The sequence below is a fragment of the Carex rostrata genome, chromosome 1 (assembly GCF_964058835.1).
Source record: "Carex rostrata chromosome 1, lpCarRost1.2, whole genome shotgun sequence".
NCBI lineage: Eukaryota > Viridiplantae > Streptophyta > Magnoliopsida > Poales > Cyperaceae > Carex > Carex rostrata.
The window spans coordinates 3543027-3656812 of NC_135918.1; the positions used below are offsets into that span (position 1 = coordinate 3543027).

A 113786-nucleotide genomic window follows, 5' to 3' on the forward strand; every position below is an offset into this window, starting at 1 on the left:
GGAAGTGTTTTTGCAGGAAACATGTTACGGCTCTACTAATTAAACAATTCGTGCAGATTAATTGGTATAATAGTAATTTTCGCTTTTATGTTTGTTTTTGTTTCCTTTTCAGAAGGCAATTAGAAGTCCATTATTCCGTCTGAGATGTTATACTTTCCTTGGTTGTGCATGGTGTGCTCCTGTTATATTGCAGTCTTTTTAGGCCACGCATCAAATGTTTCCTTTGAAATTGTCACCAGGAAGAAAGAATATTTTATCTGGTTGAGTGTCACTTTCAAATTGGTTCTCAAGTTAACGCCCCGTAACTACATGATTAAAAAAGAAGAACGAGAGGCAGTTTTGCTCCTCCATTCTGTATTGAAAATGGAGATGTCCTTTGTTGATAAACCTTGGGTAGTTATCAAAACTTCCATCTGATAATGGATGATGCAAGTGCAGGGATATGTCTTGTCACGTGTCAACTTTTAACTGATTTCACATCATCTGGTAGAACACAATCTTGACTTAGCACCTCATTTAAAAAAAGAAGAAAGGAAACTCTTGAATTACAAGCTCTCCCTTAGCTCCTAGAAATTACTGCAACAGCGATGAAATGTCAGAATCAATGAAACCAAGTTGAAATTTCACTTTGTCATTTGGTGTTAGGATAAGATTCCAAAGCCTAATATGAGACTTCCCTTAGAAGATGCAGTCTATTCAACTTTTTTCTACTCAATTTTGTTGCATACAATATAACATTATAGATTATGGCTAATATAACATAAATGTCATTTTAGTCTATATAACATCAACTTTAAAACCTATCAAATCGAGTTCAAATGGTGAATTCAAACCGTTCAAATTAATTTATTTTATGAGTGATGCATTTACATGCAAACTTTTTATATTTTCGAGTTATTTTAGTATCAAATCAAGTGGCAAAAAAAATGAAAAATGAATGTATTAAAATTAACTTAAAAACTCAAACATTTGACCGCTTGATTTGGTACCAAATAAACTCAAAAACTTGTAAATTTTATATGTAAACGCACAACTAATGAAGTAGATCAGTTTGAATAGTTTGAATTCATCATTTGAACTCGATTTGATAGGTTTTGGAGTTGGTGTTATATAGACTGAAATGACACTGATGTTATATTAGCCATACTCAACATTATATGGTTTCTGTTTGTCGTGTACTTGATTAAAGATCTATTACAAACTGTTTATCATTATATGGGCCATTGGTCGTCATTAATTGTAGGAAAGAAAAAAAAATTAAAGCATAATGTTACCATTATGTTTGTAGGTATAATGCACGCTTGGTTGAGTATTAAATTACACTATTAACCAACTTAGGTGGCTGGTAGCTATGACTCTTGTCGCCAAACTTGGGAGATGTATGCAATAAATTAAAAATAATCCAATGCAAGTAGGTGAGAGGATTTTAGTCTCTTGAATCTCACCAATAAAACAAGGACGTACGCATGAAACACTCTAGTTTATAAGCGATTTTGCAAACGCACCTAATCATTTCATTTTTCATTCAATATATATATAAAATGTTATCTTTCTAGAAGAGCCTGATCCTTGCAAATAAAATTAAGTATACACATTGTCAATATATATACATTTTCCATTTTTAACTTTTCAAGTTGAATTGCGACCAATCTTAAAATGTTTACGGTTTGTGTGGGTTACCAGTCTGGCCTAACTAGTCAGTAGTCAAGCATTATTTTCGACTGATTCCAGCAAATAGTAATTTATTGCGTTAGCTGCAAATTGAAAAAAAAAAGTTATTTAGCTACAACATTGAATTATATATATGATATTGTTCTGAGTTGGAATGCTATTGAATGATATTGAAATTGAGATATTAAAAGAAAAGCCGGCCACCTCTTGCTTGTGTATTTGTTAGCAAACATTGACCTGCTCAAGCCTCGATCGAGCTTTGACCGCAGTAAAAGCTTGTTAGATCTTTAGAATTGTTATACTAGTGGTTAAGGAAACAATTAGATTTGTTGCATATACTTTCTACAATAATTGTATAGACTAGCTATATATAGTCGATCTATAAATAGTTATTGTTCAAATAAAGAGAAAACAATTGATCTTTTCTCGTTTCTCTCCTTTCTAAAATTCCGAATACACAACAAGAATGAGATACTTTTCGCGAGGATAAAAAAATGACTTTTTGTGACAGACTACTCTCATTGTTCAGCTTTTTCATTTTGGAACGGACGACTGCCATAAATGCGCTTTTTCCCTCGCAAAAAGTGTCTACTTTGTTGTAGTGATAAACCATAAACATGGTATCAAAGCATGATCCTCCTCCTTTTTCCCCACTGGAAAAATCATAGGCAAAAATTAGAAACTTTAGATTATGGAAGTGAAATGTAAAATGCATAATGTGCGGCAGTTGGGATTATATTGAACCCAAATCGATCTCTACAATAAAATTTTAGCCACTAAAATACAATTACAAATTTAGCATTTTATGAGGGAATGCTAAACTATATATAAAAAAATCAAATAAATTTCAATATGCATGATTAATTTTTTTATTACATGTGGCTCCTGAGAAAATCAGTTGAAGATAATTAATGGCTGCAAAAATATCCTTCAGCATTTTATTACATTTGACCTATTGTATAGCAGTACTCTATTGGAAGATTTTCCTAAAATAAGAGAACAAAAAGATCACACATTTCAGAACTCAATTTTTATATGCACCCTTGTTTGATGTCATTATAAAACTCCAGAACTCAATCTTCATGACATTAAACTCCAGTATATACACCCTTGTTTGATGTCCTGATGTCCATTTGGTCCTTTTATATATATTTCTTTTCTAAAAAAGAAAAGAAAAGAAAAACACTGTACTTCAAATGATGGAAAAATATCCTGTACTTGATTCAATTATTCAATGAATTAATCTCACAGAAATGCTCCAATCCTGACTGAAGTAAGCCAATCTCAAGACATTTGTTTTTGAAGTTACGGTTGTTAAGTATTTAACTATCTAGCTATCGATACTTGTTGGTTATTTTGTAATAGAAAATTGATGTTGTTGGGCATTTATTTATTACTATATACCTTAGGTTGTTACCTGTGATTAAGATAGCTTGTGTAATATGTGGGGCTTAATTGTTTCTTTTCTAAATAATTTCTTGATGGCTCAAAACGGTTTTCTTGTCATTCCTTCCTCTTTCATGCATTGGCCATTGGTCTCTTTCACCATTTGCACAATTTTGGATAACTTCTCCATTATTTTGGACCCTTCCTACAATTCTACGACACATGCGTTGTACAATTCTCTCCATTATCTACGAAGGAAACTTCCTATTAAAATTAAATAAGGCTTCTTTTTGCTTAAGAAGAAAACCATTTATTTTCCTTTATTTATTTATTGGGGGGGGGGGGGGGGGGGGGGGGGGGGGGTTAAAGTCAAATTAATTCAGATCAATAACACGCTAACAAAAAGTTATCTAAATGTTATGTTATTAGCATTGCAATATTTATCCCATGTTTTTTTTGACAACTGTCTCATGTTTCTAAAAGTGAAAAAAAAGAAAATTCGGTATCTCGCGGATACTTCTGTCGGCAATAGTGATATTCTTGGGAATAACAAATTTTGTTAGTTTATCTTTGCCAATAGTAATTTTTACTCTTGCAGATACCTTCACATTATTGTAGTAAATTGTGGTGGGATGTCTCTGAATAGCATCTTTATGTTACGTTAATCACTGATTTGACAAACATCAACGTATTAGAGAACCAGTCTTAATTTAATCTAGTGACTAAAACAATATTTATTGTGTAGAAGGTTGCTGGTCAAAATTCAGATCAGAACTCCTTTATAAATATTAATTTACAATTGAGAGGCTTTACTCCCATTATATCTCAAAAATAAAAGAAAACAAATTAATATGATTTAATTAATATCAATACTAGACCTGGGCGCTCTCTATTTTTCTTATCCTAATTGTTTGGATAAGGTTTAGGCAAAGTAAACCTTGTAAAACACTTCATTGGTTTGAACGATTTTTTAGGCGGCTTGCATTTGAAAAACATGGTGTTTTATTGTTTTCATCTTTCTAGTATTAATTGTTGTTCTAAAGGAATAAAAGAAAAACTTTTACTTGTGTTTGAAACATGTACATATATAATTTTGGTCAGTTTATTTATCATTTTATTTTTGCTCAGTTGGTTTCAAATTTATGCTAGCTGAAAATCAGTGTTTCATTTAGTGATGAAGGTTATCTCCTCCATGTGGAAGGGTGCATGTTCAAAATTCAGTTGAGAAACTTTTTTTCGTAAATATATATAGAAATTGAGAATTTTGATCTCTATCTTTTACCTAAAAAAAACGTTTTCATAAGTTGTATTTATTAATTTAAAATTATATACTGCACGTGAAATAATTCAAGAAGCTCGGCAGATGTATCAATGTTCATCTACTGTGACATGAATAACAGATGAAATTTTGCTTGTTTTCGTTATCACTTTTAATGTATATAATATATTATATTATTTTGTTATAGCGTTTGGTACATCACCCAGAGGACAAGCGCGCGGGAGACCTAACTATAATTTTCAGAGCAAATAATAGGCCTAAAACGATTTCGTAAAAATAAAAAAAAGACTAAAAGGAAGCTAGCGCATCAGCAAGTATTAGATGAAGGTAATCAACTAAGAGATTAGGTATCCAGAAGTATTTAAATAATGACGGCCGTTGCGACTGCTATTTCATCTTACTACACACTTTGGAAGACCGTTCACCTCCTCTCCAGTTCATGATTCAGACAAGTAAAAGTACTTCTTTTTTTAAAAATAAAGATGTGTGTGTGTGGGGGGTCTAACTTTTTAACTTTAATATTCACAATTAATTCACAATAGATTCTCTCATCCGAATTTTAAACGTAAAAAATATTATTTTAATTGATCAAAGATTAAATCTCGACATGTAAAAAACTTTTGTTTTTTTTTTTGGAATGTGCTTTTTCAATTTTTTTATTTAGCATATGTAGGCAATGCTGTTAATTTTGTGTAAAGCTGCGTAAACGTCATACAGATTTGCATATAGAGAGATTACAGATGAAATATTTTAATTATTAGATTATTGACATTTAACTACGTATAAATTTTCAAAAGATTTTTTGGATTAATTCAATTGATGGTTTTAAGATGAATCATATACTAACATTAATTTGCTGCCTCTTAATTTCCTTTTTTATTTGCATATTTGGCTGTATAATTTTGTGCAAATTTTGTTTTATGAAAGGTGCTAATTTTCTGATATCAACTTCACAATTTTGTTCGCTTATTTAATTTGTAGCATGTGAAGACTTATTCCATTTTTAAGCTAATTTTTGTATTAAAAATTATAATGTTGACAAAATGAGAATTGATTTTATTGTATATCCCATGAGGTATATAATACGTTGAGAATATATAGATAATTTTTAGGTAAAATATATGGTGCCCTCCATATGGCCTTTGCTCTCACTGATAAAAAGGTATAGCTCCTACAAAGTTTGATTGTGTGGGTCCCAGGCACAACGACAATGGTGAAATGAGGGAGCAATGTCGAGGGCACTGGTCACTGGAACAAAGACCTTCTAGGTATGATAAGACTAGACGGAGAGGATGTAATAATAAAATGTATATTACACTGTACTAATTCATGAGGATAACACACATATACATATATGTAAGGTTAGTATCTACAATAAAGTGAAATTAACTATATATATATATATCTCAATAATTTATTAGCCTCTTTATTTTAATTGGAATCCATAAAATCAACCAAAAAAAAAAGAAACCAACAATGTGTTGGTGTAAGTGTTCTTGACAATTCAGCTTTATGGTTATATTAAAAGAGTAGCAACACTTAACCTGCATGTATAGGCATATACTAACTACATTTTTTTTTGTGAGTAAACTTCTCTTTATAGATATCTATGGAATGGACAGTTTCCTGTCTTGAGAAATGGAGAGAAGGTTAGATCATAAGTGAAAAAGATATATAAAAGCGTTAGACAATTTCGGTTTCTAGCAAAGAACAAGCTTCAGCTGGTGAAGCTACTTTGACTAATAAACTCTGGTTTTTGTTAGTTGGTGCTGTAAGTTGCTGCCACGAAACCATCCCTTGTTCTTAAATATTATATCTTTTGATATTTTAATTGTTTGTTAAATTGGGTTCCGTTCTCTGCGAAGCTTGCTAGCTAGCTTATATGTTGAAACCCTATCCAATTTTCATATCTAGCTAGAAATTAAGTTCAGATGGCAATACGAAAAAGGAAGTTTAACTGATGTGGGAACCTCCTCGCCATAGTGTGTGACGTACTTGTGCATTTGTGTGTCTGTGTGTGTGTGTGTGTGAGAGAGAGAGAGAGAGAGAGAGAGAGAATAAAATTAATTAACACTACAACAAATTCTTGCATTTGTTGAACTGTTCAACTTATTGAGCAGCTGGACTTCATTGCACGCTACAAGAATAGTAATTTCATGCAATTCAGGGCTATTCTGAGGGTAGCTATTCCATGTGGCATCCTTTAAAGCTTTTAAATCTCGTACATATCTCATGTTCTTATATGGTAAGGAACTCCCTAGTTGGTTAGACTTTGACATGCATATGTTCACCTAACTTTCCTTGAGAGAGCTAGCTCCAAATTTAATTAATGCTTGCATAGTGCCTTCCAACTATCATATAAAACGGTCTAACCATTTTGGAAGTGCCTTTAAATATTTTCAAAATTTCATTGGAAGGGTGTATATATATGTCAGAAAATTGTCTTTCATATAGTAATACAGTTTGGCATAGTGTGCTTAATTATGTACTTTGAATATATGTCTCTAATTAGTTAGCTTGACGTTGAATACATATATACACAGTGCATAAAGGTTTTAAAATACACATCTGTGTACAAGTATATATAGACACACATAATTAATAATGATAACTAGGTGCTTGTTTTTCTAACGTAAATTACCTCGGGATGATATAATAATATATACAAGCCAAATGTTCGATATTAAAGTATGGCTCAATCATTTTAGCTAATTAAAGTCAAGTAAATCTAACCCAACCATGTGTAATTAGAAGGAAATTAATGTAGAGCTAAGCTTTATAAGAACCATACTAGGATCATAATTAATGTAACCTTACTGATTACCATGTTAAATATTTGTATGTTAGTTCAGTTTTGCAAGCGTCCTATGCTGATAATTGATGTAATCACTTCCATTCATTAATTGAGGCCCAACAGTACATATATATAATAATTGCACAATTTGCATGGTTATGTAACAATGAAGCCGTTGCCAACTTGTTTTAATTATTGATCGTTGTCCTCGTTGCAGATATATATAAATAGCATGAAGATTTTATATAATAATTATAAAGACATAGTAAGCGGTTTAATTTAAGCAAAAGAAGTAGTACTGGTGAAGTTTGATATGAAGAATATTACCATAGGATCAGCCATATATCTGTTGGCAGGAAATATATGTCCCCATTTAAACTGTAATTAATGCAGTCATCCTTGACCTAATGTCACAACTCACAACATCAGTGGTATTAATCAGTATGTTTTGATATAGCCTCAGAGCCGTTGATTTAGTCTTAAACAACCAATAAATTTATTTCTGTTTGGTGCAATGTAGAGAAAGTACTGAACCTGAAGTGGGTTCCATTATTCATATGTGGAATGTTTCTACTTGCTACTATTAAAGCCCCTCTCTCTTTTTTTCGTGTAAAACTGAGAAAAAGGACTTGCCATCCAAGCCCTAAAAATCAAAACCCAACTCTCCTTTCTTGAGTTGTATATACTTATAATCCCATCTCCCCCCTCCTCTTCTCAAGTACTCATCTTCCTCTCTCAACCTAGTTACTTTTAATTCCTGGTATCTTGACTTACGGGTAGAAGCAATTGCACACAGATCAGAAAGCATGGGTTCTTCATCTACAAGCAATGCATCTGAAAGCACAAAGGTGTGTCCCAGAGGCCATTGGAGGCCTGGTGAAGATGAGAAGCTGCGACAACTAGTGGAGCAATATGGCCCACAGAACTGGAATTCGATTGCTGAAAAGTTACAAGGGAGATCAGGTTGGTTAATTCATTTATTTACATAAATATAAGTAAGCTCTTGATTTTGTGTAGTTTAACTTTAAGTAAAATTATGTTATGTATATGAGTTTCCTTTGTTTTGATATTATATTGAGTAATTTCCCAAAATTTATGTGTATACAATAAGATTTCATCCCTTGTGAGCTCAGATATGAGCTTTTAATACAAGTCATATGCTAATTTTTTTTATACAAATTATCAATAATAATTTCAAAAAGTAAAGTTCAGATTAATCTTTCTATAGCTACATGTTTATTGATGTTAAGGAAATTGTAATTCCAAAATTTCAATGGGCAAAGAGAAACAAATATTGTTTTGATTTCAAAAGAAGTGGACTTATTTCATAATTATAATTACGTACGTTGAATAAATCTTTTTTCTTACTTCTATTTTTTTTGTTTTGTTGTATAATAGGAATCACGAGTCTGTTTTCCTTTAAATCTGTTTCGTTATTTGGGTGTTTTTTCCTGTAATATTTTATAAAAAAAAATTACACGCTAAAACATACATACAAACATGTAATAAATTACTTAGAAGTTGATCACTTTGTCCAAGCTTTCTACTAAATACATATAAGAACTTTAAGCATGTTGTTTTCGCGTCCTCTGTAAATTTTGATATAATCTTTGCTCTGAGGAAGTGTACACTTATGTAAATTAACATGGCATAATCGTTACTTTTGCTTATATATGTTATATAGAGCAAAACTAGGGTGTGATGTGCTCACCAAGAGGGGTCGGTGAGCACACCTCCGAAATACTATCGGATTGACTTCGAACTACTAATTAATTCAAACCGTTGAAATCCAAGTACTTCGTAAGTGATGCATGCAAAATTTTTAAAATTTCGAATTTATTTAGTACAAGGTTAAGCGGGCACAACAATGAACATTTTATAAGTTATTTTTTTAATTGTTTTATGTATTATTTTTTCATTTTTTTTGACCGCTTGACCATGTACTAAATTAATTCGAAACTTTAAATTTTTTGCATGTATATGCATCATTCACGAAATACTTGAATTTCAACGGTTTGTGACCATGTACTAAATGAATTCGAAATTTTAAATTTTTTGCATGTATATGCATCATTCACGAAATACTTGAATTTCAACGGTTTGAATTCGTAGTTCGAAATCAATACGATAGTCTTTTGAAGGTGTGCTCATTAATATATCTTGATGAGGACATTACACCCTAGTTCTACTCATGTTATATATATGGAGAAAATTTTCTCTTGTACTTCTGTTTTCTTATTGCTAGTTCACTTCCTTTATTTAAACATATATGCATTCAGTGAACATATATACATAACTTTCCTATATATTCATGCATACACACAACGAGGGAACCTATCCACATAATTAATCTTTCTTCTTTATTATCACAAACAAAAATAATTCATTTGCTTAATTTCTTCAATCTTTGATGAAAATTAAACATTTTAGCATTCAATCAACTGGATATTCTAATTCCCAATTTCAAAGTGCATTATGGTCCTTTAACTTCTGGAATATTAATAATATTATTTTCTATATATATGACAGGAAAGAGCTGTAGGTTAAGGTGGTTTAACCAACTTGACCCAAGGATCAACAAAAGACCCTTCACTGAAGAAGAAGAGGAGCGCCTCTTAACTGCACACAGGGTTCACGGAAACAAGTGGGCCCTTATTGCCAGACTCTTTCCGGGCCGCACAGATAATGCAGTTAAAAACCATTGGCACGTCATAATGGCGCGGCGCCAACGTGAAAGATCGCGTCTTTATACTAAAAGATCCTCTTCAGATCACATTTTACAAAGCACGTCAGATAACAACATAAGCAGATTATTTGGCACAGATTCTAGCAGTACTTCTCACCGTTTTCATTTCGACTTTGGGAACTCTGGCTCAAAGGAGAACAATAATAGTAGGGGATCATTTTGGGCCTTCTCTAGGTCAAATTTTAGCTCACCAGCTCTAGGGTTTGGTGCAAGTGGTGATGTGTACTCCCAAAGATATAATTTTGGGCATAGTACTAACAAGCAAGTGGTAATGCCTATTCCTAATATGAGATTAAAAGGGAATTTTGAACACGAAAATGATCATATAATCAATGAGAGTGCAAGTAATGAGCCATTGAAGAGAAATGATGTTCCATTTATAGATTTTTTAGGGGTTGGAGTTGAAAATTAATTAGTCGATCATTCAAGAAAGATTTTGGGTTGATCGATGTATTCTGATGATCTAATATCACCAAGGTTGTGATAATTTTGTTAGGCAGGCTTAGAGCTATTATGTGTCATTGAATAAAGCTTTAGTGTATGCATTGTAGATATCAATTAATTTGTTAATTTTAAAGTGGGTCACATTTTCAGTTATATTTTCTGATTGCTCCAATAAAAGCCATCTCAATATTAGAAAGTCGTAAATCCATCTATAAATCATAAATAAAAAACTGAGACCATTACGTATTGTCAATGTAGGCTGGCAGTACAAATATCATGCAAAACAGAAGATATATGAGAATGCTGGCTAAATATATTACATCCATGTTATTTATATTTTATATTAAATTATATTTTTAACTCACAAAACATTAACTAACATTTTTTCCATTTCGGTACATGTTAATTTGCTATGTCTTGGAGTACCTTAGCTCACAGATTACACGAAAATGTAAAATAATCTCCATGTTAACTAATTAATTATATATGTATACATCTAGAGGAGGGTTCAAATGCCTCCATTTTTTGTGCCTCCATGATGCCTCCATTTTTAAAAACTTTAATAACTCAAAATTTAAATCTTAAAATTCAAAATAAAACCGTTGGATATGAACTATATCATTTTATCTATGCACATGTAAAAAATTATGGCATTCCAACTTTGTTTTGATTGTCATCTTGAACTTGTAAAAATGTATACAAATTTGGATAATTTCTAGACGTTGATTTTTCAACTTATTGATTCATATAAAAGCAAAATCAAAATGTGATAATTTTTTATGGGCACATAGAGAAAATAACATAGATTACATCTAACGGTTTTATTTTGACGTTTAAGTTTTAAACTTTGAGTTATTTAAGCTTTTAAAAATGGAGGCATGATGAAGGCACAAAAAATGGAGGCATTTGAACCCTCCTCATACATCTATATCTTTCTTACTCATTTGGTCAAATTACTTTACAGGGAGGCAAGGTATAGCGTCTGCGCTGAGTGTTTGGTTCAATGTGCTTAATGTAGCAAGGGGCATATATATATATATATATATATATATATATATATATATATAGAGGTTGGCTAAGATCAAAGTGGTAGTTCCTGAGCTTTGGTGCTACCAATTCGTTTTTTAATTTTCAAAGTTCAAAATGTCGATCTGAACCATTCAAGTTGTTCTCCATATTAAATTGTGCTTGAAGACCAAATTTTACATTTTTATGAATTTTTTTACTATTTATTAAGCCACTTTGAAAATCGTTGATCCAACGGTGGCTTAACAAAACAGTAAAATCAGAAGCCACCGTTGGATCAGCTTGAACGGTTCGGATCAACGTTTTGAAATTTAAAAATTGAAAAACGAATTGGTAGCACCAAAGCTCAGAAACTACCACTTTGATCTTAGCCAACCTCTATATATATATATATATATGAAACTAAATTCTAAAACTTTCAACTAATTTTTAGCTAAATTAATTTCTCTTTACTAGCATCGGACAAATTTGAATAATATATATATCGCATAGATGTCTTCTTTGACCTCATTTTTAACAAATCTTGAATGGGCGGCGCCTTTTGCTTTACGTACGTTACCGTTGCCTAGTTGGTCTTGGAAATTTAATACCAATTAAGGTAGAATAATGCAACAAGAAACGACTCCCAACCTGAAGAGAGTTCTTAAATCACTTTCCTATAATTTATAAGTTATCTCAATATTCCTTATACTTTTGCAACAAGATTACTGACGTTGACATCTCATTCGGGGATGCAATAAGTTTGACAGGAAGTTCACTTCACTTCTTTGTTCAAGAAAAAGAAGCATTAACAAAATTGTGAAAGTGATATTATATATAACAGTGGTTTTGTTTCTACAAATTATGCAACGGGAAATTTCATTGCAGATCTAGTAATCAAAAGAAAATATGAGGTTATAATCAGTGGGTCCATTTGTATAGTTTGTATTTTGTTTTATTTAAGTTGTTTGTGATGGTATACCAGAAATTCCTGTCATAACTTGATTAGAGAACAGTAATAAATTCTTGATTTTTTTAACGCCAAATACTTCAAAAAGGTTAATTACTAACACGCTATTAGTCATGGTTCCAATTTTTTTTTAATGAACTGTGGGTAAACAAGGAAGTGAGATGGTCGGAGAACATATATATATACACGGTTGGACCATGGTTGCTGTGGTTCAAAAAACTTTACCGTGAGTAAAGAATGAGGGTTCTATATATTTACCCACGACTTGATTGGATGATCACCGTGGGTAATGAGGTGTGGGTAGAAAAAAGTTAAGCATTCAACCATGACAATCAGGGGCGGATCTACTGTAGCGGCAACTGTTCCACCATGAAAATCGAAAACTAATTTACAAAGACTAGATTTTGAACCTTATCCTATCTTGGAAATTGATATTGCTCTACCCTGTAGCCCAAATTAAAATAACTGTCCCATTGTATACTAAACTTTGTAAATAATTGCCCAATTAACTTTGTAAATAACTGGTCCGCATTGTAACACTATGCAAAATACATATATGAGATTAATTACTGAAAATAATATATGAAACGTCTAGATGAAGTTTTCAGTGAAATATGTATTATTTCAAGAGATTATTTTTCTTAAAAACAAGTTAACAACACATGGTATTAAGAAGTTAATAAATGATAACGTATAAGAATCAATATATTTGAGAAAGTGTATAAATATATATATATATATGCAACAATTAAAATAAGAAATAATTAACATATGTGAGACTAATCTACAAATTCTGAAAACTTGGAGGTTGAAACTGAAAATTTTACATGGGGACCCACGTGTTAGTACCTATTTTCATTTAGATTTCTCTCTCTCTCTCTACGTGGCAATGCTTCTTTGTTCCAGCGTGCCACATACAGCTCACTTAAGAGTTGCTTGCTCTATTACCCATCTAAACTCTCTCACACAAAATCTTTGTTTTATCTTCACAAGATAACCTGCGGGGGGGTTCCCTCTCCCTTTTGAGTATATTTTGATTTGGAGCCTTGCTTGCTCTATGTGCTAAATTTGCCTCTCTTGTCACGTGTGGCACAGGAATTGGTATACTTCTTCTATATTATTTATTTACTTTTTTTTTCGAGCACAATTTAGAGTTCTTGATTAAAACTGAAATTAAGAAAGTTAAAGCTTGCTTTGGCTGTGAAATAAACAAAAAGGTTTATTGGATTATTTAGAACCGAAAAACTATATTTGTAGAAGATATAGAAAATCCATATGTAATCTTATTCTTATATACTTGTACCTATACCAATTATGACGTGGATGTGAGTTTAAACCCAAACCCGGTACCAACCTCCAACTAGCCCTATATTAGTGTTTTATTGTTATGGTGATATTAAGGATGTTGTTCTGACCATGGTACCGATCAGTACCAGCAGGTCTTATCCATTATTCCGGTTCCAGGGATCGAATTGTTAAAATAGAAGAATTGGAGGAATTGACCTATTAAATTACCATAAGCTTACTAATACAAAACTTGTCAGAAGTACTAAGTATATAATATTGAAGATTGAGAATGAAATCTTTGTTATTTCTTGATCGAGTTCAATTACACTGTACATGGGTCTTATATAGATCACATCTCTAATGTAACTAGCAATGACAAAGAGTCTATTACAAGCAATCCATTTAAGTTGTACAAGGTTAGATATCTAAACTATCCTCTATTTAAAAGAACAAAGTTATGAAATTGAACCTGAGTTACGGTAAAAAGTTAATTGATGTAAATGAATTAAGGAAATGATTAGTTGTACATGATGCTTTTAATTAATGACGATTAACAAAAACATGAATCAATTACTAAGTATATGTAAATGATTTTGTTAACAATTATTTTATAATTTGTAATTGAGGAAATATTATTATGTCATAGGTATTGATTATTGTGAAGCGATACTTGACGGGACCGTTCAGAACAATTAATATGCAATGACTGATCGTTCAATTTGCCCTACGATATCAGGTGCGAGGTTATTAGATTAGTCTGAGATTCATAATTAGGAATTAAATCGTAACTCGCTGTGCATTTTGAATATTTGATTGACTGCATTGATTGAACTGTTGCATCATATGCATAGACCAATACAACTGAAACTGAATTACAGGTAAGTCTGTTGACTGTCATGTTGATATTGTTTATCGATTGGTTTATTCTTATTGCAAATGATTGATTGAGACCACAGTGATTGAATTGAATGAATATTGAATACTGAAATCCTTGAACCTCCATATAGTGGAGAAAAAAGATTATTATACGTAAAGTCTAGCTAGCTACTAGACTTTACTCTAGGACCCTTATGCGCATATGGTGAATGGCCCCAACTGAATCCAGTACCGGTTGGATAGGGGATATTGAATAAATGTGAAATGTGACTGTAAGACTAATGAACTGTGGTAACTGTCTTATCATTGATTTTCTTTCTGATAATGACAGTATTGTGATATTGATTTCGTATTGTTTCTATTAATCATGTGTTGGGATAGATAGAACGGTATAAGCCCTGACACGACAGATACATGTTATAGTATCTATCAGTGTTACCAGACTAGAAATTGTAAAGTTAAGAAACCAAACATTACCAGACTTAGTGGTTATAAAGATTAGGTCCCAAACGTTACCATACTTAAAGTATTAAAAGATTTTGACCCAAACCATTTATTCTGATAAGATTCTTAGAGTTCTGATTTATTTATATAATTTTTGTTGTTCAATTGGATACTATTATTGAGCATTTGCATTCGTCATTATAGAACTGAACTGATAATTTCTCGTGTGGTGATTTCATTCTGAATATGGATTTCCTTCGAATCCAATAATCTGAGTGGCAATCAGTACTGAGAAATAATTTATTATTTCTCACTCGTTTCCCCTTGTGGGTTACAGGTTTATTATATGAAGATAAAGAGCGATTCCAGGTTATAATTGACAGCAGGGCCACCTAAAGGTATGAGATTTGGGGTTATTTTATCTAACATGGTGCAGAGAGTATTAATCTAGCATCATCCACCGTAAAATGTCAGATAATTATTGTAAATAAATTGGTATGTGACAAAAATAATGGATGCTATTGGCAATGCATAAAAGATCCATACCTAGTGTTACGTATATTGTATGAAAAATAGACACGGTAGAATCGTCTCACCTCCGGATCGGGGGTGTGACAACATTCTCTGAGATATCTCACATTTGTCGTGACTTTTTGGAAAAAATTAAGAAAGGTGCGGCCCATTAATTGATTAGAATACATCGAATAGAAAAATGAAGAAAGCTGCGCTGCCCTATCTCTTTCTGTCTCTCTCTGTTTGTCAAACGAAAAAAAAAATACATGCTCGTGGCTCGCCCCTCTATCTCTGTTTGCCGGACTGGCGACAAAAAGAAAAAAAAAAACACGCAGATCAAAGAAAAGAAAAAAAAAACGCAGAAACACTCCTCTCGCTCTACTAAGTGTATGGTGGTTGTTTTAATTCAATAATGTGCTTAAGGTGAGCGTCCGCGCTGAGTGTTTAGGTAGGTTTGATTTTGAGAATTGTCGGATTGGGTCATGTTCGGTTGAGTCATTCAATTTTGGATCATTTTTGAATTTCGGGCAGGTCCGATTGGACCAGATCGAACTCGGATTCAGGTCAGTTTAACTTTCTCTAAGTTTGGATAGGATCAGAACAAACAGATTTTTTGAGTTGAGTGAGATTTGTCAAGTCAGGTGATGTTTAGGTCGGATCAAGTTCATTTGACTTAGGAGAATATAAAGATCACGTGTCAGATTAGGTTGGGTTTTATTGGGTTTCGTGTCATCTAACTCCGCGTCATGTTCGGATCTCGGATTTTCTCGAATCTGAATTGGTCGAGATAAGATTTTTCCAAACAAATGAAGACAGTCGGATTTGAATTGAATCAGGTTGGACGTCGGATGGGATCAGATTTTGTCACTTTTAGAGATGAAAGAGATTATGAGTCTGGAGAGTAGAAAAGAAGGGCCAAGTGTATGGTCTGGACTAAACTTGTTATCTCCTTTTATATTCATGGGCCGGGTCTAGTAAAGTATTGAACCCAATGTCACGTTCTTTTTATTGTAGGCTTTACAACGGGCCTTTCACTTTGTTCTATACCACTAAATGCACCTAGGTTTTGAGATTATTTAAAAAAAAATAATAGATTGATAATATACTGGGTGATTGAGTGAGTCTATGGTACTATCCATATTATGATTTGGGACTGTGTTACGGCTCTATATTCGAGTTTTCAAATCCTAACGGTCAATCCGAACCATTCATCTTGTTCTCCATATTAATATGTGTTTGGAGATCAAATTTTACATTTTTTGAAATTTTTTTACTATTTTTTTAGATTTATTGAAAATCACTGTTTTTGGATGGTCCAGAATTTTCAGATCAAGTGATTTTCTAAATATCTAAAAAAATAGTAAAAAAATTTCAAAAAATGTAAAATTTGGTCTCCAAACACATATTAATATGGAGAACAAGGTGAATGGTTCGGATCGACCGTTAGGATTTGAAAAATCGAATATAGAGCTGTAGCACGGTAACAACCCATGATATGCATAGTACCATAGACTCACTCCTGGGTGATTTATATTTGAAGTAGTTCATTATTTAATCCTCCAAGTACCATAATCTTTATACCAACTGATGTTTTTTAATGTTATGGGCTAACAAAAAATTAAGTACTTATAACATTAATATATGTCAGAATATATTGTAGTTTTTCTCTTTCAAAATTCAAACTCTCTAGATCTTCATTTAAAAGGCCGATCATTGAGGTTTTTTTAACATTAATTTTTTATCATTGTCTTCCAAAAACAATAGTCAAACTCCGCCTTTGGTTTCAGTAGGGATTTTAATGTTTTTTTTTTTTTTTGACACAAATTGTTGCATGAAGGTGGAGGTTATCAAATATATATTCTAGGAATTTCAGCTTCAATAAACATGTGGTTTCCTACTTATATCTTTTTATTTAGTGTGGTTTCTGAAATGAGTAGAGTTCAAATACTTCGTGTCTTTCATGCTTTAATTGTACCTCACATCCTTACCTTCATTTTTAAAGCTCAAAAAGTCGATATAAAACGCTCAACAAGATTCCATAATAAATTGTAACTTGGAGACCAAATTTTATTTTATTTTGGATTTTTTTTACTATTTTTTAAGATAAATATAAAATTACTATCGTTAGATGATTATCTTCTTCTGAAAAAATAATTTTGTACATATTTAAATATATAGTAAACAATTTTGAAAAGAAAATATAAAATTGGTCTCCAAGCATATTTTAATATATATATATTATATTGAACGATTCAGATCAACTATTTGAATTTTAAAAACAAAGATAAAAATATGAGACAAGAAAATATGATGCATTTGATCATTGCTCAAATATAAATTAATATGATTCAAGTTTCATAAAATTCACAAGTAAAAAATAGAAATGGCATTTGGGTCCTTTTAATAATTCTCAATTATAAAATTACAATTTATCATTCTACTATTATAACTTATATTTAGTCAAATAATATTTTAACTATTCAGAATAGTACAAAAAAATGTTTGTATAACCTTATTTATTATTGTATTTTTATTATTAAAAAAATATTTTTAGTTAAATTTAGACTTCTACATATTATTCAGATGCATTTAATCAAAAGAAGAAAAATGAAGTAATTGGAGGGGTGAGATTAAATCTGAAATTTCAACTTTCAATCGTAGCCGTTGGCGGATCGGACACCCAACGTGCTTAATAATAGAATGGATTATATGCATATAACGAATCAACTCATACCATGTTGTTCTGTCTACATATCTTAATCTTGATTAAAACCTATCGTGAAACTATGGTAATATGCATGTAACGAATCAATTCATACCCTAAATTTTTATTTTTATTTTTAGAATTCAAACAGTCAATATAAATCTATTAAGCATGATATTTATATGAAAATTTACTTGGACCAATTTTATATTTTTTAGAATTATTTTACTATTTATTTTTAAATAAGTAGAAAATCATTTGATCTAAAAATTCTGAGCCATTTGAAAGCTGGAGTTTTCTACCTATTTAAACAAATTTCAAAAAAAAAATATAAATTGTGGTCTTTAAGTATATTTTCATAGTAAAATTCTATTTAATAATTTGAATTGACTATTTAAACTTTGAAAATAAAAAAATTCATGCATATCACATGCTAATATGTAATATGCATATTATCATAGCCTCACTTTTAAAACCAACTTCTTTATTTTCCGACCCACACAAGACAGTCGTATGATAGTAGCATATCAAGAGACGACACTCGTCATTTTAATTTTAATGATGGTTGTAGATGTGAAACAGTCAATGTAATTATACTTGACAACTACGGTTAAGATTTAAAATTTAAAAGAAAATCCACGCTCTATCGATCTGTTTAGATCAAGCTTCGACCCCATTATAATCACTAATAGCTAGTATAGCTGATAAATTTTACCTTTTTTTTTTTCCGAATTATATGATAAAATTCATTATTCCTTTTCCTCACAGCTTAACGAAAGTTAAGTTCATTACTCAGCTTTTACATGTATTTAAGTGGAATTGAACTTGATCAAGTACTCCTTGATTCATGCATAGAGAACGTTAAATTCAGATGACGAACATTTTTTTAATTAATAACATCCATCAATAATTTTGGTGCAATTTGAAAATTAATTAGTTATCCGTTCAAACGATCTGTAAATTAATTTTATAGCTGAATTTGTTTTCATTTAATTTTGAGTTGGGATCCATTACAATGAATATTTAACAATCTTGATAATATATTTTAATTGAGAATTAGTGACTAAAAAATGAATTAATTTAAAAAGTGTTCAAAAAATAAAAACAATTATAAACATATTTTTTTTTAATGTATCAAAATACAGTTAAATATAGACGTTGGAAGTTTTTAAACTTGCATCAAATTTCATTTTTTTATGTGCATCATATAAATATTGTATATATTGTTATACTAAATGCACCACTAATCGCTTAAAATTGAAAAGTAATTGCGATTAAAAGTAAATAGATGAATTTAGAGAAATTTCACACGCAGGGTGATAATGGAGTTCGGCAAAACAAAGGCCTACGTCTGCGGGGCGTCGCAACCTCTTCTAGGTGCGTCTTTCTATACCCAACGAGAAAGGTTTATAACTTGTGAACCGATGAGCCCTTACAACCAAGGGAAGTCATACGGCCAACTAGAGATGAGAGCCGGCGAGCCCTTACAACCAAGGAAAGTCACACGAACAACTCAAAAAGATAACGAAGTCTCTAAATCAATGTTCGCAAGAGAAACACTCAAAAGTTTACTCTAACCTAATCTAACTCAAGATTAGTGAAGTAGATTTGAGGTTGTTTGAGGGATATTGAAGTTCTAAGTTCTCACAACAATGGAGGAACTCAAGCCCACAGAAAATAGGTTGTTGCAATGTTAGGGGCGGTTGGGTTAAGTGGGGAAGAGACCACACAGCTCTATTTATAGAGACATCTCAAGAAAAAATAATTTGACTTAAAATGTTACAACGTTTTAGTTCAAAATATGATTTAGGGCTTTCAATTGTCTGTGAGCTCATTTCAAACGTTACCAACAATTTCACTTTGTGGAAACTTGATCAAAAACATGAATTTCTGAAGTTTGGAAATTTAATTAAAACGTTACCAACTTTTTAAAACATTACACAATTTTTTAAAACGTTACGAAAACTTGCATTGCTTTCGCCTTTTTACTCCCTTTGTACCCATCATACTTTTGTCCTGGCATTTGGTCTTGTTTTTCTTCACCATCCATGTTCTTCATGTGTAGAAGTAGTTCTAAGCATGTTTGGATGGTGTGCCCCTTTCTATGGCATGCAAAGCATATTACTTGTTTGTTTTTCTCTTCACGTTCCTTGTTGTATTTTCTTTCGAAATCAAGCATGCCTTGAAATATTTTGGATAAGAGAATGACATCTTTGGATGATTCATGGTCATTCTTGTTGAGAAATTTGTTATTTGATAGATGGGTCCTTGTAGAGCTAGAAAGGTTACAGTTTTGTACCGGAAAGGCTACGGATTTTGATTTTGAATTTTGCTTTAGCTTTCCGGATTGTCAAAGTTTCTCTTCAAAACTCCGAAAGTGTGCATAGAGATCATCCGGTGTGAATGATTCGTGTGTTCCTTGGATTGCTTCTAGGACACTCACCAAACCTTCCCACCTATGCCTCCCAAGCATGACTCTTAGTAGGTTTCCTACAATTTTATCATTAGAAAGCGGTTCTCCCAATTCGGTAAATTCATTTTGAATATGCATAAGTCTATTATACATATCCTTGATGCTTTCACCATCTTCTACCTTAAAGATTTCCAATTTGGTTTCTAAACCGGTTATCTTGGTTCTTTTAATTTGAATATTTTCCTCATATCGATTTACAAAGCCATTCCACATTTCTTTTGCACTTAAGGTGCTACCAAAGATTAAGACAACCGATTCATTAACCAAATTATATATGACATTAATTGCGAGATTATTTTTTTTCTTTGCTTGTTTGGATTCGGGAGTCTCGACTTTATTGTCATTGGTACTATCGGTAACAGGGGTATTGAATTTTGGTGTATACCCCTTGTCAACCACATCCCATATCTCAAGAATGTTTAAATAATTAATCATGATTTTTTTCCAATGACTAAAGTTTTTGGTTGTATTACCGAAAATTACGGGTTCTCTCACACATCTATAGGGTGCCATTTGTCAAGTTGATCTAACTCGAATTAAGTGAGTCTTAATTTGAGTAACTTGCTCTGATACCACTTTGTTATACTAAATGCACCGCTAATCGCTTAAAATTGAAAAATAATTGCGATTAAAAGTAAATAGATGAGTTTAGAGAAATTTAACATGCAGGGTGATAACGGAGTTCGGCAAAACAAAGGCCTATGTCTCCGGAGCGTCGCAACCTCTTCTAGGTGCGCCTTTCTATACCCAATGAGAAAGGTTTATAACTTGTGAACCGATGAGCCCTTACAAACAAGGGAAGTCACAAGGACAACTCAAGAAGAGAACGAAGTCTCTAAATCAATGTTCGCAAGAGAAACACTAAAAAACTCACTCTAACCTAATCTAACTCAAGATTAGTGAAGTGGATTTGAGGTTGTTTGAAGGATATTGAAGTTCTAAGCTCTCACAACAATAGAGGAACTCAAGCTCACAGAAAATAGGTTTTTGCAATGTTAGGGGTGGCTGGGTTAAGTGGAGAAGAGACCCCACAACTCTATTTATAGAGACAACTCTAGAAAGAGCAATTTGACTTAAAACGTTACAGACGTTTGTTAAAATGTTACAACGTTTTAGTTCAAAATACGATTTAGGATTTTTAATTTTCTGTCAGCTCAGTTCAAACGTTACCAACGATTTCACTCTGTGGAAACTTGATCAAAAACATGAATTTTTGAAGTTTGGAAATTTAATTAAAACGTTATGGCAACGTTTTTGATTATTTTAACTTTGATCAAGTTGTTTCACAGCGTTTTTTTAAGGTATAATCGTTATAACATTTTACAAACGTTACTAACGTTTGTATCATGTTGAAACAACATCAAACACACTTTATCAAGTTTAAAATATTACAAATTAAATTCTTGATAAATGTCTTCATGATTTCTTCAGTTCAAGCAATCTACATTGCAATTCCAATTGGTTTGAACCTGTATAATTCTAAAATAGAAGAAATTGTAAAATTCAATAATTGTATATTTTGCAAATTAGTCAAATAAATGAAAAAAATTATTGCAAAATACAACATATATCACATTTTAAAAGTTGGATACCAAAATTTCAAATTAGCTTTTACCATTATTAAGATCGCCGAGTAATTAATTTGATCCTGACCCTTAAATTAATGTCTGAATAATTCTAAAATTGTATAAAATTGATATACAAGATAATTTATAAAACGTTTGGTGTAGTATATATTTGTTTTAATTTCATAAAGTTTTAAGTTGATTTTTTTAAAAAAAAAACCTTCGCAGAGGCTGTGAAGTTATGAGAGGTAATCAAATTATCGATCTTTGAGTAACCAACAATTCTAAGACTTTTTTCTAACCAATTATAATACCTCCCCTTTCTCTAAGTTGATTGTCAGTAGCCGCATAATTTTAGTAGTAACATTTGATTATAAAAAAAAAAAATGTATAAATTGGGAAAAATAAATGCATAATGTGAACGGGTTAATTGGGTAGCACTTATTCCACACTCCCACACTAGAAAAGTTCAGAAGTAACTTCCGACAGTTACTTGAAAGAAAAAAAAAAAAACTTCCGACAGTTACCATTGTTTACATATTTTATTGCTGTTATTCGCCGGCCAACTGGCCAAGGCTTCTTAATCTTGGTAATTCTACAACGAGGAATTTACTGAATGGTACGTTGACTTTTGAGGGTTAACGTAGATAGAGTTCAAAATATAATTTTTTTTTTATATTATGAATGGAGATTAAATTTGTTCTGTTCATTACATTTTATTCTTGAATATAATGTAAAATAAGACATAAATACAAAACTTTTAAAAATAAATGGTGGTCAATTGACTTCATTACTTATGATGGGTGGCTCTGTTTCTGGAAATAGATGTCAAGTTCTAGGCTGGTTGGAACTTCTTGCTTACCGATGAGCAGACGATTGAAGTGCTAAAAAAAAATGCTGTTGAAATTGTTTGTCAGTATCTTATATCTTAGTAGCTACAGTGGTTAACTTTATTCACACATTAATAAATAATGAGAATGGAGTAGGTTGAATGGACCCAGGACCATCTAATCCGCTTTATAATCCGTGTACATAAAAATTGATGTGTGTACAAATATTAAAATAGAGCGTACAAATATTAAAGCGGATCAGACATTCAGACGAGTCTTGAAGCTCATCAAACTTAAAATAAATCTGATGAACATCGGACCTACAATGCAATTATGAATAATAGAGAAGTTATCTAGTTTTTCGTTTCATTTTTTTAGATTGTTAGTAGAAGATAGTTCCTTCGTTTTCAATCCTCAAAAATTTTCTAACCTTACTTGTTTTTTTTGGACTTACGTAACATTTTTTTACAAAATTCAATTTTTATTTTTTATTTTTTCTACACATGCTTGGTATGTTAAGTATATATACTTGATAGAGTAGAACTAGGGTGTTCTTAAACTCACCAAAGTGTTTGGTGAGCTTAACTCCAAAATTCATCAAATCAATTTTAAATGACAAATCCGAACCGTTGGAACCCGCCTATCTTACGTGTGATGCGTCTACATGTGAAATTTTTAAACATTCAAATTAGTTTAGTATAAAGTCAATCGGTCAAAATTAAAAGGTTAATAAATTAATTAGTGCATTCATTTTTTGAACGTTTTTTGACCGCTTGACTTTATACTAAATTAATTCGAATGTTTAAAATTTTCACATGTAGACTCATCATTTGTAAGGTAGATGGGTTTCAATGGTTCGGATTCGTCATTTGAAACAAATTTGTTGGATTTTGGAGTTAAGCTCACCAAACACTTTGGTGAGCTTAAGAACACCCTAGTTCCACTCATTAATACTTAATATGTTATATACCAAAACTTGCACACACATGTTTCAACACTTGCACGCACTACCTCTAAATTCATGACCTTCTAGAAAGTGATCTCAGTCAAAGATTTTTTGAAATTTTTTGTGGAAAACTATTATCGGGTTCCTAAATAATAACCCCAGAGTACTTGACAGTTATTGTCAAAAAATTTTAAATTTTTTTATAGAGAATTTATTTATTTACAATGACACTCTATGAACTAATGTTATTATTTAATTAAATAACGAGTAGAATAATTAATCTAAAGGCTGCTACAACTAAAAAAAAATTAATATTGAATTTACTATAATCAAAATTTAAATAATTAAGTGAAGTTCATTAAAAAAAACTATATGTATTACTGCTTATTAAATCAAAATTAAGTTCTGAAAAATTATTTAACTGTCAAAACGGTAAAGCTTACGAATGTGAAACATATATCAATCTCTATTTCAACTATAAAGTATTGTGTTTAATGTTTATTTTCTTATGTATATTATTTAGTCATGTCATTAGAGTACTTTTATATTGTTTCAGATAAACTATATCCTTAAATTTTCTTTGATCTATTTACTTGATGACATTTTGTGAAAGAAACAAATGGAGTCGAGTCATGCAAACTTTTTTGGGGTCCAACTAATTAGTTATTTGTTTCTCAATCTTATTACATATAATTGAGTTTCTTATGAAAAAATAATTTCAATATATGAATGGAAAATATTGATGTCCGAACACAATTTGAAAAAAAATTGTCTAACAAATTATATACTCCACAAATTTTTTTTGTTGTTGTTAGAATTGATTATATTTTTCGAGAGTTGCTAATAGTTATCTAGAGTAAAAATCACTTTGTATTCGTTCATCAATTAAAAATCACTTTAATTTATATCTAGTTGAATATGCTCAAAAGATAAAAAAAAAATCAGTAAAGCACAACAACTCACCAATTTTTTTATTTTTATTTTTAGAAAGAAGGGCTAATACAAGTAGCTAGATTAATTACAATTGGTGAATCCGGACCTTTCATTTACTTTGCACGAATCTAATAGCACAAATAATACCATCCTAGATAGGTAATGTTCCTGAGAGAATTTGAAGCTGTAAAGTAATGGGCCCACTATCCACTATCTGAGAGCATAACGGAGTAACGGACTCACCGATTAAAAAATGAGATTAGATCATCTGCTTCGGGGTACAGGAAAATCCTGCCCTCTCTATCCCTGTAATTGGGACCGGTCACTCTTAAAGGGGGCCAGTCACTGTTCATTTTTGAATTTGGGGTCCACTAACAGTAACTCTGGGAGCAGATGATTCGATTTCTTAAAAAATATCTATTGCATCAGTTTCAAGTCGAAATCAAGCCATTATAAAGTTGAATATCGAGTAAGCTCGAGTTTTAACGAGTCAAGTTTAAGCTATAAGTTTTTTAGTTCAGAATTACACTTTGTTTCGAGGTAACTCGACATCGAATTAGTACGAGTCGATTTCGAATATGAGTAGCATGTTCGACCTTGTTTTGCATGTCTGCAGCAAGTGCTAAAAATAGGCTAGATATACATAGTGTCAAAGCTATGTTGCATGGATACAGGTACGGGTATCGTGTCGGATACAACACAAACACGGTGACACGATAATTTTTAAAAACCTCCGACACAATACGCTTATTATATATATAATTTTAATTATAATATTAATTCAATTATATAAATATAAAAATACTTGGTACAATAACGCAAGCATAAAATATATATAAAAAACTACTCTAATTTGACAACAAAGAGAAGGTGGTCGATCGAGTGGTAAACTATTATGTCGTTGAATCACATGTCCGGGGTTCGATTCCTGCATGCTCTAAAAGAAAGGTTTTTGATTGCGGTTCATGCGCGGTGCACGGCTTTAGCGCGGTTCTTGCACGGTCCACGGAGAAGCGCTGGTGCATGGGCGCGTGTCGGATGCGTGTTCAGATAGACAAAGGCGTATCGGCAGGTTTCAACAAGGTATCAGAGACCGTATCAAGAGGGTAGGGACACGCTTGCTCACTTGACACGCTAGCTGGCGTGTCTGACACGTATCGTGGCCGTATCAGAGACGTGTCGGTGTCGAATACGTATCGGACACAGATACGATGGCTTCCTAGGATCGAGTGTCAGGGTAACATAGTGTCAAAGGTAATTTTCTTTTAAAATAACACCAATATATACAATTAACTTGCATAATAGTACAATACAACATTTTTCAAACAATAAAAATATTATGTATTATACAAATACATGCATATATGAGCGTCACTCATCTGTTATTTATTGGATAAATATAACGTATCTTCTTTGAGTTCTTTAATTTCTTATTTATCACTCAACACTTAAATATATCTAATTTATTTTTTAACTCTTAAATTCTTTCTTTTTTATCTATAGAGTTAATTATCCATTGTTTTTTTTTTGAAGAGTAGTGGTATATATCACCGATTTCATTTGAAATCAAAGCATATCTGATTTTAGTACCAAATTGGTACCAGAATCAAATATAACAAGTCCATACATCTATTCAAAATAAAGCAAAAACAAAAGCAAAAGAAGACTAAGTTCACAGAACAAGTACACAACTAAGAAAAACAAAACATAAGAAACTACTGAAAACATATGAGTGTGTATAAAGCTAAAGACTATATATCTAATAAATCTTCATCACTCTCCTCTTCTTCAGACATTGGAGATGGAGAGTTGCCAGCTCCAAAACCCTTGTGTAGTCCTCTAATTAAGCAATTTGATTACCTTTGTGCGGACCCTATGATCAAAGCACATTTGTGCCATAGTGGGCGTAGTTCATAATTTCTCAAGTCATGAGAGATACTTTGGCACTCTGGGTCAAAGTCTAATTTATGGCGTAGTTCAAAATTTCCAAATATAAACAAGGATAAAGGAACCTTGGGTCTAAGAGTATGGGCATCTCCTTGCACGTCTAGCTTTCATTAGCTGTCATGAAATTTCCCAAATCAAGCTCAATTTTTTTTTTTTTTTTAGTGATAGCTCCTATTCTCCAAGTTTGCTTCTAGGATGAATTTAAGTAATTGGTGAAGGTCAAGTTTCAGATTATTTAAGGTATTTTTTAGAAAAAAATAAAATTTAATTTCAGAATTTTGATTAATTGCTATCTCGTTTTGTGAAGGGAACATACAGGGGCGGACTCAGGATTTTCGTCAGGGGGGGCAAAAAAATATCGAATCAAATTTAAACCTATTAATTAATTGGGTACTCGATAAAAAAAAAAAACAATGTTTTGACTTATAATTTCTGATCTTATAACTTATAATTAATATTATCAATTATAATTCAAGAAATTTATTTTGATTTTAACACTAAATTTAACCCGAATTACAAATCAAACATTCAGAAGGGGGGGGGGGGGGCAAAATTTTTTTTAAGGAGAGGCAAAGTCAACCGGTACCAATAGATCACTACTAAAACTTGAAATCCAGAGAGATCCGTCCCTAGGAACACAACAAAAAGAAGGAATAAGTGAAGGTATATTTGTCAATTGCATTTTTACAATAATCAAATACAAATTTAATTAAATAAAGAGGAATAGAAGAACGAATGTTAAATTTTAATGGGATATTAGATATTATGATGTTTTTTATAGACAAATTGACTATTTTGAAAATTTGTATGAGTATAACTGAAAATTTTCTCTTTATTATTTTAGCTATGGATTTAATTATGATTAACTTCATAGTTACTATGTAATGGATTAAAGAAGAAAGAGTTTGTGGAGTTAAGGGATAAATTAAATAAATTAAAATATTTAGAGGTAAATAAAAAATTAGAAGAGTCTGTGACATCATACAAAAAATTATATATAAAATTTATAATTATTTGTCACTTCAAAACCTTCAAATTATAAAAATGCCATTCCGAAATTTGAAATTGTAAAAATACCACTCCAAACTTCATTAATTTGTAATTTCGCCACTCCAAATAATTAATGGATAGATTTTCAGGATCCAATGGATAGATTCTCATGATCCAATGGATAGATTTTCAGGATGCGCACGCAGATTGCAGAACCATTAATGCAGATTTCAAACTGGGTTAATGGATAATAAATGTATTGAGAACCTAAAGTACAAGTAATGGACACATCCTGTTTCCGGATCCTTTGCATTACCTCATTGTTTGAGTTTAATATGGACCGTTCGATCAAAATCCGTGTTAATCTAGCAAATCATGTAATGTAATGGAATCCTTTAAGATCGTACCATTATATAATGAACGGACCAGATTCGAACTCATCTTTTGAGGTACATTAGTTGATATGAATACGTTTAATAACGTTATATAACGGGATGTGTCCAGGATCACTACTGGAGGTTAGGGAAACGCTAAATCAAACCCGTTAAACCCCTACTTCGTTCTCTCCGCCTCGTCGGGCTTAACCCCACTCTCCTCTCTTCTCCTCCTCGTCCTCCTCATTTCAAAATGTGTTCAATCTCTCTGAAATCCTGGCCAGTCTCGCACTCTCCGATTAGAGGCTCTCCGGTGCGGCGTCGCTCCTCGGTGGCGGTAGCAGCATCCGCCGGGGGGAGCACGAGGATACACAAGCTGATAGAGAAAGAAGGCGTGGTGCTGATGCCAGGCTGCTACGACGCTCTCTCAGCTGCGATCGTAGAAAAGACTGGGTTTACCGCTGGGTTTATCTCTGGTTACGCGCTTTCAGCTTCTCTCCTTGCCAAGCCTGACTTTGGCCTTCTCACGTCTCTCTCATCCCCTTTTCTCTCTCTAGTTCGTTCTTTTTCGGTGTTTATATTTTGCGTCATTGCAATGGATTGGCAATGCAGCACAGTTTTTAAAACTCATAAAGTTATTGGTATTTCCAAACTATTCAATTAGCCATCTAAATGTTGGAAACAATGGATTGATGATCAGTAGAGAAAAAAAAAGTACTTAATAATTTATCTTGCACGACGTGTGTTGAAGCATATAAAAATGTTTAATTTGGATAGGCTCGAGCCTTATCAGTCTCCTTCCCTTTCCTCTGTCTCTGTTTTGGTTTCTCATTCTGTGTTCTATTGGGAAACTACAATAGAGCAGTATAAAGCTTCATGCTTTGCATCTGGTCATCCAAAATTCTATTCTTTCTATAGCCACTTCAATGTTCAGATTTTTTCAATGGATTACCTGATCTTTTTGATTCACTGTCAGAATATAATATATGATCAATTTCCTAAAAAAGAAAAGAAAAAAAAAGAAGGAAAAGATGATCCAGCTTGTGTGAATGGTTCGGCTTTAAAAAAAAATGTTATTTTGTTTACTAAATAAATGTATTGGCGATTTATTGTGAAGGATTAAAACGTTAGATCATTAAGTGCCTGAATTCAGCATATACACCTTAATTATAGATGCCTAACTGTTTGTTGCATCGACTTAATGTACTATTCTATATATTACACCTTGGTTCATTTGAGAAAACACTTGCATGCGTATTCTCCTACATTTTATATTATGGTATTTCAGAAGGTCTTATCTAAATTTTTTTATATTTTTTTTCAGGCCACCAGAGATGGCAGAGACAGCTAGGTTTGTTTGTGCAGCTGCACCTCATATCCCAATAATTGCTGATGCTGGTTTGTTCTTTTTCCTGCACTCTATTCTACTATACTACCATGTGCTGGTACACAATACTTGTACAGTTAATGGCAGTATGGTACCAGTCCAAGTTGATAGCTTCTGTGCCTGGGCTCAATGCTTTACACTTACCTCAAAGAATACTTGTTTGATTTAATGGAAGATAATGTGTAGATACGGGAGGTGGAAATGCTTTAAATGTGCAAAGAACAGTTCAAGATCTTATTGCGGCCGGTGCTGCTGGTTGCTTTCTTGAGGTATAATTTTTTTGTACTTATTTGTCAGTCAACCCCCTGATAATTCCTATATTCTGTTGGTTATTGTTTTTTGTAATAATAGTTGTTTTTTGTGATATATAGGATCAAGCGTGGCCAAAGAAATGTGGTAAGAATAAAAGTTCCTGTCATGGAGGCATAATTCTATTTCCTATTGATTTTTTTTTTTGGTTTTCAAACTTCTAGGCACATCATTGAAGTATCTAATCTAAAATTCTGACCTGCTTTTTTTTTTTTCCTTCTGGAAATGCAAGGACATATGCGTGGTAAACAGGTAACCAAAGTCCTCCGGAGGTTTTATTATATATTTTGTCTTTTAAAATTTCTTTGTGAATTGGATATCCGCCAACAAACCTTAAAAAAGAAAGAAAGATGAGAACGAAATTTCTTTCTAAATGTCATTATCTATATATGTATCTAGCTCTGGCTGATAAGCTCCATTCTAATAACTCAATTTGTTAAGCATCATCAAGCATCAATGAGTAAAATAAAATTAATGGCACCAGTGGTGCACTCAATTACTGTATTGATAATCTGTGTACAAGTACTGTTCGAGCATATCCCAATTTCAATGCTTCTTTCAAATTTTAAATTATATGGTAAAATCTTTATACCGGAATCAAGATTGTATTTGTGCAATCCCTTACCTGCTATTCTTTTGTTAGGTGATACCAGCTGAAGAGCATGCTGCTAAAATAGCTTCAGCAAGAGATGCAATAGGAAATCATGACTTTTTCCTGGTTGCACGCACTGATGCACGTGCCACCTCAGCTAGAGTCGGCTTGTCAGATGCAATTGCACGTGCCAATCTCTACATGGAGGTACCAAGTTTTTGAAGAAGTTGAATCAGAACCCGTTCTTATTAGAAAATTGCTGAGTGCTCTCTCTCATATTTACAAAAGTAAACCTATTTTATTGGAAAAATGAAAGTTGTACCACCATGAGTTGATCCATAACTCCTGATTTTGTTATAGTGGATCTCCAAAGATCTAGTTATGAAACCATTGATTGCCGTAATTGACAAAATGTTACAGTCATAAAGTAAAATTGGTAAAGGCCTAGAGTTAAATAACAGGGGCCTTCCTTCATTTGGCTTATGGGAAAATTATTGAAAATTTAGGGGCATCATCTCAAATATGCAAAACCTACATTTCACTGAACTCCCTTTCACCATTCCGGTGCCAACTCCATTTCGGTCTAATGCCCATTCATCAGACTCTGGTTCGTCTTTGTTGAAATTTCTTTGTATAAAAATGACTTGTTCATAGTATTATTATTATTATTTTTTTTTTGTGTGTGTCTCAAGCATTCTTCTTATCATGCTTTCTTTCTTTTGACAGGCAGGTGCAGATGCGTGCTTCGTGGAGGCACCGAGAGATGATTATGAGCTCTGTGAAATCGGTCGACGCACGAAGGGTTACCGCATTTGCAACATGCTTGAAGGTGGAGTTACACCTCTCCACACCCCACAAGAGCTCGAGGAAATGGGATTTCACATAGTGTTGTACCCCCTCACAACTCTTTATGCCTCTACACGTGCAATGGTTGATGTTTTGAATGTGTTGAAGGAGAAAGGCACAACAAGGGACTTGTTGGGTTCTCTTGCAACCTTTGAGGAGTTCAATAACTTGATCGGGATGGAGTCTTGGTTTAAGCTTGAAAAGAGGTTTTCAAGTTGGAGGTGAAATGTGAGGTGTCTTTGGTTCTACTAGATTTTAATTTTTTTGAGCTTTTTTGGGTGTTGATGATCTTTAATAAGCTCACTAATATGTGTGGGGGTTCTTTCTGTTGTGGCTTTCATTTTCAGTCTACTCTGTTTGAGCGAACTATAGAGTGTTCTTTGCTTGTGTTGGTAACTTGTCTTGCCATCTCTAAGCCATAGCATGTTGGGCAAATCTATCTTGAACAATTAAAGCTGGAAAAGAATTAACAGAGTAATTTTATAGATACTTTTACTATAATGACAAATCATGTTTTAATATTATAATATGTAGTCACTAAGATGTCATATTTAATAAATTTACAATGTTGATGGCACTAATTGTGTCCTGGAATTATTGGATGATTAATTTCCAAACCGAGAAGTACAAAAATATATTGTGAATAGTATTTCCCATGGTCCCACACCCCTTATAAAACCAACCACTATTTTGGATAGTGGGACCTACAGAAACATAGAACATCCAATCAGCCATAAGGCAATCTCACCTTATCCACACTGAGCACACTCCCACCACAATCCCCCCTCTTGCTCATCGTTTCTCTTACCTCATCACACCGCTAATTGTTCTTCCTCTAAAAACCACCAAAAATAACCATCAAGCTCCCAGTTGACCACATTACCTCCCAAGAAGATGGCATCTGCTAACTCGAGTGTGTTGAGTGCGATTTCAAGCGCAACTGCTGCTACTGCAAATGCCAAGTTGCCGGTAGTCAAGGTGCAACAAGTACGGGTTCCAGAGACAAAGCAAGCTGCTGTTGAGGGCAGGAGAGCAGCACTTTTTGGTCTTGCTGCAGTTGCACTTACAGCAACAACTGCAATAACACCATCGGCCAAAGCCGGCGTTATTGAGGAGTATCTCGAGAAGAGCAAGGCTAACAAGGTTTAATTATTTCATTCATCATTAAGTCCCTGCTTTATTTTGTTCCTCATCAAATCTCTATTCTTTGGATGCACTTGAATTTTGATGTAAATAGGAAAAATTGTCTCATGCAGGAATTGAATGACAAGAAAAGGTTGGCAACAAGTGGTGCGAACTTTGCACGTGCATACACCGTTGAATTCGGTACATGCAAGTTCCCCTACAACTTCACTGGTTGCCAAGATCTGGCTAAACAAAAGGTTCAATTCTATAATCTTACTATTATATGTCCAAAAATTGCAGTATTACATTATTTTCGCATGATCAGAAATCATATTATATAACATAAACTCTAGGATATTATTTATATGTCCTTTTCAATATATGTTTTCATTTACAGAAAGTGCCGTTCATCTCTGACGACTTGGAGATTGAGTGTGAAGGGAAAGAGAAATACAAATGTGGATCCAATGTTTTCTGGAAATGGTGAAATTTGTAAAATTTAAACGCCTCGAATTGTGTACTAGTTGAATGAATCCATGTTTGTTCAAGAATAACTGTTGAGCTCAATTGTATATCCCTGTTTTTTTTTTCCCTATATTATTTTGTTTTCCTGGATGCATGTCAATTATATTGTGTTGTGTTATTTTTTACACATCTTTCCTGCACAAGTTGCGTCGTTTGCTTCGTAATTGAGTAATTATTATACCATGCGCGCCACTACTGCTAAAGACTAGCCAGCACCTGCCTGTTGGATCTATCCTAAATTAAATACAAGAAAGGGATGCTTCAACATAATTCCCTTGAGTAAATATCGTGGCTGACAATTTTGGTTGGTAATTTCATGGATCAATTCATATTAATTACTTTATGTAAAATCATGTTTGATTGGAGCCCTCAGTTTTTTACCTTGAGAATTTGCATCCATAGCTGACTTTTGTTTGAATGGCGATTCTAGTCCTTTCTGGACTCTGAATTAGGAACGAAGAAAAGGGAAATAGTGGGTTTTGATCTGTAGGATTTAGTAAAAAAATTTAAATAAAATTGTTTTTATTTTTATTTTTGAGCATATATATATGGTACAAATCATAAAAAGGATTTAGTACAAAGACAGTGTGGGGAAATTAACTAAATTTAAAGCATTGAAATTTCAAATCTCACGCATCTTTTTTTTTTTTTTTAGTAAAAGTTGTATGAAACGTGGAAAATATCATATTTCGAGATATATTTTTTTAGGTATTAATTGCCAATATATATAGGGAAATTTCATGTATCCCAAAAAAAAAAAAAAATTCATAATTACGTATTCCCCCCTCAAAATTTATAATATCATATTTGTCCTTCAAAATTGCAAAAATTCACATATTTATCCATTTCATTAATTTTAAAATTATCAACCTTCTACATTCATAATTTATATTTTATCCTTATAAGAACTAACAGAAATTAAAACAAGCTTTATAGTTACTTCTTTTTTCCCGCGTGAATAGGCATACAAAACTCTCTAGATTGTACATGAAACTCCCTGGAGCGACACTCAAATTCATCATCTTTTCTTGCCATATGGAGACATTACTACAGTGCTGCAAAGTTTATCAATTGTGGTGTTGTATTGGGGTTGTAACCACCCTCTTCTTTTGTTATCTGGAGACACTACTAGTGTGCTACAAAGACCTTCAATTGAAGTGTTATAATATTAGGATTGCGATCATCTTCTTTTGTTGTCATTTGGAGACACTACAAGAGTGCTCCAAAGACTTTCAATTAGAGTGTTGTATAGGATTGAAACTACTCTCTTCACTTGTCATATGGAGACACTATTAGAGTGCTATAAATACCTTCAATTGGAGTGTTGTATTAGAGTTTCAACTACCATTTTTTCTTGCCATCAGGGGACATTACTAGAGTGCGGCAAACACCTTCCATTGAAGTGTTGTACTAGCATTACAACTACCATCATCTCTTTCCATATGGAGATACTACTAAAGTGCGGCAAAACCCATCATATATAGTGGATATCTCCCATTTTCTCCCTACCATGCACTCTCCCTAATCATATATCAGTTTGCTCTTATTAAAAGATTTTGAAGAATATTTAGATTGAAGCAAAGCATATATAATGTAAGTTACAGTTAAAATTTGTTCTTATTTGGGGCGGATGCCTCCTAAAGAGTAAATAATTGCTAAATTCTAAGGTGCGGCATAATAGATCATTACGTTGCGCGCAGCATAAAATAGTTGGTAGATAGGGTTGCAAAAAAAAAAAGGCTCAAGTGTTCAAATTTGAGTTGCTTCAAAAAATAGATCAAGTTCCAAAATGTTAGTTAGCTAAGGTTGCAAAAGATCTTGGGATATCACAGGTATCAATTGCAAGGAAGAGCTGACTGCTGCATTCTCTATCCATTATGAATTTATGATATTATAGTTTAAGTGAATATATTTCATGTGGAAAAAGTACCAACAAATTTAATTACTCTTCAGGTCTATCAGTTACGAGGAATTTGTGGTTTCAGATGTAAAACATATATGCTGAAATACACATGGTTCAAATTTGAAATTTCAAAATTCAAAAAGTCGATTTGAACCGTTCATCTTGTTCTCCATATTAATATGTGCTTGGAGACCAAATTTTACATTTTTTGGAATTTTTTTGCTATTTATTAAGCCACTTTGAAAATCGCTGATCCAACGGTGAACCCCTGATTTTACTGTTTGGCAAGCCACCGTTGGATCAGCGATTTTCAAAGTGGCTTAATAAATAGAAAAAAATTCCAAAAAATGTAAAATTTGGTCTCCAAGCAGATATTAATATGGAGAACAAGATGAACGGTTCGGATCGACTGTTTGGATTTTGAAAAATCAAAAATGGAGTGGCAGCACTTCGGGCCAAGTGCTTATGGAAGCACATTAGCCTATCTCTATATATATATGTATATATATATATATATATATAGAGAGAGAGAGAGAGTGACTAATGTGCATTCGAATGTATATGGGCCGAAATACATATGGTCCAAATTTGACTTTTCAAAATCCAAACGGTCGATTCGAATCGTTCATATTGTTGTCCATATTAATATGTGCTTGGAGATCAAATTTTACATTTTTCTGAATTTATTTACAATTTATTAAGTATTTTACAAAATTGTTGATCCAACGGTGGCTTAACAAAACAGTAAAATCAGCAGCCATCGTTGGATCAACAATTTTGTAAAATACATAATAAATAGTAAAAAAGTTCAGAAAAATGTAAAATTTGGTCTCCAAGCACATATTAATATGGAGAACAAGATGAACGATTCGTAGCGACCGTTTAGATTTTGAAAAGTCGAATTTGAACATTACGGCCCATATACATTCGAATGCACATTAATCACTCACTCTCTCTCTCTCTCTCTATATATATATGCACATTAATCACTCTCTCTCTCTCTATACATTCGAATGCACATTATTTTGTGATGTCCAAACAACAAATCTAAACCGTTAGATATTTAATCTATACTATAATCTACTTGGAGACCAAATTTTACATTTTTTGGAATTTTTTTACTATTTATTAAGCTGGTTTGAAAACCGCTGATTTCAGTAAATTTCTGCACCATTGAAATCAGCGGTTTTCAAACCAGCTTAATAAATAGTAAAAAAATTTCAAAAAATGTAAAATTTGGTCTCCAAGTAGATTATAGTATAGATTAAACATCTAACGGTTTACATTTATTGTTTGGACATCTAAAAATAAAAAAAGGTCGGCAGGAAATTAGCCACTGCCTATATATATATATATATATATATATAGAGGAGGGATCAGATGACACCCTTTTTTGGTGACATTAGATTACACCATGCATTTTCGAAGTCCAAATAGTCGATCCAAACCGTTCAACTTGATGGATATGTTAAAATGTGCTTGCAAAATAAATTTTGTATTTTTCTGAATTTTTTTACTATTTATTAAGATAGGTACAAAAATTTAACGGACTTAATATAGCGATTTTGTTAAATACTTAATAAATAGTAAAAAAAAAAAATCCAAAAAATGTAAAATTTGATTTGCAAGCACATGTTAACATATCCATTATGTTGAACGGTTTGGATCGACTGTTTGGACTTTAAAAACTTTGAGAATGCACGATGTTATTCGATGTCACCAAAAAAGGGTGTCATCCGATCCCTCCTCATATATATATATATATATATATATATATATATATATATATAGTATGGCTAAATTGCTACCGGTAGCACTTCGACCGAGGTGCTTACGGGGTCATATTTTAGTATTTGATGTTCAAACAATAAATCCAAACTGTTAGATGTTCAATCTATATTAAAATATGCTTGGAGACCAAATTTTACATTTTTTGGAATTTTTTTACTATTTATTAAGCTGGTTTGAAAACCGCTGTTTTCAATGCTTCAGAAATTTAATAAAAACAGCGGTTTTCAAACCAGCTTAATAAATAGTAAAAAAAATTCAAGAAATATAAAATTTGGTCTCCAAGCACATTGTAATATATATTGAACATCTAATGTTTTGGATTTGTTGTTTGAACATCAAATACGCTAATATGATCTCGTAAGCACTTTGCCGAAGTGCTACCAGCAACAAATTAGTCAGTCCATATATATATATATATATATATATAATCAAGTGAAGCATAAACTGAGGAAATATATGTGAAATCTGACATAAGGATAGAGAAGAACTAATGAAGCAACTAATATATATCTATTTAGTCTTTTTTAAATGCGAGCACGTCACACATGCGCTCTTACGTTGTACAAAAAGAAGCAGTTTGATTCGTTGATTGGTTGCTTGGATTTCACCACTCTATATTCTTCATAGTGTCAGTAACAACATCAATAACCACACATCTACAGGTACTGGTGTAGAGAAAATGAGATAGAAATAGTCATCATCTGGCTTCACGATCTGGTATTCCATATGTCAGCATTTCTAATATCAAAATTAGTATACATGGATCGTACTTAGAGATGCTCTACTAATATATATAAATATATATATATATATACACCTAATTCCTCTGCTAATGTATATCTAATAGAGACGAGGGGAAAGAGTTGATTATTCAGGGAGTGCGCGCTATAAACTGAAAGAGTAGGTTGGACACCTTCCTTTTATCACTCAATTCTTCCTCCAGATCAAAATCTCTCCTCAACTCCATCTTTTACGGCTGCATACCTTCCTAGGCAGGCTCGCTGGCCAAAGAAGAAATAGGTGCCCCCACCCAGAGTTGAAAGACACGGGACAGAAATAGAGAAAGCTTTTACATCACTTTAGATGTTTGAACAAGTTAGACCTTGTACAGCAAGGATTAGAAGATGTAACTGAATAGAGATAAAAGTTAGTTACAGTCAATTAGTTACAAGGTCTAACTTGATCAATCATCTAGAGTGACCTCTCATGGCCTTGTATGATACTAAAAATTGGTAAGTCATCTCTCAGATCAAAGAGGGAAAAATAAGAACAGAATTAAATCATCCTGCTATTTTTTTTATATTCTCAATCCTGCTATTGTTGGCAAGCATTGTAAATTTTGCATATTCTATCATATTGGCTCATGTCCAGAGTTATTTTTTTTTTCAACATGGGATATTAAAACTCCAAATTAAACTAAAGGGATAATTTATTCTAACTGAACTATGGAACACAATAGGTTGTACTATTATGACATACGTACTATTATGACATTATCTGAATAGCATTGTTGCTGCTTCAACAACTAAACCAATCTCTCCTTTCTTCCATTCTCTTGACTTACAGTAAGTGGAATGAATACTTTAATCCAGAGAAAGCTTTCCAAACTAGGGTATTTCAAGCTGGCACGTTCACCTCCCATATCTCTTCAGCTGCCACATACCACCGATGGAAATAAATCTGCTGCGATTCTCAAAAGAATCACAGGACCCTGCTTTTCCAATTCTCAAAATCTATTTTTTTAAATGCACAAATCTCAAAATCTGTTGTTTAATATGTACAAATCTCAAAACAAATGAATGGGTAAATTTGGAAAAGCAGGGCCCTGTGATTCTCAAGAATCACAGCAGATTTGTTTCCTACCACCGATACCCTCAATTAATATTATTTATTTCTCCTGTCACTGTGTTAAATGCTATAATTTAACATGCTTTCTCAAAATTTTACTTAGAAACATTCAAATTTCACAACATATTTCATGATCAAATTCCATGCAACTTTAATCTATAATATAATAGTTCAAGACATACTTTCTGAAGGACGGAGAACATATTACTTTGATATATATATAATAGCAATCACATATTTAACCTGACAGCAACATAGATAATGGAAGTTCAATTGTCATTAGAAAACCAAAATAAGCTTCAAAAACAAGATTATTGTACTGACGAGTCAGCGACACTAGCACAAATACCACTTTTGATACAGACAACATCAAATAAGTAATTATTTGTATGCCTTCTTAATATCATCCGCGATACTGATGGCATCCATGGAGATACCAGCCAAACCTCTCCTAGCAAATCCAGAACAGTACAGTCCGTTACTTCCTTTCCATTGGTTAGGGAAGCCTTTCTTAGGAAAACCGTCTTCGTCCAGTGTTTCATTACCATCCTGTAATACATTCATTAACAAACTATCATTTTGTTTACTTAAGAGATTATACAGTAAATGTAGGACCGAAGAAAAATATATATGGAATACACCAGAGTTAGAAGAGAATATGTATTGAAAATATTCTTGTACCTCGAGCCATTTGTTTGCGGTACTCTTGTAGCCAGTAGCAAAAATAATCGCATCGAAGGCCTCAGACTTGCCATCCATAAATAGAACATTATTTTCTTCCACAGAAGATACTGGTCCGTACACCTATAGTTGGTTAACAACAAAATTTAAGACGGTTCAAATTGTCAAAAGTTTCGTGACATGTTGGTAGCAGGTAAGTAAGAACATTGAACCGTTGTATTTTCTCTGTATTACAAAATCTTAAGCTCCATGATCTTTCATGACAGATGAAATGTCAGAAAACTTCCTATTTTAGGGGAATCAGTTCATAGGAAATTATTGTCTTAGCTGATTTCATATTGTACTCAAATTCAATATTATTTTAGGATAAAATTTGATTTAAGGGTAAAACAGAACTTTAAATGACTTTGTATGGTAGCTGTTAAATGCAAGCATGCATATGTGCACGATTCAACGCAAACAAACCCATATACAAGTGCATGCATGCACGCACATTGCGCACGAGCACGCATACGATTGGGGGCAAACAAACTCGTGCGCTTGTGCATGCACACCGACGCATCGACACCGTTATAATTGGAACCAAACATATTTTGTATAGATGAATGCATGCATGCACAAATACATGAACATGACGTACGTTACATGCACGTAAATGTAGTTGCGGACTAATTCAGTTACATATGAAAGAACAATTTCATTTGTTTACCTTAATTTCTCCATTCTTTATTTTTTGCACTGTGCCAACATCAAGTACAGCAGATCTACCACTGCGGGCCTTCAGCACCAAGGGGCCGTCTTTTGGTCTCACGATCCCATAGTTTGAGAGATCACCAAATGTGAATCTTGCCATTGTCACAATAATTGTGTCAACAAGTTCAAAAGGTAGATACTGCACTAACTTCATCCCCAGAAAAATCTGTTCTTTGGTCATAATATGAAACTGCATGTCACATATTAAAACCTATTAGCCATATATGTACTCCAAAAAAAAAAAAAATCTTTTCATATGAAAAGCGATGATCTTAGAACACTGTGACGTAAAAAAATTCCAAATTATATAATTTTTTTAGTCAAATAAAATAAATTAAATAGAAAAATACTTCATACCATTATTTTCTAATGAAAGTGAATAATTATAAATTAATACGCTCTATAATCTCACCGGATTTCGAACCACTATGGAGGTCTTGGCACCATGCGTTGCTAGATTATGGGCAATCTCCATCCCAGAATTGCCGCAACCCACAACTAAAACCCTCTTATTGTTGTACTTTTCACCCGACTTATAGAAATAGGAGTGGATAACTTCTCCTTGAAATGTATGCAGTCCGGGGACTTCGGGTATGACACCTTCAGCGTTCTCTCCAGTCGCCACCACCAAAAACCTCGGTGAATATTCTTCAGTTTCACCAGTAGCACCGTTGCATGCAACAACATGCCAGGTCATGCTTTCCTTGTCAAAGAAAGCTGACTTAACACATGTTTGATATTTTGGGGTAACACGGAAATTTTCTGCGTATTCATCTAAATATTTGATAAAATCAGCCTTTGAGATGAAATTTGGAGCATGTTGGGGAAGTGCCAAGTACGGTAATTGGCAAAATCTTTTTCCTAAATGAAGATTTAGGCAGTCGTAAGAATTTTTTTTCCATAATGACCCCAAGCAATCCTCTTTTTCTAGTACAATGTTGGGGATAGAGTGAAGGTTTAGGCAAGCAGCCGTGGCAATGCCAGCCGGTCCAGCTCCGACAATCACCACTTCTCTGTCCATCTTTTTCTCTTTGTTTAAGGCTCTTTCTGTGGAATTTTTTTTGATGGAAGATGTCCCGGTTTATAGGCACGTATTGCGGAATAATTAATGTTACAATGGATGTATGTGCTGAATACATTGTAACGGACTTAGGGTAAAATGATATGCTCTAAATACTTGCCACAACAGCAAAAAAAAAAAAAAAAAAAGGAAAAACAGAAAGAAGGGATGTAAAAGATATACAATTTATGGTGGAAGGATGTACTAAATACATTGTTACTTTGTTAGGGCAAAAAGATACGGTTTGAATTAATTCTTACCCTAAAAAGAAGGCAAAAAAGGAAGAAGAAATAAATGGTTTGAATTCTGCAGTACCCGTTAAGTGCACCAATTTTTTTTACCTTTAAAGAGCATCCCATGCAGCAAATCTTTATCATAAGAACAAGCAATATGTGTTTTATTCTTTGCATTAGCATAAACAATATATAATACAGCACTTTCGGGTCAAATAAGAAATTTAAAAAGGTAACGATTCCTACAATATTTATAATTAAATCATTTTGAAAATAGAATAGCCAACATTTGGGATACTTATTTAATTAGTGGCACAACACTAGTCGTCATTTTTCACAGGTTAGTGCTAGACGACAGTTAATGCCTGCAGGCTACGTGTCTGCGAAAAAAATATATATATATATATATTGTTATTTCAAAAAAGTGTGAACTCCATAGTTGGCATGAATCTATGAAAAATAACATATATCCGATATACACTAGATATATTTTTCAATGAGGAGATGCACGATACAACTAGATGGCCAACTGTGCACCTCGAGGATCACATAACAAAGTATCACATTATGTGGATTTGTGATTACGCAACAATGTATGTTCTGGAGGAGGATTATGGCACATTTCAACTTAATTTGTCCAAAAAGGGACCCGTAACATCTCCAACATTGGGACAAGAGGCCAACAGTCCCTGACAGGCAGGGCAAAATTGCTCTGGAATGCAACCTGGGTAGCAGGTGCGTTGGCACTATGACGAGAAAGGAATAGGTTTCTTTTCTAATAAGAGATGTCCCATGTACCAGTTAATTCATGATATGTCTTGGGTGTTCTTTCGTAGACGCATGAGGAATATATTGCCCTTGTGCGGGGATACAATTCATGGGTGCGTACTGCATCCTCCTAGAGCAAAATCGGAAACTTTTTTCGAGTGAGATCGATTAGTGGATGTGAAGATTTCTTGTAGAGGCAGAGCTAATTAAACATCAAGAAAATGATTTTGTAAATATTTTTGATCCCAAAATAGGATGTCATATTTACCGCAACTGGAAATAATTTTATTTTATATTTAATTTCACTTATATTGTTAATTTTTTTGTGCAAAATATTTTTTAATTAATATATTATTGGTTGGTATTCTCCAATTAATTAATTAACTTTTAAAAAATTACTGGGAAAATGATCGATATATAATAGATATACGTTCCTTGTTCAACACCAACTTACTAGTTACACAAAAGGGAATTGTAGCTAGTAACTCCGGGAACCGTTACTACATATTCGATTCATGGACAGTGCATATTCACACCTACATGCTCCTGCCTAGGATACGAGTCTTCATTTGGAAATTGCTGCACGGAGAATTACCACTTGCAAAAAATTTAGCGTCAAGAACTTCGAGGGGTGATCCTACGTGTGCTGTGTGTCAACATGGCGATGAAGATGTGCTGCACATGCTGTTCATGTGTCCATTCACAAGAGTTTGCTAGCTTCGTGGTCCTTTATCTCTTCGCACAGACAGGTTGCCGCGTGACCTTCCCTCTATCTTTACATGGATCTTCGATCACTCGTCAGAGGAGACATGGACTGACATGGCGAACACGGCATGGGCTGTTTGGAGATGCCGTAATGAGAAGGTATATGGGGGCAAAGTTCTGACGTTTGAAAGATTTCAACAAATTTGAAGAAGGGGGCTCGGGTGGAAGAGGAAGGTGCACAAGAGAGCAGCTCACTAAAGGTGTATAGGTGTATGGTCGATGGCTCATGGAAACCGCCATGGAGGGGAGGAATTGGCTTCGTGGTGGAGGAGGATGGTGTGCTCAAAGGCTATGGGGCTGCACCGCGTACAGTTTGCTGTCCATTGCAAGCCAAGGCTGTAGCATTAAAGGAAGCTATACTGTTTGTAAAAGGGTTGGGTCTTCAATCATGTACCTTTTTCACAGACAATCAAATTTTAGCTATACTGCCGCCCTTTGCTAAATAGTCAGCCAATCCATTGTGGCGCAACAACCTCCTTTAGATGCAGATTGGAGAGCTTATAAAGAGATTCATGAAATATGGAGTTTATTAAAGGAGAACAATTTCGAGTGTTTGCATATTGGTCGAAGCCACAATGGATTGGCTGACTATTTAGCAAAGGGCGGCAGTACACTTGATGAAGGCTATACTGGTTAATTAATAAATTTAAAAGGCTACACTTAATTACATGCATATGGTTAATTAATAAATTTAATAGAAGTATATATAACTTAATGTACGTATTGATTATGAAGAATATCACTATATATATTGAGGGAATTAGTGAAATCGTGCTTGGTTATTCATAAATTAATTTCATATTTCATGTAAAACAATAAAGAATAATATATATATATACTAGTATCGTGCCCGTGCATTGCAACGGAAATATATTATAAGATTGAATAGAATATAAAGAGACCTTTTTATTTGACATTCACACAAAATTAAGAAAACATATATTTAAATGAAAATAAAAGATACAAATGAGAAAAAAAATAGATATCCAAATAATAAATAACAATAATAGAAATAACAAAAACAAATGAAAAAAAAGGATCAAATATAATATAAAAAAAAATCTTGAAGTATAATTGTGATTTAATATCTAATTTTCTCCACAAGCAAAACATGTTATTAAACGATTTAGATAAGAAATAATATGCAAATAAACAAAATTGGGAAAGATATGACTAAATGATTCAAATAAGGATTTTCTCTACATATATATTCAAATCGGAAATATATAATTGTTTCCATCAGTACAAGATCTGCTATTCATCTATTCATAAAGATACAGTAGTCCTAAATAAAATCCAAAAAGATATGATAGTTTTCATTTTTATTGTCAAAACTATGGAGGAAAATGAGAAATGAAATGGAGAAAACAGAAAAATAAGGAAATAATTTAATTATAGGAATTGGAGATAGTTGTAAAGAGAAATAAGGAAAAGGATCGCTAGGAATTTTAATTGTGACAAACCATGTAGCAGTTCTTGTGGTGAGCTTGTTTTTAACTAAATTTAGACTTCTACACATAAAATAAATGTATTTAATCAAAAGAAGATAGATTATGTGATTGAAGGGCTGATATTCAATTTGAAAGTTCATCTTTTAATCTCAGCCGTTGGCGGATCAGGACAACTATGTGCATTAATGGTCGATCCAAACCGTTCATCTTGTTCTACATATTAATAAGTGTTTGGAGACCAAATTTTACATTTTTTGGAAATTTTTTACTATTTTTTAAGATTTATTGAAAATCGTTGTTTTTCAGACAAATCTGGACCATAAAAAATAGCGATATTCAATAAATCTAAAAAAATAGTAAATTTTTTCCAAAAAATGTAAAATTTGGTCTCCAAACATATATTAATATGGAGAACAAAATGAACGGTTTGGATCGACTGTTAGGATTTTGAAAACTCGAATATTGAGCCGTAGCACGGGAGGCCTCTGTGCAACCCATAACATATTAGCCAAATCATATATATATATGAGTGAGTCTATGGTAATACGCATATTACGGTCTTAGGTGTAATACGAAATCTGAGCTGTTGAATTTTCATCAAAATTCGTGCTGTGAACTTACGCTGGATCAACACTAACGGAGCGACTCCGTTGAAGTTTGAAATGGTCCGTCTTCTCATTTTCTCTCCAGCGCGAAACTCTCCTCTTGCTCGCACCATCTAGGTTTTCTCTCTTCTCCTACACTCCATTGCTTTCGTCTCTCTCTCAACCCCCCTCCGCCTCTCTCAGAATGGAATCAAACTCCATTGCTTTTGCCTCTCTCAGAATTGCTTCCCAAATTTGGTCCGTTCAATTTGCCTTTGCATTTCTCCCTCAGAATGGAATCGTGTCGTCACGCTCTCTGGCGCGCGTTCAACTGGAATCTCGCCGACACTCCCTCACTGAATCTGTTCCGACAGCTGAGGTCCCGAGATCCGCAACGGCTCCCTTTCTGTCCCACTCCCTATGTCAAAAGGCTGCTCGACGCGCTACAGCCTCCTCATCTTGTAATTTCTGATTTGGTAATTGCCATCGATCCCTCTTCACCTTTCTCTCTCTCACTCTATTGCTGGAAACTATTAATTTTGGGGCAAACAAGCAAATTTTGGTTTAACACCAAGCTACTGTGTAATACGAACTTTTAGGTGAGCTTTCATCAAAGAAGACATTTACCAGAGCAACTTGAAAAACTAGTCTGTGTTCATTTTTCTTTTCCCAAATTTGGTTCCTTCTACTGTGTTTATTTGGAATTTTGAACAAATTAAGTTCTGTCAAGGTACAAAAATGGATTGTACCAATACAATAGCAGTTCTAAAGTTCAACTATTTTGGATAGGCACAAGATAGTGGAAGGTGAAGACCCTTTATGGGATGGTGTGTGACGGCCTTATAGAGAGACTATTCGTGCATTTCTTGTGTATTTTCAAAACTATTTTTTCTTATTTGTTGATTGTTTATTCAAATCCTTGTCTCTAATTGAGTTTTCTAGCTTTCCTAAATTTTATTGGTTGCCTAGGTCATCTAAATCTCTTGCGACAAGGGAGTTCTCGGCCAATGCAAGCTCATCACAAGTAGGTGATTGTGATTCCAGGTTTGATGATGATCGAGTGGATGAGGTCGAATCAGCTCTCAAAGATACCGTATCACTCAATTATGAGGTACCTAATCATGCTTGTGCACCTTTTACATTAATCTCTTGCAACAAGGGACTTCTCTCAGCTGTTCCTGCATAATCGGTACTTGCATGGTGCGGATACCAGGTGATATATTTATTTGTTTATTGTTGTTAAATTTTGACCTGATGGTATATATTTGTTTGTTGTTGTTAAATTTATTTGTTTGTTGTTAATTTTTTTTTCTTTCTTTCTTTCTTTCTTTCTTTCTTTCTTTCTTTCTGTTTTTTTACAGCAAGGCAGCAGACAACGATTAGAGCCATAGTAGGAATTATCGGTATCGGAATCCGGGTATTGGATCGGTATCAGCTTAGGATCGGGGTTTTTTTTCGTTTTCTTTATGATTTGCTACATGAGAATTGGCTCAGGATTGGATCGGGTAGGCCGATACCGATACGTATCGGTATTGGCCGATATTTCCTACTATGATTAGAGCTATTCCAATAAAAAAAAACTTATAATAATAAAAAAACAAACAAATTATTATTATTTAAATATTGATAACAAGCCAACTATTTTGTTATAAGTAAAAAAGAATTAAACACCATCTCAGATTTTTATATGCAGTTCTATGGCGATACCACAGGAAGGGCGATATCAAGACTAGCAGCTCAAGTTTCAACACGGAGGATACCAGCCACCGAGAGAAGCATCTATTTTGATTCTTTCTATTTTGGTATTTAACAATTCAGGTGAGCGACTTAGCCCCTGGGTTGCATTTGGATGCTTTGCAATGGGTTGTATTAATTCTTATTTTCTGAGAGAAAAGAGAGCATGCAAAGACATTTTGTTAATCGATAGATGATTTGTACAAGGGCCTATGAGCCATATAAGAACCAAAAAACAATTGTAGAGTTATAAAGTTTGATATGTAGGTGTGTGTGTTTTTGTAAAAATATATATGAGAAGGTATGTATCACTTTTTGGAAAACTAAGACATATGGAGCAAAATTTATGAACTGTGTGAATGTTTTGAACTCTTATGAGCTATATATACAAGTAAAAGAAGTTTCAAAATTACACACTGGAAACAAACAAATATACACATTGGAAACAAATATGAGTAAACATCCCAACAAATGAATATTTCCAAGTTAGAGAAAATCTCCATTTGTACTTCACAACTAAAATAGCTTGTAATATATATCCATCAAATCTCCAAAATTAAAGAGACAACAAGCAATTTAAATTACAACAAAATATATTGTAAACAGAACGTTCTTTGTAGTTAACCACATTCTATTTTGAGACAACACATACATTCATTTAGCAAATTAGGCTTAATTGACCATGCTATCTTTCTCATTGATACCTCTCTGTTCCTCTCGCATTATCTTTCCATTAGCAAGATCTTCTTTGCGCTACAATTAAAATCAAGTGATTACAATAATGACATTAATGTTCAATTTTCTATTTAAAAAACTTTACAATACAACATTAAATAACTTCAAACATGTTCAACAATACAACAGCACATACCTTGGGACATGTTCTAATATTATGAGACTTCGCGTGGCAATAACCACAATTTATTCCTTGTTTAGCAATGGTCTCAACAATAGATTTAAAACGTACTGGTCTTTTCTTTCTCCCCTTGCATTGTGACATGGGAGGATCAAGATACCTCACACCCCCCTCATCCCTGTCTTCTTTATCGACATCCTCCATTTCTACTTCCGCTTTTTCTACTATTTCGTTCGGTGCTAGCAGCTCTATAATCTCGGCTACCATAGGTCTTACCTCATTCTTTATCTCACTAATCCTAGACCTTGCAACCCTGAAGGCAGCACCTGATTGTGAAGCTAAGTCTTCAAGTTCCTTGAGCTCTTGATGTAGAGTGGCTTTCCTAAATGCCCGTAGAGCCTCAGATTCTCCTATATCCATGCTTCTCTCAACAACAAATCTCTTCGCATTAGCTTCCTTGCACCACCTTTTTATAATGTAATGTGAGGGAAGGTGCTCTATACCCACATGATGCATGACCTTTATTGCATGTTGACACAAGAACCCTTCAAATTCAAATCCTTTGCAATTGCATGAGAACCTTTCATTGTCTTTGTCAACCTCGACCATGTAATTTTCTGGAACCCAATTGCAAATGGAAGGATTTGTCCTTATAATAACCTCATATAGAATGTCTCTTTCACGTTCGACAACAATGCCCATTATAGTCTCTTTTATTATCTCCTTAAACATAGAAAAGTTACTTCTTGTATAAACTTGATGTGCCTCTTGCTCTATTTGGTACTTAGACCATAGGCGTGGCACCTCATTCATGGTTTTGATATCCTCATCGCTCTCTTTATGCCAAATACCCTCAACCATATTTTCGATATGAATTACAAATTGATAAATAGATGTATGGCTATTCACCCACAATTTCAATATGGCATTCATGCTCTCTCTCTATATATATATATAGAGAGAGAGAGAGAGAGAGAGTAGAACTAGGGTGCTCTTAAGCATACCAAAGTTTTGGTGAGCTTAACTCTAAAACTCATCAAATCGATTTTAAATGACGAATCTGAACCGTTGAAACCCGTTTACCTTATGTGTGATGCATCTACATGTGAAATTTTTAAACATTCGAATTAATTTAGTATAAAGTCAAGCGGTCAAAAACGTTCAAAAAATGAATGCACTAAAATTAATTTATTAACCTTCTAATTTTGACCGCTTGACTTTATACTAAATTAATTTGAATGTTTAAAAATTTCACATGTAGATGCATCACACGTAAGGTAGGCGGGTTTCAACGGTTCGGATTAATCATTTGAAATCGATTTGATGAGTTTTAGAGTTAAGCTCACCAAAACTTTGGTGAGCTTAAGAGCACCCTAGTTCTACTCATATATATATATATATATATATATATATATATATATATATATATATATATATATATAGTTAGGCTGGGGTGCTATGGATAGCATAGTGGCCTCCCGTGCTACGGCTCAATATTCGAGTTTTCAAAATCCAAACGGTCGATCCGAACCGTTCATCTTATTCTCCATATTAATATCTGCTTGGAGACCAAATTTTACATTTTTATGAATTTTTTTACTATTTATTAAGTATTTTACAAAATTGTTGATCCAACGGTGGCTGCACAAAACAGTAAAACCGTTGGATTAGCGATTTTCAAAGTGGCTTAATAAATAGTAAAAAAATTCAGAAAATTATAAAATTTGGTCTCCAAGCAGATATTAATATGGAGAATAAGATGAACGGTTCGGATCGACCGTTTGGATTTTGAAAACTTGAATATTGAGCCGTAGCACGGGAGGCCACTATGCTATCCATAGCACCCCAGCCTAACTCTATATATATATATATATATAGAGAGAGAGAGAGAGAGAGAGAGAGAGAGAGTAAGGCTACGCTACTTTGCGAATTAAACGGGTTGTTTTAATTTGCGCTCATATATCTAGTTTGGAAGTCCAAATAGCCGATCCAAACCGTTAGATGTTTAATTTATATTAAAATGTGCTTGGAGACCAAATTTTATATTTTTTGGAATTTTTTATGATTTGAAAGTCACTGTTTTATATATATATATGAAGGAGATAACTATATATAGGGTATTCACTTTTATACTACAAGAATATGTTTTATATACGAGAATAAAATTGCTTAATAATATCGATATCGGTATTATTGCACGCGGATACTTGATCTGTTGGTAATAACCATATATATCCTCAGAAATAATGATTCCCATAATCTTATCCTCGATCGGCAATAATTATTATTTATTCTTGTTGATAAAACAAATTCTTATTTATAGATCTAAATAGTTCTATGTGTCTTTACTTTTTAGTTTGTTATCTTTTAACCCCACATACGTACTTCACAGATCTATAAATTCTTTTTATTGATTATATATACAAAACTAGTATTGTGCCCATGTATTACAATAGAGATATATTATAAGAGAATAAAGAAAAATTCTCATACAAAATAACATATTTTCATATAAAAAATAGATCAATAAAAAAACAATTAATAACTAATATTCATGGATGATAGTAAAATATATATTGGTTATAAATTTAAATTATTAATACAAAAATTCAATTAGTATAATAGTACAGTAAAAAATAATGTCGATTTAGTGCAAATTGAAGATATCAATATCATAGTAATAACTATATTATACACTTTGTAGAGACTTGACCATGATCTGACCATGGCCATCATATCTACAGAGAAATAATAACATCATTGCAACAAAAACATATACTAAATTGTAAACTACGAAAATATATTAGGAATAATGAAAAGAAACCCATGAACCTACCAATTAGAAGACGTTTATTGCCTTCAATAGTATGAAGTTTGTCAAACGTTGTCAGTTTAATTAAATGAAAACAATGAGAATAAAATTGTTATCGTCTTGCTCCTCTATCTCAGTTTCTTTGATCAACAAGCATTCATTATTGGAATCTACTAATTTGTATTGCATCAGAACATTCTTTTGTACTAATAGTTGTGAAGGAATAGATCTTTTATTCCTCAACTATATCTTGAAGTCGGTCCACTTCACCATTCATATATGGAAGCCTCCAATTTTGCTAGCTCCTTATAGAAACATTTAGATGTATCTTCTTCTGCCAAAAAAAATATAAGAATGAAGAAAAGGAATTTAAATAAAAAAATATGTTATTACCTCAGCATCAACAATCATTATAGCTTCATTCTTTTTCTTAACGGATAGTGCTGAATATTAAACTTTTGCTCAATTTATGCATACAAATTCCATTTGTAGCATCCATAGGGATGAAGAAGAGAAAATGGAAGAAAGGGTTTCTTCCTCTCAATTTATAAAAATAGCAAGAGAGAGACCATGAACAATAAGTAAAGATATATGACAAAATCTTCCTAAGTTAAACTTTTCCAAAGCAAAAGTAACGTTAAGATGTATCATTTGATTTCTTCTCCAGCTTAATTTATGTGGTAAATTTATTTTCTTCACTCACTTCATCTTCTCTTATAGTAACTGTGGCATATGACTCAATAGGCTTGTAGTTTATTATATCAGTGATATATTCATTCACATAGATTCAAAATCAACAATCAAGACACCTTCTATTATTATATTATGGCTCTTATTATTGTAATAAGGACTATACTCCTCTCCCTATATATGATTGAATATCAGCCATCTAATCAAATATTATGATTCTATGCATATTTTTTATGCTTTTTTTTACGTATAAAAATCTAAATTTATTTCGATACATACTTGCCACATGCAAATTGTATCATCTTTCTAATTGATCCTAATTTCTTTCTATTTTTTTAGATATTATTTAAGGAATTTTTTAGTTGAGGAATGTTATTTGTTATTGAATATATCATTTTGTATGAGATATTTTTTATGAAAATATGTCAAAAAGATTTAAAAAATGGCATTCAAATAATGTTATTTATGTGTAGATGTCATTTAATATGTCATTTAACAAATATTATTTGTCATATAGCATTTTTTTTATAAAAATATGTTATTTTGTATGAAATTTTTTGTTGTTCCCTTATAATATGTCTCTGTTACAATGCACATGCACGATACTAATTATAAATTAAGCATGCCAGTGAGGATATTAGATTAATTGCCAAGTTTGTAATGGAAAAAAAATGATAATTAGATTAATTGCTCCAGTGAGAATATATGATTTAACTAATATTCTTTAAATGATATAAAAATGAAAAGAAATAAAGACATGCATGATCAATAATTTTTAATGAATTCAAAAGTTTCTTAAATAATATTTAAAAAATAGAAAGAAATCAAGACCAATCGGAAAATTGAGTATCTGACAATTAAATACTATGTGTGGCAAGTACGTGTCTAAATAAATTTAGAACTCTACAAGTTAAAAACATAAAAAAGATGTATATAATTTAACAGAGATAGATTATTTAATTGGATGACTGATATACAATCTGAAATTTCATTTTTTTTTTTTAATTACAACTGTTGGAGGATCGATCAAAACATCTGCAGGATCTAGAATCTATTTTTCGTTCTGAACTAGGTTAGATTTTTCATTAATATGGATGATTCAAACTAGGAGGTCAAGACGAAGCATGGAAGACTAAAAAACGAAGGATTTCCTCCTTCGTTTTGAGTCTTTCTTTGTTTGGTCTTCATCATTGCTGTGAAAGCGAGGTAGGAGGATTCAAAGGCCGGCTGGGATGTGCGGTAGCTAGGAAGCCAAAATGAAGTGAAGAAATACTCAAAACAACGGAGAGAGAATTGGAGTTTAGGGCTTGGAAGAATAAACTAGATTTTGTAAAATAAAATAAAAAATTAAAAACTTCTATTTCTCAAATAAAAAAATTAAAATTTCTATTGAACTGAGACCTGGATAACCCTTGAGAGAAATAGAGACATTTTCCATCTCAGCAATAGCCTCATCTCGATCTCCTATCTCATACAATAGGAATTAGCTTGGGTCTGATGGCCATCGGACTCAAAGTGGTTCCAACGGGTTCTCTCACAGTCGGATTTGCTTCAGGATTCGTATGTACGGATTTTAAAGCAGATACAAAATTGCGGGCGCTAATCCTTAAGCAGATCCGACGGTGAGAGAACCCATTGAACTACTTTGAGTCCTATAGCCATCAAACCCAAAATGTTTCCCATACAATACAAGTGCTCTACCAAATTTCTGGCAACGCAAAATCCTTGTAATCCCTAATCAGCTTAGGGGCTAAAAAAATACAACTATGTCTCCTACATGAGAACATATATAGTAGGTTTTATGGATATCAGACCTACTTTTGAGTTCAATGAGTTTCAGAACCATCCGATCAACATCAAGATCTATACGCACAAAAATTAAAGCAGATATGCACGGATTTTAAAGCGAAGTGCACGCATTTTAATACAAATCGAACGGTGATTGAACCCATCGAATCAAAGTAGGTTCAACGAGCATCGAACCTACTCTGAACTCATCATACATAGCCAATATATTTAATTAAATATGATTATATTCCTTGAGATCCTTCAATTTTAATATATCCTATACTTCTATTAAATTCGTCTAGTCCATGATAAAGATTAAAGGTTGATTCAATCATTAATCCCAATTCGTCTAGTTTTTGTTAACTTGGACTAAAAAAAAATCAAATCGCACCTTACACCTTGTTTGGATGGAGAGTAGAGGAAGGGAGGGAATGGAAAGAAAAAAAAAATTCGTGGAATTGTGTTTGGTTGATAAAATTATATTGGAGGTGAAAGATACAAGAGGTAAAATGTTTAACCATATATCATTGTAATTGACAGAATATCTTATCTATATAATTTTCTTATAAATTTTTTGTCACAATCTTATAAAAATTATTGAATTTCTCATTAACATTTTAAATTTTAATCAATTAGACAAAAAAATCAGATGGAAAGAAAAATTAATTTTTTTTTTCATTAATCATTCAAACATGAAGAGATTATATATGTTAAGCTTCTTTTCTATTCCATTACATTCACTTCTATTAGTATGTGCTTTTCCCCTTTGGCCAATATTAAATTTTTTTTCATTACATTCAAACATGAAGAGATTAACAATATAAACCACGGCCATGTCCAACGAGTATGTGCTTTTCCCCTTTGGTGGAAATTAGTAATAGAATATTTGTTTTCGTCAACAAAATATTAGTGAAATAATTGATTACAATATGCGTCGTAAATATTCAAATTAAAGAGAATTATACTTCCGTTATTTCTCTCAGTGAAAATGAACAAAACTACACAAGCGGTGTTTATGACGTGGCCTTATCTTGGCGACTTTGCTTGATCCAAAGGCTCAGTTTATCTCCTTAAATTGCCGAGTAAGCGGGATGGGGTGATATTTGGTTCCTTCTCTCGGAGTTTTCAGTTCGTCTGGATCAAGTGTCTGACATCTATGCCCCACAGTCCTGTGGTGTATAGAACAAGCTTTTCTGACTGTGCTCTAACACCGCGCACCCACTTTCTTTTCTTGGCTACGTTTAGTCTTCGCTGTGCTGGCATCTGGCATCCACTTGGTCTCCATGTAAATTAATATCTATGCCAAGTGGCCTATATATGGTCTCTGTGTTTGGTTGTGCTAGCGTTACAACGGACTCTTTGAATGTGCAATCTCCTTCGCTTGCATCATGTCGTCGTGCTTGATGGAAAATCTGAGCCTTCTACTTTTGCCACGGATTAATCGGCAGGATTGAATCTGACCGTCCATTCAAGTTGCCTCCACTCCCCCACCCACTTCTACTCCTTGCCAGTTGGCAATACTGATATATATATACGTGTTGCTACCAAACAATTTTGCTTCCGACATGAGTTGAATTTGTCTAATATATCTTTTAGTTCAAGTTAAATCGATTTTATGGTGTCATCAGAATTTCAATGAGAAAAAACAAATTTGATTTAAGTTGTAACTGTATTCCACTCAGAATCTGATGCAAGTTCTCGTTTTTTCTGATGGTTCTAATAAAGGGACCAGGCTTCTAGATTCATTTTCTTTTAGTATTTTTGTTCTACAAAAAGAAAAAGAAAAACAGATAGTTGAAATCTAAAGTAATCCTAAAGTAAATAAGGTACAAACCCTCGGATAATTTTAAATTTAACGGCACATTTTCCTAGTTTTTATGCCTAATTTTTGGGGAATAAAAGATAAAGATGGTGAGTACAAAGGTATATTATGGGGTGCTGATATTCACACTACAAAAATTATTATTAAAACTATAATAAATAGACAATTTTACCTATCAGTTTGTTTCTCAATCAAGCAGTTATTTATTTATTTTTTTAATTAATAAGTTTTTTTGAATATCAAATTCTAAATTTGTTATCATTCATTCATGTTATCTTTTAATTGTATACTATACAATGAACAGAAGAAAAAAAATATATATTTAGCATATTACCGAAGCAAATTTTGAAATAATGTGCTCCAATTGCCACTTGGACTTTTTTTCTTTTTCTATAGATGTAATTGCTTCCTACTTTTAATTATTTTACTCAATTGATTGAAAATTATGTTCACAGTATTTTTTTTAATTGTAAATTAATTATATAAGTTAATTAAATCTTAGATAATTTTATCTTTAAATCTGATCATTTCAATTAATAAAATCTACAGTTTATGATTTGTTAATTTAAGTATAAGTTTTCTTTTTGTTGATTGGTAAATTGATTTTTCAGTTCGTTAATTTTGAGCTTTAAATTTTAATTATTGTCTTTCATTTTTTAGGAAAGAAATGCATCTAGAGAGAAATATTTTGATTTTGAAAATAAAATGAATCAGAGTCATTAAAATAAAGAAAGTGTTGATCGCATAATCAAATAGATAAATATTTTCTATAGATGTAATAGCAACAATGAAAGAGCGACAGTTGTCTATACATATAAAAAAAAAATTGAAATTGCTGTGTAATAAAAAAAAATAGCTGTGTTAAAATTAGCAACCGTATATTATGTAACGGCATATTTTTCCTAGTTTTTAACGGAATATTTCCATAAAATCATATTTCTTTTATGGGCAACAAAGATAAGGATGGTAAGTACAAGTGTTCAACGGTCATTATTATTATTATTATTATTATTATTATTATTATTATTTTTAAGACACAACTGTCACTTTATATTATGTAACAACGCATTTGCACAAATATTCAAATGTAGAGACATAACAAAGTACAATGCACTTAATAAATGTTATTTTTATAACGCCAATCACCGAAAGTGCAACAACTTCAAAGGAATTTGACTAGGGCCGTAAAAACTGCTAATATCAAATTTGTATTCATCTTTTAATAACTCTGATATATCAAATGTGTATTCATTTTTTACTATACAAATATGAATACGATAGCAAATGTATGTCAAAATTTAAAACTAAATCCGCTTTGAACGAATACGAAGTGGATAATTCACGAAATGATACAAAACAAATAATTATCGGATAATTGAGTCATATAAATTTTAAGATAAAAATACTAATTAAGAAAAAAAATTTAAAAAAAAGAAAAGAAAAAAGGAAAAAAAAAACTCAGATTGGGGAAAAAAAGATCCCCTCTTCAGTTTGATAAAAGTCTCATCAAGTAGTTTATTGTTATTTAGTATATATCATACAAATACTAGTTCATTTTTTTTTTCCAAATTCTGATGGAATGGATTCAAAAAAAATTACTCGAACTCCAAAGGTCAACTTAGTCTAAATGAATAAGAATTATTTCGTACTCGTTACCTAATTAATAAATATTAAATTATATATATATATTTTATTTATATATAACTAAATAACATTTTGTTATTATGATTAGATTGGTTTATATAACATTTTATATGTTTTTATTAAAATTAATTTATTAAGCATTTTATATTATTTTTAGTTAGTAATTTATGACAAAATTAAATTATACAACATTTTTAAATCGTTACATTTGATTAATCATATATAATTTTTTAAGTTAATGGTATAATAATTATAATTTTGTGTTTTATGATATTACATACATTATGTATTTAATGCATTTATTTATTTGTTATATTTGAAATCAAATTATATATATTGTTAACGTATTCAATAATTATTCTTCATTCGTTTAGTTATTAGTTATCTTAACGGATAAAAGTGGAATATGAATAAAACTAATTCTATACGAAAATGCCTTCATTTGATCGGTACTATATCTATTGACACTCTTAACTACCTACAATTTCATAAGACATGCCTTATTTCGACACTAAGAAGAAACAACTTTGCTTAAGAAGAAGAATACATTGGCGAAGAGACCAAACATGATATTGATACCTATCTGGGCTTCTAAATCCCCGCTCAATGAAATTGTTCATTTATTTGTATTTGTCAATAGCCCAGGCCCCAGGAGTCCTCATCCAGAAGAAGAACGTGAATTACTTTGCTCAAGTTGTTACGCGCGTATTATTTTGAGGAATTGGGGTCGGTTCAATGGAACTCACATTAAATTAGTCTGATATTCGATCAAAGCCGTTCAATCAACATCAAGAGCTGTGTGAAAGTTTGTGTTATGATTCATGTAGATTAAGTCCTCACACATTTTGACGGAGATCAAATATGGCTTGACCGATATTCAAGCTCAATTTGATCTGATGTCTATCCAACCTCCTCGAGTCTGTAATTTCAACCGTTAGAAATTGTTGATTATTGCATATGCTGGTTATATGCATCTAGAAATGTTACATTTAAGATGCAAGTCGAGGGACCAAAAGTTTAGCCTGAGATGAAAATTATGACGTAAATTTACTCGAGTTGTATTTCCTAACTTGATTCATTATTGGTGGGGATTTTATTTTCTTTTAAAGAATAATAGTTTGCAAATCACAAAATAGCTTAAATCCTTTCAAATATTGTGTTTTGCGAGTGGAAATTCTATCTATTAAACATATGTTTAGATATTGCGTTGATTAAAACAGGATACTTTAAATATTGGTCTCAAATTAATTAGTAGCGATGACAAGAACATTTTGAACTTAAATTTACTTCAATCGATTTTGAAGCTTTAAATATATTTGTCTGGTTCTGTGAATCATTTTCACAAATAAGGTTTGTTATAAATAAAATAAAACTGTTCAAGGGGTTAACTTGAAAGCTTTTGCATAATTCTGCACCAGTGCCCCTTTTTCGTCTTCTACTTTCTAATCATCTGCATTTCAAGTTCCTTGGCTATCATACATGGAACGTAACTAACAATAGAGAGGAAATCAGTTAGTTTTGGTACCAGATGTATCAGTAAGATGGTACCAGATGGTATTGAGTATTGACTGGCATCTCCAGTTCCTTATTCATCTTTTACTTTGTATCAGTAAGATGGTACCAGATGCTTGGTACCAAGCCTACAAAAATACTTTTATTTCATAATGAAATCAGTTAGTTTTCCCCACTCCTATAAAAAAATAGATATATGTATTATAAGTTAACCTCAATAATTGGAAGAAAAGAAATTTCTTTAAGGTCTGGTATTGACTGGCACGACACTAACAACAACTTAACCACGTAGTTCAGACGACTCATTGAACAGTTTAGGGATGGAGACTCGGCCCAATAATAATAATTTAAACCCAATATGAGAAACATCTTGTAAACATGTCCAACACAGTGGACCTATCTCATATACACCTGCTTTGAAAAGTACCGTCCCAAATTTCACACAGTTTGTCAGAGTTTAAAAACTACCTCTCTTTGTCAAAGCTCCCATGTAGGTGGTTTACAGGGGCAATTGGATGGAAAAGAAACAAACATTTCTCTTTGTCAAGGGTTTCTTTGACCTCTTAACAGATTGCCTTATACTAAAAATGGGACCCGTAAATGACCATGAACACAAAACATCTACTATATATTATTCAGAGAACAAGTCGGACAAACAGGTACAGCAGTACAACAGAATTGAAGCTATTGTAAAAGATAGAAATTTCCATAAATAGAAGAAAAATACCAAGTACAACCTCAAAAAGAAAAATCCTAGTAGTTTTGGAATAAATAATTATAGTGTTTAATTTTTTTTTATTGTTTGTTTTAATTAAATATGTGGTCATGAACTACATCTGAAAGTTTTGTTTGAAATCTCCACTTATTTGAAGAATGTAGCGGAGATGAGCTAACAAAAATATACAGTACATCGTAATTTATGTTGAGATTTATTGTATGTTTTCGGTATTTTGGATTTTATAGGGTCCTTTTGGTAAAAAGAATTATAGAAAAGTTTAGGGACTTGAATGAAAGATGTAATGCCTATATAGGCTTGTATGAGAACAAAGAAAAATACAATTCATTTTTCTCTAGAAATCTACTTGGTATCAGAGCCGACCTAACCCTAACCCTAGCCGCTACAGTAACCGCGCCACCACAGTACCGGATCGCTACAGTACCCGCGCCGCTTGGTGCTCTCTTTTTCTAAAGTCGGCCGGCCACCAAAGGTAGCTTCTTTGTGTTGTTTTGGCCGGCGTGGGGGGCCTCTACCCCACGATACCCGAGAAGCGGGTTTGGATTGAGATTTGATCGGGTTTTGAACTCGAATCTTGATGAGATAGATCAAGATCGGGTCAAGGAGGAGAAGAAGAAGAGAGGGGGAGATAATGTGGATCTCGTCTTGAGGGATCAAGATCGGGTCAAGAAAAAGAAGAAGAAAGGGGGAGATAATGTGGATCTCGTCTTGAGGGATTAAGATCGGGTCAAGAAAAAGAAGAAGAAAGGAGGAGATAATATGGATCTCGATCTTAACAGTGTAAGATCGGGTCTAAGAGAGTAATAGGAGGGATTCGGACTCGGATCAATGTCAGAGGAGGAGACTGGTAATGCGTTTGCGAAGGCTTGCGCGAAGCTGACCTCTGATGAGATGGCTGTCATGGTGCGACGAGCGTTGGCTGTGTACCAAGCTTCTGTTGAGAGCAAGCTGAAGGAGAAAAAAGTTGAGCTGCCACCTATCGACATGAGACTCGAAGGGCCAGCTACGTACTTGACTGAGGAGGAGAGCCGGATTAGGCTACAGGCTGGGGCAGCAGGACTTCCAGGGGTGAAGTCAGCACTAGCGGTCTCCAACTCAAGTCACATAGGTAACACAGGGTTCAGAGGCGAGCCTCGACGATGTTACAGATGCGGTGAGGTAGATCACCTGAAGCAGGCTTGCCCTAAGCCGCCAAAGGAGAGAGATACAGGTAGGAGGGGGCAGTCTGAGAACTGTGAACGCGGCCGTGAGGGCCGAAGAGGTGAAAGAGGAGGCAACTGGGCAAATCTGATGGTTGCAAAGGAAGCGAAAGAAGCTATTGTGGGGTTATCCGAGGAGGATCTGATTTTGGAGATAGTCAGGAGGAGGCAGAAAGGAGCAAGTGAGGGGAAGAGTGTGGTCGCTGACACACTTGCTCTTGCCTCTAAACCCACTACTAGATCACCAGATTGGATAGTAGACTCTGGTGCATCTTGCCATGTGACTGGTGCTGTTAAGGAGTTTTCTTCCTATACTCACCTAGCAGTCCCAGATAGCATTCAGATAGCCGATGGTACTGTCCGGCCCGTGGTTGGTAAGGGTACTGTGAGATGTACCGATTCAGTGACTCTGACAAATGTGTTGCATGCTCCTTCCTTTCCCGTAAACCTGGTGTCCATTAGTGCTATTATTCGTGAGCAGAAATGCATTGTGACCTTTGATATTCCAAAGATGGTCTTTCAGGAGAAGGGGACAGGTCGAATACTTGGAACTGGCACATGGCGTGATGGGTTGTGGTACATGGATAGAAAAGGTATGGACACAGCGCTGGCATCTGTGGTCGATAGAGTGGAGGCAGGAGGATCTGGGGTGAGTGTGGAGGATGAGTTGCTTCTGATTCATCGACGGATGTGGCACTCTTCCTTCAGCCTACTGGAACATTTGTATCCATCAAAGTATGAGAAAGCTGACAAACAGAAACTTGTGTGTGATGGATGTGAGTTTGGGAAGCACACAAGGAGTTCGTATGCAAGCTCAGGAAGTAGAAGTTCTCATGCCTTTGATCTGGTACACTCGGATGTGTGGGGGCCTTGCTCAACAACTTCGATAAATGGGTATAGATTTTTTGTGACTTTCATCGATTGTTATTCTCGTGTCACATGGTTGTACTTGATGAAAAACAAGAATGATGTACTTGCTTGCTTCAAGGATTTCCATAAGGCGGCTCAGACTCAGTTCGGTGCTGTGGTGAAGGCACTGAGATCCGATAATGGGACCGAATATATAAACAAGGCATTCGAGGAGTATTTGTCAGTTCATGGGATACATCATCAGACCACGTGCCCTTACACACCAGCACAAAATGGAGTGGCAGAGAGGAAGAATAGACACTTGTTGGAGGTAGCCCGGTGCATGATGATCTCCATGAATGTTCCGAAACATTTGTGGGGACAAGCAGTCATGACAGCCGCACAATTGATCAACAGAATGCCATCTAGAGTGTTGGACTGGCAGACTCCGTGTGTGATGTTGAAAGGAGATAATGGGGGTATTATTTCTCCAAAGGTATTTGGCTGTGTGTGCTTTGTGAAAGACAACAGACCAACAGTGGGAAAGTTGGATCCCAGAGCGGTGAAATGCATCTTTGTGGGTTACTCCGGTACTCAAAAGGGTTATGTGTGCTGGAGTCCAGTAAAGAGGAGATTGTTTGTGAGTATGGATGTTACATTTCGTGAGCTCGAACCTTACTACTCCTCAGAGACTACATCACCCTTTGGAGACTCGCTCGATACAAGAGGTATGAGGCGAGAGGGGGAGAGTAGTAGTGATGGTGAGAGGAGGATGGTGAGTGTGAGTGGTATTCCTTGCCCACTGATGGATTCGACTAGGATTGAGCCGGAAAAGCAGGATTCGGCTAGGGTTGAGCCGGAAAATGAGGATTCGGCCAGGGTTGAGCCGCAAAGGGAGGATTCGGCTGTGGGTGAGCCGGAAGTTGAGAGAAATGAGCCCGAAGGTGGTAGCACTCAGGCTCAGGGGGAGTCGAGATACCGTGAGGTGTATGTGAGGAGAAATAAGCAGAGTGAGGGAGTCGTGCCTACAGTGCCACCTGTGCCAAGTCCCTTGTCCATGCCTACTTCGACTCCTGCGGCACTTACACCATCCACCTCAGATTCAGAGTACTCAGGTGATATAATTCCTCTTGATTCTCCTCCCACTCCCATGTCATTGAGACGGACCTCTCGGTCCAATGCGGGACATCCTCCTGATCGCTATGGTTTTCCACATGACATTGCGCAGTTTGTCTCTTACTCTAGCATATCACCAGCACATGGAGCATTTATTGCATCGTTGGACTCTGTTATTTTACCGAAGTGTTGGCAGGTTGCTAAGGAGGATCCAAAGTGGAAAGCAGCCATGCTAGAAGAGCTCGAGGCTCTCGCTAAGAACAAAACCTGGAAGCTTGTGTCACTACCACCAGACAAGAAGGCAGTTGGATGCAAGTGGGTATTTACTGTGAAGCAAAGCCCAGAGGGTCGGGTTGAGCGTTACAAGGCCCGATTGGTGGCGAAGGGGTACAGTCAGACTTATGGTATCGACTATGATGAGACCTTTGCACCCGTGGCGAAGATGAGCACAGTACGGACACTTGTTTCCTTAGCAGCGAATGGGGGGTGGAAGTTGCACCAGCTCAATGTGAAGAATGCCTTCCTTCACGGTGATTTGCTGGAGGAGGTATACATGGAGGTCCCACCGGGTTTTGGCACAAAACAAACGGAGGGTAAGGTGTGCAGGCTCAAGAAATCTCTTTATGGACTGAAGCAGTCCCCTCGGGCCTGGTTTGATAGATTCAGGATGGCTATGGTAGGTATGGGCTATCAGCAGATCAATGCCGACCACACGGTGTTCTTTCGACAACATGGTGGTCACATTACTATGCTGGCTGTGTATGTCGACGATATGACCATTACCGGGGATGATGAGGGGGAGATTGCACAGTTGAAGGCAAAATTGGGGAAAGAATTCGAGGTAAAAGATCTGGGACAACTTAGGTACTTCCTTGGGATTGAGGTGGCTCGCGGAGCAGAGGGGATTGTTCTATCTCAGAGGAAGTATGTCCTGGACTTACTCAGTGAGACAGGCATGTTGGGGTGCAGGCCTGCAGTTTCTCCAATTGATGTGAAGGCCAAGATGAGTGCAGAGGCAGGAGAACAGGTTGATCGTGAAAGGTACCAGAGACTGGTAGGCAGATTGATCTATTTGGGTCACACTCGTCCTGATATCTCATTTGCAGTAAGCGTGGTGAGCCGCTACATGCATGACCCTAGGAAGGGCCATATGGACGCAGTGTATCATATCCTAAGGTACCTGAAGAGTGCACCGGAGAAGGGCTTGATCTTCAGGCAGAATGGGCACATGAACATTGAGGGCTATTGTGACTCTGACTGGGCTAGTTGCCAAGATGACAGGAGGTCCACATCTGGCTACTGCATGTTTGTAGGGGGCAACCTGGTCTCCTGGAGAAGCAAGAAGCAGCCGGTTGTTGCGAGATCGACGGAAAAAGCTGAGTACAGGGCTATGGCATTGGGAGTTGCCGAGATGCTGTGGCTGAAGAGGTTACTGGAAGATCTCAAGGTGAATCACGGAGCCAAAATGAAGTTGTGGTGTGATAGCAAATCAGCGATCAGCATTGCCAACAATCCTGTGCAGCATGACAGAACCAATCATGTGGAGATCGATAGGTTCTTCATAAAGGAAAAGTTGGAAAGTGGACTATTGGAGCTGAGCCATGTAGCTACGGGAGATCAAGTAGCTGACTGCCTCACCAAAGGACTTAACTCGATAGATCTAGCTAGGTTATGTGACAAGATGGGCTTGATGGATATCTTTTGCCCATCTTGAGGAGGAGTGTTGAGATTTATTGTATGTTTTCGGTATTTTGGGTTTTATAGGGTCCTTTTGGTAAAAAGGATTATAGAAAAGTTTAGGGACTTGAATGAAAGATATAATGCCTATATAGGCTTGTATGAGAACAAAGAAAAATACAATTCATTTTTCCCTAGAAATCTACTATTTACTATGATTTTGGCAACTCTATGTTATTTATGTAGCATTTGTTTTTAGTAAGGTAGACCATCCACATATGGTAGCAAGTCCTTTTCCTACAAATTGAACGTACAACCAATGATATCATCTAGGTTGTGGCTTCAATGCCAAATTCAGATGCCCCATACATTACAGAGGTGAGGTTACTTTTACAATTTACAAATGAACCCCGTCCTCTTTTTCTTTTCTCATTCCCTCTTTTCTCATTCCCTTGTGATTATACAAATAGATCTATTGTTTTGCATAAGTTTCTCCAAAGATGGCAAAATAAACAGGCTGCATTTGATTTAATCCAAATCACTTTCAAGTGGATTATAAACTCACAACTTGCTGCAGAATTTTGAGATGATTTAAGCCCAGGAGGTTGGTATCTCAAAAAGGAGCTTACAAAAAAATTGAAACAATCCAAGTCCAACTGTGTTACAAAATCTCATGATAAGGGAAACACTTGTGTATATTAGATAATCAAAGTTAGTTAGCCTTGGTTTATTGATCATACTATGCTTTTAGGATAGAAGACCTGATTATCAATTTCATTATCACTCTCATGAAAATAAACTGCATGAGCATCAGTCAATTTGGATATCTTACTTCAGCTGAGCTATACTTGCAATGTATTATTAAGCTCACTTGTATAATAATTTTATCAAAAGACATGTTTACATAGTTTCATATGATGCAACATATCCTGGCTTTGAATGCCAACACAGACCAGATGGTAAATTATTTCTTGAATAAAAAACAAAATTCTGAGAATATTTCAGAATGCTTACATATACTAAAGGAGCAATTTTTTCTTGCATGTAATTTAATAAATAATGGTCTTCTTATCATATAAGGTTAACAAATGTTCCTTACAGAATGGTTGTGGTAAACCCTTTTTTTATCCGAACTCACTAGAATTTAAACTCAACACAGAGGTTGAGATTTCAGACTGATATTACCACCAAGTTCCCTCATATAAGATGTAAATATATACAGGTATACAAATAAGCACAGTGTGCCTCGTAGGTAGCTTAAATAGTATATTTAACCTTCCAAAGAGAAACAATGGATATGTCTTAAAGATGCTACTTCAATCTTTGTGTTTTCCATTTCTCTTCAGGAAGCAAGGGTTTTTTGGTCATCGATGGGCATTTTTAATATAACCCAATTAACAGAGTAAATAGCTATAATCTTTTCTATTATATGGAGGCAAAATCAAAGTTTCAGGTATTGAAGGTGGTTCAGTAGAAGCTTTGACAAGATGACAGAACTGGAAACTGAACTTTTGATTCAATTAGGACAGCGTGATGAAATGTTGCAAGGAACTAACCAAGCTAGGTGGCCAATGCTTGGTCTCTCTCACATAGGAGATATCAGTGTAGTGAGGATCTAAAAGCGTGGCAATTGCAAACTGGTTCTCTGCAAGGAGAGGTGCGCGTTTGTCTGCATACAATGCTGCGGCAAGGGCTGCATGGATCTCTGCATACAAAATCCGAAAAAGATTCATATGTAACTTAAACATCGGAGAATAAGGTAGAAATTTTAAGTGTGCCTTCTTAGTTAAGTTTTCAAAACCATGAATAGCTTTAAAAGCTCTAATGACTTCAGTTACCAAAATGCCCTTGCATATGTCTGGATTTGAAGGACAGAACTATCTAATGTCTTTAGTTTTTACCTTGAGGTCAAATTTGGTTTGTATTACTATTGGAAGAATAAAGTAGATTTTGTCAAATAAAAAAAATTAAAAAATTTTCTTTGTCAAATAAAAAAATTAAAATTTCTATTGAACTAAGACCTGGATAACCCTTGAGAGAAATAGAGACATCTTCCATCTCAGCAATAGCCTCATCTCGATCTCCTATCTCATACAATACAAGTGCTCTACCAACTCTGCCATATTCTGACAACGCAAAATCCTTGTAATCCTTAATCAGCTTAGGGGCCAAGCACATCAAAAACAAAACAAAAAAAAAAGGATTCACAAGTGATTTATCAAATTCCATCTATTACAGGATATCATAAAGGACAGCAAGTTACTACAGAATTTCAAGTAGGTAGGAACTGGAAGGCACAATATTTTTGCAAGAGAGCACAAGCTTCTCTCATGTAAGAGATGTGCTCGAGATAATGCCTCACTAAAAAAATGATAATTAAATGATAATTTTCTTATTCCTAAAACATAATAAGGAAACTTGTGTACTTGAGTGAAGAAGACGAGAGCCTGAGGAAAGTCGCCCTTGGCTTGGAGGTCTTTTGCCATGTCAAGTAATTCTACTGCCTTGTCAACCCGTGTTGACACGTCAACACTCGCCTGCCTCTCCAAGTCCGTGACCGGGTCGAACGGGTCTCCACCAGTCGATTCAGCCGCGGCAGGAAGCGGCGTGAAAGGCAGAGAAAGGAGAAAAAAGATGTAACTCCTTTTGGTTACCTTTAGAGGGAAAGGTAGAGAAGAGGAAGGCAATTTGGGATGGGAAAGATGAGGGGAAGGTGGAGGTGTGACATTGAAATTGAACTTGAAATGGGGAGGAGAAGAAGAAGAGGGAAGGCTACAGCACTGGAAAGAGATCATCGTCGTGTGGTGTGGTTGGTCTCTGCTCGTTAATTTCCTCCCGAGCGAGTAACTATTGACGAGTAATCTAATTATTCAGCCCAACACCGTACAGTACAGCGTTAGATCCGAATTATGCGTTCCAGATCTGGCCACCGTCTCTCCTTGTGAGACACAAGAGTACCAACGGCTGTTAGCCGTGTTGTCGCCAGATGACTCAGATTACAACCCAAGCGCTAAATCGAGTCAATTCCTCTGAGATAATGCACCGTTTGACTTTTCAATCTGAAACCGTCCGATAAGAATCTGCTATAAGAATCCTGCTAATATTCTGTAATGAACGGACCAGATTCAACTCAAAAGTTGAGGTACCATAGGTATATGAATTCGAGCCAACGTCCGTGCTGTGCTGCACCCCAGAAGGCCACGTAAGTGAATACACGGTAGGCTAAACGGTGCGAAGCCGTAGAAAGCCAACATCCATAATAGATCCTCCACCTCTTCTAAATAAACGGGCCAAACCAAACAAAACAAATGCCACACTAAAGATGGCAGCTCGACTGGGCCTATCTACTGTCTTCTCTTTAGGCCCAAGGAAAGCTCTGCCACTGCCAGGGCGACTGCCTTGTCTCCCTGCACCTGGTTATCCGATTCATCGCCATTTCTTCACTTCTCTTTACTCTCCGATCTCACCCCTGCAATTAGCAAGGAACCTCTCTCAGGTCACCATGTCAGCTTCAATCTATGGTACATCGCAGATTTCCTCTTACGAGGAGGAGCTCGCCGCCGCTAAGAAGGCCGCCTCTCTCGCCGCTCGCCTTTGTCAGGTTTTGTCAAATACAAGTTTAATAGCTTTTAATTGAAAAGGTTTCTCAGAAATTTTGACGTATCAGTTGTCAGTGACTAAGCAATGCACTTGTGTTTACTTTTTCCTTCCTCCGACTAAGCAGTTGGTGCAAGCTGAAATCTTGCAATCGGATGTACAGTCCAAAGCAGATAAAAGCCCCGTCACTGTGGCTGATTATGGTATTTTTATCATTCAACACATATAATATAGTAAAGTTTGTTATTTTGTTCAGAACTATCCGCAATGTCATTATTCATTCAGGTTCACAAGCTATAGTAAGCCTTGTATTGGACATGGAGCTCTCTTCTGCCCCTTTTTCTTTGGTTGCTGAGGAGGTATAGTACATCTATAGCATTTGTTAACTGTAAACATGGGTATTGTACTGGTACAGTACATATGTGGTTTACTCATTTCATTTTGGTCACTAATGCTGTAAATTTTACCCTGGCACATGTATGTGTAACCCTTAATTGAGTTATTTGATGTAGCACAACAAATCTATGGTTGCCATGATCAAAATGGTTTCCTCCATTTTTATCGACAATTGTGTTCCTATCTGTTGTTGCTTCATCCTTCTTTCCTTAGAGGAACTATTAGATTCATGTGATCAAGCTCCCAGATTACTGTGAGGAACTCATGAATACTAGTGATTGTTAGGTTACTATGAGGAACTCGTAATAATGTATGTTTAGTTGAATATGAGATGTTTTTATTGTATTTATATATTGAAAAATGGCTTTATTGCTAAGGGTGTAAATTGCAAGGATATTCATTTTCTTTTTCTTTTTGTAATGCAGGACTCAGAGGACCTAAGAAAAGACAGCTCAAAAGAGATATTAACACGGATTACTGACCTTGTTAATTCTACACTCTCATCTGATCCTTTATTTTGTAATATAACCATGTCCGAGGAAGGGGTACTCTCAGCAATTGATAAGGGTAAATCTGAAGGGGGCTCATCGGGCAGACATTGGGTACTCGATCCAATTGATGGCACCAAAGGGTATGTTATTTTGTATATACTCATAACAGGTTTCGGCTGAAAGATTTTGCTTTTGGCATCTTTTCAAAAAATATATCTGATATATTTTCTTTTATTCTACCTTTTGTACATTTTATGGGGGTTCCAAGAGTTAAAATAACCCATACCACTACTGAATAGACATAGATTTATGCACCAGTTTAGCTCTATTTTTTGCAGTCTTTTTTTTTTTTTTTGTATTATTGTCTTTTCCTCTTTCTCCTTTTGACTTAAGTTGCATAAATGACCTCTATTCGGGCTTGATTGAGCTTCAGAAGAACTTATACGCCTTTGTTTTAGAAATTGGTTATGAGTATTTAAAAAGGAAAAATACATGAATGTTTCTGTTACTTGCTTTTAGTTGAATTACTTCTTCTTGATTAAATTACCTCAGGTTCGTGAGAGGAGATCAATATGCAATTGCACTTGCATTGCTTGATCAAGGAAAAGTTGTATTAGGTGTCTTAGGATGTCCAAATCTCCCTCTGGCATCAATACAGAATACAAATCAAAATGTAGAACAAATCGGTTGCCTCTTTTCTGCAATAGTTGGAAAAGGTGCATTGGTGCAATCTCTTGATGAGGGCTCTTCACCTACAAAGGTTTATCACTTATTTTAGTATCCTTTTCTCTTTGTTTCACTGTTTATTTTTTCATCCTTGGAAAACCTATATTACTAAACAATTATTGAGTCTCCCACTAATGTTCTCAGTATTAAGATCATCTTTATTGCACTTACATATGTTCTATGTTGAACCTGACAAAGAAAAGGGCTAAATTACCATTGACCATTGATTTTTAAACCCAACTTAATAGCATTGTGCTTTTTCTGTTGAGTTAAAGTTTAAGATTTTTTATAGTCGAATTAAAATTCAAGTTTTGCTAGGATGAGGGCAATTACTCACAGAATCCAAATTGACTTCCTTTTCGTTTGTGCAGATTCAAGTAACCACCATTGATAACCCAGTTGATGCCTCATTTTTTGAGTCTTATGAGGCAGCGCACTCCATGCATGATCTGACAAGCAATATAGCTAAGGTAATTGACAGTATTGTTCATCAAACTTTGTTTAATGGTATTCTTTTACTCGTCTATCATCTTCATTTTTTTGTTTGTTTGAAACAGAAACTCGGTGTAAAGGCCCCACCAGTAAGGATTGACAGCCAAGCGAAATACGGTGCCTTAGCCAGAGGAGATGGCGCAATTTATTTACGCTTCCCTCATAAGGGTTATAGAGAGAAAATTTGGGATCATGCCGCTGGTTATATTGTGGTAACAGGTACATAAATTATTTACTAATAAAAGCACTGAGGCCCCCCCCCCCTGTAAACCCTAACACCCTGAAAACCCCAAACAATTTAAATGAAAAAAGAGGAAAAAAAATAGTAGAGTAAAATCAAGGGGGTTCAGAATTCTTTATGGAATTTTTGTGAGAGATTATTCTCACGAGGTGATAATTTTTGTGGGCTTCATTTTTCCACAGAAGCTGGTGGTGTGGTCACTGATGCGGCAGGAAATGATTTGGATTTTTCAAAGGGAAGGTACCTTGACCTTGATACGGGAATAATTGCAACTAACACAAATTTGATGCCTTCACTTCTTGTTGCGGTACAAGAATCTATCAAGGAACAGCAGTCGGCCTCTCTCCTGTGATACTTGTTTGTACTATAGGGACAAATTGCATTGTTTATTCTATAGGGACAAATTGCATTGTTTATTGCATTCTTCTCCAATGAATGTTTGATATTTTAAGCTGCTCATTTCTTTTTAATTTTACATTAAAATATATCCAAATATTTGGCAGGCCTTTTGATTTTATTACATGTGATTTAAAAAAAAAATAAACTGTTTTTGTTCCTCCTTATCTACAGGTCCGGACTCTTTATCTGCACTTCAAACGCATATTTACTTTCTTTTTATAAGTGTTTTTATCTGATGAGGAAAACATTTATATCTTTTGTATGGTAGGTATATAGAGAAGAACTATGGTGTTCTTAAGTTTATTTAAGTTCCTATGTGAATTCAACTCTAAACCTATCAGATTGGCTTCAAATGACGAATTCAAACTATTGAAACTCATTTACCTTACGAGTGATGCATTTACATGCAAAAAATTTTAACTTTCAAATTAATTTAGTATAAAGTTAAAATTAATTTAGTATAAAGTTAAGTGGTCAAAATTAGAGATTTATAAATAATTTTAATGTATTCATTTTTTGAAAAAATTTTACCACTTGATTTGATACAAAATTAATTTGAAATTTTAAAATTTTCAAATGTAGACGCATCACTCATAAGGTTGATGGACTTTAACGGTTTGAATTTGTCATTTGAAGTCAATATGATAGATTTTAGGAGTAGAACTAGGGTGTTCTTAAGTTTCAAGTTTAAAACTTGTCAATTCGGCTTCAAATGACGAATCCAAACTGTTGAAATCCACCTACTTTACAAGTGAAATGATTTGTCTACATGTGAAAATTTTAAATATTTGAATTAATTTAGTACAAAACCAAGTGGTTAAAAAACATTCAAAAAATGAATGCATCAAAATTAATTTATTAAGCTTCTAATTTTGACCGCTTGACTTTATACTAAATTAATTTAAATGTTTAAAATTTTCATATGTAGACGCATCACTCGTAAAGTAGGCGGGTCTTAACGGTTGAAATTCACAAAGCCAATTTGATAAGTTTTAGACTTGAGTTCACCAAAAGGTTTGATGAACTTAAGAACACCTTAGTTCTACTCTAGATTTTAGAGTTGAGTTCACAAAAGAACTTGGTGAATATAAGAACACCCTAGTTCTACTCTAGGTATACGCTTTTGTAACATAATATTCACCCTAGTTCTACTCAAGGTATACACTTTTGTGAGTCCTGAAATTTCAATATCAACTGTTAATTTTTTCCATACACAGATCTCGAAAATATTATAAAAAAATATAAGTTTTCATGCACACATTTTGAGAAAGACCAATAGATGGAATCGGAATTACAGGGTCCTGAAATTCCCTGAGAATTACAGCAGATTTATTTTTCCACTTTTGTAACATAACAAAAGTCCAGATTGCATAGATCAAATTGTATTACATAGAATATGTCACAAAATGTCTCTACCTACTATTTAAAAGATATAAACATTATTGTCATCAGGTATAAACATTTAACAAAAATATTGTTATGGTGCTAATAAATAATTCAACGTTGCAGTTATCACTTCTCTTTAAATTTTGTTTGAAACCAATGCTGGTGTCTACCAAGTCACAACATTTAAAGAAGCATTGAGAGAATTGAGTTCTCTTTGTTAAGGATGTTCTGTGCTCATGAACAAAATAATACAAGATTAGTGTTATTTGAATTAGTGTATAATAATAGTGTGAGATTAGTGTTGATAAGAGTACTGTTGGAATTGTGTTAATTTTTTGCTATTTGCAATAGGGTAGCGGAAATAACCTTTTTATAATCCTTATTTTTTTATACTAACGTCGCCAGTACGATCAGCATCAATTAATCGCAATGCATATACATGGCTTCCATGACACCTTATATTTTGTCTAAAGGCAAGCCTCTCCTATACAAATAACCAGAATTGAACTATAGAGGTATGTCAGAAGGATAGTCTGCAGGATGCTTCTTTATTGTTTGACGGAGCATGTTCTCTTGATCGCGTAGATTATTAGGAACTTGATCATATACATCGGTGAATAGATCCCTAAGAGCTGGTTTGTGCATTCTCTCAGCAACCTGAATTGCTTGCAATAGCTACACAAAGGGAGGCAAAAAAAGAATTAAAAAATGTAACTTTTGTTTACTTGTTGAACCAGGGGGGGAAGTAAATTGAGGAAAAATGGTGCTAAGCACCACCTATATATAAATTGAAATTTTTTGTCTTTTAAAAATTAAATTTTACAAAAAATTATATACTATTAGTCCCCCTTTATATAATAAAATTATGGAACACATTATCCAGGCCCCTGTCTCAATTTTTTGGTTCCACCCCCCTGCATTGAACATACATTACAGATGCTGGATTGTAAAAATAATCCCCCAAAATTTCTAGTGCAGCCATAGATGCGGAATATCCTATCAACTTGGGGTAAAAGTAGAAACACACCTTTATAGTTTTTAATATTAGCAAACTTAACCTAGGTAAGAGAAAAAAATTTCAAGGCCTTGTGAAAGGAAAAGGAAAGAGGACTACCAATTTCAGAAAAGGTTTGAAATTTTATTTTGTAATATTTGGTCTAACATTACCTCCTTTCTAACGTTGCTCCTGAGCTCAGATTCCTCTGCATCAGACCACCAGCCATTGCCCTCAACCCATTGCCTGTATCTTGAGATCGGGCCCCGAGCTATTCGCCAGTGCTCAATTTCATCTATCGGCCTGTACTTGGTTGAGTCATCTGAAGTGGAGTGGTGACCAACTCTATATGTTAGGGCCTGCATATTCCAAATCCTCGTTAACCGCTCAAAACTTTGTAAGATTGAATCCAGTCATACATTAATTTTAATTGCTATACCTCAACTAAAATAGGTCGGCCTTCAGATATTGCCATTTCTCGTGCAGCATGCACTGCACTGTAAACAGCTAGAGCATCGTTACCGTCTACACGAATACTTCTGATCCCATAAGCTTGGCCACGAATAACAGCACCATCACCTAAAATTTTGTTTTGTTAGAAACAAACTTTGATTAGTTAATTATGCTAAAGTGATAATACCCATTTTAATAAGTAATGAAGTGAAATTTGTACATCTAAATTGATCTTTTATAGGAGTACTGATAGCCCACCCATTGTTGCGACAGAAAAAAATTACTGGAACCTCCAACACAGCAGCAAAATTCAGTGCTGCATGAAAGTCTCCCTACAAGTTTTGAGCATAGAGAAATTGTGTTTACTGATATGAACCACATAAATAACTGCAGAGTTGTGCATTTTAATAGCAAGAAGTTTTCTTAATGTACCCAAAATTCGCTTAAAACATATACCTCGCTGGTACCACCGTCACCAAAGTAAGTGATGGAACATGCATTTTTCTTGTCCATCTTAAGGGAGTATGCTGCTCCTACTGCATGAGGCAGCTGAGTACTGATATTGCCAAACTTGAAGTCAAATTTTTGTCAATAATCATTTCAAAATATGCTACTTTAAAAAGATTGGGGGCTTTATTTCTGTGTCCTTGGAAGGCCTCAAATCATCCAATATACTGCTAGCAAATATTATAAACCTCACCGTATCTCACCCGCATTAAAAAATGGGGAGCTTTTAAAATTCACGAGCCAAAAGATGACATTGTCTGATATTTATGAGAGAGAAACCAGGTGGTCTACTGTTAAAAAGGTATGCAAAATATCAGTAGAATATGCAAAGAAAAAGAAGAAGTGGCAATACGCGATAGGAGAAGACACAGTGAAATAGTTGAGGCGGTTACTTCCATAGTGGATCGGCATCTGGCGGCCTTTCCCATAGTCTAACGTGTTGCCAAAGCATTGATTTGCAAACTCTTGCAAAGTAAAACCTCGCCACAGTAACACCCCTGGCTCCCTATACTACAGTCAGAACAATGCATCGAATTTACCAACAAAATTCATTCAGTAATTATACTCGTGAAATTTTCATTACAGAAACCTCCTTTTAAAGGGAAATGTCTATACCAAAATCTTCATTAAAAATCCAAAATGCAAAAACAATCTTTCTCATGTTGACTTAGTTTCATTTTTTCATGAATTAAGCATTTATAGTCGAGAATCCTCTTTTTTCAATTCTATAATTAGTAGCAGGGGCAGAGGTAAGTGCAAAGAATGGGGTTAATTGACCCCCGTTTATTTTCAAAATTTATGTACTTGTACATCATAAAATTAACCTCCATTCTCAGCATGAAAATTTTATATGATTGAACCCCAGTCACATGTGACCCCCATTGTATAAAAGTCTGGCTCTGCCGCCCCTGATTATTAGTTATATTTTTATGGAAGAATGAACCCTTTTGTTTTGATTTCACCTACTTGGGGAAGGACAACATCATCTAGGCTTAGTGCAGCAGCCGAGGCAATATTGATGGCTTCTTCACCAAAAGAGGTGAGATAGAAGGAAATTCTTCCTTGCCTTTGTGCTTCATAAAAAATAGTGTCCATTATTTGTAGCGTTACCATGTCACTGTACATTTTCCTGGCAAGATCCTTCCCAACCTAAAATTAATGTTTAAATGATTGATTAAAAGAATTTTTAAAAGGAATGATAGTAACCTATATTGTCTCTGTAAGAGGCTAAAATTGCAAACTAATTAAACAAGATTCTAATGGCACAATGATGGATGTGGAGTTGTGGTTTTCATCATTTAATGGAAATAAAAATATGATTAATATCATTTAATTAAATTAAGAAAAAGATGAATTCATAATATTCTCGTTAAATTATACAAAAAAAAAATGAGTAATTTAGTCTTTGAATTCAATAAGTTTCTTTTTCCTCGCTTATGCTGGTTTTCCTCATTCTGTTTTTGTGCAATCATTGAGGTTGAGGCACAGATTAGTCTTCCAATTTGGGATTAAATTTACAAATTTCAGAAAAAGAAAGTGAAATAATGCTTCTAGATGTTAGGCAGTGTTTGGGTAAGGAAAAGAATAGGCAGTGTTTGGGTAAGGAAAAGAAAAGAATAAAAGTACGTCTTTGAACCTAGAGCCAGACATAGTTTGGCCACTGTCATCTAGAACACGATAACAACTAATTCGTTCCTTTGGTGATTCAGCCAGGAACCTCATTTCTGCAACAAATGCAACCTTGCCCCCAGGAAAATCCAATACCTGAATTTGTTTAGAACAATCTAATCGAGTTCATAAATAAAATCCATAATAGAAATACTATTTATGGCAACCATGCATATAATGATTAAAACTAAGCAAGAATAAAAAAAATAATAATAAGTTAATAACACGGTTACCATGTGTCAGTTAGAATCCAATTCGGATACCGAAACCAATGACATAAGCACTGAAAACATCTTGATATAAATTCATACAAGTTACCAATCAGGTCTTGTATTGACATCCCACCCAATAATGGCAGAAGATATTTTATTGTAAAAGCACTAAACAGAGAACAATCCGAAAGGAACAAATTGACAGCATCAAGCTACAGTTTATCTTTGCAAGGAGCCAAGGATTAAGACTAGCTTTAAAATATTACTGTCCCACTCAGCAATATTTTAAGCATGGAAAGTTCACTGACATCATGCATATTAGTCTAATTAATTAGTATCTGGGTCAGACATCATGCTCTTACAAAAATATATTAGGATATATATATATATAGAGATGAGCTACGGTGAGTTGCGAAGTAATGTATATATAAGGATATATATATATATATATATACTATACACACACATATATATAATATACACCAATTCCCAAGAAATGTATAAAACTAGAGCTTGCACTGCATACACGAGACTGAATCGTCTGCCCCCAGAGTCACTGAAGAGTGGACCCCTAGTAAACAGTAACCAGTTAACTTTAACCCTTTAACAGTAATCGGGACCACCCTGCAGTGACTCTGGGGGCAGGAGATCTGATCTCTGCATACACGGAATCTCCACTTAAAAAAATAACAAACACCCTTTCTAAAAATAGATGTAGATACGATTTACCAATTAAAATATAGACAATACATGCTACAATACTTTCACCGAAAATTATAGACACAGTGTTGTATGGACCTTATTGTGTCTTTCTCACGTAACAAACATGGCCAACTTAACATTGAAATCGATTAAAGGAAAACAAATTAGAACAGAATCAATAATTTAATCTGAACCTGAGAAATCGACCCCTTATCATCGTGTGTTAAAATTTCATTGGCTTCCACAGACCCGGCATGCGGGAGTGAGCAGAAATTCCTTGTATTGCTTAAAGAGCCACCTCTGCATGTGTCATTACCATCAGCAGGAGAAGAATTAACCCAAATTGGGATCAAATTAGACAATGAGACCCCATCAACAGTTGTCAGAGCTTCAATTTTTCCTCTGAGAAAATGAGTAAGCAATCGTGATCTTGCTAGTCTCAGCGCCATGGAGGAGGAGAAAGAGAGAGGAAAGGACGGAGAGAGCAGGGTAGGGTTGAGAGATTATTGAGGAACCCGATTATTTATGGTGTCGATAAATTAAAATACTAAATTGAGAAATTATATTAGAATTAGGAGAAGAAGAGATAGAGATGGGAAAAAAGAGAAGAATTACTCATTGTCCTGTCAGCTTCTCTGATAGAGCTCGCAAGTTACTGGACCATAATTGTCAATTCTCTCCAGTTGTACCATCCAGTACTGCTCCGTTACCTTCCTATTTGCTGTAATTATTTATGAAATGATTTGTCTAAAATACTCTAATAGTCGCAATAATATTTTTTCTGGTCCTTCAGAATATCTCTGTGATCAGCATTTACAAGAGGACAAAAACCAAATATGTAAAAAGAGTGTGAGAGCTGCGTATAGTAATTTATTTCATCGATATTTAAAGACTGCTACATCTTAAGTTACAGATAACTGTACAGAGAGTTCTGGCCTCGCAAGGTACGTCAATATCTTCTTAATTTATTAAAGTGCGTAAAACTGAGAAGTTCCCATGGAGTCGGACTCTTGTCAGATTACGACTGGACACTTGATCGAATCTCCAGTAGCAAATTCGGACACATCGCATCGCAATATGTTGCAATTCACTGACAGTACCAAAAAAGTCTAAAGAAAAAAATATCATGCATTCATACTTCCCTAAAAAAAGGAATTCATATCACATGAGGTAACTCAAATTTTGAGGTTGAGTCCAATCCGTACGATCTCAAACTGAATGGGCCTTTGTTCTGATCGGACGGTCTGGATCTAAACTCAAAATTTGAGTAACCTCAGAGGATCTGACCCAAAAAATGGGGTATCGTCTGTCAGTGAAATTCCACATGTAATAACAGTATATATGTTCACAAAAAAAAATCCGGCAAGAGAGTATGGGACTATGGGTGGGTGTTAAATGCATTATGCATTGCTTCAGTTGAGCAGTGCCTGGGACGTTCAACGTGGATAGCGTGATGAGCTGTCAGCAAATCCACTTAGATAAACCAAATCATTAATTCAAAATATTTGGATTTTGATGACTGTGAAGTATGAACAGAAATAAACTATTCGAGTATTCGTCATCCGTACGACGAAGACAAAGCAAACACGTCTCGGTAAATCGCGATAAAGGAAAGAGATACGCCCTTTATTAATTTATTTTTCACTCTTTTGTCTAAGAAATGAATAATTGCTTTATAGTCAACTAGGAGTAGGGCTGGTAAAAAAATTCGAGGTTCGTGATTCGATTCGGGTTTGATTCGAGTTTAATTCGATTCGAAATGAGTTCGAATTGAAACGAATCAAACCAGGTTCGGTTCGGAATTAATTCAAACCAAACTCAAACCTAGCCTGGTTCGATCGAAATAGGTTCGTGATTTTTTTGTGGTTCGAATCTCATAAAATCACCGGCCATCCATTTACCTGATGAAATTAAAATTCAAGATAGAGAGTCATAATTTAACTTAGCCAACACTCCCTCGCTCTCAAATCTCAATAACCTAGTTCTCTCTCCACCTCTCCCTAACTCACTCTCCCTCTAGCTCTAAAATCTAACCGACGCTCTCGGGGACTGGCTGTCTCTCCGGCTGTCACTCCTCTCTCCGGCCTAGATGACTGTCTCTCCTCTCTCTTCTGTTGTCTCTCATAGTTCATACCAGGAAAGCCATCTCTGATGTATTTTTTCATGAACAATTTTTCAACTTAAAAACACTTATTTCATAGTTCATACCGGTAAAAGGAAGCCATGTGAATTTTGTCCCGCGAGAAAAAAAATAATGTATAAACTACCGGTATAACTAGGGCTGCTAAAAAATAATTTAGTTCGTGATTCGATTCGGGTTCGATTCGAAAAATGTGTAGTTCGCAATTAATTCGATTCGAAATGGGTTCGGTTCGAAACGAATCAAACCAGGTTCGGTTCGAAATTAATTCAAACCAAACTCAAACCTAAGGTAAGTTTGGTTCGGTTCGGTTCGGTTCGTTGCCACCCCTAACTAGGAGTATATTTTCATGCATCAGAATACTCCGAAATAGTGTTTTTAATTTAATTTAAATATATTAAAATATTTTATTTTCTCATAATAGAATTGGACTAGTATTGTATGGCTATGATAGAAAACAATGGACATGAAAAATAAGTTCATTTCGTCAGGCCCGGCCATGCACCAGAGCACACAGGGCAATGGCTCCGGCTCCAAAATCCAAGGTTCCAAAAAAAAAATATTAGTTTGTATATATTAAAACAAAAATCTTTATATATTAAAAATGAATAAAATATTAGATTTCAAACTTTGTATATATAAAGATTCCAAATTTTTCTATTGACATATTAATAAAAGTTTTGTATATATAAAGGGTCTACTTTTTTCTCTCACTTTGGACCTCAAAATTTTCAGGACCCATCCAGCATTTAGCTAAAAAAAAGATGAGTGAGTCTATGGTACTATGCATATCACGGGTTGTTACCGTGTTATGGCTCTATATTCGGGTTTTCAAATCCTAACGGTCGATCCGAACCGTTCATCTTGTTCTCCATATTAATATGTGTTTGGAGACCAAATTTTACATTTTTTGAAAAAAATTTACTATTTTTTTAGATATTTAGAAAATCACTTGATCTGAAAATTCTGGACCATCCAAAAACAGTGATTTTCAATAAATTTAAAAAAATAGTAAAAAAATTTCAAAAAATGTAAAATTTGGTTTCCAAACACATATTAATATGGAGAACAAGATGAACGGTTCAGATCGACCGTTAGGATTTGAAAACTCGAATATAGAACCGTAGCACGGTAACAAATCGTAATATGCATAGTACATAGACTCACTCAAAAAAGATATCAATAATAGTAATTTTGATTGACATTGTTGGATCGGAAGCAATATAATGACAAAAAAAAGTCATATTCACGAGGAGAAAAATTATCCATCATATTTATTGAATTCCCATAAATCATCATCGTTGGAGTTCCACAGCAGAAGAAGAAAGAAAATATTAAATTTGAAGAAAAAAAAAAAAAAGACAATGAACAACGACAAAATGTTGGATAAAGCAATTATATGCCACGTTAGAGCTGACGGTGAGGGGAAGAACGATCGTTGTAGTTGATGAAAAGAGAGAGAAAAACAGAAAGGATATTTGAGTTTTCTCACCAACAAACAGTCAATTCTAGTTAAATACCTTTGCTTTGGCTGGCATTTGAGAATGGAAAAGTAGCGTGAATTGAATTCTCTCTCTATGAACTAAACAGTAAATGGAAGAAACTTTCTTTATATTTTTCTGATTGTATCTTTACAAGTTGATCTCTTTATTATATAGAGTATTACAATCATATTTACTCCTATTCCAACCTGGTTTACATGCGCTAACTTTGGTTACAAATCCAAAAGAATTGATATAACAAACATCTGAACAAACTGTCATCTCTAACTAATTAATCCCTTCTTCAGTAGAGTCCGAACTGGAGTTGACCATTAGATTCCTATTAGATTCTCCCTTCTCCGCTTTCGATTACACATGAGACCTGAAATTATGATTCAATTTCTCATTTGATGCTCTCTTCCTCCTCTCCGATCAGAGTGTAAATTATAGTCTTCAAATTATTACTGTTCTAAAGAGTATTATTCAAATAATATTTGTCATATTTTTAATATTATAAAATCAACATTTTTTTCTTGCTATTAATATTAGCACCTTTTTACACTATTATCACACGATAAATTGAATCTCACTATTGTAGTACTATTTTTTTGACGATCCTAAAGACCTAAACACATCTTATAAGAATGATGAGTATATACAAGTAAAAAATTGAGGAACTAATTTACCTGCTTCAGTCAACAAATGCAGTGATCGAGTACCACATGTTCATACTTGACAAAAAGTGGGATGATACTGCACGTACATATCACAATTATCGCATCATATATGTTACTAAGCAAAAAAACTACTGGTACGAAGATTTAGACTTCAGACCAATACCAGTATTTCGCCCTTTAGTGTTTTCCAATAATCAATTATATCCAAATACATGTAAAACAACCAAGGAAACACAAATTGTTTTAAAATTTGATGCTGAAACTAATTTCTATATTTCTCGAGGTCGGAAATAACCTAGACTTGCCAATCTCTCTGTTAGCTTCCTTTCTGCAGTTGCCTGGACACACGTAAAAGATAAAGTAGAATGTTATGTTAGACTAAAATCCTTCCCATTTGGGCACCAATAGCACTTGGTACACATCTATGCAACTACTCTATTCAAAATTTAAAATCTCAAAACCATCTTTGACCAGCATCCATTTTAAATGGGAAGTATGTGGCAACTACATTATTTTTTATCCATCGTACAAATTTTTCATGGCTTAAAGGTATCCTGCTAGGTAATCCATCAGTAAAATAAGGTGTTGACGGATGGAAGGATCCAAGTGTATTTGATCCAAAAGTTCTAGGAGCTGACTGTACCAATAAAAGTTAAGAAACCTGACTGGACCAAAATTAATAGTTGAGACTTGAGAGGCCAAACCTAGGACTCGGCTTCCAAAAAGGTAAAGATGTTAGGAAATGATTTAACAGAAAATAGTCAATCATCGAATTAAGTCCAAAACTATCAGAGAAACCTCCAATAAAAAATAAACAAAAGCCAAAGAGAACTCAAAAGAAAAAAAATGGCAGTTCTATTACTATCAATTACATGACAGAACCAAACTGCCTGAATTGGGACCTTTCAGAAAAAGGAATTACCTCAAGCATCGGGCTATCTTTTGGGATATTGCATGCGACAACAATGTTAAGGCCAGTTTTCAAAACTGAAAGACAAAGTAAGCATAGATATTAATAGAAAACCAAAATGAATATGACAAAGCTAATAAAAATATCAAAATGAATCTGCACCTAGGCGTCGAGCAATGCTCGAGCCCGTGTTGTCAGAAGTGCCACCCAATATTGATGTTACACTGACAATATTATTCTGCAATAATTTCATTTAAAGTAGAAATTTAGTAATAATAAATAAACATAACAACAAAATGAAATTTCTACCAATTAATGCAAACTAGAGATTGTAGTTTTGTCAGGGTACTAGGGTACATGGTACAAAGTCACAACATAAGAAGTATTTTAAATTGGGGACCAGCTTTAGAATATACCCTTCAATGAACCCAACTAATTAAGAAACAATTATAATCTCAATCAATTCAACTCTTTGAACTTATTAACCAATTGCAATTTTTTTGTCAGTTAGGACTCTATTGTACCTATTTCACAAAAGAAAAAAGACTCTATTAAACCTAAAACCACACAGTTGAACTTCAAGCAAACCTCAATTGTGAAATCAGAACTATGAAATTCGAAATTACAATGGACAGGAATAAAAGGACCAAGAACTTCTGCTTACAGGCCTAGTTGTAGCAGCAGCATATAAATGGCCCAGTTTCGCAGAGTTACATCCTATCCATGCATAGATCTGCATCACAAAATAATACCTCAGGAACTGTTCTAATTTGCAAATTGCAACTCCATGCAATTATGCTGAAATCAGGAAGCTGGAAACCATATGTGCATATATCTTATATTCCATCTTTGTAGGAGCATGTACTGATCATTAGCACATTATCATAATGCTAGTAGGTACCTCTGCCAAACTGAAATGGCCTAGCATCTAGCTGTATGATTCAAAGTAATTGATGTTATTTCTTTGCCATCTTTTCCTAGTCTGAACCAAAAGCCAAACAATGATGTCACCTGATTGGTATCAAGAAGTGTGATCCTAGTACAGACCCATACTGGTATACAACAATAAGGTACCCATATACTGTTCTGTATTTTTGTTCTCATGAAGGTACCAGTATACAGCAATAAGGTATCAATATACTGTTCTGTATTTTTTTTCTCATCAATTTTCCCAGGTTAAAAAGAACAAAAAGGAACTTGGCAATTCTTTTTTGCACCTTCATTTACCTGTTTTGAAAACTTCACAATTTGAAAATGGAGAGTGACATCATGCAAATCCTCTGTGAAGCATGAGACCTGTACCTCCCCTTCTGACATATCATTCTGGACTGACTTATTCTCTCCGTTTTCTCCATGAGTTACCTGTCTTTTACCAACTTGGAGCTCCGACAAGCTCTCTTCTAATTCTTTAGATGACATACTAGATAATTTAACTAAAAGCAGTTAGGAAAGAGGAGAAATCACTTGACAATGATAATTACTAACAATCCAATATGGGCCAATGGATCTTAAGAGCTATACAATAGCTCCGATCTAAGTGTAGGCTAAGGAGGGGTAGTACCTGGCAGTAAAAGAGCACCCTGGAGAAAGGCGAGGTAATTCTCAAGGGAATAAGTAGAGAACTAGAGATGGTTCGGTATTCAAGGAAGTGTTACTGGAATCAGAGAGGGAGAGACAATGGAAGCTCGAAGTTACCTCGGCAACAAAAATCACTGGAGGGGCAACCCTTGGGAATTCGGATCCCCTAAAATTGCCCAAATTTTGAGTTTAGATTCGGACCATCATCGGAATCTGCACGAATATAAAATGATCCCGTGAATTCTGCCACGGTTCGGATTGGTCCGAATTATGATCGGACGGTACGTATCTAAACTCAAATATGAATTCGCCTTTGGAGAGGTTGAAACTTGAAAGTCCCCCAAACAAACAAAAAGCTTCAAGCCCTCCTATCTTTTGGTCAAATCGGTGTGTCCGTTATTAAAATACTCTTTAATAAATCAAATATTCTATATATCTATCAAAACTAATGATTATTTTCTTGTTTATCCATAAAAACTTACAATATTTTAAATTTGTTTTATCAAAACTTGAAAATATCTTAGTTTTTCATTATAATTAAGCATTATTTGTATCCCCTTTCTTTAATTTAATCTATCTTTGATTCTTTATTAAAAATTAAAATGACTAAGGTATCATTTCTCTAAAATTAAGATCTCACTTTTTTATATTTCTTGAACGCTTTGGCAAAGAAATTGAGATGTTAAAAAATGCTTCTCATGAAATCAGTTAGCATGACTACTTCACCGAGCTAAATTAGTAATAAATTAATAATTGAAGCATCCCTAAGAGACGTGTAGAATCTCCCACTCAGATTTTCAAGGTCAAAAAATATATATATATATATAAACTTTTTTTTTTTGAGGAGATATATACAAACTAATACTTGCACAGTTTCATATCTTAATCCCCTTACACTGAAATTTTACAGAATCTATGTACAGAAATGTCTTGCTTCATAGAGAATGTATACTTTATTTTAGCTCTCTCAACTGTTAGCTTCACTTTGTTTAATGGTACTCCTCGTACACAACATTGCAGGATTGTCAAATTGAGGAGCCAAACTGGGTTCCCCTAGCAATGCACCAAATGTGTCAGCCACAGAACAAGAGAGAGATTGGAGATTATAAGAGAAAAATGCACCAGCCACTGCATAGTTCTTTAGCTAGTTTTATATGTGATGCAAGCATGTAGCATGTACCAGTCGTGAATTGCAAACCCACCAAGGAATCAAGTGCATGAGCATTGTACCTAAGGCAAATGTAAAATGAAATATAATCTAATTAGATATGTACATATCATTAATTGAGGCTGGATCCCTTCCAGAACTATATGGGTACATAACATTATGGTAAATTAATTACTGTTATCTCAAAATGCGACTAAGCCAAATAGAGTCGCGTTTAAGAAGTATGGAGCAACTAACGCTCATTTTCCCAGCTAATAAATCATTAAATGCAACTAATCTGAATTTATACTCAATCCATCCTAAAAGCATCCAATTTACCATAAACTGGGGTATTAACCACTGGCGAAAATTAAATGTTGAACTACCAATGAAATTGACATTTGATCTACCAAATAGTATCAAAACAGTGCTGCTCATGACAAGCAGGAGGTATGGATTAAGATGCTCTGTAATATTTTACTAGTTGCAAACATATACAGTGGCTTGGCAACTAAAGTGAATCACTGTGCTGAAGGAGCGTGACCTCATCAAAAAATGATTGTATGGTGTAATCACCGGCCCCAGTAGAGGTAGATTCAGGGTTGTACCTTCACCACTTCCTCTTCCTGCACCGACTTGCTCTATCTTATCCTGGTACTTCCGGCCTATATAAAAATTAGTTCCAAATAAAAAGTGCACAACAAGTTTTTGCATGATTTTTCTCATTTGAGCATGAATATGCCACTGGCTGGTAATAGTTCCAAATAGTACTGGTACTTTCCAATAGGCCTGTATTTGCAGTAATTTTTTACAGTATTGACATTTCTGCCCCTGGAGACAGAACCTTCAGTGCTTACATTGCACAGCTCGAATCTTTCCTGTAATTTTTATGAGAGAAGTACCTGATATTTTCCTAAATTGATGCAATGGATACGAATTAGTGATATCGGCTAACTTCTCTAATGATGCATCAATAATGCATTGTAATGGCATATTGCAGTACAAATTTGAATATCCTTTTTTTTTTGGACAATCAGACCAAGCAAATCAAAACAAGTTGATCCTTTTACTTTCAGTTTTTGTTGTAAACTTGTAATACTATCAAAATGCATGACAGTTTTTCTGTTCATTTTTGTTGGATTTTGCTGGTCCTATTGTCATTTACAGTTATTCTCTTGCAGTTATTTCTATGACAGTGGAATAATAACTATGACAGTGGAAAGCATTCCAGGATTAGCTAATTGCCTTTTGATATGATTAATATCACACTGTGTGGAACAAATTTATTCTACCAGCTAAATATGGTTGAATAAATTCTAATCGAGTCATTATTATTTGCAGAAATCCATATCTCATGATGCGGAGTCCTATTAACATGTCATGCCAAACCAACATGTGACATTAACAAGTTTAGGAGGCGAAACAGGATCAAATAATCATGGTTTTATTAACTTTCAAGTACTACTTTGCTATAATGTTGATATCTGTGACTGTGAATACGCTCAAAAAACAAATTATTTCACTGTTTGGTATTGGCCATTTTGCACTTTATAATATTTAGTATCACACCCGAGACAACCCGCCATGTATTTCTACATAAAATGTATTCACATCACATACATTATCAATAACAACATAATAAAGCCACATTTTATTCCATAAGCAAAAGAGTTTTCACAAACGATCATGGCAGACATGGCTAGTAACACAGACACTGTCATGTCTGCTCAATGTATCCATATAGAATTATGGAAACAAAAAAAACTAAACAACATGTGACAATCTATCAATAATATATCTTCCTGCTTAGTCTCACTCTTGTCTTTGCTCGAATCCTTCATCTTTGTTACCTGGAACCCACATACAAGTGGAACGGGTGAGAGATCGAACTTTCTCTCAGTGCGGGATTTAGTTCCAGCCCAGAGTTTATAAAACATTTACTTTTTTTCTCACAAATATAAAGAGAAATAAAATGCACATGTGTAACCTAATGCAATGCATCTACTATTATTACATCTACTTTCATATTCTTTTCACTTTTCACAATTAAACCATTTACTCGCCAAACCAATGAAAAGTTCAACCAACATTGGAAAGGCCACCAATCCGCTGGGAAGTCCAACCAACAGCGGGAGGCTGCCAACTCACCGGGAAGTCCAACCAACAGTGAGAGGTTGTCACCCTAACTGCGGAACTCCCACCGAACGCTAAGGTTAGACCCGTGAAAGGACCGCTTTCACCTACAGTCACATTATCAAGGGGTCCAGTCGAACACTAGACCAAATGTATACATCCCAATATGCAAACATATCGGCTCCTGTTAAGTTTCCTTATTCGTTCATTTCAAAACACATTATTTAATCACACAATTCATGCCATGCTCAACACATTATATTTATGCAAGTCCATTGGTCAATATATGAATCATATCATATCATTTCATGCAATTTATTTATTTCTACTCAAGTCATACGAATGGTTCGAAAACAACATGCATAAATCCAACTAATGCCATAATGATATACAATTAAATGACAATAGGCAAGTAAAATAGTTTTATAAAATCTAGGAAACACGCACCTGTGATCGTAGGGAAGTCGTTAGACGTCTCAAGATCTATAATTCCAGAGTTTGAAGCTAAATGACATGTATACATTACTCCTAAGTTAATACTTCACATTAATCATTCTAGAGTTTTGTGATTTTCCAATTAAGGTATTTAAAATTCTTAGAGTCTAGGTTACGTGATTAAGTTGTCAAGAAGAAGATCATGAATTAAAGTTGAAAAGGTAAATAGATATTCTAACTAAAATAAATACTCATGAAAATCCCTAACAGCGATAGAGATGCAAGAAAGAAACCATTAGAATTCAAAAGGTGGAACAATCAAATTGAAGTATTAACAAGTCACTAAATCTTCTAACCGATACATGTAGGCAGCGTATCATATAAAATAGAAAAAGAAAAAGGCTTATTCAATTTAGGAGGAGACTTATTTTATTAATTAAATGAATTGTTGGATAAATGACACATATTAATTTCGGTTGAGATCAGAAACAATTGGAGTTAATAAATAATATTTAAATAGTTAAATAATGTTTATTCAATATACATATATATGAGACCTAAATCTTTTAAACGAATTGTTAAATAAAGGAGTTAGATTAAATTAAATTGAGATAGTAAATGGAAGCTATAATATTTAACCGAATGATTAAAGTTCCAATAATTTTATAAGGCTTCAATTCGATTGAGAAAGAATAAAATAAATATCTATTAATATAAGGTAAGTGTCTAAGTAAAGAAAATAATTTAACAGATAAGGAATCGGAATTCTTATTTGAAAATAAATTATTTAACAAGGAAAGTATTATTTGTAAAGGAACTAAGTTAACAAATAAGGAATTTGAATTCTATTTTGAAAATAAATCAACAAACAAGGAATGTATTATTTGTGATGCATATAATTTCTCATTATTTATTTATATTTACCTTTCAATGTAATAAAGGCATTTCTAACTTCCATTATTTATTGACGTATCACAGAAAGTCAAAATTTAGTAGTAACATGGTAACGGAATTAAGAAAAGGGATTTATATTTGTGATCTGGGACACCGTTTGGGTGTCAGGATGCTGGGCCTTATGGCGAGAACGCAACAGGAGGTTGTTCACGGGGAAAAGCAAGTCCATACCGGACTTAATCGGTATAACGGTGATAGAGATTACAAAATGGCATACAAACTTATGAAAATACATGACGGGGGGACACTGAGATTTGGGGGTGTAATTCAACACAATGTAAATATATTATTTCTTTTTTGATATTTTGAACTTCTGAACTTTTGTAAATAATTTTCTTATATCAATGAATAGTCGGGAACACTGTTCCTGACCTTCAAAAAAAAGAAAAGGGATTTATAATCTCATCTAGGTGTAAATATAAAACTAATCATTTTTAATTAACAGAAGAAAAAATAGAATTACGAGAATCATAAAAAAATAAAATAAAATATTAATCGAATCATTGTATAAGATTCAAAATTATTGTCACTTCAATCATGGGAACATCTAAGGTTTATTTTGGGGTTATCATCGTAACATGATCCGTGTAGGTGTCTTGCACCGATTATAGGTTGAATTAAAAATAAACGATAAGAAGATAAGTAAAAAGATAAAAGAAGAAACAAGAATCAAACCAAGCCGTATAGATGTCATGCATCGGTTATGCGTTGGATTTCTTTTTATTATTATTATTATTATTATATTTTTTTTGTGTAAAGAAAAAACCAATAAAATAAGATGAATAAAAAGTAAATAAGTACTACAAACAAGATGAATAAACGTGTCCTTAAGCATTTATTCATTTGGGGGATTAATTCACTAAGTTAAGAATAATCATTTAATTAGTTTTAAAGAAAGTGAATGGTACCTGGGAGGCTGGGAGCTGACGGGAAAAAGTGAAGATAGGGGTTCAGCTTTGTTTATTTTATTTTTTTTCTTGGGGAAGGGTGTCGGCTGCGTATGTATTGTTGGCGTAAGAATTGTAATGCTAATGATATTAAGGAAAATTTGGTTATATTAAATAAAGAGAAACGGAAAGTATACATGATACCATATTTTATCTGGGCATTATACATGAATGTGGTTATTATCCCGTATCAGTGCAGCCAAGTCTGGTAGATGGTAGACAACTTGCATATTAAAAATTACATTATTTTTCTTATTCAGATTCCATCATTTATCCTCAAGTTCTGTAAACATTCCTGAATCAATCCTAAATTGTACAATTTTGCCTCAATTGACCTTACTTTATGCACTTTTTTAAACATTCCTAAAATCAACAATTTGTACGTAGAACTACAGGATCCATAAAATTAACAGTCAGTATAATAAAAGACATACGTGATCATTACATAGTTGGTTATTCCATAATTGACACTTACCTATTCATCTTTCTAGAAAGTTTGTCAAATTAGTTAAAAAATAATTGGAGGTGAGTACTTAAAGGATAAGTATAACATTCATAAAAAAACAATACACTAATGCAACTCTTTCAGGTCAAAATATATATATACAAACTTATACTGTTGCACAATTTCATATCTTAATCCCCTTGCACGGAAATTTTACGGAATCTTATTTACAGAAGTGTCTTCCTTCATAGAGAATGTATACCTTTAGCTCTCTCAACTGTTTGCTTCACTTTGTTTAATGGTTCCTCGTACAACATTGCAGGATTGTCAAATTGAGGAGCCAAACTGGGTTCCCCTAGCAATGCACGAAATGTGTCAGCCACAGAACTGGAGAGAGATTGGAGATTGTACCCTCCTTCCAAGAAGAAAATGCACCGGCCACTACATAGTTCTTTAGCTAACTGTTTTATATTTGATGCAAGCATGTAGTATGTACCAGTCGTGAATTGCAAACCCGCCAAGGGATCAAGTGCATGAGCATCATACCTAAGGCCAATGTAAAATGAAATATAATATAATCAGATATCTACGGGTCGTTAATTGAGACTGGATCACATCCAGAACTATATGGGTACATAACATAATGGTTTCCCCACATTTGCGAATTTGTTTAAATTAATTACTGTCATCTCAAAATGCAACTATGCCAAAAAGAGACTCGCTTAAGGTTCAATGGAGCAACTAACACTTATTTTACCCAGTTAATGAATCATTAAATGCAACTAATCTGAATTTATACTCAATCCATCCTAAATTTCATCCAATTTACCATCAACTGAGATATTAAGCACCGGCGAAAATTAAATGTTGAACTACCAATGAAGTTGGACATTTGATCTACCAAATGGTATCCAAACAGTGGTGCTAACAAGCAGGAGGTAAGGATTAAGATGCTTCGTAAGATAGCACTAGTTGCAAACAAGTACAGTGGCTTTGGCAGCTAAAGTGAACATATTATTTAAATTCTTACCCAGCAGAAACAAGAATGATGTCAGGCTTGAACCGCTGTGCTGAAGGAGCAATGACCTCATCAAAAACCGATCGCATGGTGTAATCACCGGCCCCACCTGGTAGAGGTAGATTAAGGGTTGTACCTTCACCACTTCCTGCACCGACCTGCTCTATCTTACCCGTACCAGGATAGCTTCCAGCCTACATAAAAAAAGTGCACAACAAGTTTTTTTTGCATGATTTTTCTCATTTGAGCAAGAGAATGCCAAACACAACGCTGCCCCCCACCACCCCACAACTCGCTCTTCCTAAAAATGCCTAAAGCCCTCTTTCATCACTCCTATAAAATGTTTGAGCAACAAACAAAGGTATAATGGGAATCCTTTCAAAGAAAAAACAAATAGCAATTGTCCCCTTAATTCAGCAGCTAACAAAATTTTAAGGTTTTGAAGGGGCATGAATTTTTTTAAAGATAACAAAATGAGTCTCATTCGAGTAATTGACCTGATGTGTAGAGAGGAAGAAAATGTCAGGGTCATCATAGAATGCATCATGCGTGCCATTGCCGTGGTGCACATCGAAATCAATAATCAACACTCGTTTCAACCCATATTTATTTTGTGCATACCGGGCTGCAACCGCAATGTTACCAAATACACAGAAGCCCATTGGGCCTTCTGGAACTGCATGGTGGCCAGGTGGCCTTATTAAGGCAAAACCCACAGGTGGGTCCCAGTTTACGCGTGATGCTTCAACCTAGAAAGATTAGAAAAACCACAATACCCGTTTGTAGCTAAGCATCAGCAAAGGAGACCCACTTGAGAAGATGCATATAAAAATAAATAAATAAATAAAGCATCACCCTTGAATTAGCATCAGTAAAGTATTAGTTTGAGTAAATCTGTTTGATAAATTCCTATTAGACACTAACCTTCCTCTCATATGAAAAAGAAAAGAAATAAACAAATTTCCTAGTTAGGGATGAAGCCACATATTTAACTTGCAATTGTGCATGCACGTAGAGGGGAGGGCAGGGGTTTTACTAATAACTAAAATTATGAAAAAACACATAAGCTAGATGCCTATTGGAAGCATAAAACACTCCCCCAGATCATGATGATGCCAATTATGGGATAGGTGGAAAATTGTTTGCAATTACATTTTGATATTTAAAATCAATTAATTGGTAGAGAATTCCTCTTTTTTCTTAGGTTCCCAGATTTGATAACAGTAACTCAGTCAGGTAACAAAAAACTCAAAAAATGATCATTTAGAACCTAGATGCTCATGGCATATACAATATATGTACTAATACAGAAGTTCTCCTTGCAACAGTGATAGACACACAGGGGCAAGTGATCAAATTTAGGAGAACCCTTACAGACACATGGTTGAGGGATTGGACTCACATATTACATTTTATTAGCCATATTTCCTTTACCATGATCATATAGGATAGCATGGTGATGGACTACTACTGGAAATTTTTCATTGCAATCTATATATCATATGCTGAATTTTAGAGTACTATTATGTATCTAACCTTTACTTTGCTGGGAATTATCAATTCCACCAAAAATTTGAATTTTCATGTGGCTCACTTCAAAACACAAGATACCTAAGAAAGATATACTGGCTAGAAAAGGTTGGATAGGAAATAGTAAATGCCCTTTCTGTACAGATGATGAAAGTGTAGATCATATTTTTATACAATGTTCGTTTACTAGGACAATTGGACAAATATGGTTTTGGATGGGCAAGAGCCAAGATGTATTTTACAATTGGAATTGTGTTCAAGATATTATCCGATTTGCTTTATCTCTTACATCTAAACAAAGAACTGCATTCTTATTAGTATTTAGTGCCATTTGCTGGACTATATGAAAGCATTGGAATGATATTTGTTTTCGGAATATACCTGTTAAATCTACACACAATATTATACTTCTACTTATCTCTTTGGTCGTTTATTGGACAGGTAGCAAGCGAGCTAAGAAGAGCACAAGAGAAGCAGCAGCAGACTGGATTCCAGATGAGACGATTATTCCGGCTATACCTCTACAATTCTACCATCCAGATAATGCACAGGTGGTGCTGCACAAGCACAATCCTAGTGGCTGATATATAGTATGGTAGGCTGGACTAGGCATTGTGGTTTGATAGATATTGCCAGTGTAGTGATATCCTGATGTTAGATGAAAGGCATAGCATAGTGGTGGTTTTTGATGTTATTGAGAGAGATTTTGTTGCACTCTTCAAACACTTCCTAAATGTAACTTAAAATACTGTTTCAGTTCAATGAAACCGGGCTTCTGCCTTTTTAATATCAAAAAAAAAAGATGCTCATGGCATTAGATAATTACCAGAGTGGCAAACTTGAGAGACTACAAGTCTTACGTGGCTTTCTAATAATGCAAGCTTTTCTTTTTATTTTAATTATGATGGCCTTTCAGGATCAAGGACATTGATTGGAAAGGGCAACTGACGGGGACCCTTAACCAGCTAAACTGACATTTTGCCCTTTAGGTTCAAACTGTCCTAAAAGGACTCAAATGGTATGAAAATTCTATAAAAATAAAATGAGATGGAGCTAATTCTTAAAGGCTGCAATAAATCCAAATAAATCAGGCAATCTCATCAATTTTCATATTCTCTAAGTATATAAACATGAAACTTACCACCGCATCAACCAAAGATATACCAGCTCCAGCAGCAAGAAGAGATTCTTGAAAAGTCTGAAAAACAAAAAAAGCTTACAGGTTCAGACTTTGTCTACAATAAGAAAACAGAAGATAGAAAAAAAAAAACTTACAGTCCCAGTTGCATAAGTGGGGCCAGATCCTTCAATGAATATTAAACCTTCATCAGAAGCACGAGACATAACCTTCAAAATATAAAGCACATTCTTATTTTGAGGGAAGAAGTAAAGAATTAAATCCAGAAAAATAGGAATCTCGATATGATATTTTGTATACTCACTTAGTCACTTTCCACATTTGCATAACAAGGAGTAATGTACTAAAATTTGTATTTGTAAGATAGAAGAATATATTTAAACTGCTATTTATAGAAGCCTTTCTGTGAGACTGTCACAATGCAACTGATGAAGTAAGGTTAAAAAAATAAAAGGGTAATTTCTAAGAGCACATTAGCAAAGAATTGTAAAAAAAGTACCTTCTCGAGACCAGTTACATAAGATCTTGAATGAACCCTAGCAATAGCGTCTAAAGAGGCTGGCTGGAAATTTTGAATTTCATACACTTGTGAACTACGGTACTACAAAAGAGAGGAACAATGAGATATATAGTATGATACATATTCAAACTAAAATATTTTGTTGAAGGGTTTACTTAGCACCACCTTTGCTGAAAGCTCTAACCTCTCCAAAGCATCGACTATCGCCGGCACTCTTTTATTGCATTCTGGATGTGACTCCTACAAATCAAAGACCCACCTTCCACACAATCAGCATGCCAGAACATTTTAAATATTTAAGGTCTGGTTATGAGCCTTTAGTAAAATTTACCTTGTTATGACCCATGGCAGCAGAAACACAATAAATGACGCTTGCATTGTGTATCAGTTTGTTTGGTGAATCCGAATTCAAATCATTTAACGAGCAACGAGCAATGAAATTTGATCTCATGAATGCATAACCTCTTTTACTATAAGATGAAAATTTTATGGCCCCGTTAAATGAGTGATATTTCCTTGACAAATTCCAACGCTTTTGAACATAAGGCACCAGGCGGCCTACAAAACATAAGGAAATTTTAAAATAGTTCAATAATACAAGAGCATGCCAAGATTTCTCAGAAAGAAGCAAAATAAAATGAGCCAATAGTTCAGCTGGGCATTTCAACGAACAGCTGAGGGTCATGAACTCGCTTCCCTTAAACTAACCGTTGTACAAACAAAATAAATAACTATTGAATTACGAAGTTCAAACAATAAATTGGGCGTGAAACAGCACTTTATATTATAAGCATAAAAGGAGAAGGGAGTTTTGTTCAAAAATTACCCAAAAGGGTTGGAAGATAGAGCCCGGAGGATACTTCCATTGCTGAGGCGCCTAATGGTTGTAATCTCCTCCGTTTCAAACTAAAAGGAGTAATCCATTCCTTCTCCCTGATCAACGACGGTGTAGATCACATCAATCAATCAATCTCTGATATCAGATAGTCCAGACACGAATTCGTATCCTCTGAGTTAACTCAAATTTGAGTTAAGATATGGACCGTTGATTTAAATCCGTACTAAAATTAAAGTGCCCTTGCGTTATAGGCGTGGATCAGATTGATCTGAATTCTAATCACACGACCGACAAAATTAACTCAAACGGTATGTTCATGCAGAGGATAAGGATTAATCAGCCACCACGTCACCGCTACAAGTAAAATTCAAAAACTCGCAAATTTATCAATTTTATTGATTTTTTTTTATTAAAATTCATTTTAAATTTATAAAATATTCACTTATCCTTTATTAAAAAAATATATATAACTTGTTTAAAAAAATATTAGTCTTGTTGTTTGTCAATTGTAGAAGTTAATAGTTATTTTTTTGTAAACATTACAAGTTCACTGTATAAATATCACTATATATACGTCACAAGTAGAGAAACTAATTATTTATCTTCCAAAATATATCATTTAGAAGACATAACATTTTTTTTACACAGACTACATATTTTTATATTTTAATAGATATGGGTAGTTTATAAATTTTAAATCAATTTTAATAGAAAAGTCAATAAATTAAGTAAATTTATGAGTTTTTTTTTAATTTGGAATGATAAATATGATATTCTGTATTTTAGATGCTGAAATACATAATTTTAAGGTTTTCGAGAGGTATACGTGAAATTATTATTTTTTTATTTCCGTAATATAAAGAATAGAAAAGACATACCTTGACTTTGAAACCCATGGCACACGGTTAGCATAAACGCGACTCTAGAAAGAGATTAAATCTAGAAAGAGATTAAATAGAGACCAGTCAAGCCTCCATCAAAATCAAGCAAACTTCAACAATTATGTGTGGTACGCCTTAAGAATCCAATTTGCACTTTATCCTTATAAAATATTTAATTATTATTTTATTTTGCTTTAGAAGTTCTAATTAGCAGCTTTTTGTGTGTAGATTTTCAAGTTTTTTGCGTAACAGAATTATGTCTTAAGGCGCATTTTTTTTATTTTTTTTATTATTGTCATTGCTTACTGCTACTGGCTGTTACATCTGCATCAGATATTGTATTTGTTATTTTAAAAAAAAAAAAAAAAATTGGAGATCAAGACTTGAAGTTCCATTCCTAGCGGACATAAATAGTGCCTTTTTTTTTTTTTGAAATGTACAAAAATAAAGGAAAAATAAGATAGTTAAAAGAAGAAAATGAAAATGATTTACTGGTAAGCTAAAAGAGAGAAAGAAAGTTAAGAAAAATAAAACAGGAGAAAGGGAAAACGAAAATAAATAAATTATAAACAGAATCTATACCAGAGGTCTGTTCCTTTGATGACAATCGCTGCTCTGTCGAAGTTTTGTCAGTGCCTTGTATTTATTATTGATTTTATGAAAACATAAAACTAATTGTCTAGAAAAATATAAACAATTATGATCCAACTATTAGAAATCTAACGTTTGCATTATGCGAGTCCGTGTTCTCTTAGATATCTGAGGTACAGTTTAAAAAATGAACGGTCCAGATTAATTCCGTCCATATTCAACTCAATCCAGTCCCTATTACGAATTTATACAGTACCGGAGCTTAACAAAGAAATTGATCACCACCAAATAAAATTTATGTATGAGTAATGTTGGGTTTATTAATAGGTTCACCCATTATGGGAAATCCGAATCCAAAACCTGACCCGTTATGAAAAGGTGTTGACCCGTTATGAGAAGGTGCTGATCCATTATGAAGAGGTGCATTGGTTTTTATATAAACCCAATCCCTCTCTCTCTGTTACAGAATCACTATTTTTGTAATACAAGAAAAACACCAAGAAGCACTTTGTTAATACTTGAAGGTCTTAGGTCGTGGAAAACGTAGGGCTTCCGGCTTCGGCTTGTGATTCCTTGCAGAACCATTGATACTGCTACGCTCGCAAGATCCGCTTCCGCTCGAAGATTAACGGAGTAATTTGTAAGTTTTATCCATTTATTAACAAGTAAAATATAGCTTTCCAGATACTAATTATTTTACAATAATAGCAATGAAGGACATAAATGTAATTTTATATGACATGAGTATTTATAGGTCTGATAACGCGTTGGAATTACATTATTTATTTATTTACATAGATAGATAAATAGATAGATATATAGAGAGAGAGGCGTTGGTTAATATCAAAATGTTTGTTCTTAGGTTATAGAACAAATATTTCGGTTTTTACATGTTTAAAGTTCAAACAGTTGATTCAAATCATTCAATATTCAATCTATATTAAAATGTACTTTGAGACTAAATTTTATATTTTTTTTTGAATTTTTTTTACTATTTATTAAGTCAGTTTTAAAATCGTTGTTTTTAATGATTCAGAAAAGTTTTACTGTTTATTAAAATCAGAGATTTTAAAACGGTCTTAATAAATAGTAAAAAAGTTTCAAAAAAATATAAAATATAGAGATCACATCTAAGGATTTGAATCGGCCGTTTGAACTTTAAAAATCATCATTTTGATAGTGTATTGAAGAATGAAACCACCGGCCAGATATATTATCAAGATCATCTGTTACAGGTTTAATTAATGTTATATAGTAGAATATATATAAATTTATCATGAGGAGGGATCGGATGACACTCTTTTTTGGTGACATCGGATGACACCGTACATTTTCAAAGTCTAAACGGTCGATCCAAACCGTTCAACTTGATGGATATGTTAAAATGTGCTTGCAGATCAAATTTTACATTTTTCTGAATTTGTTTACTATTTATTAAGATGGGTACAAAAATTCAGCGGTCTGAACATAGTGATTTTGTTAAATACTTAATAAATAGTAAAAAAATTCTAAAAAATGTAAAATTTGATCTGCAAGAACATTTTAACATATCCATCAAGTTGAACATTTTGAATCAATCGTTTCAACTTTAAAAACTTTGAAAATGCACGATGTTATTCGATGTCACCAAAAAATGGTGTCATCTGATTCCTCCTCATTTATCATATGGAATTTGAAGCTGTCACCGGTGTTTTACATCTTGTTTGGATGGAGAGTAGAGAAAGGAAGAGGAAGTGCATGAGCGCGGATCATAACAGATGTTTTTCCTCCTTTAATCTTAAAAAATTCACAAATTTATCCATGTTATTGTCATTTATATTAAAATTCATTCTGAATTTATAAAATATTTATTTTATCCTTTATTAAAAGCATAAAATGTTAAGAAATTTCGAATAAAGTCAACGGTAACAAAATTTATCTTATTAATTAATTTTAATGTATTATTTTTTATTATTATTTGACTACTTGACTTTATACTAAATTAATTTTAAATTTTAAATTTTACATGTAGAGTGTATACATATTGATTTAATAATTTAGATTCGTTATTTAAAACCCGTCCAACCAATTTCAACGAAGTAAATCATTTGCTTAATGAACTAATTAACTTCCGATTGTATTATAAAATAAACCTCTTAGATTCTTATTTCCGCGAAAAAAAAAACCATCATGTATTCAAAAGCCAGCCAAGATCTTAAACTACTTCATTGTTGACTACCAAAATAATTTGGTCAAATATATAAATTAATAATTAAATATATATTAGATATTATGAATCTGTATTTATCAGGTGTTATTGAGCTCATCAAATTTTTAATGAGTTTAACTTCAAAATTATATTTAAATTAAATTACAAATTCAAATTGCTAAATTCGATCTACTTTAAGAGTGATGCATTTCGATGTCAAATTATAAAATTTCGAATTAATTTAGTATAAAGTCTCACAATAAAAAAAAAGATTTATAAGCATTGTTTTTTGACCCCTTGATCATCTACTAAATTAATTTAAAATTTTATAAAATTGACATAAATGCATTACTGTAAATCGGTTTCAACATTTTTGAATTTATTATTTAAAATCAATTCAATCGATATTAGCTCACCAAAAAATTTACTGATCATAAAAACACTATAGTTTTGCTTGTAAAAAGATATAAATAAAAAAAATCATAGCCAGACTCTGTAAAAATACATTTGACATGTACAATAATAAAATAATTGAATAATTATTTTAGTACCCACGCTACACTATCCGCACTTAAAAAAAATGATATATTATGTCCTCACTAATTAAATAGTCTCCACTAATTATTATGCTAAAAAGATATTATATAGTCTCCATTAGTTATTATTTTAAAATCTCAGCAGCACTCTTTCTCTATGGTCCCCACTAATTATATGGTCTCCCTTTCAAAGTCTCAGCACTTGTTCCCGCATCAACTTTTATCTAGCAAATATAGTTGATCTCATAGGAATAAATACTTTAGTGCATAGGTATAAATACTTTCAATACTTAGATATTAATATTTTCAGTGTCATATGTAAAAATGACTTAGATATTTATAATTTGTAGATATAAATACTTTAGAAGATAAGATATTAACACTTATAATATACTAATACTTTGATGCATAACTTGTTATGATCATCTCTTTTCGAGTTCCTCAATCATCACTGCGTCAACCTTTTTCTAACAAAAATAGTTAATCTCATAGGTATAAATACTTCAGTGCATAAGTAAAAATACTTTCAGTGTAATATGTAAAAAAATACTTGCATGTATGGATATAAATACTTGTACGGCGAGATATAAATACTTGCGTGACGAGCATCATGAAAGTACATCATCATGGATTTTGAAAGAGAAAATTGCATAGGTATTACTATAGAAAAAAATTCAAATTGTGGAGTTTTTGCGATCCTCGCAGGAAGTTATATTTATGCATTTAATTTTCATTGGTCCCCCGCAGGTACAGTGCAAGAACTGTTATCTTCGGGCTATAGTACCCGCGCAACAAATAATTGCTCACATCATAGGTATAAATACTTCCCATACATAGGTATAAATACTTTCGTTCATGGGTATTAATACCTGAAATTTTTATTAATATAAAAAAAATTCAAATTCTACCCGCTTTTCAGCGGGATTTCGAAAAATGCCCAAACCGGAGAGAACCTCTCTCACCAGTTCTATAATTTATTCCCGGTGAGATTCTCACCGGTTTTGTTTTGTTTTTTTATTTTACAAAACATAATTTTTAAAATTTATTTATTTTTTGTATTGAAATATATTTCTTTGAAAATAGATGAAATACAATATAATTTGATTTATTAGAAAGACTGCAACAAATAACCCGGATCAACATTTTCCAGGCCGAATTTTTCGCGGCTTTAAGAAAAATTAATATATTTCTTTATGTGTTATTGAAAAAAAAAACAAATATGCCTTGAATTTGAGTTATTAATCATGGTTTAAAAGTCACTTCTAGGCAGGGTTCTAAATAGCTAGCTATGGTGGCGCTATAGCTTTTCCGGATCATAAACGCTAAGCTATGAGATAAAATTGCACTAACTCAGCTACAATCGCTATAGCTATAATAGCTGACCGCTATTACCGCTATATGAGACCCGCTATAACTACCGCTAGGCCACATAGTTTTTTTTTTGCAATTTATATGGACTTTTGTACTTCTATTCTTATTTCTAATGCTACATGGTCTTCTACGATAAGTATACTAAACCAAACTATATGCTTCTATTTTTATTTGTGATTTATTCTATCATTCTATATCGAGAAATATTCAAATACTAATTCTTCATTTTGATTACTCTTTTTATAGTATTCATTTGTAAAATTATTATCGTTCGTTTCAATTGAAAGCTGATTTTGATTATTATTATAATTATAAAATGTTTAAATATGTATATTGACTTCATTTACCTTATAAAATTAATTGCTCTTTGTCTATTATAATATGTAATACCATGAAGTATAAATTATTAAATAATGTTACTTTTTAGATTTTTTTTCCTTCTTATTTGCGTAATTGATAAAAAGTATAGACTTAGATTAGTTGTCATTTAGTTGTTACATCAATTCTCTAATATTGATTATGTTGATAATTAGTAGAAATATAGAATATAAAGTTTGAAAAGGGAAAATCGCTATGTGTGATAGCTTCCTCTATAGCTACGCTATTCGCAATAGCTTTTTTTTTTGGTCTCCCCGCTATGCCGCTATAATCGCTATTTAGAACCTTGCTTCTAGATAATACAGAAAATATTATGAACTTTCTCACCGGTTTGGACATTTTCCAAAATTCTACTGAAAAGCGGGTATAATTTGAATTTTTTATTTTTTTGGATATTAATAAAAATTTCAGTATTAATAAAAAATATTTAATTTGAATTTTCTTTTAATTATGTACCAGTTTTTTGGAACTGACACAATAAGACATTATGATTTTTAATGAAATCAGTGAAAAAAAACTCACTTTAGAAAAAAAAAAAATACTTTAGAAAAAAAATTCGAATTGTGAATTTTTTGCGATCTCCACAAAAAATTATCTATTCACATTTAATTTTCAGTGATCTCTCTTAGATACAGTGTGAGTACTATAGCACGGATACTGTTATCAGCTCCCCAAATAATTATACCAAACAAAGAATGTTTTTTTTTTTTTTTCTCTGAGTCTGCATTTCATCTGTTTGGCAGTAAGACGCGTAATTCAAAACAGCACCATCATCTGATCGCGAGAGCTACCATCGACGTCAATCGTAAAATCTTGTTGTAAATAGCAACCCACGATGCGTGTTTTTCGGCACAGATCACAAGGAATCAAAGAAGCAAAACACCGGTAACTACGCAAGCCCATCTAGAAGCTGTAGACTTTTTTACCCCACAACAGTCCCACAGACTACAGAGACAAACAATTAGTTATCATAGATCACTCGCATCTATATTTTTCGTGAAGCGAAAGCGACACATACTCATTTCTTTAAAAACATAGCTGATAGCATTCAAAGCCTTGGCAAATTCTCTCTCGCTTTCCCTTCCTTTTCACACTAACCCCCTTCTCTCTCTCTCTCTCTGTTTCTAGTTTCTACGATGAAACCACTCAAGCAGCGTGAAATCTATCGCAACGGGCATATGCAAAGAGATGAAATGACTCGAACAACCGCTTCTTCACGCAGCATAATGGAGTATGACAAATGGATTGAAGGAATCAAATCGAACGGCGGCCAGTTCGGGAAACCCGGTTCCCCGAGTCCTGGTGCATGGTCAAGTAGAATTCTCCCCAGTTATAAATTTAAGCAATCTGACAGCGATGAGGAACTTCAGTGTCGTGAGAAAAGAGAGGATCCTGATGCAGATCGATCTGCCTCCCCTGTTCTGTGGAAAAAATCACCCGCCGATGACAGTTCTCTGGTGTTGCAAAACAGTGAAAACGCTTATCCTGCTACAAGAACACAAGAGATTGCGAATTACAGGAAGGAGATGATGGAGATGGTGCGAGAATTACCGGATGGAGACTTCGAGCTAACACTTCAAGATATAGTTGAGAAAAGAAAGGAATTTAAAGAGGTCGAACCGGTGACAGTCAAGGAACTGGTAAGTGATGAAAAGGAAACAAAAAGAAAGAAAAACCAGAAGAAATTTGTGAAAAGGAGTTACAGCATCGATACAGGGTTGCTAACCAGAATGTTTTTACCGCTCTCGGTTGCTGTGAGGAGGAAGAGTTTAAAAGTACGCGACCAAGGTGAAAAGGTCTCCACAAAAGAGATAGATGAGAAAATGCAAGCGGTTGCTAAAAAGAAAAGTAAGGATGAAGAATGGTGGAGAAAGAATGAATTTAGCGAAAAAGGTAGCAGGAATTCGAGTAGCGTTGGTAGCAGTAGCAGCAATGGTAGCAATAGCAGTGGTGATGATCATTTGAGCAGAAATATGAGCATGTAAGATAAATATCTCTATCTATGTTTACCAGTTTTTAAATTGCTGTTAAAATCGTTCTTGTCTTGATGCTCGAAATTAATTGGAAAGGTTATGCAAGATTAATTTTTCATTGGTAGTTAGGAAAAGTGAAAATTGTTCTTTAGTCAATTAATACAGGGGCCTAGTTGACAGACTATAAATTAAAATATAGAATTGTATGAATTTTCTTTGGAATTATCTGATTGAAATTCAATGGGGAATACAATTTTGCACGGATATTTCTTTTTTAACTATTCAGAATTCCAGATGAATCTAGAAACTCTCGTTCAGAGAAAGAATAGATATTGTACCAACCTTGTTCGTCCTTTCAAATTAAGCCCAATTTAAAATAGTTAACGATCTTGACTATCAAGTTCCCAAATAATTATTTTTTTAAAGGCCACCAAGTTAATTACAACAATTAAATCTGGTGCGAATCTTGTGATGTTGACTCAGCTTGTAATTCTGTTCTCTCCTTCTTCTTTTTACAGGAAGAAATCCAAGTGCTATTGCTTCAGACCAAGCAAAAGCAAAGCTAAGTCAAGCTGAGAATTTAAGGGGGAAAAGCGAGGGAGAAAAAGAAACAGAAGTTGCAGATGTAACGTGTCCTGTAATGGTTAGACCGTCACCTGTAAAAAAAAAAAAAAAAAAAAAAAAGCACAGATCAGGTCCTGATCTGTTTCCCTTAGTCTTACATCTGGGACATTTTTGTGTATAACGGCTTATTTTTCTGTTAAGTTTGAGTTTTCCTGTTGTTTGTAATTAAGGTGTTCATTTAATATAAAAGTACACTAATATTGAACGTTATGTTTGGCTGCATCCAGATTCATAATTATTATATCATAAGTTTAGATGACTAACTATATATATTAGAATAATCATTTCTGTACCCGCACTACAGTAACTCAATTTAGAGGAATAATGTATTATGGTCTCCACTAATTATATTGTGTTCACTAATTATTATTCTAAAAAAATATTATATAGTCTCAACTAATTATTATTCTAAAATCCCAGCAGCACCCTTTTAAAGTCTCGGCACTAATTCCGCGTCAACATTTCTCTAACAAAAATAGTTGACCGCATAAAAATAAATACTTCAGTGCATAGATATAAATACTTTTAATATTTAGATATTAATACTTTCAGTGTCATATGTAAAAAAAGAAGGGATCCAATTACAACACTATGACAGTTTAGGTCCCCACAAGCAGTTATGTAAAAATTACAACATTGTTTACTATATAAATATAAATACATGTATTCTTTGAACTATATATTTCAAGATTTGACTATTAATATTAAAAAAAAGTTATAGATCTGGAACGATTGCAGCCCCCACAAACAATTACGGCAGTTTAGGTGCGGGTACGACGTCAGAAATTTCAAAAAAAGGTGCGGGTACGATTATTTAAAAGTAATTAATTTATCATTTACATTGTTTACTATATAGATATAAATACTTATGTTCTTTGAACTATATACTTCAAGATTTGACTATTAATATTTTAAAATAAAGTTACAGATCTGAAACAGTTGCGGTTCCTACAAGTAATTATGGCAGTTTAGGTGTGGGTACGACATCAGAAATTTAAAAAAAAAGTGCGGGTACGATTATTTAAAAATAATTAATTTATCATTTACATTGTTTACTATATAGATATAAATATTTGTGTTCTTTAGACTACATACTTCAAGATTTGATTATTAATATTAAAAAAAAAGTTACAGATCTAAAGTGCAATTATAGCAGTTTAGTCCCCACAAACAGTTATGACAGTTTAGGTGCGGATACTGTAGCGCAGGTACTCATATCAGCTTCCTATATAGTATGCAGGGGGTAACCATATTTTTATACCCTTGATGATAGAAAATATAAAATTGCTATAAAGCCTTTCATGCGGCTGGGGATTTGGTTTCTATATCTATACTTTTTCGTTCAATCGGAATATATCATACCACTATTCTACTAATGATTGATGAGTCATGCCTTTCTATTAATTTTAGTTCTCGCTTAGGCTTCTGGTAAGATTCCTTAATCATTTCAGAAATCATTGTGCATCATTACTTTATGAAAGTATAATCTTAGTGCAGGAGATTGCGAGATATATAATACAACCTTAATAGGTTTATGTGACATGATTCAAACTAGTTGTCCTTTGATTGGATTTTTAAAGATGCTTGTGGTTTTTTGCATTTTTCTTTCTCTCTTTTAAGCAATTGATATGCAAGTGGGATTATTTAGTGAAAATAAAGCAAATGAGATTTAGTGCCTATATATAAGAGACGCATCGATCAGTCAAGCATTAAGTTAGTATATTGGTTAGTGATAACGAAATAGTAATCGCTGATCAATTTAAATAGGATGCTAGTCAAATCCATGCTTCTATATATTTATAGAATATGCAGTGCGGATCCTGCATGTATCATTTGACTTGCAGACTTAAGACATAAACTTTCAACAATAAAAAGATTCTTTATGAAATGAAGATTTATTTGTTCCGACCCAGAAGTGACCCGCTATGACATAGACCATACCCGCTTTGGATGATTATTGGGTAGAACTAACATATCCTACTTTAATTAGTTAGGTATCTGCTTTTGGCGCTGCACGGTATTACAGCAGGCCAATTAATTACATTATGAAAAGTGAAATAATCATGATATATGTTTGGCACCAAATGGTACCGAACTGCCATTGACATTTGCGGGATGACAATCTAAAAATCTGTCCCTTTTAATTTGATATTTTTTTTTCCACACCTGCTCTCAGTGGACTCCCAGACAACATTTCATTTGGTATGATACTGGTACTGGTAAGTCATCCCGGTACGTTTATTGCGATAAACCTCCAATACTGCATTTTATTTAGTAACAGTGGGATTGCAATCCATTAGTTATTAAAATAAAATTGGTAACTTATTTAACTCCATATTTTTTCATTCAATAATTTTCTTTTGAATCTGATTGTAACAACTGAGATCATGTTTGCGCAATCTTTTTCTTTTTTTGAGACCCGATTTGATTAGAAACCATAAAAGTGAGTTCCCTGTTGCTCCTTTTCAAACCTCTGGAGAAACAAACAGAATATTACAACCAAAAGACTTACAAAAACATCCATATCAAAGCCCTACTACATCTGCTACCTGCCAACAAAAAGTTCTCTAAACTAGACATGCATCAAATAAATGATAGTTATTACAACAGAATTGTTCCACAAAATCAACAAAGTAAAATTATTCCATTAAACTGTGTGCGCAATCTAATTGTATTAAGAACTGCGATATTGATATTGCATAGCTAATCCAAGTCTAACTAAAAGTATGTTTTAAACCTTGAGCGTTTCACATATGCCACATAATCTGTAACAATTTAACATAACATTAAACAAACTTAACATATTTTGATATTCGCCAGGATATGTGCTGCTCATCAGTATTCAGTACCTTACTGTCCGACACAAGCTATCCAGAAGTAAGTTAATTTAAATACCATTTTTTTTAAAATATAAGTGATCTATTATTGCATATGCGTGGTTTCATTTTTCTTCCCAACCCTTCAATGAAGAAGCTACCAATATGTTAGGCCCAAATAAGTATCTGCGGAAATATAAATTCGGCCCATAGCCCACCAAAAGTAATAAGCATAAGACCGTAAAATTGTTTTTATATCGACTTACAAAGAAATTACACAAAAAAGAAAAGGAAAACAAAAATTTACTAGCTAAGATACCTTCACAAGTTATAAACTACTACTGACTCTGAGTCCGACCTAAATTCCTTGTACCATTTTAGCAACCATGATCATATGCGAAAAAGGAGAAGTATGATCAGGCTATAGCTATATGAGCCTATGACATCATCTAAAAGATGTAGTCTTGTAAGCAGACTTAAAAAACCTAGTAAAAAAAATTAAAGCTCTTGGCAACTAAAAGACACAATCTTGAACCAAATCAAAGCAGCAGAGTATAAAAATTTCATCACTCAAAAGCCCAAAGGTTTTCACAACGAATCTCCTCTTCCTCCTTGGGTGTGAAGTCATTTTTTATGTTGAAGATCTGGCGAATCATCTCTGGATTCTTCCCCGTTATCATGTCAGCCACCTTTTGGCATGCCGCATCCAGCAGCCCCTCGATGTGCAGATAATCAGCTGCCATGATAAGGTCGTAGAGCGTATCCTTATCAACATCTACAAATTGCATATCCCAGTTCCTCAGCTCATTGTCAGAAATCCTTGCGGAAGCCAGCATGGGCCTGCTACCATCCTCAGTCTTCGACACGGCGGCTGCTTCGACGTGCTTCTTGCAATACTCGATCACCATTGCAAGGGTCGGTGCACGGACATTCGGGAGAGGGATAAAGGTTATGGTGCTGATGTCTTCTATTACGTGGCAGATCGTTTTAGATTGCTTCGCCACGGTCTCTGGTACCACGAACACCGCTCCATCACTGCTCTTGAGCGTGATCATCTTGCTGGTCATGCTGTCTGACATTTGCTTGTTGTGGAAAGAGAGACCAAGTGGAAGAGAAATTAAGGAGGTAAATTAGTGATCTTTAGTATCTTGGTTCAGTTCTAGGTTATGCTATTACCAGGGGGGGTGCTCTGTATTTAAAGGTTCGGTTTGTTTCCTTTTTTTTTTGTTGGGAATTTGGGATGGGGTCGCCTGGCAGGGGTGAAGAATTATTGTGTGAGCTTATGATCCAATGTTGGGCTGTAATAAACGGCCGTTGTCTGATATTTTGAAACAGAATTTCATGGCCGCTCGATGGTTTATTTACAGTTTTTATGGCCAATTTCGTGCAGCACCAATTGTACGGAGAAATAACTAGAGTAGTGAAAAAAAAAGGCTTCTATCTGGAACGTCAGATATGTCGCTGATTTGGAGAGATCAGACTTCCATAGACTCGGTTTTCAGATCATGAAGTCGCATTAAGTAAGTAACACGATAGGGTCCTTTCTGAAGCAGCCCAAAATTAAATTAAACGTTACGAACCGATATACATTAACTATGTTCATGGTTTCAACTATGTCCCTTGCAAATCTTGCTAGACTACATCGTTTCAACTATGTTGGGTTCACTTATCCAATATTTCTGTTTTCAAATGCTGCATCGGTGTAATTTTAGTACCGGGTCATGTTTGTTAAGCATATGTGTTTTGTTTGTAATATCATGATTCATGAATCTGTACCCTTTGACCCTGAAGTTAATGCAAGTCTACGGACAAACCAAAGCCAATTCAATATAAATTAACTCCAGCAAAATCATATTTGTGAATAATTTTTTAAGTGAAAGATATAATTACACATAAAATGCATTCTACCAACTTAATTTTAAAAAATGCTAGACTAAAACACAAAAGTGCATACATAAATAAGCTCAGATGAAAAAAAAACTGCACACATGACATTGGAATTACTCTCTAAAAACTAAAATAACACTATTTTTCCTGCTCTCTACTGTACTAGTATATTATACGTCCTTTAAGAACTTAAAAGCCAACTTATAAATCCAAATCTTTAAATAACCTGCTAAAATAATAAAGAGAGGACAAACCATTAGAAATAATAGCAAAATAAAAAACCCTTGATTATAAATAACTATACCAAAATATAACTAATTCTTGAAATAATTCAAGTTTTAACCATATTAAGCATGTGCAATAACAAAAATCACTTCAAATACCAGTATAAATCAGGAACTCATAATATGGGATTCATTCCAACTTGTAATGTTTAGGCCAACCACCCCATTTTGTCTAAGTTGTGCATATAAACTCAATTATAATTCAATTTAGGCTATGAATTTGACCAATAAAGTCTCATCTCTAGTCACCTAGGCTATCAATTTTAACTCAGTTTTAGGCTAACAATTTGAACTAAACTATCTCATTCTTGAATTAATTCAATATAGGCTATCAATTTGGCCATTGGGGAATTGATCCCAATTTGAGCAATAAAGTCTCAACTCTAGTCAAGTAAACATCATCTGGACAATTTGTTACTAGCATCATTGAGACGAATTTTGCAATAATAAATATAATACATTGACTGATTTATTAACAGTGTCAAATAGATTGAGATTTGCATCTAACTGATTACATTAGATTATACAAAGCAACAAATATATGACAAACACAGGCCTGAGATAAAGAGTTGTTAGAGCGACACCTCTATAACACACATGAATTTAAATTTATTCATTTACTACCATTCTACCAACGCATAACATAATATTTTAATTAACACATTAATTTATTAACATCGTAGAAAAAATCTTGAACCATTTTAGAAATTTGTAAGATTTTTTTTTATTATTTCCAATTTTGCAATTAGAGAGAGGAAGAGAGGAAGAGAAGAAGAAACGAAGGTTATACCTTCTGAAGACAGCTCATCCAAATTAGAGATGGGCTAGACGGCTAGACCTTCAAGCCTCTTCTCTCTGGATACCAGTGTTTTAAAATGCGGCCGCATGGGCCGCATATGCGTATGCGGTCGGCAGCTGTGCTCAGAATGTCCATGCGGCCGCATATGCGGTCCGAATATGCGGTCATGTGGATTAAAAATGCGGCCATGCGGTCTGAATATGCAGTCATGCGGTCTAAATATGCGGTCATGCAGTCTTCCCATGCGGTTTTGATAATTTGATTGTATTTTAATTAAAATTTATATTAAAAAAATCAAAAAATTATTGTTGGTTATGTTATTATGTGAAAATAAATTCAAATATATGAATATGAATATATATATATATATACGTGAATTTTTATTTTAAAATCCGCATATGAGTCCGCATACCGCATATGCGGTATGCAGTGACTTTCCGCATGCATGAACACAAAACCGCATTTTAAAACACTGCTGAATACTTTGTCGTAATATTAATTAGTTACCTTGTGAGCAGAGAACAAGTTGGAGATGGAAGGAATAAATCAGAGAAGAGGCTTCATCTTCGGTGGACAAAATATTTAAAATTGTGAAAAAAATGTGATGTTTCATTTTGTGATCGTATGTCACATGACGTATTAAAGTTAGTTCCCCTCATTTGCAAATATCAACTGAGATTCCATTACACGAGTTGTCGAAATGGAATTTGGTGCTCTTCAACCCCTGCTCTTCCTCTGCTATTCTCTCTCCTCTTTCTCTTTTACGTGATCTTCTTTCTCTTTCCTCTTCTTTGAAGAAAGATATAGAGATGAAACGAATAGCAGGAGGCTGCTTTTCTTACTAAAAAGGCAGCAGAGTTGTCAAGTTGTCAAAACAATCGAATCACGTATGATGTGACGTATTGACATTATCTGTCTCATTTGAAATTTCGTAGCTTAACCTAATTCTATCAGATGAGTACGAGAGCAGTACCTAATAAATCTTATAATTAAACTAAAATTAATGATCTAGATATGGTCAACAGTGCTCATGTATTGTCCATATGACAGTTGTTGGTCGGCAATATGAAATAAGATAGAAATTGTATATATATTAATAATGACGTGTAATATGGAAAATATAAAATGAAAGAGAGAATTTGCAATTAGACCTTGAATCTTGCTTTTCAAAACTCTTATGTATCTTATTCCGATGGAAAATAGATATGTTTATGGAAGGGATGAAATATTTTCCATTATAGTTATGCTGGATTAAAATTAGAAGGGTTGAACCGCATTGGAATGCGACTATTCGTTCACTACCGTATTTTCATGCGGTTGAACCTTTCTAATTTTCTTCCTTTAAAATTCATAATATCATATTTACTCTTCTAAACTTTAAAAACACACAAATTTACTCATTTTATTGTCTTTTATATTAAAACTAATTTTAAATTTATAAAGTATCCAATTTACCCTTCATTAAAAAAATACGTACCATGTCTCACAAAACTACTAGTTTTCTAATTAGTTAGTTTTTGAGGGTAAATAGTCATTTCTCTATAGCCGACGCTTACACAAGAATATACCTGAATGTCATTGTGTATGCGTCAAAATTAGAGAAATGACTCATTTGTTTTCAGAAACCAACCAATTAGAAGACTTTAAATGGTACTTTATAAATAAAGGGTAAAATTGGTACTTTAAAATTTTAAAATGAGTTTTAATATAAATGCCAATGAAATGGATAAATTTGTGAGCTTTTGAAGTTTAAAAAAGTAAAAAATACGCTATTAGGAATTTTAAAGGGAAAAATACGTAATTTTGAAGTATTTGAGGGGTATATATGAAATTGTCCCTTATTTATGAACTGAAACGAAGCACAAATAGCTGCTGCACAATATCTTTTATTATACGGCTAACATAAATTATCTTGAGGAGGATTCAAATGCACCATCATTTTGGTGCTCCAATATGCTCTATGTACTTTATCTCTATTTTCGAAGTTCGAACAATCAATCCAAATTATTCAACATGATTTTCATAATAAAATATGCTTGGAGACCATATTTTATATTTTTTTAGAATTTTTTTACTATTTTTTAAGATAGACACAAAATCAATTTTTTAAGGAGAGTATGGACCATTCGATAAAGTCATATCGTACCTATCTAAAAAAATTCTAAAAAATATAAAATTTGGTCTCCAAACATATTTTATTATGAAGATCATATTGAGCGGTTCGGATCGATTATTCGGACTTTGAAAATGGAGATAAAGTACATAGAGCATATTAGATCACCAATATAATGGTGCATTTGAACCCTCCTCTATTATCTTTTAAATTAGTTATTTTCAATAAAACTTGCTTTGACAAGCAATAAACTTCTAGATATTTATCAGTAATTATCTTTATTCATTGTTTAATATTGTATGTTCACGTAACCTTTTGCTAATGCGACTCCATAAATTCTTCACAAATCTAGAAAAACAAACTTTGGTTGGATTTTACTACTTTTTTTCTAAGTTAATTTGTCTGCTTAAATCGTCCGATGTCCATGAAGAAATAAGAATCCATGAGGTAGTCTTCTCATCATTTAATAATTTTAAAACTATTGTATTTTCCTGTTAACACTTAATAGCATGACTCTCTTTATTTCTTATTGGCCATGACCTGAATATATATTTTTTTAGCATTAAAAAAAAAGAATAAACTTTCGATAATTATAGTATTTTCTTCTCTTCGATTTTTCTTTTCTGATTTTTTTTTTTCGAATTTTTCCAAAATTTACTATGGTGCAAAGTGGGCTGAGTATCCGATGCGGTATCGCAGAAAATAGAATGACTTCCAATTGAACCAAAATAATTTTGATGTCTTTTTGAATTACAAGGGGGTCTGTTTTTTATATTAGTACCTGATTAAAACGTACGATGCAAATCTCATTCTGAACCTGTGCAAAATAGGATTAACAAAAAGTTTGTCTAGCTGGTGGTTAAGACGAAAGGGATGTTTGGATTGATATTAGAGACTGTTAGCTGGTGGTTAGGACTTAGGACTAGAGATGCTAGGATTGAGACTAGAGAGATGATTGTGTGGACCCTGATTTAATATTACTTTGAAACGAGAAGAGTACAATTGGACAGGCTGTGAGTTAGAAAATTGATAATGCGAACGGGTCAACTTGATCCGGATTGTCATCAGATGGGAATTTTTTTGATAAACCATAAATAATTAAAAATATTTAACGGAACCAATATGATTATTTTTTTTTTTTAAAAACCATAAGGACCGGACGGTCCGTCCGGTCTCACAATCAGCTTTTCTCCAGACCGGACAGACCGTGCGGTCTCAAATTTTTTTTTTTATAAAACAGAAATTTTTTAAATTTTTTTATTTTTTGTATTAAAATATTAGAAATGTTGAATATATTTCTTTAAAATAGATGAAATACAATATAATTTGATTTACTAGAAAGACTGCAACAAATAACCCGGATCAATATTTTTCAGATCGGGTTTTTCGCGGCTGTAAGAAAAATTAATATATTTATTTATGTGTTATTGGAAAAAAAAAATGCTTAGATTCTGAGTTATTGATCCCGGTTCAAAAGTCACTTCTAGGTAATCCAGAAAATATTGTGATCCTTCTAGGACATTTAATTTATAAAAAGTTGTATCTATTTTGAGAATTCTTTTTGAATAATAATCATTAAATAACTTAAAGTTTTTGTTTTTTTTTCAAAAATAGATACAACTTTTCATAAAATAAATGTACTAGAAGGATCATAATATTTTATGGATTACCTAGAAGTGACTTTTGAACCGGGATCAATAACTCAGAATCTAAGCATTTTTATTTTTTTCCAATAACACATAAAGAAATATATTAATTTTTCTTACAGCCGCGAAAAACCCGATCTGAAAAATATTGATTCGGGTTATTTGTTGCAGTCTTTCTAATAAATCAAATTATATTGTATTTCATCTATTTTCAAAGAAATATATTCAACGTTTCTAATATTTTAATACAAAAAATAAAAAAAATTCTGTTTTATAAAAAAAAAAAAATTGAGACCGAACAGTCCGTCCGGTCTGGGAAAAGCTGATTTTGAGACCGGACGGACCGTCCGGTCCTTATGGTTTTTTAAAAAAAAAAGTAATCATATTCGTTCCGTAAAATTCATTTAATTATTTATGATTTATAAAAAAAATTCATCAGATGGTCCGGATTGAAATTCAAAATTTGAGTTTTTAGATGATCCGATCTTCAGTGGGGACTCACTTATGTGCCACTGACTCTACAAATTGGGTGTTCAAACTGGAAATAAATAAATGTCTTACATGCAGGACAAGTTAAGTTTGGTGATCACGCATAATTATTTATAAATTATGATTGCAGTTTTAGACCAGAAAATGAGAAGTTTGGTGATCCGTACGTCTTCCAAATAATGTAACTGAGGGAAAAAAAAAGTTTTGATTCACTTTTTCCCGTTTAGATGAATAAAAATCTACAAGCAAATTGTCCCGATTTTTTTATTTATATCAAAAAATATATATAAATTTAAAAAACTAACCAAAGCACTTGTCTTTTTCCAAAACTACCCAAACCGGAAAAAAAATTTCCTGTTTCAATACCAATTTCCAGAAAAAAAAATTTCAGGAAATTGGATCCTAAATCTGGAATAATTTTTTCCAGATTTAGGATTTTTTTTTTTTTTTTTGCTAAATCCGGAATAATTTTTTCTGGATTTAGAATTTTTTTTTTTTTTTTTAGGAAATTTTTTTTTATTTTTCAGTTTTTATTTATAATTTATTTATTTTTTGTATTGAAGTATTACAAATATTTAATATATTTTAAAAAAAATAGATGGAATACTATATAATTTGATTTATTCGAAATACTGCTACAAATAATCTGGATCAACATTTGTCATGCCGGATTTTTTATGACCGTAAGAAAAATTAATCTGGATCGACTGTTTGGACTTTGAAAACTTTGAAAATACCGATCGTTGAATGCCTACCGTTGAACGAAAACTTAAACTGAATTTTTGAGGCACTAAACGAGGGTTCCAATACCTCATATTTTTTATACCTCATCATACCTCATATTTTATATCTTCATTTTCATATATATTATATTATATATACATATATTATATTATATATAGAGTTAGGCTGGGGTGCTATGGATAGCATAGTGGCCTCTATGCTACGGCTCAATATTCGAGTTTTCAAAATCCAAACGGTCGATCCGAACCGTTCATCTTATTCTCCATATTAATATCTGCTTGGAGACAAAATTTTACATTTTTCTGAATTTTTTTACTATTTATTAAGTATTTTACAAAATTGTTGATCCAACGGTGGCTGCACAAAACAGTAAAACCGTTGGATTAGCGATTTTCAATGTGGCTTAATAAATAGTAAAAAAATTCAGAAAATTATAAAATTTGGTCTCCAAGCAGATATTAATATGGAGAATAAGATGAACGGTTCGGATCGACCGTTTGAATTTTGAAAACTCGAATATTGAGCCGTAGCATAGAGGCCACTATGCTATCCATAGCACCCCAGCATAACTCATTATATATACATATACATATATTATATTATATTATATATTTTTTTTTCCGGTTTGGGTAGTTTTGAAAAATAACAAACGGTTTGGTTAGTTTTTTAAATTTATATATTTTTTTGGATATAAATAAAAAAATCGGCAAATTGTCTCTATGAATTTTAATTTCTATCTTGTTACTGAATGAACAATTTGTTGGTTTAATCAACCGGGTTCCGCCAATCATGTTTATACCAATTTTTTTAAGACTTGTGGTATGCATAATATTGAATATTATTTTTCAAAATTTTCAAATAATATTAAATTTGTTATTCCCAAACAACAAATGTCATTAGTTTATTAAATCACATTTCTTGGAAAATTATAATTGTATTTCTTTTTCCTAAAAGGTTGTTTCGATATAAGATAATCGTAAATTACTTGATGCTAGGAAGGAAATGGAAGTTATTTTGTTTCTTATTTCTGAAGTTTTGAAAACAACAGTATAGAGTATATTCTCATTTTTAATCGAAA

The 113786-nt window shown here is 33.6% G+C and overlaps 11 protein-coding genes, 2 long non-coding RNA genes and 1 pseudogene across 15 annotated transcripts; 7 read left to right on the forward strand and 7 right to left on the reverse strand.

Annotated features, from left to right (window-relative positions):
- The first annotated feature begins 7742 nt into the window (after positions 1 to 7742).
- MYB69 (myb domain protein 69) lies at positions 7743 to 10448 on the forward strand. The gene is made up of 2 exons (XM_078300508.1): positions 7743 to 8093; positions 9660 to 10448. The coding sequence occupies exons 1-2, from the start codon at positions 7937 to 7939 to the stop codon at positions 10286 to 10288; spliced, it is 786 nt and encodes a 261-aa protein (XP_078156634.1). The 5' UTR covers positions 7743 to 7936; the 3' UTR covers positions 10289 to 10448.
- A 2812-nt stretch (positions 10449 to 13260) lies between these two features.
- Positions 13261 to 15431, forward strand: LOC144565118 (uncharacterized). Its single transcript, XR_013514842.1, has 3 exons — positions 13261 to 13396; positions 14229 to 14946; positions 14986 to 15431. It is a non-coding gene; the product is annotated as an uncharacterized LOC144565118 (long non-coding RNA).
- Positions 15432 to 28365: 12934 nt separating this feature from the next.
- Positions 28366 to 31819, forward strand: LOC144552573 (carboxyvinyl-carboxyphosphonate phosphorylmutase, chloroplastic-like). Its single transcript, XM_078300556.1, has 7 exons — positions 28366 to 28705; positions 29502 to 29575; positions 29751 to 29833; positions 29936 to 29960; positions 30106 to 30125; positions 30517 to 30672; positions 31192 to 31819. The coding sequence occupies exons 1-7, from the start codon at positions 28431 to 28433 to the stop codon at positions 31534 to 31536; spliced, it is 978 nt and encodes a 325-aa protein (XP_078156682.1). The 5' UTR covers positions 28366 to 28430; the 3' UTR covers positions 31537 to 31819.
- Positions 31820 to 32062: 243 nt separating this feature from the next.
- PSAN (photosystem I reaction center subunit PSI-N, chloroplast, putative / PSI-N, putative (PSAN)) lies at positions 32063 to 33083 on the forward strand. Its single transcript, XM_078300565.1, has 3 exons — positions 32063 to 32454; positions 32568 to 32693; positions 32834 to 33083. Exons 1-3 carry the CDS (start codon positions 32206 to 32208, stop codon positions 32921 to 32923), a joined length of 465 nt encoding a protein of 154 aa, XP_078156691.1. The 5' UTR covers positions 32063 to 32205; the 3' UTR covers positions 32924 to 33083.
- Positions 33084 to 38884: 5801 nt separating this feature from the next.
- Positions 38885 to 40958, reverse strand: LOC144564526 (putative indole-3-pyruvate monooxygenase YUCCA10). Its single transcript, XM_078314126.1, has 4 exons — positions 40350 to 40958; positions 39894 to 40127; positions 39185 to 39307; positions 38885 to 39052 (listed from the first exon to the last, which is right to left on the reverse strand). Exons 1-4 carry the CDS (start codon positions 40956 to 40958, stop codon positions 38885 to 38887), a joined length of 1134 nt encoding a protein of 377 aa, XP_078170252.1.
- A 4385-nt stretch (positions 40959 to 45343) lies between these two features.
- Positions 45344 to 46558, forward strand: LOC144565121 (uncharacterized). The gene is made up of 3 exons (XR_013514844.1): positions 45344 to 45397; positions 45588 to 45909; positions 46492 to 46558. It is a non-coding gene; the product is annotated as an uncharacterized LOC144565121 (long non-coding RNA).
- Positions 46559 to 47138: 580 nt separating this feature from the next.
- Positions 47139 to 48325, reverse strand: LOC144565127 (protein FAR1-RELATED SEQUENCE 9-like). Its single transcript, XM_078314788.1, has 2 exons — positions 47404 to 48325; positions 47139 to 47285 (listed from the first exon to the last, which is right to left on the reverse strand). Exons 1-2 carry the CDS (start codon positions 48319 to 48321, stop codon positions 47205 to 47207), a joined length of 999 nt encoding a protein of 332 aa, XP_078170914.1. The 5' UTR covers positions 48322 to 48325; the 3' UTR covers positions 47139 to 47204.
- Positions 48326 to 64281: 15956 nt separating this feature from the next.
- Positions 64282 to 66082, reverse strand: LOC144552599 (uncharacterized). The gene is made up of 3 exons (XM_078300589.1): positions 65660 to 66082; positions 65255 to 65393; positions 64282 to 64938 (listed from the first exon to the last, which is right to left on the reverse strand). Exons 1-3 carry the CDS (start codon positions 66026 to 66028, stop codon positions 64754 to 64756), a joined length of 693 nt encoding a protein of 230 aa, XP_078156715.1. The 5' UTR covers positions 66029 to 66082; the 3' UTR covers positions 64282 to 64753.
- Positions 66083 to 66518: 436 nt separating this feature from the next.
- LOC144552591 (3'(2'),5'-bisphosphate nucleotidase 1-like) lies at positions 66519 to 69720 on the forward strand. Its single transcript, XM_078300576.1, has 8 exons — positions 66519 to 66834; positions 66958 to 67033; positions 67116 to 67189; positions 67652 to 67857; positions 68270 to 68477; positions 68815 to 68913; positions 69001 to 69154; positions 69359 to 69720. Exons 1-8 carry the CDS (start codon positions 66556 to 66558, stop codon positions 69526 to 69528), a joined length of 1266 nt encoding a protein of 421 aa, XP_078156702.1. The 5' UTR covers positions 66519 to 66555; the 3' UTR covers positions 69529 to 69720.
- Positions 69721 to 71314: 1594 nt separating this feature from the next.
- LOC144552547 (thiamine diphosphate-binding fold (THDP-binding) superfamily protein) lies at positions 71315 to 76136 on the reverse strand. Its single transcript, XM_078300514.1, has 9 exons — positions 75692 to 76136; positions 74542 to 74679; positions 73882 to 74064; positions 73268 to 73425; positions 72865 to 72964; positions 72629 to 72740; positions 72395 to 72534; positions 72129 to 72314; positions 71315 to 71636 (listed from the first exon to the last, which is right to left on the reverse strand). The coding sequence occupies exons 1-9, from the start codon at positions 75944 to 75946 to the stop codon at positions 71469 to 71471; spliced, it is 1440 nt and encodes a 479-aa protein (XP_078156640.1). The 5' UTR covers positions 75947 to 76136; the 3' UTR covers positions 71315 to 71468.
- A 3809-nt stretch (positions 76137 to 79945) lies between these two features.
- On the reverse strand, positions 79946 to 82425 carry LOC144552558 (proteasome assembly chaperone). Of its 3 annotated transcripts, XM_078300532.1 has the most exons (7): positions 82267 to 82425; positions 82068 to 82125; positions 81933 to 82037; positions 81370 to 81438; positions 80868 to 80943; positions 80718 to 80782; positions 79946 to 80133 (listed from the first exon to the last, which is right to left on the reverse strand). In XM_078300532.1, exons 2-7 carry the CDS (start codon positions 82122 to 82124, stop codon positions 80065 to 80067), a joined length of 441 nt encoding a protein of 146 aa, XP_078156658.1. In that variant the 5' UTR covers position 82125; positions 82267 to 82425; the 3' UTR covers positions 79946 to 80064. The 3 variants fall into 3 exon arrangements, with proteins under 3 accessions (XP_078156658.1, XP_078156651.1, XP_078156667.1); XM_078300525.1 differs by having other exon boundaries at positions 81933 to 82125; positions 82267 to 82424; XM_078300541.1 differs by lacking the exon at positions 82267 to 82425 and adding an exon at positions 81607 to 81637 and having other exon boundaries at positions 81933 to 82072.
- Positions 82426 to 88474: 6049 nt separating this feature from the next.
- Positions 88475 to 94284, reverse strand: HDA14 (histone deacetylase 14). Its single transcript, XM_078300600.1, has 10 exons — positions 94267 to 94284; positions 93377 to 93483; positions 92882 to 93108; positions 92716 to 92790; positions 92530 to 92631; positions 92168 to 92239; positions 92034 to 92090; positions 89860 to 90111; positions 89375 to 89556; positions 88475 to 88890 (listed from the first exon to the last, which is right to left on the reverse strand). The coding sequence occupies exons 2-10, from the start codon at positions 93414 to 93416 to the stop codon at positions 88590 to 88592; spliced, it is 1308 nt and encodes a 435-aa protein (XP_078156726.1). The 5' UTR covers positions 93417 to 93483; positions 94267 to 94284; the 3' UTR covers positions 88475 to 88589.
- Positions 94285 to 100384: 6100 nt separating this feature from the next.
- Positions 100385 to 101899, forward strand: LOC144552616 (uncharacterized). The gene is made up of 2 exons (XM_078300607.1): positions 100385 to 101314; positions 101825 to 101899. The coding sequence occupies exons 1-2, from the start codon at positions 100470 to 100472 to the stop codon at positions 101880 to 101882; spliced, it is 903 nt and encodes a 300-aa protein (XP_078156733.1). The 5' UTR covers positions 100385 to 100469; the 3' UTR covers positions 101883 to 101899.
- A 3292-nt stretch (positions 101900 to 105191) lies between these two features.
- LOC144565135 (SKP1-like protein 1A pseudogene) lies at positions 105192 to 105962 on the reverse strand (annotated as a pseudogene).
- Between the last annotated feature and the right edge of the window lie 7824 nt (positions 105963 to 113786).

What these genes read in the sequence shown, in the direction of transcription:
- MYB69 (XM_078300508.1), top strand. Translation starts at nt 7,937, where the DNA reads ATGGGTTCTTCATCTACAAGCAATGCATCTGAAAGCACAAAGGTGTGT. An exon ending in AAAGTTACAAGGGAGATCAG is followed by an intron (nt 8,094 to 9,659) that starts GTTGGTTAATTC and finishes TATATATGACAG; the next exon opens with GAAAGAGCTGTAGGTTAAGG.
- LOC144552573 (XM_078300556.1), top strand. Translation starts at nt 28,431, where the DNA reads ATGTGTTCAATCTCTCTGAAATCCTGGCCAGTCTCGCACTCTCCGATT. An exon ending in CCCAATAATTGCTGATGCTG is followed by an intron (nt 29,576 to 29,750) that starts GTTTGTTCTTTT and finishes GATAATGTGTAG; the next exon opens with ATACGGGAGGTGGAAATGCT. An exon ending in AGCGTGGCCAAAGAAATGTG is followed by an intron (nt 29,961 to 30,105) that starts GTAAGAATAAAA and finishes TGGAAATGCAAG; the next exon opens with GACATATGCGTGGTAAACAG.
- PSAN (XM_078300565.1), top strand. Translation starts at nt 32,206, where the DNA reads ATGGCATCTGCTAACTCGAGTGTGTTGAGTGCGATTTCAAGCGCAACT. An exon ending in AGAAGAGCAAGGCTAACAAG is followed by an intron (nt 32,455 to 32,567) that starts GTTTAATTATTT and finishes TGTCTCATGCAG; the next exon opens with GAATTGAATGACAAGAAAAG. An exon ending in AAGATCTGGCTAAACAAAAG is followed by an intron (nt 32,694 to 32,833) that starts GTTCAATTCTAT and finishes TTTCATTTACAG; the next exon opens with AAAGTGCCGTTCATCTCTGA.
- LOC144564526 (XM_078314126.1), bottom strand. Translation starts at nt 40,958, where the DNA reads ATGGACAGAGAAGTGGTGATTGTCGGAGCTGGACCGGCTGGCATTGCC. An exon ending in CCATAGTGGTTCGAAATCCG is followed by an intron (nt 40,128 to 40,349) that starts GTGAGATTATAG and finishes TGTGACATGCAG; the next exon opens with TTTCATATTATGACCAAAGA. An exon ending in CCGCAAACAAATGGCTCGAG is followed by an intron (nt 39,053 to 39,184) that starts GTACAAGAATAT and finishes AATGTATTACAG; the next exon opens with GATGGTAATGAAACACTGGA.
- LOC144565127 (XM_078314788.1), bottom strand. Translation starts at nt 48,321, where the DNA reads ATGAATGCCATATTGAAATTGTGGGTGAATAGCCATACATCTATTTAT. An exon ending in ATATTAGAACATGTCCCAAG is followed by an intron (nt 47,286 to 47,403) that starts GTATGTGCTGTT and finishes TTTTAATTGTAG; the next exon opens with CGCAAAGAAGATCTTGCTAA.
- LOC144552599 (XM_078300589.1), bottom strand. Translation starts at nt 66,028, where the DNA reads ATGATCTCTTTCCAGTGCTGTAGCCTTCCCTCTTCTTCTTCTCCTCCC. An exon ending in CTCTCGTCTTCTTCACTCAA is followed by an intron (nt 65,394 to 65,659) that starts GTACACAAGTTT and finishes TTGGCCCCTAAG; the next exon opens with CTGATTAAGGATTACAAGGA. An exon ending in TTCTCTCAAGGGTTATCCAG is followed by an intron (nt 64,939 to 65,254) that starts GTCTTAGTTCAA and finishes TTTTGTATGCAG; the next exon opens with AGATCCATGCAGCCCTTGCC.
- LOC144552591 (XM_078300576.1), top strand. Translation starts at nt 66,556, where the DNA reads ATGGCAGCTCGACTGGGCCTATCTACTGTCTTCTCTTTAGGCCCAAGG. An exon ending in CCAATTGATGGCACCAAAGG is followed by an intron (nt 67,858 to 68,269) that starts GTATGTTATTTT and finishes AAATTACCTCAG; the next exon opens with GTTCGTGAGAGGAGATCAAT. An exon ending in TGGTTATATTGTGGTAACAG is followed by an intron (nt 69,155 to 69,358) that starts GTACATAAATTA and finishes ATTTTTCCACAG; the next exon opens with AAGCTGGTGGTGTGGTCACT.
- LOC144552547 (XM_078300514.1), bottom strand. Translation starts at nt 75,946, where the DNA reads ATGGCGCTGAGACTAGCAAGATCACGATTGCTTACTCATTTTCTCAGA. An exon ending in ATGATGTTGTCCTTCCCCAA is followed by an intron (nt 73,426 to 73,881) that starts GTAGGTGAAATC and finishes TTCTGACTGTAG; the next exon opens with TATAGGGAGCCAGGGGTGTT. An exon ending in ACTGTGTCTTCTCCTATCGC is followed by an intron (nt 72,965 to 73,267) that starts GTATTGCCACTT and finishes TGGCAATATCAG; the next exon opens with TACTCAGCTGCCTCATGCAG.
- LOC144552558 (XM_078300525.1), bottom strand. Translation starts at nt 82,124, where the DNA reads ATGTCATCTAAAGAATTAGAAGAGAGCTTGTCGGAGCTCCAAGTTGGT. An exon ending in TTGTGAAGTTTTCAAAACAG is followed by an intron (nt 81,439 to 81,932) that starts GTAAATGAAGGT and finishes TTTGTGATGCAG; the next exon opens with ATCTATGCATGGATAGGATG. An exon ending in GAGCATTGCTCGACGCCTAG is followed by an intron (nt 80,783 to 80,867) that starts GTGCAGATTCAT and finishes TTTGTCTTTCAG; the next exon opens with TTTTGAAAACTGGCCTTAAC.
- HDA14 (XM_078300600.1), bottom strand. Translation starts at nt 93,416, where the DNA reads ATGGAAGTATCCTCCGGGCTCTATCTTCCAACCCTTTTGG. An exon ending in CTATCTTCCAACCCTTTTGG is followed by an intron (nt 93,109 to 93,376) that starts GTAATTTTTGAA and finishes TATGTTTTGTAG; the next exon opens with GCCGCCTGGTGCCTTATGTT. An exon ending in GGTTAGAGCTTTCAGCAAAG is followed by an intron (nt 92,632 to 92,715) that starts GTGGTGCTAAGT and finishes TCTCTTTTGTAG; the next exon opens with TACCGTAGTTCACAAGTGTA.
- LOC144552616 (XM_078300607.1), top strand. Translation starts at nt 100,470, where the DNA reads ATGAAACCACTCAAGCAGCGTGAAATCTATCGCAACGGGCATATGCAA. An exon ending in TTGAGCAGAAATATGAGCAT is followed by an intron (nt 101,315 to 101,824) that starts GTAAGATAAATA and finishes TTCTTTTTACAG; the next exon opens with GAAGAAATCCAAGTGCTATT.